The sequence below is a fragment of the Apostichopus japonicus genome, chromosome 9, assembly GCF_037975245.1.
Source record: "Apostichopus japonicus isolate 1M-3 chromosome 9, ASM3797524v1, whole genome shotgun sequence".
In the NCBI taxonomy this organism is placed as follows: Eukaryota; Metazoa; Echinodermata; class Holothuroidea; order Aspidochirotida; family Stichopodidae; genus Apostichopus; species Apostichopus japonicus.
In genome coordinates, this window is record NC_092569.1 from 17,934,962 (window position 1) to 18,057,417 (window position 122,456).

Below are 122,456 nucleotides of genomic sequence, written 5' to 3' on the forward strand. Positions count from 1 at the left end.
CCTGGTTACAAAAAACTAGACAAAGGTATTAAGAGCAAAACTATCAGATTTTTGTAAGAGACTAATTAAGAGCTCCATGAACCCCCTTTTCTCCTTACCTAGGTTACAACGCTATGGATGATATCAACGGTGCTGAATTCTCTACACGAGATGAGGACAACGACGACTATACTAGTTTAGACCTAACCGAATATTTTACTAGCGGATGGTGGCACGATGATTATTATAACTATGATTCTTCTTCTTATTACTATTATTATGCTGATTATGATTGTGACCTCAATGCACCGTACACTGGATCTTATACCATCTATTGGGATCAGTTCCCTGGCGGAAAAAAAAACATAAGGTCAACAGAAATGAAAATACGACCTCGAATCTGATGAAATGTCGAAGAAACCAAGCAAACAAAGTGCACAAAATACACCGTGAATGTTTTTTCGTCCGAATACCGTTACCACTTATACTGTGAATAACTAATTCAAAATTGATTCCCTAATAGAAATGATTTAGTAAATAAAGTCCATCCTACTATATGGATTCGTAATCTTCAAATATTCCATACGTTCGCTGGCCAGATTAATCCAGATAACAATAAACTACCTGGACAAAAAAGAAGAGTTGGCGATGTTATGTAATTACAGACACGCTTGAAGACTGATAGAACCAGAATGGAATTTTCGAAATACTCTGACTATATTGTAGATTTCAGATAAATCAGTATTCTCACTGGAAAAAGAAAATGCATTGTAAACACTTGTGAACCACTGTGGATAACGATTTCAAAACGCTGAAATATTTTGGATAGAGACTTGACAAAACTGAATAATCAAAACTTTGACATAATATGAAATATATGTTAAAATAAATATGCATGAACAAATAAGAAATAAAGTATGCTGCATTGTTGTCTTTTTACTATTAAAACGTCCACATATTGTTTCTATGTCAAATGACTAGCACAAACGATATTTTATTGACTCATACAAATGTGCTATACGTTTACCTAACAAATCATTACCAACTAAAAGTTTATTACTTTCATGAGGTTTGTGCCTGTATGAATTGGCTGATAAATGCATCCATGTGTTTTACAGAGCCTCTAGCATTGAAAAGAAAAGACCAAAAACATTATTATTATTTTCCCGACGATTTTATTACTTAGTAAAATGTCATTGGCGTGAGAAAACTTTTTTCGGGAGATATGTATTGAAGTATACTGTACAAACAAATTTAATACTGGTCTTATAAAGTAGTCAGTAGATTTCCGACTGGGATTTTAGTCGGTTAAACACTTAAATTCCCATACTCACAATCAAGTTTTCAAATTCTTTGAAAACGTTCAATACAATTGCTTTATCGCCGCTCGAAAGAATATATGTCTATCAAATGTACAAAAGTTTGATAATTAAACATGCCTCATGGGAAACCGCTGAGTTTCTGAGATAAAAATCTCGGAAACTATGAAATAGTTGTGGCTTGAGGAAAGCGTCGCCATTTCGAGATACAATAGTCGAAGTTTCCAAAATAATGTCGATAGTTGGAGAATAAAGACAACTTACAATTTTGGATACATTACCGTAATCAAAACTTTCAGATAAAATGGAGACTACAACCATGGATAACTTATCTTTCCCTCGAGAACATCAGGAAGATTTTATCTTGAACTCATGCATCAATGAAAGAAGCTTCATCGTTGACCTTGAAAAGACGGACAGGAAAGTCAAACAGAGATATCAATATACATTTGATGCAGGATTCTAATTGAGAACGTTGTCTTTAACATACGACCTGTGTTAACGACCTGTTTACGACCTGCAGTGTAAGCCGAGTTTCCGAATGTGGACAATAAATTTCATTCAATTCAATTCAATTCAATTATACACATTGCGAGCACTTTAAATCACAATTTACATTCTTTGTGTAACACTTTATTCGTTTTTTGGCGGACAAAAATATTGAAAATAATAATTTTACATACCTAACAAGGACCTACATAGGTTCGACTACCGACGTGTGACAACTGACTGGAATATATCTATAAGTGTAAGAATTCTCTAAAATGAAGAATGTTGTGTTCATTTATTGACCAGGGTTAAATGTATTCTTTCAATATATTCTAAGTAACAGATTTGTTGGAATTTCATGCCAGCAGTCGGCACTGGGATAATTCCGCGACCGTGTCCTTTTTTTTTCGTATTTAGCTAGTTCCGAAAAATGAGAATTACAATTTTCGGTTTTTATCTATTTATTTTTCTAAGACACCTTCATAATAACCAGGTCCTTTCCTCGGTACAATTTCTTTCTTCTTCACATCATACATGAGATGTATCATGTCTTACCTTTGCTTAATGCGCTGATAGTTGAAAACCTTTGTAAGTCAATTAAATCTTGCTGCTAACGTAGTAGCTGCAAACAACGAGATCGGATACAATATTCATAAAAAAACGTCTTCTATTAAAGCAGCTCTTTGCGTCCTTTTCCTTAATTTTCCTCGTTGACCCCACGATGCCATAACCACTAGCATAACCAGCTTATCTATTAAAATCTAACTTCACTATGGTGGAATAAAAGTCGAACATTTTTACAACATTTGGAGTTTATTTTTCTCGAAGTCAATTTTCCGTTATGCATATTTAAATTATATGAACGTCATTGAATAATGAGGTAATTCATTTTGACTTTGCTGGCGTCGTAAGCAACCCAGTACACCAATATGTTCTAAAACACCATGCTGTATTGTTTATATTCTGTATTGCTGTGATTACGACGCAGCCTTGTCGGATTGCTGTGAATGAATCTATTTTAAGCAACGGCTTATAAACAAACACATTAGCTATTCGTTGATTGGTGGAATTCAAACTAGTGGATTTGGAGAAATGTATGCGATTAATTTTAAATGAGTAATTTGTCGGGGAAAATATTTGGCTAAAATCTTAGTTTGCTGTATTTTGATGAATACATAATACATATATAACCAATACGATGGACTTGTCAAAAGTGTGGGAAAACGGCGACAAAACGCAAAAAGCTGCTTTAATATATATAAAACTTTTCTACGAGCTGATATGAACATGAAATGTATGTGATGATCATTGGGTTATTATTCGTGCACACAGCTCGATATATACTGCTGTATTGGAAATTTGTTACATCAAGGAGTGGAACTCTCTGGTTTCATCTAGTCCCATGGCAATGTGTACATTGTGTATCAAAGAGCCACCAGTCGCCTCGGTGCTTAACGGCGCAATTTATAGGTTTCATCCGTCAGTATATCTTATATGGGTACCGAAAGATTTACCTCTGCTCTTATAGGGACAATTACCTGGAAATGAGTGTAACGGAAACACTAAGAGGTAAGAGGACTTGAGAAGTTTTTACAGGATATAACAAACTGCTGCTCGACATGGAAAATATATGTACAATGTCTTCACGGTTCTTGGAGCACTAATTTATAGATTTTTAACGATATTTGCTGGAATAGATTTAAACTGAATTTATATGTTACGGTTTAATGAGGTCCTTGATTTCACATTTTACGTAAACTGCGATTATTCGACAAGCAGGAACGTACACAAAATTTATCGAAAGTGCTAGACCATGTACCCCATGTTTTATTCAAAAAATGTATATGTATCATTAATTAAAATTGTATTGTTATGAATATACAGATGTACGTACTCATTGTTTACAGACACAATTTAATATTTCCCTTTTCTTTTTTCTTTAATTTCTTTTTGTTTTTAATTTTGCTGAATAATCTGGAAATGCCAAAAGTGACTATGAGAGACAACCAAAATCAATACGGCAATCGTGAAGACTGTTTCACTTCACAGAATTTAATAACGTGGTCATTCAAAACTCCTTTCAAGTTCAAGAAATTGCGCCCTGTTACTTTTGCTATAGGTCCACTTATTAGTTTCCGATCCTGACTGAAAGCCAATTGCGTTCTTATAAGTCTTTCTAACTCTTCTAATCATTCCAGTTAAATGAGATTAACACTTCACGTTATGTGTTTTTTGCCTCAACTTTTACCCAGGCGAATTACACGCTCTTCAGTGAAAGATAATTTAAACGTCCAGGTAGACCAAGCGCAATTTCCTCTTACTCAATGCAGCATGGAGTCTTTATACCTCTAATGTACAATGGGTGATATGGTTCATTGAATCCGTGTAAATTATTACACTATCAAGTATCTCTAGTCAGATAAAAGCATTAATAACGGATGAGTGAAGCACATAACCAACGAAGATATCTTAATAGCAGCAATGTTGGCTTCTCACAAGTGAAATTAATATCTCTTCGGAAAGACTCGAAAAGCCAGATTTATCGTTTACTATGAAACATGAAACAAATAAATGTATAATTCGACGGCAGACGTGGCTATTTTCGCACGTACCATACCTACCTGGAATTGCCCAAATTATACATATTCGTTATACCCTGCTCCCCAGAATATACAAATTCGTGAGATCCTGCTCCATTTTCTTTCAAACCCGCGCACAACTTTATTTCCAAATGTTCCAGAACATGAACAGAAGACGGTTACATTATCTTTATTTGGTGGCCTTGTGCATAAATAATGCTTGCAGCCGTTTCAATAACGGCAAAAATTCGCATTATGCATGTCATGTACGGTACTCTGTATACATCTGTCATTTGAAATCACATATATAAATAATAGGTCGGCTAAGTCGTCACTGATGGATTAGTGAACATTTCTCTCGTTGAAGGTGTTAAAAATTACATGGATAATGCAGCTGGTCTTAACTATAGTCGAGTCATCTCGACAATGTGTTTGTTCCTGTTCCTTGCTAAAGGAAGGAATAACCTTCTGCATCTCTCAGATCAGAAAGCGTTACATATGCTTCTCTATCTGTAATAACTCCCTGATTCCAAAAACACGTTATAAGAGTCCATTGTAAAAGCTTGATGCTTTGGTTATGGGTTTCAACGGACATTCAGCTTTACCAAATATATTATTATAGTTCCGTCCATCTTCCCGAGAGGTGATGTCGAAAACTATACCAGGTGCCATGCATATAGCAGTAATGTCTGTGTTAATGTGTACCAAAAGTGAACTAACAGCAAACAGAAATGATCTCATGGATTCACATTGAATGTACTTCTCAACTGTGAACATTTAACCTGAACAAATAAAAAAATTAAATAAGAGGTCCTCACTGATGATTATATGGTATTATAGAGCAAAATAGAAAAGAACAAAAGACAGTGCACCTTGGTCATGAGGATGTTTATCTATCCTTTATTTTTTGTTAATATTGAAGTGAGCCTCAATTTAAGTAACTCTGTTATTTATGTGATCATGGACAAACAACTACATCAGCAACATACCAGCAAATTAAATTTAAAAACTTAAACTAATCAACGATGACTTCGGAAATTACTGAAGCAAATGTGCAAGGTTAATATTGAGTGTTAAAGGTTTTCCTATAACTCAACTGATCTCCTGAAGAAAAAGAAAATTAAATATTTATTTAGTTGAAGCGTGCAGCTGCCACGTTCCCCTCATTATCTAGGCATTCAGCCAACTGACATTGCCTTGTACCAAATTCAATGAGTCTGATGTACGGATGCCTTTAAACATCCCTCAATTTAAGTAACGCACAAAATGTACAGTTGGCTTAAAGCCAAACAATTTTTGCATATAATCTTTATATATCATTTGCCACGTCAGCACAATCACTGTCCTCCGGTCGTTGATGTTGAAACTATTAAAATCCATTTTTGTCAGTTGTAACGTGTGTTTCAAACCGAGCCGTCATTCCTGACTTTTCTTTGAACCAGTAAAGATGGACAATCGTTTGGCTGTTCGAGGGGTATTCGTGTTTTTCTTTGTGACGAGAAGCGTTTTCGCGTCGTTGGTGAGTCAAATATTTGATTTTTCAATTTCTTTATTTTATAATATCAAACTTTTCTTTACAATATTTCATTTTTATCCAATACTGGGAGCTTACCTATTCACATTAATTACAAACAGTTTGATATCCGAGAATTAGCAATAATTGTGTCAGGTATGAATGAAATAAGAACTGCGTGAAAAAGAAAAGTAACATATTTTGTTTGATTAAAAATGTCAAAGCATACAAATTTCTAATAATTTTTAACAAGCTTTGTTCCAACTCATTGTCAACAATTCCTTAATTCTCGATTAGGATTTGTATCTGTTTCCAACGAGTATTACACTGCAATCTAAACTTAACAGGACCAGTATCATTCAAATTACAAATCGTCCTTGGCTGCTTAGATACTTTTCAATTAGGTAAATTTGAAGCTAATGTCCGCTCTGAGTAATGATTGAACGCTTGATCTTAATTATACTTATGTCTTTAGATCATTATATTATCGCTCAACTATATATATCATGTTTGGTTTTTAATCCCCATGTTGCTAATTTCGTTTCGTTACCATATTAGTATTCGTCTTATATCGTATTGAATTATTGTCGTGTGGTAAAATATAACGTTCTCCCGTTACGCCGAGATATTTATAAATTCACTAGACATTCGTTGTAACAATACAAAGACAGAAGAGTCTAATATGCATTTAAAAAACAAAAATTCGTAGCCAACCAAAAATGAGAAACTAGGTTCCGATTGCCTCTGTGTGTAGCAGGTCACGACGTGCTCAATACTTCATGTGATTGCAATATTTTCCTAATTCCAATGGTTTCGACTAAAAATTGTACACTCTTGTTCTAAATGATTACGAATCATTCGTGAGAACTTAGAAAAAGTGTTGCTTTTATAAATAATATGTAAGGTTACGATTTGTATACTTCTATTTCGTTAAACACTATGTTTAGAAAAAAAGTACGATAAACCATTGTAAATTCTGTGACCAAATACTCATGCCAGATCTGTTTTTTTAATAATATATTCTGTGTGCTAACATCATGTTGGAAATTTTTAAAATGGTTGTTCCAATTGACCAAAACTTATAATTTCATCAGTTGTTATATATGAGCATAGATTAAAGATTCCGCGCGTTAGTTCCTTTACCGTTCACTTGTTTGTTAAGAGTCATGCCCTGTACCCCATTTTTTTCTGAATTTCTACATTCATGAATTAGTGTTTGTTTTTAAACAGGATAACAACCAAGAGAGTTCACCTTCAACTGTAGATGCCTTTCAGAGTAAGATAATAGACTATCAGTTTGTAAACTTTTGACTAACTGACTCCTTCTTGAGACAAACAACCACACCGGTTCAGTTCAACTGAGATTAATCTCCGTTTAATGAAATATACTTGACATGCATGTCATTCATCATTATACATTTTCTAATCCAATTACAAACTACTTATAATAAGCATAAAGGCACGCTAATTGACTCCACAGGAAGTGGCGTACTGTAGATAATCTTCAGATTTATTGACTGCATATAATTAATTCTTCCTATTCAACGTGTAAAACTATAATTTACAGAAAACACTTGACAGAAACTTAGCCAGCCATTTCAAAACGATATAATTGTTTGCTTTCACTTACATTGGTAATCGTTTTATTCCCAATAATTGTTTTACAATTTAATGTAATACCTTGCGTTGTTACTCCTCATATAACTTGGGATAAAGGCAATGCTCAAATTAATATAAATTACCGTTCAGTTTTAAATTTTTATCCTGGTTCAATATTAACTTGTTGCTTTACATGAACCAGGTCATCCTTACTTCTTTTATCAACGTTCTGAATATCCGAAGGACTGTCGAGATGTTCAACGCCAATGTTCTACATCAAGTTCCAGTGGAGTATACCTCATCAAACCAGATGGTTATGAAGAACCATTTGAGGTATTCTGTAACCATGACGTCGGAACAGGAGGATGGACGGTATGTTTCCCGCAGAAAGTTTACATTGGATCACATTGATGTGTTCTTGATTCACTTCAACATGATCGTGTAAAAGAAAGAAAGAAAAATGTGTCTCAGTGCATTTTGCCATGTATTGTAATATAATATGAAAGTCACAATATTTATACAATTAAACGAAACAAAATTGTGGCTAATGGGAGTAAAGGTTCTGCTAAATTGTACAACAGTACTACCTTCTTTTACAAAATAATTGATATTTTTGTTTATTTATTTTCTTCAAGGTTATTCAACGACGCACCGACGGTTCCGTAAATTTCAATAGAAATTGGTTAGAGTATAAAGAAGGCTTTGGATTTTTTGCAACTGATTTTTGGATCGGAAATAAAAAGCTATCATACTTGACAAATCAAGCAATCTACGAACTTCGTATGGATATGACCTTGTCCAATGGATCGTCCCTTCACTCATCATACAAAGGTTTTCGTATTGCTGATGAATGGAGTCGGTATAACATTGTGAATTTGATCGCACTTGACAGCAACGTAGGTAAGTTTGATACACCAGAGAAAATTAAACACATAGCAAATACTCCATCGTATAAATTTTCTTTCGTCGCCAATATATCAAAACATCAATAAATACCATTGTATGTTTGTATGTATGCATGTATATATATATATATATATATATATATATATATATATATATATAAATATAGTAATTCCAAACTTCATAACGTTTAAATACCGTTAAATACGTTTTAAATACCATTGTATGTATGTATGTATATATATATATATATATATATATATATATATATATATATATATATATGTATATATATATATATATATATATATAAATATATTAATTCCAAAATTCATAACGTTTTCGATGTGACTATGTCTTATTGATATCAGCAAAAACACAACTTCGTTAAATTTCAAAATGTGAGTAAAATCCTTTATATTATGCCACTTGAAGTAAAAATGGTCAAACCTTGAAATTATTTATTGTTGCTTAATATATTCTCAGTTGAAAATTGACTGGGAATCACTTAACCAATTGAATTACAAGTTCATGCTCCCTACTTCTTCTTTGTCTTCCGTGTTTAGACTCACTAATCTCTGCCTGTCCATCCAACAAGATCTTTGGTATATGTAACTGTCAGGGAACATGTAACTATCCTAATAGAACATCTGGATGTGACAATGACTGCTTGGGTAGTGAGGGCTGCATCTGTCCTGCTGGTTTCTTAATGCAAGAGAGTGACTGTATTCCTGCAGAGGAATGTGGATGCTTTGTTACAGAAGCCAATTTGGTCATTCCAGTAAGATATTGTTTTTCAAACACATCAATAGAAACGTTTGTTTAATTTCCATTTTCTTTTGCATAACGAGATTTATAACAGTTTGGTTAATATCGTACTTTTAATATACGTATTTGAATGGGGGAAGCGTCTGTTAGCGATACTTGCACACTACAATGATAAGTTACCATGTTAGTAATTATTTCTGATTTTTCGCCAAAATTTAAAGTTTCATATTGCATCGTAATTACTGTACATTAGAAGATGATAATTTAACAACTATCATCATGCTTGTCATTGCCCTTCTAGAATGGAGAAACCTTTGTCAGCGATGATTGCACTCAAAAGTGTTCCTGTAGCAATAACCGACTTACCTGTGAAGTTGACTATAGCTGTAGTACCAATGCTGTGTGTGATGTCAAGAATGGAGTACGACAGTGTTATTGTAATGAGGGATATGAAGGTGACGGTGAAACTTGCGAAGTTTTATATACAGACTGCAAGGATGTTCATGACGCTGGGCATACAGAAGATGGCGTTTATACCATTCTACCAACTGGATGGCCAGATTCACCATTTAGTGTCTACTGTAAAATGAATCATGGTGGAGGATGGACAGTAAGTTATTAGAGCATCAATACATTGTGAAAACATATTACTGGCGACTATTCCAAACATAAGTAATACGGCCCTTTCCTTTCTAACATGTTATATATCATCGTCTCGATCCTTCCTATGCCTCAGTTTGTCTCCTTATACCATTTTCTCCCATTCAGGTTTTTCAACGCCGCAGTGGCGGCAGTACCAGTTTCTCTCAAAACTGGGATGCGTACAAAGAAGGATTTGGGGACCTGAACGATGATTTCTGGCTTGGGAATGAGAAACTTTATTATCTTACACACCAAGCAGGTTACACGCTGCGCTTCGATGTTGTTACTTCGGGTGGAGATCAGAAATATGCTTCATACACCGAGTTTCAGATTGAGTCTGAAGGTAATAAATACAGACTGAATAAACTAGGCAACCATACTGGAACAACAGGTTAGTCACCCCTTTCAATAATATCATATACAATCTTTTCTGCTTTTCTTAATATTATTTTTAGGACTTATTTCAAGCTAAACATTTCCTGATCAATATTTCTGGGAACCTGCAACTTTAAAATTTTACTTTGAACTGTTACATACTGCTTTCAAATACGTACATTCCATACATTTAACTTAATCGATGGATGGATCGATCGATCGAATGTCACTTATAACTTAACAATAAAAGTGACATTCGATCGATCCATCGATCCATCGATTAAGTTTCATGAATGAAATGTACGTATATGAAAGCAGTATGTAAAATTCCATGTTAGCGAACAATGTACTTTAACGTTGCTTCACAAAATAAGCTTTAACAAGCCAGTGCCGATTATATATAGGTCCTTGAGTGATAAAACTGTCAAAATGTCCGTTTATCATACGTTTCTACATGACATTGTTTGCTGTGCACATAAATGAGAGAAGAATATATCCTTTTACAGAACATGAAATTGAGATCAGGAAATCAAAGTCTAGTAACGAAACTTAAAGAAACGGAAACGGAAAAGAGACTTGCTAAAATGCAAAACAACGAAGAAAATTAAAGAGAAATTCATGTAAATATCAAAAAGCTATCAAAGATAGAAAAAAAAAACAACCGACAAGAGGAGGGATTAACGTATTCAACTATGAATTCTTGGCCACATATGCTATACTGTTTCCGCATTCCGTTGACTCTAATTATAGCTTATTGGTACTTTGAATCAAACACAAATCCAAACTTGTTTTTCAAATAATTTATCAATTGAATGAATACATTATGATTGAATTACAGAATCCCCCTGTTTGTCTCTATTTTTTTTTGTCGCATTATATGCAAATTGATAAGATCACTTATGACAAGTATTAAGATGAATCGTTTTAACATAAATAATTTTAAAAACCATATTGTTTTATATTCTTCATTAAAACCCGATAATTGTATTTTATAAGATAGAACTAGCATAACTAAAATCACCTTCTCTCCTTATTCTTATGCTTGATAAACAATGGTAATGTTACTCTCTACTAAAACTTATGACAAGTATTAAGATATATTCACATATAACACTGGATGTCACAAGGGTAGCATTGAATTTTCACAAGGTTAAGATTTTTTGAGCTCATGACTGTGGTTTAAATCTTACTTAAGGGAGGAAACGAGATATGGTTATAATTACCTTTTAGATAGCTGACCAATAAATTTGTAAATGTTATGTTTGTCTATACAGATACAATCGTACCAATGAACACTGATTAACAATATTTAATGACGAACTTTTTTTCTCAACGAACTTTTTTTCTCATTTACATTGCATATTAATAAATTTCAGTAACATTATGCATGCACTTTCTTTATTAACTGGCCCTTGCCTCTTTTGTATTGTAATTTTTGTCTTTGTGCTAGTATTGCAATTCAGAAATTAAACTAGATCTTTAAAACTATTGTAATTTGCGTTGTTCATTCTATTACAGGTACACGTATCGGTAACAATAGAGGCAAAGCTTTCAGCACGCATGGCCGAGACAATGATGAGTGTGACAATTTTAACTGCGCGGAAGGACACCGAGGCGGGTGGTGGCACTCAGATCATTGGTGTGGTAGTTACTGTTGTAGTAATAATTTTTGTGAGCATTTTCCTTACAGAGGAAGCTGTAACACCGTTTGCACCAGCGACAACCTCAATGGAGATTACAACGGCGACCGTGGAGAAAACATCTTCTCTGACCATAATGCTTACTGCAACCTTAGGTTCACGGAGATGAAAATTCGGCCGTCCTCTTGAGCAAAATAATTTCAATAACGTTGATGTAACCTGTTTAGATTCATATTTAACGTTTCAACCAACGATTTAACCTTTCAGCTATTAGAAAACATCAATTTGTCGCTAATTGAAGCAACTGTGTACTTTCTGTTTGGATATATTTTCGATGTTTTTATATTGTATAATATATAATAACAATGACATTCGTAAACATGACCTATCAAGTTTCATTTCAATTCTTCGTTTCAAGAAGGCATGAACGGGATCCTTTTCTTACTAATGCTTTCTATATGGGATACACAAAGCACCGCAGTATCAAAGTTGAAACGCCAACCATTAAAACGTTGTATTGTTGCAAAAATGTAGGAGGCGCCAATTCATTAATTTTTACTTTCTTAGGGAAAGTTTCGTGTCGTTCATAAATTAGTATAATGCCACTATTTGTTTCTATCACACAATGGGTTACAGCCTATACTACCTTAGAAAACTGTTAAAAAAGGAAATTATTGTGATTTGTGCTTTGCATGTTTCTTATGTGATGGATTTTATTTTAACTACGCACGTTTTCACTACTAAAAAGAAAATAGCAAGAAGTGTAACGTTTGTGCTTTACTTAGAACTATAGACAATAGAAATTCTGCAATAATGTACGGGAAAAGATGAAATTACTAAAATCATTATATTCCTTCATTTCTTTATGTTGCTATTTAGATCTTAAGTTTCATAAAATATGAATTATATTTTCTTTGAAGTTTCAAGAACAATCACATATTCAATACCCATAACTTATCGTTTGCTTCAAAACCGTTGGCGGATTATTCCATCATGTAAGAAGGATGATTAATTAAGTAATACATTAAGTGAATAGGGTTACATTTTGTTAGTTATAGTGTTGTATCATTAATCATAAATTTAAGAATGTGATGATATGAAAGGATGTAAAACCAATATGATCGTTGTTCATTTTTCTTTCTTGGTTATCGTATTTGACTTCATCGTCCTTAAGAAACAACTTCTAAAGACTTGCATTTGTTTGTACTGCCATATTGAACAGTTCCCGTGCACTGAAATATGATGTTGCGAAAGGTACTTGTGTATTATATATTTCATGTTACTTCATATTCTCCAAATTGTACACATTGTTATTAATCACACAACACAAATACTATGTTCTAAATTATGCTGCGGTTGGTAGTTGGTTTTGCACTCTACGGTTAAAATTATTGCCAGATGCCTGTCTCTTTGTAGAATAACGATACCAATGTTGAGGCAGTAGGTAAGTAGTTGCTCATACATTTTCAAACAGGTTGGTTACGTTTATATGAATTTCACATGATGGCAGTTTCATATGATCGCAGATTAATTGCTACTTCATTCCCCCTAAAAATGAAGCCTGAATATGAACAAAGGTCTGTGAAAGCGATGAAATTTGCGACGATCTGATGACGTTTGCCGTCAACCTGACAGCAGCATATCGCCTGTAGCTCGGTAGAGATGGTATTACCTTTACCCCGAGGAAAATTATTTGGTATGATCTTTCGGAGCCTTGTTCCGAGAAGCTCCACGCAAATAAATGATTAAAACGTTTTGTTGATTTTAAGACGCTTTAATCTCTCACTGAAACAATTACAATTTCAATTAAACACTGTAAAATTACTTCAAGACACTGATTGGAACACTGAATTTGGTATAAATTATATGGCCATCATGTGCTGATTGTGAGCACTGGATTCTTTTTCCAGAACTAAGTTACCTCTATAAAAACTGCTCAGTAGTTACACAGCTTGGATCACATGTGATGGGGCATCCGAACCATGGTTAGTCCAATATTAACTTCGGAACAGCATTAATATTCATCAACATCTATCACTGAATGTACCAATCACGATTAAGAAAGAACACAAACGTGGTCTTAAGTTTTGGTTATATTTTTCCTTGCTGCAAATACGGGCTCCTAAACTAGACGTCTTAATATGGATCAAACAATTTCTTATGTATTTCTTTATTCGGGAACCGTGGGAATTAAAGAGGGAACTTGAAGGTCGAAAGTGGAAAGGGTGAAAGAAATTGCAGGAGCTTGATAGTAACTTAAACGAGCTATAAATTCAGCAATGTTATGCTGAACGAAAGGAGAAGAAGATAAGCGAAAGTTAACCGAAAATGATTTGAACAATCAAAATCTGTAAACATGGGCCACTTTGTATAAGTATGTTAACATACAATTTTCTAAATATCTAAATGGTATATCATCAGGCCATATGTGCCTCGTTGTGGTTTATGCTATTCTCTATCAATAACCAGTATCTTATTTCATTTGAGATATATTTGGGATATATTTGAGATTAATGTTCCTTCACGCACAATCCAGATATAATAGACTTCTCTTCTAGGAAGTTGTTAATGACAGTTGTGTCTATTGTATACACCACCGATGACGACGGGGAATCTTCCCTACAACTTCATCTTATAAAGTGACACATGAGCAGTCAAGAACACTTTAAGGAAAGAGAGACCATATATAACTAATATTTTATCGAGAAACCGTGCAATATAGATTATCTGTCAAATGTGTGAGTGCGACTTGTTATTATCAAACAAGATTTTTCTGTAAACATATAGCTTAAAGACAAATTTCAGTAAAGAGTGAATTAATACGGTTTTGTTGACATAACCAATATATCACACAGTGCTTTGACCAACCGACAGGTAAGCTTGACTGACCATTATAGTAGAGTCAAAGCACTATAACATATGCAGTCCGTTTATATATTTTCGGTATTTTAGAAGAAGAAACTCTTCGCCAGAGCAACTTCTAATCAATTGCTAAATGCAGTGAGTATTATGATATTCTATACAAATATTGCTTGTATTAGACACAGCGTGTCGATTAATTAAGCGGAAAATGAGATTTTAAGAAATGTTGCTGTACCAGCGACTAATTGGCACTTAGCTTTGACAAAAATGGTGTTCTTTATTATAATACCTGTGAAAATAATAAATCAAGTCAATAAAATCAATACAACTTTTACTCTGGTGAACTCTGTTCTGACAAAATAAAAACGTCATAATGACACGATTTTTCCATTGCTCTTTTTACTATTATTTCTGATCTCTCTGCACGTTGGCTCTGTGTGCATCATGTATACTTTACTGTTACTAACAATTTCATTTAATGATTAAGAAGTAAAGTGAAACAAATTGAGTCATGCAAAATGAGCAAACAAAATATGAAGTAAAACAGAGATCATAGTAACATTTAACAACAATTTGTTGCAGCTTTTCAGTTGTAAATTCATTTAAGGGATTTGCAAAAGAGGTATGATTTGCACTAAATTAATACATGTGGCATTAACGAAGTATTTAATCGAAATTCAATACACGTTCTGTAGCAAAACTGAACTTGGAACTATGATGTCATACATGCAAACAAAACATGAATTAAATTCACATTTTGAAGAGAAAAAACATACTTGTTAGTAGGATTGCATATGTGACGTCACACTTGTTTGCATTATGTTTTTACTTAAAGCTAAGGTGCTCAAATGGCGAAATCGGCAAATAGATGGAATTAAAATTTTACCTGAACTATTAATTCCAGAACATTCTTCAATATATAGTTCAGGTGGCTGGACATTGCCAGTTAATCGGCCATGTTTCCAATTGATTTATTCGATACGGTGTTTTTGTGTTTTCCTCATTGCTTACGAACCTGTGAGTTTAAATGTTTATTCTAAGATTTCGGGAAGATTTCCGTTAATCTGTATTTATTATTTTTGGGGGTCTAATCCTACGAAACGTTTTCGTTAAAAAGATAAATACAAATAAGCTGCCTATGAAATACAATAACAGATCTCATGATAAAGAGTAAAAATTATGTTATATGTTCATACATGTGAATGTAAAATAAGCACTACGTTTATTCACCTTTATTAACTATTATTAAATAAGCTGACTTTAATATGTAAATTTATGGACATCAATTTAATAGTATTTTAAAAGAATTTAGGAATCATCACACAATTATATATTACAAATTATTGAGTAATACAAACAAAATATATTAACAACGGAGGTCATAATGCCTCGCATTTATTTATGTAATAGATATGCGCATACGTGCTAATAATGCTAACATTAATATACGTTTGAAGCAGTTAGTCAATCGAAAGTTTGCAAAAAGAATTGTCTGAAAAAACAAGCTCAGTTAAAAGGATACAATTCGTTCCTTAACAACTCTTTAGAACTTCAGATTTAGTGAGTCCATTAAGAAAGTGAAAAAGCAAAAGAGATGTGTACTTGCAATCGATATATTTCTTTCTTTTTCACTCAAAATCCATTCAATGTGCTTCACGGTAAAGAGGATCGCGTCATTGCAGCGCCTGACATCGGTGAATCAATAACTTAAGTTGATGGTTTGTACAGTCAAGACCAACAAGGGCGATAAATAGACTTTATACTAGAACATATGTGCTAGACTATTTAACACATATTCTTTATTTGCAAAACCAATTTCGTAAAATAAAGCTAGTTTATAAATACACCATGATTGTGATGCTATTGGTGATATATACAGTACCACTGACCAAGGTAAGGGCTTCGCTTGTTAATTAACTTAATCCAATTTTCAAATTAACAGTTTTGTGAGATTACATCGATTGTAAATGTATTGCTCTGCCTTATATGTTTATTCAAAGATGTTTCTTATGTGTGAGCCTTAATGTGTGTCATCACGCGCAATGCAACAAAATATTTCTGTGATAAACTAATCAAATATCGAAATATCCAATGACTAGGTATGTTTTTTTCCTCATTTCTTAGATATTAATATTAAGATGCTAGCTTACTTTAGGTACGATGTTTTGCTTTGTGGAATCGATTTTTTTCTTTCATTACATCAACCAGCCTATGGACATGTCTTACGAGGGACCTTTCAATGCACCAATACACCTACATTCTACACTACGGTCCTGTCTGGTAAGTTCCTCAGGATTAAATAATTCGTCATGATACTACCACCGAAGTCCAACCAGTTAGACAATGATTAAATGTAAAACTTATTTATTTTATGGTAACTAACTTTTCGTTAAAGTGGTATTGTGTGAACGAGGAAACATCAAAAGACCGGTATTGTAACTGGCCACGTTTGTCGCCCCAACATCCTCATTTTTGAAGATGACATTAAGATACTTACTTAATATACTTGTTGGGGGAATAATTACTTGTTTTATTTTTCTTTCAATATATCAATCAGCATATGAATCTGGATTACGAGGAACATTTCAATGCACCAACACACCTAACTTATACACTACGGCCTTATCTGGTAAGTTCATTGAGTTAAATGATTTATCATTGTAATACAACCGCAGTCTTAGACGTTTGTCCATGACTTCAGCTTAAAAATATTTCTTGTATAGTAACGTAACTTTCGTTAACAGGTTTTTTTTTTTTCTATGAAGGAGGAAACATCACCTCAAACAATACCGATCAGTGTATCTACATTGGTAGTTCTTTGAAATGTTAGTTATATTTGTATCTAATGGATTAACTACAGGATGTTATTGTGATGTAATTAGGGGATAAATACGAGGGGAAATAAATGACCCTCACAAATGTTAGAAAACGGCATTTTTTCGCTAATTTTTGCTGATCTGTTTTTAATTCTCCTTATGCCTCCCTTGATCTTTTTCCTGAATAACGTAATAGTCACCTCTTGTAAAACAGCATTTTCTTCCGACGAACATTAAGAGTGAAATAATACGAATGAAGCAGTGTCGTTTGGTCTTAAATTTTTGTAATGCAATCAATTTAAACACTTTAAAATGGAGGGAAATGCATATTAAATAAGAACAGATGAACAAATTTTTAAAGATAACATTTTAAAACGTTTTTTTGACCTTCCAGGTCAAATTGGGCAATAAACAGTGTGTGGAAAGTCCGTAAACGCTTGTTAGGATAGCAACGTTGCCTGTTGCTAACATTCTTTTGAGAACTCGTCTATCCCTGGTCGGTTAGAACCGTTTAAATAAACGTTTACTGGGCCTGAGAATGTGCAGTTTTTAAAGAGGTTTCGAGCCCCATTGCTCGACAGGTTGGTACTTGTATTAACCGCAGTGTTAGTGCTAGTCTGAAAGATCGCTAGGCCTAGTCCCTGGTCAGTCATGTCGTTAGTAGTATTAGAAGTGCTAGCGTTATTGTTAGGCTTAGCGACAAGGTTTCTTCTGTCAGTGTCAACATCAGACGCTTTACGCTTCGGTGCTTTGTTTAAGCACCTCGACAAGGTTGCTGACATTGACCTTTTTGTGCTGTTGAGGAGTCTGTGCAGTAAGAGCTGATACTTGCTTCGCAGCGGTGGCCACTCAAAGTTGATATGGTTCTTGAATCAAACCCGCTGTTGCTTAGCTCAGTTATCACTGTAGCACGTATGCAGTGATTGGTGTACAGTTTGCTTAGGTTGGCTGCTTTTGAAATTTCTTTCATCATGTTCCCAAGCGTATTTTTTCCTACTGGAACATTATTGTACCAAAACTTTTGTTCTTTGCCTTTTGTAAAGACGAATTTGGTCGCTGAAACAAGTGCTCACACTTAGGATTGAGCTTGCTTAAATAAAGCTTCAAAATTTTTACTGGACAATTATCATTCCCTGTTGCATACATTCTCTTCTCTGTTTCGTTGTCCTTCCTTAAGTCCCCAGGGTGGTTTTTTGTGGCTTCATTAAAAGCTAGGGTACAAAATTCCCGGCCCCGTCATCTTTGCAAAACTTGAATGAGTCTTTCTTCAACAGTCGTAGACCTTCTCTACCTCTTCTGCAAAAGTAATACTCTAGGTAAAACCACGTCAATCTTAGGAGACCTTGTGGTGTTTCCACGTCCAAAGCAGTTATCATTTTCTTCAGATCAGCCGCTGCTATCGAAGATTTATGTTGGCTTCTGTCAAGTCCCACCTTCTTCATTTGTTTAAGGACCCCTCTGAAGACATTGTTAGCACCTTGAAACTCTCTGTCACTTATGACATTGATCTGACGACAGAATGGCTCCCCTGTAAGGTGGCGATGAATCGCCGCTCTTAGTCCTACAAATGATTGCTTAGCGTACATTTTACCATCCTTGTTTCTAACCTCTGCATAAAATACTCTGAGGAGGCAGTTTAGCTCTTCATGCAGAAGTACCTCAAAGTTGCTGTCCTTTCCCTTTGCCGTGCACCATTCTGAAAAACAAAGAGAATACCATGTAAACTCAGTTGAACAGTTTTGCATTCATAACCAGTCTCGAATAACCAGTCTCGAATCGTGTTCGAGACTGGTCCCTTTTCAACTTCGAATTTAGTTTTATCCACTAATTCATGTCATTAAAATGCATGTAAATGTACTTGCTTGAGTAGGCTAAAGATATTGACAAAGACAAACAAATTATACTGACCTTTGAAAAGTTTTACTCCCCACGTAGTGTTGTAAAGGGTTGCCTTCTCATTCTTCCCTTCAGCAATTTTATCAATTTCTTGACTGCTCAATTCCTTGAACCTGTTTGAAGGACTAGGAGTAGGACTATCTTCATCTAGTGACTCTAGCTCAAAATTAAGCTCAAAATTAATCCCTAAGTCATTCATTTTACTCGAAGTATTTAGCTCGATGATTTAAGAAGTACGTACAGTGTGTATTGAGACTCGTTGTGTGTGAAAACATATACAGTACTAGGCCTACTGCTGTTACTAATTGCAAGTAGGCTATATATACTGTACAGTATTCTTTTGCAATTTGGAACATTTCTTTGCCCATAAACATATTTGCATATACTCATGGCAAAGTTACATCATGTCTTCATTTCTTTTAATTATGACTTCATGATTGCCCTGGCAACAAACCAGTGTTTGTCTAACTTTTCGATCCTGAAGCAATTCTCCTCACTATACACTCGACCAGTCTCGAATCGCATTCAAGACTGGTCCAGTATACAGAGAGTTGCTTTAGGCATTTATGAATACTAAATAATAATACTACTTACTTGTATTGGTAGCGCACGAGAAACAACTAATTGAGCTGCAAAGCACTACTCTATCATGAGGTTTGGTGTTATAATACTAAATCATTAGTTGACTACTTAATACATAATAAATAAATAAGCAGAAATGAATCCACACGATGACTGTTTTCAATATTTTGCGAGTGTCAAGGCTACCATACAGACTGTAAGGATGTTTACGACGCTGGTCATACACAAGATGGCATTTACACCATCCTACCATCTGGATGGCCGGGTTCACCATTTACTGTTTACTGTCAAATGGATAATGGCGGAGGATGGACGGTAAGTCAGTTTGTAATACCTTGTGAGAGGACTAGCGATCCAGAGGAAATTTCAACTATTCGTCATGTAGCACTCTTGTTTAAAAGTTTTTTTTTTTTGCTTCGGTTAGGCTAAAAATGACATGTACGGCTTCAACTGTTTACATAATTTGTATTGATGTTTCTAAAGTTCAATATGAAACGCAGCACTTTTTATGGCCTCAAATAACTTGACGATGTATTTCATATACGTTTGAAACTTTCCATACAGTTGCATATAAACACAAATAAGTCCATTGGCAAAACTAACAGAGGAGTTGCCCCCCACCCCCCCCCCCCCTCACTCTACAAACGTTGATGGAAGTTATCAACAATGAGGGGACCAAAAAAGGTAGCACCACGTTTTGAGTATTCTTAATTGAAACTTTGGAGCGCTTTCATATAACTAAAAGCTGGAAATTGGTCATTGAATCCATAGATACAAAGAAAACTGATGTTATGGACGATTAATTATAGTCATAGATTAGTATTTTCCAAATTAATAAGAGAAAATTGTGTTTTATTTTTTAAATGTTTCCAAGAATAACAGACTCGATATACAGAGAGGGACATCGTTGATAATCGGACGCTATCCATCCATATACTCCTGTTAACATAATAATTTATCTTTATCGCAGTCTTCCATCAATCCAATGTATTTTAAGGATACTTTTGATTATCTTTTTCATCTAGGTACTTAAACTTTGACAGTGTACCGTTAGTTTTAACCAAACTTGAATGCTTACAAAACCATGTTGGGATGATTTTGGCTTGGGAATTAAAACTGCATAATCTAAAAACTATCCTAATTTTATTTTCTCCTATCCAGGTTTTTCAACGTCACAGTGGCATTACCAGTTTTTATCAAAACTGGGATGCGTACAAAAAAGGATTTAGTGATCTGAACGATGATTTTTGGCTTGGAAATGAAAAACTCTATTATCTTACAAACCAAACAGGTTACACGTTGCGCTTTGATGTTATCACGTCAGGTGGAGATCAGAAATATGCTTCATATACCGAGTTTCAGATTGAGTCTGAGAGTAATAAATACAGACTGAATAAACTAGGCACCCATGGTGGAACAACAGGTTTTTATATGTTTTAATTTAAAGTTCCAATTTTCTGTTAATTCGCTTACTTATAGTTCTAGGAAAAAAAAGCCTAATTACATTATATTTACTTCTCGGAACCTTCTATCCGACTGTTCTCTGCGTTAAGAAGACGTACGAGGGGAAGAAGTAAATACTAGAAAATTGAGAAAACCCCAGGCTTGCAATGGTATTGTCCATGGCCTTGCGTCCCGTATCAGTGCCAGACATAGTTGAAAATACGTTTATGCATGCCACTAGTCAGATCGGTGTGTGATACTATGAGATGACATATTTTCAAAATTAATATGCTTGATTAATTATATGACCTGTCACTTACTATTCACTTGACAGTTTTGTTCACCTTACAATTAAGATATTGTGCTCCGGAAAGCGGTTTTATTTTATAGCACATTACAATAAAGGTGCGATGCCTTTTATTAAGTGTTCATGTGCTTTTTTCTTAAAGGTTGGCGTATATATAACAACTTGGGCAAAGCTTTCAGCACATATGATCGAGACAACGACGACTGTGATGCTTTTAACTGCGCGAACCGTCACAGAAGTGGTTGGTGGCACTCGGATCATTGGTGCGCAACTTGTGATAATAATAATGGTTATTGTGACCAATTTCATGTCAGCGGAAGCTGTCACTCCGTTTGTACCAGTGACAATCTTAATGGAGACTACTACGGTGTCGGTGGAGAAAATGTATTTTCCAACCACAATGCTTACTGTAGCTTAAATTTCACTGAGATGAAAATTCGGCCATCCTAGTGAACATAATGAATTTCATGTTTAGCTTGTTTTACAATCTAATTTACTGCTTGAACCAACTACCAAAAGGAAAATGTTATCATTAACTGAATCTGCTATATGTGTTGATTTACTTCTTGTTGTTCTGCTGTCAAAAGCCACAGCAGTACAAACAAATGTTCAGAAAAAAAAAACGCTTAAAATATATTGGATTGTTTTATGTGCGTGTATTAACCTAGCGTCTGAACGACAACATTTTAGCTCGAGATGGAATCATATGTATTGGTATATATATATATATGCAATGTAGTTTGGTATGAATTGCTGGGAATTAAATATTGAATTAAAATTGTTGCTGCCATTGTTTTATAAAACATATTTCCCGTTGTTTCATATAACAATAATTATCATTAATGACTTATTAAAATAATGTGACATTCACGCTGACTTCGAACATGCGAGCTATGAACCGTTTACTATTGCCAACAAATATTTCTTCCTGCACATTAAATTAATGTTTTGTGTTTTAAATGGGTAAGTTTGAAGCTGTTTGTTGTCCGTGCATACTTTTTTCTTCTGTTCTTGATGAAGTGTTGGTTGATTACTTGTAATACATTACGTTTGCACACATATTACGGAATCTTGCATTTAACAGTAGATTATGATACGACAATACTGCGACCAGTACAAGGTGATATACAGCTATAAACAGTATGTTTAAATCCTTACTTTTATTACATTAGCACATCTAGTGAACTATTGATATTGATACTTTAGGATTTGAATTGCTTGAGTTATTTCTTACAGCAAAATAAATGTAATTGTAAATTTTTTATTAATTTACTAGTTTAGTTGCTTGAATACTTTTATTGAGGTCTTTTTATTGCTGAAAAACTTGGGTATATACTTTCGAAAAAGTTTACATTAAGGTTAGGTTTTTTTTTAAATTAATATTACTATTTATCAACGAGAAAACATATTATCAATTTCATTATTATGTGACAAACCGAAACGTTTTCGGTGGCTAAGAATGTAATTGAGGAGTAATGAGCTGGATAATCTGATGCCTTCTCTGCCCTATTTTATGTAACGAAAAGACTCGCTGATATTTCTATTGATTCACACATCAGTCTTGCATATCAGCATCCTTTTAAGCTCCTTTCATTGTACTAATCGATCAAGTTGACTGTATTTTACATGTAAATCACGATAAAAACAGCATAATGTATAGAGTTTCGACATGTTTTATCATATTGCAGGTATTTTTCAACAGTTGGAGGACCAACTATATTGTAGCTGTTCTTATAGTTACAGTATCCCTCTAAACGAATGCCTTATGCGATGATCAAACACATTTCGCTGAGACGTCATCACTAGTTGCATTAATGAGGTTTAAGCTAGATATGTTAAATATTATGCAATGATCACATCATGTGAAATATATATGGAAAAGAGTTGTTTGAAATCAAATGATTGAAACGGGATAATTTCTACTGGTTATTTGGATTGAAAATGTTTAAAGTTATAGCCGATATGATTTCCCTCTATTTCCCTCTGTTGTTCTCCTTTGTTCTTTTTTGTTTGCTTGTACTTGCATTTTGGTGAAACAAAACGTCCTAGAAAATATTAAGTGAACACATAACTACACCAATGAAACTTATTATCGTGAGATTAAAACGTTATGTGAATTTGTGCAGATATTAAGTTTTCTTTCTAGGAACACCACGACAATAGATGTCCATTGTCACTTACAGATGCAGTTCAAAGTACGCCATTATTTTCCATTAAGTCTGCATTTTCATGTCTGTCGTTTTGTAGCTACATGCGTATCAAAATTTAAATATCTAGTTTACGCAGTCCATTTTGTTATGGATGATAGTTTGTTACAGAATATTCCAATGAGAGAATTTGAGACTATAGATGCTAACAAAAACAGTTTTATTTTAATTTCAAATTTTAAATTTTGAAATCATTGCTTTGGTTACAAGTGACTTGTTTTTTATGGATCTTCTATACAAGTGTTTTGAAAGGCTTTGCTTTCCGTGTAAACATTGCTGTTAATTTAATTTGTTTCTAATGTGATGTGATCACAGTGTATGTTTAACTGTTAGCCAGAGTTGAGAATTTCATTAAATTGCAAATATTACAATTTGTATATTTTCATCTGACAATATACACATAATTCAACGTTTATTTATTTTACATATTAATGTATTCCAAGTATTACCATTAAATATAGTCCGAATATTAACACAATTCCCTCGTAGTTCTATCACTCTTCAGTTTCTGTAAATACAAACATGTCAATGTCTTGTTTCTTTACTGACAGTTTATTGTTATCTGCATTAATCTGGCCAGCGTGGTTCACAAAAGTCATGCATGGAACGTATGCAATATTTGAGGATTGCGAATCTCTACATTAGGATAGACTTTAAGTACTTAATTATTTGCATTAGGGAATCACTGTTGAATGAGTTATTCACAGCAAAAGTGAGGACATTTTTTGAAAGAAAGCTTGCCACGGTGTATTTTGTAGGTCTTGTGCATTAAACTTTCATACTTTAATGTATAAAATAGGGTTAAAATGGTTCTGATATGTTCAAGTGAAAGATTTCTAATAAATTCCTGCGACAGGTGACAATACCGTTTTATAACATCTAAGTCATCTCAGGGATATAGCTCTTTTCCTAACTTATTGGACAGTTTTCATAGAAATACTAGCACCCAAAGTACGCTATTATTAAGATTATGATAGTCCATGCATTACGCAAAGATATTCATCTTGTAAGTATTCAAGGGTACTATCCATCAGTATATACGTCGTGAGTTGTAGCCTTAGTAATGTAAATGTAAGGTAACTTTTTTGTCATCCAAGGAGCTTTGGTCTTTTATTGTATTGCTTCCTTAAATTCTCGAAATGAAGTTACGTCTTTAATCATGTAGCTGCAAGGCACACCATTCGATTTTCCGTAGATATAGGCGTAGTTTTCATTGACTTGCGGGCGAATAATTTTACCGACACTTCTCATTGCCCTAAACTGGTGTCATAGAACAGCCATGTTCGCAAATTCCAAGTAACATCTATATTTCAAGTAAACTGTGTGTCTTTATGCTAATGAAAACGTTTAGGGCATATATTTAATTTCTTGTGGTGACAAGTGTTATGTTGAAAATTAGAGTAAGTAATAGCATTTCTGAATATCAAACTACATACTATAGGAAATGATTTGTAAAGTCCGATACATTGTAGAGCGTCTAGTAGCATAGTGACAAAATAAAACAAGTACTCATATTTCCACATGTGCAAGACAATGCTTTTGGACACTGCAGCACAAATGAATCAAACAGTCTCAGATTATTGCTGGGTATTCTGTAACTTGTTTACAAACATTTAATGTAACGCCTACGGGCTAGTGTTCAAGAAGGTTATATTCTGTACTGTAAACTATGGTTTAGTGTTATTTCATGCTGAGAGACAAATCTCCTGGAACGAAATTATATATTCATCTTCTTCTGTGAGATTTCAACTGCAAATCATACACATGATTAAAATAGTGAAAAGAATTAAACGAAAGTAGATAATAAATTTAGTTACAGTACCCATCCCAAAATGTGGTAGTATGACCACGAAGGTGTCATCCCTCATATGGCCATGGGCGTCAATCCTGGGGGCCGGGGGGACACGCCCCCACATTTCGATGGGTGGAGGACACACTACTAAATGTCCCCTACACATTTGGAAAAAGAGGTGGCACTTCATAGCTAGAGCCAAAGCCTGTACATATTTGTTGTTTAGTTGTAGATGGTGTTTCAAAGACGGTGCCCGGTTCCCTAATATTGGGGAAATGAAATAGGGAGCATATTCCGTGGCAGCGCATCCCATGTTACCTTGTTGTTGAGTGATACCGAAGTTAACTCCACAGTGAGAACACTGGGTACACGGTGGTTACATAGTACGCTCCGTCCAGAATTCACCCATTACCAGATGCAGATCCACAACCGTAGTAACTTGCGTGAGGACTCCAACGAACAACAACTGATTTATTTTGATGCCTTCATCACTTTAGCCACCACTCACATGGGACCCCACAGTTCGATCGGTGGAGGACTAACTATCAAATGTCTCCCACACATTTGGAAAAAGATAAAGTTTGACAATACATGCGCATGTGTGAGGTCCTGAAAATAAAATTAAAGTGGTTTGTCTTGTCATCCTAGTTTTAAATTTCATAGAAATATATTCTTGTAGACCTAGCAAAACATTTAAACTGACACAGTCCCATTGGAAGTGTGTCAAGGGTGGCATTACAAGGCATTGATGGTTTAACATGCTGAGGTATGACGACTTTTGGCCAAATTTGCGCTAAGCTCACTAAACGAACTCGGATCTGGACTGTGCTTAATTAGTAATAATGGCGTATGAGAAAGTGCACCATTTTGTGGTATGACTTCCAGGACGGCAAGTCGAGAAACTCACATGCAGTTGCGGCGGATAGCTTCCTTCGTCTATTTGTCCGGGGACATTTTGGGACATCGTTCCTATAGGCCTATATCTGAGGCCCTTGGACCATTCCTTGACCGACTTGGTACAATATAATGTGCCCTTTTCGAAGTAAATTTATTCACAGGTTGTTAGTTGTCATGGGTTCAAACAAATGAGGGGTATTCTATCCTGAAACATAGGACAAAATGGGGCTGCGATCTGGCAGGTATTGAAATCTTAAATTTTCTTGGTACGCTGCGCGCCAACCGATGGTGGCGCTCGCTTAGATAGTACTTCGGCCGGAATACTCGAATCGATTACGTCCCCCCCCCCTTCACGTTTGCATATGGCACATCGTCGTATATCCACCATATATAAGATACAAGAGCCATCACACAATATTGAACCTTTGAGGTTCATTGAACACCCCTTTGACGTTAGTTACTACGATGTTAGTCCAATAGTCTAATTTCCTACAAGTTACAATTATTGGAGGGTGAGTTGTGGAACGATTTTAGCCGTTTTGGCGTGTGTATTATAGCCAAAAGATTCATGTTTTAATATGCCATTTGTCATTTGACCTTGACATTGTTTTCCTATGGCTTTTTGTGGTTAATCACAAGGTTTCAGCAGCTCACGTACATGCAAACACCTAACAAAGCCATCAGGTGAAATTTTCATTACATTTTATCACAAATTGTAATTTGACGTTATGCCCACCAAAATTTGAAGTCCGTCTGGCTTACAGTTTAAAAGAGTTAACAATAAGCTTTTTGGACCAAAGTTGGCCAAGTGTGACTGTTGATCCCATCGACAACGTGATCTTTGTAGTTTAAATTATATTTGACTTTAACGGTCTGGTATCTTATATGTGCAAAACGGTTTTTCATCACGTTTTTATGATATATGTAAAGTACCCCACCCACAAACACTTATGCACAGCTGTCAAAAGCAATCCTGCTTACCAAGGTAGAACTTGAAATAGTCAGGAACATAGTGGCAACATACAACAATCTCAAGTGACAACATTAATGTGACTTATCAGTTTCGGTCTGCATTTTATTCAGAACACCGTTACAGAGGGACGTGTCTTAATTTGTCATCTTAACAAAGTGACTGAAAGAAACAGAACTCACAAAAAACGTTGTTGTAACTATATGTAATGGTGATTGAACTTCTAATACCTTGATATGAATCAATTGAATTACATTAGGTGTTAGACATGTGGCAATATATATATATATATATATATATATAAGTCTGTAAATCCTTGTAAATGTTGTCATGTACATTTCCATAGATAAGGTAAAGTAATTTGGCATGGCTTTAACTCAAACACGTCAGTTATCCGGGCTTTTTCTTTTCTTGGTCCTTCACTCTTTTATTGTCCGGTGACAGTTAACCTCACTATCAAATGTATTCAGATATTTTGTTGTTATCTCAGTCCATGTTGTCTTTTAGGAAAAATTGTCCTGCATAGAAATTTCGAGTGCTCACAATAAGGGAGACGTTTTCAGATTTTGGTAACACTTTGTTGTTAAATTATCTTTCACAGTAAAAATGTAGACACAATATTCACTTTGCTGATAACTTTATTTCTGAATCACGTCATCAGGATCGAGGTCGTATCTTCATTTCCGTGGACTGTATGTTGGTATAACCGCCAGGGAATCTATACCAATAAATGGTATAAGATCCAGTGTATGGTCTATTGAGGTCACAATAAGAAGAACAATAATAATAACTGTACCACCATGCGGATTTATAATTAGCGGCATTATTAGAAGAACAATCATCGTTGTCACGGTCACGTGTAAAGAATGCTTCTCCATTGTGATAACTATGACCAAGTGCGTTGTAGCCTAGATAAGCAAACAGAAAGAAAAGGGTCAATGAAAGCATTGTCGCAGATTGTATGTATGAAAACTGCAACAAATATAACTCAATGTTAATATATGACACGGAGACTGAATGGTTACGTCATAGAGTAACTAAATGCATCATACAATCGAGTGTGTTTTATTTAAATATTAAGACACCCTTTTACAAACAATGGGCAAGTCGTTCACAGGAAATTAAAATTATTTAGAAGAGCATTTATTTCTAGTCGTATTCATATGTAAAGATAGGCATCAGTTTGTGGGAGTTCAACATGGACCTCATTTACATATTAAAAGAGGGTACACACAGTGAAAGGTTCTTCAAAGTCCTTGTCACCTCATATATTTTACATGTTATAATATTTTTAAAAGAAGTAGTTACAATGTTTTGGATTTTCGTAAATCGGAACTCATTCTTTTAACATGATTTGACTTGATTCAAATCGAAAGACCTCATTTTAATATCAACCAATTGTTTAATAACCGTTTATATAACTGTGATTCGATGCCTACAATTTTGAACTTCAGACTTTGACTGGAGTACTTATGTATCTATTTAAGGATTCCAAATATTAGCACAATGATTAAAGCTCCACTTGCGGAAAAATAACCGTTTTATATCTTACGAGGGAGACTTGTACGTAATATTTGGGCATTATAAATCTCTCCATTTTTCTTTGTTTTAGATTTGTCATAAAAATTGGAAAGGTATACTTGAAATAATAATGTTCAGTTACTTCGATATTCTCCCAACTATAACAGAAAAAACAGTGTCCCATTATTGTTTCATTATTGGTTGCAACCAGTAATCGATTTAAAATTATCGCTACATTATTCTAAAAATAAACGTTCTGAAATGAACGACATATGAGTGTAGACATTTATATATTTCATGTTATAGCATGTGATAATTGTTCAATACAATTGTTCATTCTCGAAGTAATAGACTGACTTTGGTACGAATTACTGTGACGATCGATCTTGTATAGCGTGGAACCTTATTGCGAACCATTCGCAGCCATACATTATCTCGTAACAGTGAATTAATGTAACTGTTTTCAACGGGTGCGAACTTAAAAGTTTCTGTTTTTCTTTCTTCGGTTTTTTCTTTACTCTGCCTACTGCTATATCTTGGTATATTTCCAAAGACCAGTTAAACACAGCTATAGACCATAATCTATGACTCTAACATTTACACATTATCTATGTGATCTGCATGAGATGGGATATTTGGTTATAGTTGGGTTTCCTTTCTATGTCGAGGCAAACGAATTGAAGAAAGTTTTCCAGATCATAGAATATGGCTACGTCTTGTGTAGTTTCAGTATTTTCAAGATGTAATTGAACCCGAAAATGAGCACATGATTTTAATATATCTGGACTATCAGTTCTTGATAGTCATGATAAGTCTATTATACAATCTAAGTATTTGTAATCTCTAATATAGCACGTTGAAAAATTAGAATTGCTCTGAATAGTTGCCAAGTGCATCCGTTATGATGATCATATGCACATCAGATTGTAGAATGTACTTGGAGAAAGAAGATAAAATGGAACTCACCTGCTGTACTTGAAGAGTCATAACCACTGATACTTAGTCTGAAATTAGTATCCACATTGCCCACGCTGAAGGAGCTATACTTAGCAAAGTGATATTGGCCAGATTTTGAAACGAAATCAATCCTTAGCTCATATTGACCTTGGCTCGTCAATGCTGCAAGTTTATCGTTGCCAAGCCAGAAATTGCCGTCGGCAGTTCCAAAACCCTCTCTGTATTCATTCCAATCTCTGTGAAAACTCAAACCACTGTCAACACGTCGCTGGAAAACCTGTAATTATAGTAACACAAACAAAAAGGTAGACGCAACTATATATAAACTAATTTTATTACATTTTAAGATGGTTGCAATTATCCCAGTTGAGATACCCTCAAAAGTCCATTCAGTTTACATGATTGTGTTGTGTTGTGTATAACCCATGGATCTGAAAGGAGTATCATCATGCATAATACTTCTACTTTAAAAAAAAAAGCAGACCAACGTTCGCAAGCCAAAATAAATACACTTAAGACAGATGTTCTCTAGACATACTGGTGTCCATAAACCAAATTAGTATGCAAACAGTTTTAAATTATCCTATTTGTTAAGTTGGCTTTAATCGTTACAAATTAATGATAACATAATAATAGTAATAAATATTTAAGAAATAATAATAGTAACAATTGTGTTTTCATCAGTGACAAAAGAGAAAGAATACAACTTCCTTTCCTTTGTTATCTTTAAAAATGACAATAACAGATACATACCAACCAACCACCTCCATCTGAGACGTCACACATTACTTGAAATGGGTTGCCTGTCCACCCTGCTGGTTGTATAAGTCGAATGCTGTTGGAGTCCTCTGTACTAAATGCTTGACAGTCTGATGCAGTACTAGCCCGATCACATTGGACCCCGTCTCCAGTGTATCCTACGTTACAGTTACACTGTGATAAGCCTTGTCGTTCCTCACAGTTACCATTGGGACTGCATCGGTATGTGTCATCACAGCCCAACAGACCGCTGTTGCAGGAACACCGTTTGGTACAAGAAGGGTTCACATATACTTCACCTTCCTAACGAGATAAAACGGTACGCCTTGTCAAGTAGATGCAAAATAATAATATCCTTCAATGGGAATACTCAATGTTCCAAGTCGAGGTATAACGAGCAGTGCAATAGGTGACATTCCTTCATAAAATTAGAGCAGCTGCAGGGTAAAGATTTAACGTTTTTAAAATGTATCATTTCAAGCACCATAATAACTGTTTTGTTCCGGCTTTTCTTCTCATTGTAAATTAGTTTGATACGTAAACATTTAGGAATGGTATCTTACCGCTAGGACTACTCCTTGACCGTTCTCTGCTTCCTCTATGAAACAACTACAATTCTCTCTAGGTACACAGTCTTCCCCGTCCATCAAGAACCCATCGGGACAAACGCAAGTGGGTGTGCTAGAGCATGATTCGGTACATGTAGGATCGGCACATGAACCTTCACATTTACACCTGTTGAGAACCTTGTTGGTGGGACACCACTCGATGCATGGGTCTGGAATAGGAATAACGATTAAGTTACGACATCAAAAAGGAAAGCTTGATGGAAAGTGTACGATGATCTATTATCTCAATAACACATCATGTTCATAAATTATCATTTGATATTGTATAAAAATGCGAAACATGCTTCACAGCTAAAACGACATATCTAAATAAACCAATGAAATAAATAGCAAACCGCTCTCTGCCCTTACTAGATGAACAAAATACATCGATTTATGAAGAAACTAAGTCTGAGCTAAGTGCTTGATAGCAGTGGCCAACAACGTGATCATGAAAGTAAATTTGCATGCTGCAAAATGAATATTAAATATTACTACGAGCTCATTCATCTAAAGGTACCTTGGTTAATGGCATGGATGTAAGGTTGGTTCAGGTGGGAAGTATATCGTTAGTAAGCGAAACATTCCCGCTCTGTATCACACCGCAGGTCAAACATATTAATATCATCGAATTATTGAAACATGTGCGAACAGCAAAAATCGCAATATTTTAATTTCACTGTTTAACGGTTAGCAAACATATTAAATGTCACTTCGGGCGAGAAACGTGTCCAGTTAAGAAGTGTATCAGTTTAATAACCCACCTGTTGTTCCGGTATACTCTCCGGTGCTAACCAGTTTGTAATGACTGAAGCTGTCACTGATGCGGAAAGTTTCATACGTCACGAAGAATGAGCAACCGGATTCTGTAGTTATATCCATGCGGAGCTGATATTTCCTCTGATTGGTGATGTAGGATATCTTCTCATTGCCGAGCCAAAATTCATGAGAAAGGAAACCAAAACCGTTTTCATATTCGTCCCACGTACGGTTGAAGTTGATTGAATTATCCTCTCGTCTCTGTATGACCTGTTGAAATAATTTGAGACATAAAAATATCAAACTGATTGAATTGCAAGAGAGTTAGTTATTAACTGTAAGACTAGTGTGAAACAAAAGAAAGGCAAAACTATACTGAAACATGGAACAAACAACCTGCAGGAAGAGAAGAATGAGATAATATAAACAAATTAAAATCACTTAAAAACCACACCAAATGTATATTGATGCGAATACTATATAAATATTACCAATATATGAGTTGTGTCATCTTCGGCAATTTAGTATTCTTATTGAAGTCATGAATATGTGGAAAGTATTAAAACGTATTGGAAAACCATGTAGGAATATAAGTATGGTGCAGACTGCTTTTGCGAAAGAGCATGACAGATGATTCGTCCAACCTCTTTTTGTAAGACATAAATATGGTGTAAAGCTTGCCGAGCCCAATGTAACATCAAACTTATATTATTACATCATAATGATATGAAAAGTTCTGTAGTATGAGAAATGTATTATTTCAACAAGAATAATTTCAATTGTGGTGACAAATCTTGCAATGTAAATACAATATTCACAGTATAAAATACAACACCTACCGTCCATCCACCATCACCTAGACTGTTGTTACAAGATACTTCAAAAGGTTCAGGATAGTCGTCTGGTTTGATGACGTAAACACCATCGTTTCTAGACGATGGACATTGGCTAAGCACTTCATGGCAGTCTCGTGGATATTCAGCACGTTGGTAGAGGAAAAACGATGACGCTAAAAGGAAAAGGTAACACAACATAAGCATAACTTACATCAAGCTAAGAGGTTTCATAACTCCGGAGACACTTGTTTGACAACAGAGATCATATAGCATACCTTTATTGTTTACTTTGTCAATGTTCACAACCACTTGCGTCATTTCCTGATCACGTTATAAAAGTTTTGGCATGGGCAATTACGAAGATGTGATTTTAAAATCTAGTTACTATTACTTACTAGTCTATACTATTTCAAACATTTTCCATTTTTTTTGTAAATGAAGTCACTCGTTTTATCTTATATTCCTGAAAAATTTGGTAAGTTAAGCATTTGAATAATACATAGCAAATTAAAAACCTCATTTTAAAGGCGATCAATAGTTTTTTTGAGCGAATTTCGTATCCTATACATCATAATTTTCATAAACAAAAAAGTACTAAAGTAAACAAACTTTCTTTAAAAAAAAAATAAAAGTCTTTGAAGTTACAAAGTTCTTATTATACTCACAAATGTTATGTTAACAACATATGATATCTTTGAAGATACTTCCCAAACGATTTTTATATCGTATACGTTCATAATTGTTTGGCTATTCTCCAAATTTTATGATATAGTTGTATCTTAAAGACAGACAATATTACTTTCACTCGTCTTTGGAAATTAGCTTGTGGTTGGGGCAATGGGGAAGGAGAATGGAGAGGGGAGAGGATATACGGGTAAGAAAATGCTACAACGTTGTTAACGTTTTGAAGTTTTTAATATGATAGAAATTAACATGATAGAAATGCTACAATGTTGATATAACGTTGCTACAACGTTGTTAACGTTATGAAGTTTTTAATATGATAGAAGTTAACATGAGACATTCTTTATAAATTAACATTCTTTGAAATTAAAGTCTTTGAAGTTACATAGTGCTTATTATACTCACAATAGTTATGTTAACAACATATGATATATTTGACGATACTTCCCAATTTGTATATTATATACGTTCATAATTGTTTGGAAATTCTCCAAATGTTATGATATAGTTGTATCTTAAAGAAAAACAATATTATTTTCACTCGTCTTTGGTGGTTAGCTTGTGGTTGGGGTAAAGGGGAAGGAGAGGGGAGAAGGGAGAAGGAAGAGCAGAAAAGGGTAAGAAAATGCTACAACGTTGTTCACGTTTTGAAGTTTTTAATATGATAGAAACACTTACTTAGCGTTTGGTCTCCGTAGCCACTAATGCTCCTTTGACGTTCCGGCTAAAATAAGGTCAAAAATATTTATTAACAATGATCGTCCAATAAGGACAGGGTACAATTATATAGTAAAATATGTCAACGTTACATTTTTCTTATTTTCCATCGTCCTATGTTTAGGTTAGTCTAACTTTTTATTTTATTTTCTCATCTATAAATTGCAACATTTCACATAGCTGTTTGTTATTTTAGTACAAGTTAGAGGAGAGTTATTGACGCAGTCATGTATCTGTATTAGTAGATAGCCGCCGTTTATTGAATACAAAAAGAAAAACAATATAGATACGACAAAGTTTGGTTGAGTTGTAGAGGAGTATGACAATAAGTATGATAAGCAGTTTTAATTTTTACGTGAATTCAGGTGAATATTGAAGATTAAAAGTAATCCGATAAAGATGTCACCTCTCTCAGTACAAAACACAAACAATGAAAGTTAAGGTTTGAGTTTAGCATTGTCTTGAAAACATATTTTGTTTTGTTTTAATATCCCATATATTCAGAGTGTTTTTATGCCCATCAATTTGTTCTAGACAATGAACATTTACTATATGCCCATTTGGTATCACGTTCTTGATATGACTTTTATAGTTTAAAACATTTTTTTTTTTAAGAAGACCTATTGGTTAATAAAGATTTGGTTCTAATGTATAATAACGTTCGATAGAATTTTGTAGAAAACATAATTATATAAAAGAACCGTTAGAATCTTCATAATAACATATTTTTCTTGTAAATTGTTTAATTTAATTAATTCACATGAAACAAGTTGCTATAAATACTTTGCAAATTTCACATCTGCATTATGTATTCGCAAATTTGGATTAAATTGAAATTGTTCTTTGTACTGGCAATGAAAAAATATATAACCTTTACACACATTAAATGATCGGGATTATTAATAGAGCAAATTCTTTATTGATATCATGCAGCTGTTTGGGATAAATCTGACAAAGATGAAAATTTGTGGCAACAATGAACTGACAACGACATCAGCGATTAAATCAATTGACAATTCTTACAACAGCAACGTTTGGATGAGTAAAGTCAGTATATCTTTTGATTTTCTTTATTGCCATTGTTTACTTACATTAATTTAGTATACAACCTAAATAAATTATACTAGTTCAGTAGTTAATTAAGTCGACATAGTATTTAATGTAACGGAATTAGAACAATTTTCTTTAATCGACTATGCATCTTTAGAGCTTACGAAACATTCTATGAAGAGGTAGATTAAACATGTTTGCCTGCCACCGAATACGCTTTTTGATATTACAAAGAACAAAATGTACACAATACGCTAATCGATTGACGTTTATTGCAGCGGTTTCTTAACCTTTAGTTTTCAACGTTAACTTTTGAGAAGAAACTACCTCTAAGAAAATTCTATCATTATTTCGTAATTTGACTAAGTATTTTGTAGAATTGTTAACTTAAACATTGTCCTTTAATTTTTGAAAAACGTTGTCTGGGCATAGACGACAAATGAAATTGACAGGCATTTATCAATTATCATGTAACTAAAGTAACTGTTCATGACCCTAAGGTTGACTTAATAATGAGATAACAAAATGTATTGTCTTATAACTTAGAGTTGACTTGAAAAAATGACTTGAACACTTATTCTAAGTTCAAAAGCAGGCATCCTGCGTAATGACTTTTTCAATAAAATTGTTCACAGAATAATTAAAAAAAAAATCATTAAATAATTCGATACGTTATCATGATATTTCGACAAGTTTTCTAAGTTCAAGAGTTGGCATCCTGAGTATTGAATTTTTGCAAAAGACTACAACGGTACATTATCATGATTTTCTTATAAAGTAAATCAAGAAGAATTTGGGTGACAGAATATTAAACTGCGTTCCTAGAGACAGAAAGGACTATTGTTTTAGAAAAATTGTGTGTTTTACCAAATAAGTGAAACTCAAAAAAGAAGGCTTTTTCATATCCACTGGGTGTTTGTAAGATAAAGTTAAAGTTTTCAAGAAGGCATATGTTCGTCAAAGCTGAATATTCTCAGATATCTATTCAAAATCGCACCGCCTGAATCTTCGATATCTCCAAATGACGGACAGAAAAAGGACTGTTGCTTTTTTTTTTTTTTTTTTGTCTCGTTAGTAAATGTTAGCAAACCAAATCTGCGTTGTCAAGATTTCTCTTTTGTTGAATATTTTGTAACATTTTCATGATGCGAAATAGCGGAATTTAAATGTATGTACATCAACATATTAAAACAACGTGTCAGTAGTAGAGTCAAATTTTGTTTCCTATAATTAGCAGGTGTCTACGAAAAAGTCTAGACTTTACAAAGTAAAGTCAGTTTATGGGTCGGATCGGGATTTTCAAGATTAAAGAAATTTATTGATTAAAGCACTTAATCATATCTAATCTAAGTGTAAAAATTACAACGTAAGCATTTGGTAAGATAAAATGTTTGTTGTGTAAAAAATGTCGTTGAATAGTATTTATTAATTAACTCTCCCATTGCCATCAATATAGACATTTAAACAAAAGAAAGGATAAATAACAATCTTAGGCTATATGAATACAACATTTTTATTTTATGTGGATAAGGGAAATTTAGTTATTAAATGATGTATAGATCAACCTTAGATTTCAACTGAAGTAGCCGTAAAGTAGAAAGTCTCGGTTTAGCCGTGTAAATGTTAATTAATCAGTAAATAAGTAGGAAAAAAAGGTGGTTAGATTATCGGTTGGAGGATTACAGACATACTTTAGTAAGACAAGTAGACAGTGGTCATTGCTTTAACGTTCTAAACCTCTCAATTCATTTTGCTGTGGTAGATTAGCCTATATAAAAGAAAGGATTTTCTATTTATGGTATTGATAGGTATATTATTTTAATATTGAATTTTTCTTTCTATTTCCTCCGTGTCTGTCAAAATATAACGTTTCTATAACAACGCCACAAAAAAGCGCAATAATTCAAGTATATTAAGTATAAATCGCGGCTAACTAAGATACTCCGCATTTTTTTGTTTTCAACGACAATGTATTTTACTGTTCACAGTGTGTCTATATTTCGCAGACTAAATTTATATGAATTAATGATATGTACTTCAATTGAAAGAATCCGTCTGATGGTTTCTTGAACAGAGTCATTATTATAGAAATTAAGGGAATAATGTAAAATATACCCGTTTGGTAAATGTGTTCTATGTCTACTGCTTGATTAACTAATAGAAAACTCAAAACGCGAAACGATAAATTTACAACCAGTACGTGTGCCTTTATCGAATTCGACTTTTTTATTACTGCAAGTTAGCATTTTTGAAGTAATATTTTTAACTCTTAGATAGATCAACTGAAAGTAAATCGCTAACAGAGAGTGTAACAAGGTTTAACATTGCAGATCGAAAACAATCAATTGAGTACTGCTTAAACATCGAAACGGTAACTTTACAGATGTTAAACTGAAATATAAAATAAAAGGAAAAAACTTACCTCTCCTTGAGAAGACACGCTGCTGGAAATGAAAATGATGAGAAACAGAGAGGTTAAACCCCCACGATGTCTTTTAAACAAGGACAACATGATAACAAGTTACCTCTTGCTATTTAAAGTTGGAATGAATATCGAATCCATACTACAACAATTTAGCTAGATACGAAATTATCCGGAATTGTACAGTGTTGCTAGGGAACCATTCTCATACTCATTCGTCTAGACATATTATTATGATATTAGTATTCCTGTCAGGGGCAGTCGGTGTAGCTCACGTGGTTTATGTTCAGATTCCATGGCACCTTTACAGTACGGTACAAGTTAATGCCTTAAAAGGTATTGAAATGATGCAAGACCATACGTCATATTTTATTTTATTTCTTGGCATCGTTAAACTACACAAATAAAGCAATTATAACAACCTGGCATGACAATTTTGTAATCTAATTAACGGTGCATTAACTAATATTTATTATATTATAGGCGAAGAACTGATGACCTAAAATGCAATAGGACGTCTGTGGGATTTGAGGTCTGAAAGTGAGGGACAAACCTGCGGGAGGGGTCTAAGGGGAGGCGGTGAATTTGATAAATCACAAATATGTTATATGTTACATCCCATTACTAGTTGTGTATTTGAAAACGCAATCATGCTATCTGCATAAATGTGTTGCCAGATTCATTTAGCAATATAAAAAGTAACAATTGGTCAATGTTACCTGTGGAGTTGACTAATCAACAAGTGACCAAGACTAAGTGAGAGAGATGTATGAGTCATTGATAGCAGCAGTTCTGGAGGAAGGCTCACTTGTGTGGAATGATGCATATAACCATATGCCACAGTGACCAGGGGGGTAAGAAGCTTCCAAAAAGTGGGGGCACAACATCAGAGGGGCAATTTCTCATTCCACAACCACTACTCGTCATGCTATAATCCGATGCACACCTGCCATATCACTTACATATATATGATGTGTTAGTATGCTATCAATACTATTATGGTGCACGTGAGTAATTCAAATAAAATATCAAAATTAACAAAGGCTCGAGATATCCAAAGACAGTTCTTCATTAAAGGGGACATTTGAAATGCCAGTAGGGCACATTTGCTATTTTGGGAAAACGTGCCCCCCCCCCACCCCGACTCCTACCCCTGTCACAGTCACATTGGTAGTAGTAGTAGTATACTAGTACCAGTGCGTTTCGGATCGAAATAATAATCGTCACAATGGATCCATATTTCTTATAGCCTGTGTAGTGACATGTAAAGCAGTATAAACGTATCGTAGACTTGTCAGTGTTGCTGTGGTATACCGATCGAATCCGATAAAAACAAAACACAAGGTATGGGGAAATGTTGGGAAGGGGGTGGGGCAATTTCCCCCTTGCCCCCTGTTATCCCGCCACTGCAGTATGATGAGGTAATAAACTAGCGAAATGAAATTAACTTTTTTTTTCTTGAATTCAGTAGATCTCTTTCGTTGATTCGACATCCATACTTGTTTATTATTGTAAATGTATCATATTTCAACTAAAAAAAATCATTTTAGTGATCCTAATTCCCCCATCGAAAACTACATATTTTCTACCATTTTAAACAGGCACACTTGTTATTATGCATTCTTGTTTATGCTACGGTAATTATTTGTAGTTGCCAATACTATAAAACTTATTAAAGCCTTAATTTTTGCAATGCATGGCTTTTTCACTGTGGGTTTCCTGTTTTTTTGTCTTTTTTGATGTGTCTTATTGCCAACTCGGTCACGCCGCTAAGAAGTGTCTGAGGGAAATTCAATAGTTTTCTTTAAGTGTTATGTGTTACACGCACAGGATAAATAGTATTTCCTCGTTCCTAAAAAAAACCCAGGTAAGTGTTTTTTTTTTATAAGGTGCCAGGTAAAGAAAAAATATCGACAGATAAATATATATATAAATATATATATATATATATATATATATATATATATATATATATATATATATATATATATATATATATATATATATATATATATATCAAGATAAAGAATCAGGAGTGCAAGGAGAGTGTTCTATGCTATAATAGCAGAGCCTAAATATATAAGTATATGCCTTGGTAAGTACAGCTATAACTCGGAGTTTCACGCCCTTAGGGTGGCGATCATCAGACAACTGAACAAAATACTCGCTGCGCGGGTATATTCTATGGGAAACACGAACCCTATTTCTTACGTGCACGGTTCATTGGTTTGAGCCTATTGTATATATATATATATATATATATATATATATATATATATATATATATATATATATATATATATATATATATATATATATATATATATATATATATATATATATATATATATATATATATATGTTGATACTAGTTGAGACTAGTGGAACACTAGTAGTTGTAACTCGGAGTTTCACGCGTTATAGCGATCGTCAGTCAACTGCAATGGACATAGAGCACTCTGCGCCAAGATAGACGCCAACCAACTATATATATATATATATATATATATATATATATATATATATATATATATATATATATATGTATATATTTATTTATTTATATATATTTATATTGATATGTATATATTATAAAGAAGATCAAGGATACTCCAACAAAATTGAATTACAGAAAACAGGAGAAATAATATATCACTCACAATTAATAAATTAGGAGTATTGGGTAAGAAAATAAATTGGAATTTCGGATGGATGGATGGATGGATGGATGGATGGATGGATGGATGGATGGATGGATGGATGGATGGATGGATGGATGGATGGATGGATGGATGGATGGATGGATGGATGGATGGATGGATGGATGGATGGATGGATGGATGGATGGATGGATGGATGGATGGATGGATGGATGGATGGATGGATGGATGGATGGATGGATGGATGGATGGATGGATGGATGGATGGATGGATGGATGGATGGATGGATGGATGGATGGATGGATGGATGGATGGATGGATGGATGGATGGATGGATGGATGGATGGATGGATGGATGGATGGATGGATGGATGGATGGATGGATGGATGGATGGATGGATGGATGGATGGATGGATGGATGGATGGACGGATAGTTAAACCTTATCCTTCGTATGCATTATTTAACAATGAACTAGTGAATTACATTGATTTCAATTAACTGCAAGTGTCACGGTTGTTGCATGAGCTAACTCTCTCAGAACATTAACCTTCCTTAATGCTTTTCGATTAGACAATCAAACAAATTTCGACACTTTTGTGCCAAGTACATCAAACCCATCCCCCCCCCCCCCCCTCCCCCCCATCGATAAGTCTTAACTTGAAATGTGAAAATATGTACTTCCACATAGAGAAAACAATGTTCTGAACATTCACGAACTTAGAATCACTTATATACACAATACAACTTCAGCATATATGTATATTTCAAGTTTATGCCCTCATCGTTCCTAAAGTTTAAGTACAGCCTGTCCGGATGGGTTCTGTTTGCATAAAGCAAAAACATAAAGGAAAAGTGTTTTTTGACGTCAAAACAGTTCAAAAGAGTCAAAGTTATGTGTGAAATGATTATCAGAGAATATACGGAAACTTGTTAGTCATTTAGCCTACATGTCATTATGTCCATACGAGAAGACTGCTGTGCACTGCAGTAGGCTACTGATTTAAGTAATTCACCCTCTGTGTTTAAATTGAAAGTAAAATAAGAACATTTGAATATTTTGCAATGTTTCATAAAGGCTTCGGTAGATTTTTAAACTATATTGCGGAGTGCACTGAGCTACCATTTGTATTGCATAAACCGATGTGTTTACATATACTTTATTCATACAGCTGTTAAACTATACATAGCCTATACAACGATGGGGAAGAACTTGTGTTTCTTCTTCTCTGTGATTGTCTGGATGATGCTGACAAGTGGTTTATTATCTGTGGTTTCGGGCACGGTAGGTAGTTTGTTGTTTAATACAGGTAATACATTCATAATGTATAAAATGGGGCAAACAAACCCAACCATGATCTTTGGCTCATATGAGAGAGATCTTTCTGAAGAGAAACTTGCCCAAACAGTTCTTTGTGTGTGTGTGTGTGTACGTTTGATATATATATATACTGATTTAATAGTCGTGTCAGGCTTCATGTCGATTTGTAAATCTGTGATGTCATAGTTCCACTGGGATCTGAAACCTTTCACTTTAATATTTGTTTAAAATAATTTTAAAGCAAAATATTGCTAATAGTGTTGATACTAAAACAAATGCAATTATTAGGTCGTGTTAAATATTCATAAGGTGCCAGGTAAAGAAAAAATATCGACAGATAAATATATATATAAATATATATATATATATATATATATATATATATATATATATATATATATATATATATATATATATATATATATATATATATATATATATATATATATATATATATCAAGATAAAGAATCAGGACTGCAAGGAGAGTGTTCTATGCTATAATAGCAGAGCCTAAATATATAAGTATATGCCTTGGTAAGTACAGCTATAACTCGGAGTTTCACGCCCTTAGGGTGGCGATCATCAGACAACTGAACAAAATACTCGCTGCGCGGGTATATTCTATGGGGAACACGAACCCTATTTCTTACGTGCACGGTTCATTGGTTTGAGCCTATTGTATATATATATATATATATATATATATATATATATATATATATATATATATATATATATATATATATATATATATATATATATATATATATATATATATATATATATATATATATATATATATATGTTGATACTAGTTGAGACTAGTGGAACACTAGTAGTTGTAACTCGGAGTTTCACGCGTTATAGCGATCGTCAGTCAACTGCAATGGACATAGAGCACTCTGCGCCAAGATAGACGCCAACCAACTATATATATATATATATATATATATATATATATATATATATATATATATATATATATATATATATATATATATATATATATATATATATATATATATATATATGTATATATTTATTTATTTATATATATTTATATTGATATGTATATATTATAAAGAAGATCAAGGATACTCCAACAAAATTGAATTACAGAAAACAGGAGAAATAATATATCACTCACAATTAATAAATTAGGAGTATTGGGTAAGAAAATAAATTGGAATTTCGGATGGATGGATGGATGGATGGATGGATGGATGGATGGATGGATGGATGGATGGATGGATGGATGGATGGATGGATGGATGGATGGATGGATGGATGGATGGATGGATGGATGGATGGATGGATGGATGGATGGATGGATGGATGGATGGATGGATGGATGGATGGATGGATGGATGGATGGATGGATGGATGGATGGATGGATGGATGGATGGATGGATGGATGGATGGATGGATGGATGGATGGATGGATGGATGGATGGATGGATGGATGGATGGATGGATGGATGGATGGATGGATGGATGGATGGATGGATGGATGGATGGATGGATGGATGGATGGACGGATAGTTAAACCTTATCCTTCGTATGCATTATTTAACAATGAACTAGTGAATTACATTGATTTCAATTAACTGCAAGTGTCACGGTTGTTGCATGAGCTAACTCTCTCAGAACATTAACCTTCCTTAATGCTTTTCGATTAGACAATCAAACAAATTTCGACACTTTTGTGCCAAGTACATCAAACCCATCCCCCCCCCCCCTCCCCCCCATCGATAAGTCTTAACTTGAAATGTGAAAATATGTACTTCCACATAGAGAAAACAATGTTCTGAACATTCACGAACTTAGAATCACTTATATACACAATACAACTTCAGCATATATGTATATTTCAAGTTTATGCCCTCATCGTTCCTAAAGTTTAAGTACAGCCTGTCCGGATGGGTTCTGTTTGCATAAAGCAAAAACATAAAGGAAAAGTGTTTTTTGACGTCAAAACAGTTCAAAAGAGTCAAAGTTATGTGTGAAATGATTATCAGAGAATATACGGAAACTTGTTAGTCATTTAGCCTACATGTCATTATGTCCATACGAGAAGACTGCTGTGCACTGCAGTAGGCTACTGATTTAAGTAATTCACCCTCTGTGTTTAAATTGAAAGTAAAATAAGAACATTTGAATATTTTGCAATGTTTCATAAAGGCTTCGGTAGATTTTTAAACTATATTGCGGAGTGCACTGAGCTACCATTTGTATTGCATAAACCGATGTGTTTACATATACTTTATTCATACAGCTGTTAAACTATACATAGCCTATACAACGATGGGGAAGAACTTGTGTTTCTTCTTCTCTGTGATTGTCTGGATGATGCTGACAAGTGGTTTATTATCTGTGGTTTCGGGCACGGTAGGTAGTTTGTTGTTTAATACAGGTAATACATTCATAATGTATAAAATGGGGCAAACAAACCCAACCATGATCTTTGGCTCATATGAGAGAGATCTTTCTGAAGAGAAACTTGCCCAAACAGTTCTTTGTGTGTGTGTGTGTGTACGTTTGATATATATATATATACTGATTTAATAGTCGTGTCAGGCTTCATGTCGATTTGTAAATCTGTGATGTCATAGTTCCACTGGGATCTGAAACCTTTCACTTTAATATTTGTTTAAAATAATTTTAAAGCAAAATATTGCTAATAGTGTTGATACTAAAACAAATGCAATTATTAGGTCGTGTTAAATATTCAATTTCTGTAGAACTATCATTTGCAAAACCCATCTCCATTACTGAAGATAAAAGTTGTAATAAATAAATAAAAAATAATAAAAATAAAGCTCGGAGTTCAAGTGGATCGATGGTGCCACATTTAGACAAGGTCAAGTGTTCCGCCTTGTTTGTAAAGTAACATTTACATGTTGCCAAAAATAGAATAAGTTTTTTCTTAGTTGATTCGGGAAGTTGTTCATGACAGTAGTATCTATCACTTATACCCCAACAACAATGCTACGATTTGTGTCGGCGTAATATTCCATTTTAATTTTTACTTTTCCAATCCAAACAAATCAAATTTGGGACGTCTTCACATTCGTGAAAAAAACTAACTTCAAATAAACCCCATTATCTTCCAATGTTTGTTTGTTGTAAAGTTAGATTATATATATTACCTTTAATTTAGTACCCCGAGAAATGAGACCACGTGAAATATTAGGTATATGACATCAGTGTGTTTGTTTCTCAATACTTCAATTTACAGTCATTATGTAATGATAGCTCGTTAATGATCTAAACAACGAATGTGATATAATCGGAATATTTGCTATCATGTAAATAGACATTTAAATCAAGGCCTATAGCGTTCATCTACGTACATACAAATTGTCTATTATCTATCTAATTGTCTATTATCTATCTTATATATATATATATATATATATATATATATATATATATATATATATATATATATATATATATATATATATATATATATATATATATATATATATATATATATATATATATATATTAATTATATTGGACATTGATATATCACATTAACTACGGAGTTAAATATTTCTCTGCTTAATGTTATAGTGATGTTATTATGCTTCGTCGTTTTCTAGAAGCGAGTCCGTATACTTGGTGCTCTTATTGCTATCATAATTGTCTGTACTGGAGCTAGTACTTAAAGATGTGTACCTGTACTTATATTCGCGGACTGATATTCTATGAGAGTTACACAAAGCCTACAACTACGCATTCACACCAGTAGAATCACTGGCTTAGTGGTACGTGACACGAAGATCCGGGGTTCGATTCCTACCTGGTGGTATGACCAAGTGGTATGACAGATCTAGAATGGACAAAACAAAATTGAAAAGATCAACACATCAGAAAATTCCACTAAATTACGGTTTGTCACCATTCAATGGGAGTCGAGTGTACATAAAAGTACAACATTAAATGCTAACACCACACTCTCTGAGATTAGTGTAGCCTACTCGTACTCATTCTCACAACTATAGAGAAGCAATTATACTCGTAATAGTGGTTATATAATGTTTTACTCTAAGTGCAATTCTAGTTACCAGATGTAGAAGTTCAGCAGACGCATAGACGCTAAAGAAAGCGAACTAAAATATAAATCTGGACACATTGTATAGACGAGTGATATACTTTATGGGGCCAGCGTTACTGTTACACAACAATGTATTGCGTCCGTTCTGCATGTTATGAGCTATTATAATTGGAACACAGGTCACAAAACAGAAACCCAAAGATAAATACAGTTTATGTTGTTTTCACTTTCGTATATGTGCTATATTGATAGGAATACATATCTATGTTTTCATAGTTGATGAAATTTAATATGCCTATTTTTTTACCAAAACATTGCTACGGCTACATTAGTGAAGCATTGCCTTAAACTCTCATTCAGGCAAATATGATGTAGGCCTAGGCCTATCTTCAACTGCCCCATGTCATAACTGGCAAATTTAAGTAGCATAGGCCTATGCCTAACGTTAGGCCTACACATCCCCCCCCCCCCCCGAGTGCAGCGTAGTACAGGTCCTGGTCTCCATGATTATTTTTACTTTCGCTGACTGAGTTGTACTAGGCCCATAATATATAACCAACGGTTTTCAGACGACATGTTAGATCCCAACGTCTAATCTTAGTCGTTAATTTTGGTGCAGGCTTTTCGGCTATCTCCTGTAGTAGTCAGGTTAAGGTTAGGTCTAGCCTACCATAACAACATACGGTAACAGAGGTTGCATTGTACATAACATTGGGATTTGCGGCCCAGTCTAACGCTCGCTATTATTTAAGTATTGCCATATTTACATCATATTAATTACAACACGATTTAAGGTTGTCATTTTGTTACTTGGAATAAACATCAGTACTATAAACGTATCTATCACCTCTTCACCCCCTTTTTGTGGAGAATTTTTAAGGATATTTATATATATATATATATATATATATATATATATATATATATATATATATATATATATATACGTATCTATCACATTGGAAGTAGAACAGCCAATGTTTGGTTTTTGCAGAGCTTTCGAGCAAAAATGCTCTTCTTCAGTGCAAAATCACCTAAAATGAAGAGCTGTACATATCAGTTCCACAAACATTTATAATCCGTTCTACTTCTTTGTTCCCTAATCCGCTTTCCGTATAGTCCATCAGTGCCACTCGTATTTATCTAACGTCACACTATGTTTGTGTTACATATGTGTACTTTCATTACAAAGCCAAGACTTGCTTTATCCATACAAACACACACACACACACAAATAAATATATATATATATATATATATATATATATATATATATATATATATATATATATATATATATATATATATATATATATATATATATATATATATATATATGGGCTAATCAATTAAATACATTAAATTAAATTGACCTTACATGGGCATAGCCTCGGAAGGCGTAACACTTTGTTAGCCCAATATTACCCAAATCTTAAATATTTGAGCGTAAAGGAGAGTGTTTAATAATACCGCATCTAACCCATGGGTGAGGGGACGGGCATCATTATAAGGATAGGGGAAACCCCAGCCCCAACCCCCTTTGTACCAATACAGATCCCGTGTAGTGATAGAAATCGAATCTTTCTCATGTGTTTACAGGTTATCATGGACTGCCGTTGCAAAGGAACAAATTGTTCAGTACACGTGACCAGGACAACGACGGCTGGAATGATTACAACTGTGCTGAGCGTCATATGGGTGGATGGTGGTATAGCAATTTGCATACCTTTCGTGTCAACAGCACATGCCAAAACGCGTGGACACATTGTGATTATTTTGCTACTGGCGATGGCTGTGCTATTTGTTCTGTGACTCAACTGAATGGAGTCTACGATAGTCGGGCTCGTGGAACGAACATCCACTGGACCAACCTTGATGGAGACGAGAACGACTGTGGGATTAAATATACAGAAATGAAAATAAGGCCAGTGGGTTAGTAAAAGAGGGAATCAGTATATGGCTGTGATGGAGACAGGGAGGATACAGTATAGCGGATTTACAACCAACCAACCCCCCCCCCCTTTCTCTTATTTACTGAGGAAACTCGTATCTTCCTACAGTGTTATAACATATAAGGACAACGAAAACGGGAGCAAACGTTGTATCATCTTAACACTGGGAGCATTTTTTATTTTCAAGACTCGGGTTCAGATGTTCAAAGTAGGTAACGTGGATATTAAGCCATGTGATAGTGCAAAAATCTAGGGGTTCATCTTGACAGCAACATATCAATGGACATTCATATTGGAAAAGTTTGCTCTAGGGCGTACCATGGACTCTATAATTTTCGTCAGATCAGAAAATTCCTGGATAAGGAATGTACTAAAACTCTTATTAATGCTTTGTAATTAGTCATATTGACTACTGTAATGCACTCATGATTGGTTTACCTGATTATAAGCTTCGAAGACTTCAAATGGTACTTAATGGAACCGCTCGGTTGTTTTACGTTCTTCCTAAATGTTGTCACATTACTTTTACTTTAGTCTCTTCATTGGTTACATGTTCAGCAGCGGATTGAATTTAAATTAATCTTGCAAGTATTTACATGTTTGAAAGGTCTTGCACCTAAGTATTTATGTGATATGATCGCGGTGAAGTCTAGTTCTTACTCTTTGCGCTCACATTCTCAAATCACCCTGCATGTTCCTCGTATCAATCATAATACGTTAGGCAATATGGCCAGTGTATAAATTTAAGAAATTTGAAGTGGTTGTCCCCAGGACAACCAGCTCACCAATTTTTGGTTGTCCTGCTGAAATTTTGGTCGTCCTGTAAAGCTATAGTAATTTATCTTCAGAAAAAAAACTTGTTTGGGACTCCGAAGAAAACCATGAATGTTGAGCGATTTCATGGATTCTAGATCAATTTCTGTGTATATTTTCTAATAATGCTGAATGTAGCAAAGATTGTGAACATTAGTTAGGTACATGTTGTTTTGCTGTAGGGCGTAACGATACAATAACCACGTGGTAAGCTGTAGGTGCGTCATAGTACTGGTCTAGTGTTTCAGTTTCAGTAATGTTATTAGCGAAAAAAAGTTTGCGTCCCAGGGACGCAAGCCCTCGAAAAAGTTTGCGTCCTGTAAAAGAAAGCTTGCGTCCCGATCGAGCACCAATTACGTTTATTGTATGACCTACTGTACTAATACTAGTGTAGTATCACTGCCTATACTTTGTGAATTATACACAATATTATAGGGCAGATGGTTCAGTGTCTTAGCTTCGGTGTTTGACAGGGGCGGCCCGGCCGACTCCTTCCGCCCACCCTGCCGTTTAAAAAAAAATACCCCCAGCCCCCTCCTTCATCCGCCCTTGTACTTCCTACTCGCCAACTCTGTAGTAGCTCAATGCTTTGACCTTGCAGCGCTTCCAACAGCCAAACTCTTCAAAATCGCTGTACCTACAGTGTGCATATCTCTCGCTAAATTCCACACTGTACTACTGCATTTACATAGGCCTGTTCGAACTTCATTTTCAACTACAGTTGCGCAAATCTTTAAAATCTGATCCAACATTTATCCTGGGTTCTTTGCAAACAATCATCTGTGTGAAAATTACAGTAGGCCTATGTGAATAGATTTTTACGCAATGTCGATAAAAACATCAAACTTCAATGTTCTAAAATACAGAAGTAAGTTTACACACGAATGTTGCTCCAAAATAAACTTTACTGAAGCACGTGGTCAATTGAGCCGCGAAAAAGTTTGCAACAGAAACTACTGTGGTGTAAATGCACATTTCACACTAGCAACTCTTATTGCAGAGAAAAGACATTCTGTGAGATAAAATATCCTTTCCGGATCAGATATGTAAGCTTCCCACAAAAGTCATAACATTTTCTGATCAAAACAATGATTAAAATATTAGTGATAGTCTCAGAAACAATTCAAGTGCATCTTCGTACCAGCAGTGATTGTTGTCAAAATGTACGTTACAAATATGAGACAAGGCCTAACGTTATGATATTTGAGTGCACATATATTATAGCCTTTACTACAAACTTTGTTATCTCTACACAAGGGAAAGTTAACGTTGCAAGTAATTGTTGTTAAACAACTTACTTCTTGTTCATTGAGCACTGAAAATGCAAGAATGTTTGCAAACAATCGGTAGGGACTATTAGCCAATCAATCACGGGAATCTTTGTAAAGCGTCATTGTCTATTTTTAGCATGAAAATATCTGTAATGAAGTTTTGGTAACCCTGTACCTTGCAGTTGATTGCTATGATATATTTATTTTCAAACAAATTTAATGATCTGTAGGAGTAGGAGAACATTTGGTTCTTGTCAGAAGAAGTTGTGGTTTTTTGAAAAGAAATAATGAAAGATGTTCGTTCAAAAATGTGTTTTGTTATGTTTTCCGTTGACCTTGTTGTGAGTGTGTACTTGGTGTTCGTTTCTCAACAACAAAAAAAAAAAATGGTGGATGGGCGGGGTCTTTGTCCGTGGGGGTAAACCTGAACTCTGATTGGCCTTTGTTGACAAACGGACGGAACAGAAAATACCATAAATGATAAAGCTTGGTTTGAGTGGTCCATGTCAATGTGAGGGCTTGGCCTTCCTACGTATATTATTTATTAAATGAAGGCGGAGTTTGGAATGAGTTTCTTCCTATTTGAAATGTCATTTTAAGTTTTTGGTTTCACGCTTGTTTCCGTGTCTTTTTCCGTTTGTTTCACGGAACATTAACCAGCCTTTTTGAAAGTTTTTGGTTGTCCGCCGGGCAACCAGTACTTCACGATTTGACAAGTTTTGGTTGTCCGGCAGGTAATTTGGTCGTCTCGGACGACCGGACGACCGCTAAATTTACACACTGATGGCTATTGCCTGCAAAGGACCTCGGTTGTGGAGTTCACTTCCGGTAGAATTGATGTGTATTGTCTCCTTGACCCCGGATGCTTTCAAGATATAGCTAAAAACGTATATGTTTAAAGCTTGCTTATTTGATTGACCTGACTGGTTGGCTTTTTCACTTTTGAATGTTTTGTACAAAATTAGCGCTATATAAATGCATATATTATTATTATATATATTTATATATATATATATATATATTAATATAAATATATATATATATATATATATATACATATATATATATAAATATAAATAAATATATATAATAATAATATATGCATTATATATATATATATATTATTATATTATATATTATATATATAGATATATATTTATATACGTACGGTATATTATAAAGAAGATCCAAGTAAACTCAAAAAAAATGTATGACAGAAACCAGAGAAATAATATATGAGTCATAATTGATAAATTAGGATGATTGCTTTAGAAAATAAATTGGAGTTTCGGATGGATGGATGGATAGTTCGACCACTAAGCCACATTGATTCTACTGATGTAAATGTGCATTACACACTTCTATAATTGACAATTATAACTTATTACGTACTGTATATAGTGCAACTCGGGTGCTTTTTATCTGACAATGTACACAGAATTACAACAATTTGAGGGTAGCCAAGTCGTGCCTCGACATACCAGAAAGTTCCATTTCTATTTATACGCATTCAACAAGTGACAACCATATCCATTGTATGCATTATATAACCATGAACTAGTGAATTACATAGATTTCAATTAACTGAAAAGTGTCACTGTTGTTGTATGAGCTAAATCTCTCCGAACATTAACCTTCCTTAATGCTTTTCGATGAGACAATCAAACAAATGTCGACACTATTATGCCAAATACATCAAACCCATCAACCCTCATCACCTTGAAATGTGAAATATGTACTTTTCCATACAGAAAACAATATTCTGATATTCACCAACTTAGAAACACAATACAACTTCAGCATATATGTATAAATCAAGTTTATGCCCTCAGCCTAAAGTTTAAGTACAGCCTGTCCGTATGAGTTATGTTTGCATAAAGCAAAGAGATAAAGGAAAAGTGTTTTTCAACGTCAAAACGTTGCGAAAGAGTCAAAGTTATGTGTGAAAATGATAATCATAGAATATAAGGAAACTTGTTGGTCATTTAACCTGCATGTCATTGGGTCCGTATGAAAAGACTGATATACACTGCAGTAGGCTACTGATTTAATGAATTCACCATCATTGTGTTTAAATTGAAAGTAAAATAAGAACATTTGAATAGTTTGCAATGCTTCATAAAGTCTTCGGTAGATTTTGAACTATATTACGGAGTGCACTGAGCTACAATTTTGTAGTGCTTAAATCGATAAATAATAACCCGTAGCGTTTGTATCATGAAACGACTAAAGAGTTTACATCATGAAACGATCAATACTATTTAGAATTGTAAACGGTGTCATGGCGGTATTTATTGAGCTTGCTAGAAGTCATGCATTGCAAATTAATTAACTTCTGTCAGGCGAACCCATCTGCATGATTGCCTAGCATCTAACACATTTAACTGCAGTCATAATTCTGAGTCTGAGTCTGAGTCTAAGTCTGAGTAACAGTACTTTCATAACGTATTTTTTTGTGGAGTTTCTAAAATTGGACAACCAAAAACTCCTAACGCCTGCCCACCCCACCTAATAAGTACCATGCTAGATCATGCTACAGTGTGATTGTGGGTTGCGTGGGTTATTGAAACTAATTCATTAAACACGCATGAAGAAACAGGTATTTGCTTTAAGTTTCCAATTTCACGAAAGAAAGTAAATAAGAGGCCAACAAAAGCTTCTAGCGACATCACCTTCCTAGATTTCACTTTACAATCTGACAAAATCGAATACGATGATTTTTTTATATTGCATCATTCATTGCTAGTAAGATACTACCGTATTTAGTTACTGTTCATTGCAGTATACTGCCTAATATTTGCATGTTCATATTCGCCGAGGCATCTTATGAAATAAGTATTGTTTTTTCCATTATGCTATACTCTTCTAATTCTAGAAAATTCAGAATTAGCAAGATTGCAAGATTAGACAAGCCTTTTTTAATAAAGAAGATTATCAAATATTTTGGTGCTGATGATCTCTATTTAACTCAAGTTGAGACTACTTTTTTTCATCAGCACTAGGTACGCATATATAATAGAGATTTATGTTCTTTAATCATATTTTATTAGGTGACGATAAACTGAGCTGGCATAAAACATGTCTTTCAGTACATATGATCGAGATAACGACAACTCGACCGACTTGAATTGTGCAGAGAGACACAAAGGCGCCTGGTGGTTTGGAGAACTCAACGATGGCGTGGCATCTGGTTGTGTTACAGAACATGGGTATTGCGAGAGGTTTCCCAATGGTGATGGCTGTGCTGAGTGTGGGAATGTTCATTTGAACGCCGATTTCGATGGGTCAACACGCGGAACCAACATATTTTGGGATTCTATTACAGGCGCTGATAACGACTGTGGTTTTCATTACACGGAAATGAAACTACGGCCAAAAATTTAGGGACCAAAAACGACGACAGTTTTTTCTTCCAATGCGTTCGTAAACGCGATCCGTATGAAGTCAATATTGAACTGCTAGTTGTTAGCATATGTAATATGAAAAAACTCGACGCATTTTTTTAGAATAGAAGTAAGTTTTCTAGGTGTAGCAGAAACAACTCTTACCTTGATTCCTTTTTTTTTTAAGACGCGCTACGTGAAGGACCTCTTCCATTTTAGTAGTCTAATGTAGTACATTATTATGGAAATGAACGAATTTTACAAGGATTTAACATTTGCTTTTTAATGTTTGAAACATCAATGTAAAACGTGAAATATATATATATATATATATATATATATATATATATATATATATATATATATATATATATATAGATCGATAGATACGTGTGAGTATGCATGTATATATATATATATATATATATATATATATATATATATATATATATATAGATCGATAGATACGTGTGAGTATGTATGTATATATATATATATATATATATATATATATATATATATATATATAAATATATATATATATATATATATATATATATATATATATATATATATATATATATATATATAAGGCAAGAGAAGGAGAGAGGGAGAGAGGTGGGTGGAAAGATATATGAAGACAGACAGAGACTAGAGGTTTCAATTGAACATTTAAACAGCTAATTGCTATTCTTAATTATTATTTTTTTATACTGCTGACATAAGTTCCTTCCCTGTCGAGCTGCTAGCGTCAACGCTGAATTATAAAATATATAATATAATTCTAATTCTTCAAATCATTCCAGTGAAATAAAACAAACACTTCACCTCATGTGTTTTGTTTCATAACTTTCAAAGGTAAAGGCAAAGGCAAATTACACACTCGTCAGTGAATGATAAATTAAACGTTCAGGTAGACCAAGAGCATTTCCTCTTACTCAGTGCAGTATGGAGTCTATATACCATTGATGTAAAATGGGTGATATTGTTCATTGAAGCCGTTTAAATTAATACACTAATCATGTATCTCTAGTCAACTAAAAGCATCAGTGTCAGAATGATTGGTGCACATCACCAACGTAGATATCTTAATAGCTGCAATTAATGTTGGCTTCCCACAAGTCAAATTAATATCTCTTTGGAAACACTCGAAAAGCCAGATTGATCGTTTACTATAACATGAGACAAATACATGTATAATTCGACGGCAGACGTGGCGTTTTTCGCACGTATCATGCCAATCCCCGGAATTGCCCAGGTAATACCTATTCGTTATTCCCTCCTCCCAAGAATATACCAATTCGTGATATCCTGCTCCATATTCTTTCAAACCCGCGCACACCTTTATTTTCAAACCTTCCAGAACATGAACAGAAGACGGTTAAATTATATTTATTAGGTGGCGCTGTGCATAAACAATGCTTGCAGCTGTTTCAATGACGGCAAATATTCGCATTATTCATGCCATGTACGGTACTCTGTATACATCTGTCATTTGAAATCACATATATAAATAATAGGTCGGCTAAGTCGACACTGATGGTTTAGTGAACATTTCTCTCGTTGAAGGTATTAAAAGCTACATGGATCATTCATATATATATATAGTTGAGTCACTTCGACAATGTGTTTCTTACTGTTCTTTGCTAAAGAAAGATATATCCTGCTGCATCCCTCAGATCAGGAAGCGTTACAGATGCTTCTATATGTGTAATAGCCTCCTGCTCCCAAACACGTTCTTGTAGTTCTTTGTAATAGTTTTATGTTTCGGTTATGAGTTTCATCGGACATTCCTCTTTACCAAATATATTATTGTAGTCCAGTCCATCTTCCCGACAGGTGATGTCGAAATATTCCAGGTGCCATGCATATAGCATTAATGTCTGTGTTAAGCTTTGACTATGATGATATATAGAAATATACAAATAAAATAGAGCTTCTCCGTTACCTCAAAGACAACGGAACATGCACCCAATCTGTTACTAAGCTTACCAAAAGACATAGCTCTATTCTGTCATCCCTGTATGTTGTGCTATCTGTCTGTATTATGTATTTTAGTCCCTTGTAGTCTCTGTTACTTTGTCATTCAGCCACTGAAAAAGATCCTGCTAGGATCGAAACGTCAGGCCTTCTTAATTTAACACATTCTCTTACATAAACTATTTAGTGGATACTCATGAGTTTGCTAACAGTTTTTGTTTTATGATGATCCCTGTATGTAGTGAAAGTGGCTTATCGGTATCAAGAGGTGTCAAGAGGTCTTCTGTTGAGCATGGGATTGATTCTTGAGAAGCATCTTATATTGTGAAGACTATGCTTATACGATATCGGCACTCGCCCTTTACGACGCAAAAAACACCGCAACAACATTATTCATGTAAGAACATTTTCACATTGAATCTTTCGTGAGCTTCGAAATCAATTGCTCATTACTAAACAGATTATAATGGTAGTGGATAATTGGTAAATACAACTGCAGTGATTATAATAATGAACTTTTACCTTTGTCTGAATGATGTGTAAAATATTACAATTAGACCCTTACACATGTAACAATTTAAATATTGTTAAGTATATAACATGTTGAATATAGGTTGTAATCAATCTATAAACCATGATAACCTTACGCTTTACTGTAAAACTCACTTACATATGAACTTCATAAAGAATAAAAACAAAAACAAAAATTTGTGGTTGTAAGGTTGTATGTTTCGTTAATATCAACAACTTGTTGCATCTATGTAATAATGTGTTGTCATCTTGTTTGTTTATACAATTTTACCTGTAAATTCGGAATGATATATATTCCATATATATATAAACAGCAATACTATGAACCAGGAAGGTGGTGAAAGCTCCATTGTTGAACAAACGCACACTTTACCGCAATGTACGGCAGTGTTAACAAATATAACTGATACTAAAACTCGGCCCTTAAATGCTTCGGTTATGTCACTTGGTTATTTCTGAGGTGAGTCGATAAACAATCAAAGAACCATTTTTTCAAAGGAATCATTCTCGTCTGAGGAGCGATAGGATAAACATTTCTCTCTCTCTCTATCTCTCTAAATATTATCCACAATTTGTTTCAAGATGACACGCAATTGTTTGATCTGGATTGTGATCTGCTTCGTAGCAACGATTTCATCTTCTCACGGGGAAATGGTGAGTATACTTAATTAATTTAATTTAACAAATTATTTTTTACTTTGCTGTTTTAAATTTCTCTTGGCGATTTTAATATACCATGTCACCTTTCTTCTTCGTCACCTTCGATCGTTTTACAACTTAAGCTTTTAAATTTTGCATTGCCTTTATATTTTTGTTGTATCTACTCTAACCCAGCCATGTAATATTAACACACAATTAGATACCTGTAATATATATCTGATTTATCAAGACTTCAAATGTGTATATCTTAGACACCAAAAGAGTTTTTCAAAAACATTCAACAGATTTTGAGTGATATATCGCACACAACAAATGTACTGAATATGAGGCTAATTGGCTAGGTACTTTAACGGATTGTACAAAATGATACATTTGAAGCAATAGACAAGCACGTTAAAGCCGTAGTAAGTCTTCCATTATAACAGTTGCCTCTCTCGACGTTCGTGTTGGTACTAATATGTATCATGGCTGTATTACCTTTTTGGCACAAAATAGACATCGTCATGATTGCATGATTATTATGTGCCAACAAAGATTGCTTAGATTTGATTGCCAACATGCAACCTTTTAAACATTTATATATCAAGGCTAGAAATATAAATATATCTTTGTAATTCATTTCCTTGAAGGGTCCAGAAATGACTGTAATTAAAAGATACTTTTGGTATAGTTTGACAACTTTACTTTTTAATAATATCTGATAATGTTAAACGTCATTCTTTTAATAAAACTAATTTGTGTTCAGAATAAGAAACAAAGTTAATACAAATTAGGAAAAATCAAGTATGAATCAAACTTACAAAAAAAAACTTAGAAAATTAATACTTCTTGTTAAAACACAAATTGACGCTTTTCAAATAATGATATTGAATTTTAATAAAAACTAAACGCTTACATATATAAGTTGCAGGTTAATGATAAAATCGTTCCCGCTTTTAACAAAAAAATATCTCATAGAGAATATTTCTAAACTAGCTCCCCTGATACAAGTGTTTTTAGAATTTCTTTCAGTCTACTGCTTAAATCCGTTTGTGAAGTATTTAGCTTTGAAGATGCTTCTTTTTAATTTTTAAAAGAGCAAGAGGTATTTATATAGAGCAAGAGGTGTTTATATGCTTCCACCCGAACCTCGTATATTTCATTATAATTTTAACTAAAGAACTCTTACATGCATAAAGCAAATACAATTTCGAGGCAATGAAACCCCTCAAATACATGCATTAGATTTAATCCGTACAGCAATATAGCTGGAAGACGATTTTGGAATGACGGTGTTGTGAAATAGGAAAAGAACACCGTCTAGACGTTATGTCTGTTACATTTGGTCATCAAATTGAATGCATATCTAATCTCATTTCACATCGTATGATTTGTTTATTTAATTTTCGAAAATAACTTTGTAAAAGTAAACAATTTTAATGTATAAACATTTGGACATATGTTTGATTCTTACATTCTGTAAGTTAGATACAGAGGAAAGTATCAACCACCTTCATAAAGTTAATGTTACTAGCCTAGGACTATACTGAATGTGAATCCCATGATTTGTTTTCAACTTACTACAATAACTCTCACGTCATTGTGAAGTATTGCGTTCAATGCGTAGCTAAGTGGTAACTACTTGAAATCATTACAAGGAAACGCCCGTTTCTGAAAAACGCGTGAAAACGCGTAATTAAAAATCATAACGTTCTACTCTCAACAAAAAAGGCGATTCTTAAGTAAACCATATACTTATTAAAATTAGTTCCAACCTCTTGAAGTCTTAAGTTTTTGTTTTGTTTATGTAACTCACCGTTTATTTGTACACATCATTAGGTACTCATGTACCATATTCGGAAGTAAATTATTGGAATTATTTTTTTGCTTCATTTGATACATTTATAATATTCCTTAAAAAAAGTTCCTTTCAGTAGTGCAATTTTGAAAGAAATGATCTATCCATTGATCTTCTGTGTTACGAAAAAAGCTATTTCATTTTTTACGGTTCCTTATACGTCATTTATTCAACGTTGCAATTTATTGAGTTAAACGTTCTTCATTAAATCCATGGTACACTTGAACAAAAGTAGACTGTCAGACTCCATTTATTGCGATGCCAAGGAAATATAAATGCAGATTACAATTTTCCACACAATGTCTGAAAGGTAATGCTGTTATCATCTAAAGATTTTAAGTAACAGGAATAAGTTCATTACTTCTTCGTGGCTGTCGTAGTTACTGCATCAGTTGGCTACAATGGCCAAACAAATGTTTGTGTGCTTTTTTTACTAATGTAAATGTAATTTGTTGCTTTCATCAAAAAACGGCAGTGAAGCATATTCTATTCTTATAAAAACTTGAAACTATCTTTTGTGATTTTTTGCCTTCAGGAGATTGTTGATGTGACCAGTGAGCATCTTCCTCTTAACCGAAACAGAAGAAGCACAAATCATGGTAATGATAGGCAGTTTTGATTCTGTCTGCTTAATTCATTAGTTAAGGTTCAGTTTCATTGATAACATTTCTGCTGTTAAAAAAATACCTATCAGTCGCGTTACAGTTAAAATAATGGGAACACAACTCGATACTCCTTTGTAAAAGGTACTCTCAGTCTTTGAAGAAGAACAAATATATTATAGTAATTGTTTTGCCACTTGTTCTTACTTGTTACATATTTCACATAGTTTCATCTGTCTTCATCCTTTTACCCATTTTTTACCCTTGGAATAATCTTCTATTCGGCTATTGTTTTACAACTTTTATATCTAAAAAGCATCCATTTAGTTTTTAATGATGACTGAATGTTTCTAAACAACTCGTTCTTTGTTTTCTTGATGAGTTTATGTCATTTAACAAACCCCTTTTATTTTCTTGATGATTATATGTCCTTAAACATACACTTTCATGTTTTGTCTTGTTATATGCTCCAATATTCAATCATTTAAAGTATCTCATATTCTTCTAATTGGAGGGATGAAATAATAATTACCCATTATCAGACAACAATATCTTCATCAATAATTTTAGAGCTATTGAAATGTTGATGTCTCGTATAGTAGTAGTTTCTTAATATTTTTAAAAACGGTCATTCATGAACCTGTTATATTTTCCTGAGTCTACAAGAATGTTTTGTATCACCTATAGATATTTCCTATTTTTACTACCAATCCGGCGAGTATCCCAGAGATTGTCAAGAAGTATTTGACCAATGTGAAGGAGACTCCCTTGATTCCGGTGTATATTTGATCCAACCAGTTGGCGCGAAAGAACCGTTCGAAGTACTTTGTAACAATTCCATTGATGAAGGAAGATGGACGGTAAGTGTTCTTGCTGCCAAAGGTGTACACAGTGGAACCAGTTTGCGTTCTTTGTTCAAAAAGGAAAAGTTGTGACGTAATGTATCGTCAAGCGAACAATTCACTTGGTTGATGGCCAATTTATGTAATGGTATATGTGATAAATACACGGAAGCCATTGCTGTATTTAAATTGGTTTCTGTTTTGCATTGTACAAGGTAAAATTTATTTCGGTTAATAATAATAAAGGTAAAATATATTTTGTAAACTACAAGTTCATGTCGTTAAGACTAAGTGGTCGCATAAGTAGAATGGACAACAAGAAAGAATTGATAGGTAAACTTCTTGTATTTGATGATTTTCAAGTTCTATATGCGTTAGTAGTTGGAAGTATTTTTGTTCTAGAGTTATTCATTTTCTGAAACAAAATTTAAGAAGGGTGGAATTATTTAAATATTAGATGTACAAAGTGTTCGTTTGATTCAAATGTGAGGTAAGAAAATTACATAAAAATTGAAGTCGTTCGGTGTTTACATTTATTACATACCAAATTTATTGCATAGTTAGCACATGTTTGTGAGTTTATTGTAAAGAATAAACACGAAAATGCAATCATAATTATTTGAACCAGTACCACCAATTGAGATGAAGGCAGTCCTTACAAGAGGCCCTAGCACGATATCGCCAAATCGAATGAATAGATCGGCGTGTTACCTGTGCAAATTGTCTACCATTTGTATTCAACACAGGTGTTACAACGTCGGATGGACGGATCGATCGATTTCTATCGCTACTGGGATGAGTACAAAAATGGTTTTGGGTTTCTCAATACTGAATTTTGGCTCGGCAACGACAAGATTGCCCTTTTGACTAATCAGAAAAACTACGAGCTTAGAATTGACATTACTGATCGGCATGGCTCGTCATACTTTGCGAAGTATAATCTCTTCCGGATTAGTGATGAACAGAGTAAATATAGACTAGTAAACATCGATGGATATGATTCTACCAGTTCAGTTGGTATGTAATTGTTTATACCATGAAACGTTATGGTAATATTAAAGTTGAAATATGAATGATAAAATATTCATTTAATGTTCTGAGCAGCTTTCTGCGAATTTCACTCATGATCGAAACAAAATGCAGACTTCGATTTACCTGTTGAATTTAAGAAATACAACATATTGCAATAAATTTCGTCCATCATGTTTGTTACTTTCACTTAATCAGTGCCCCTGGAAGTTCTTAATTTGATCAAAAATAAGAAACAAAAAATCGCGAAATTATGAATTACACATCACGAAAGATTAATTTGATATGCCCTACCTGAAGAAATCACTAGAGTACTTTAATTTGTAATCATCTGGAGCACGCCCTAATAATTATTGTTCATTAAGGTTATTCCAAAGTTTGCAAGAAGGTACAGACTGTAAGTATGGAAGCAAGTCATATAACCACAATATATGCTTCTAGTTCGTGTTGTGAGTTGACGTCCTAACATTGGTTGCAACAGTTACGATTGTCATATAAAGCCACCTAGTTCCAGATAACTTCCTAAACTTTATTATTCAACAACACTGCACTCATGTAGGACCGCCTTATCATTGCACACCCTACACTCGTCACTATAAGTCTCGTGACAGAGATACTTTGAACACATAACTTTCCAAACCAGCTAAGGGTATTCAGTTCGTATTCCAATTGGGAGATATAACAGCGTTGATATTTCTTCAAACATGTGACTGTAGCCTCCAGCAAGTCAAAATGTAAAGTCACTGTGTCATGGTTCATGTTTTAATAAGTACCTCAACCGTCTTTACTGGAATTGCAAATCCTCTAATATATTGAAGCTATAATGACCTGGTGTTTTGTGTATCAACGATACTTTTTAAATGTATCTTGCAAATATGGACAGAAAAGAAACGGTTTATTGAAACAAACATTGATAATGATAGCCTCCTGACAATATGATTAAACCCGACGTGAAATCTCACAAATAGAGCATGGTTTTCATCAGATGTTTGTGAGAGTCGTTTAGCGTCGAAATCTGTCAAAATAAGATAATGGTTAAATTAAATTTAGCAGTATAACCAGTTACACGTCATTGAAATAAGGACTATAAGTTCTAATATCGCTTTCAGTAATTCTATCTAATGCATCAGTTAACTTTTGTGAATTGATGTTGAATTACTTATATATTAAGGTAATTCAAAATTACCAACTATAATGTATCATCTTCCGCAGAGTATCTCGCACAAATTTAAGTAAATATCAATACTTATACGTCTTAAATTAAACTATACTAATTACATTGATCTCCCATTCTATTATATCTCATTTGAACAGGAATTGATCGTATGTCATGGCATAAAAATAAGTTATTCAGTACGAGGGATCAAGATAACGACGGTTGGAGTGACTACCACTGTGCAGAGAAGCACGTGGGCGCCTGGTGGTTTGGGCATTATTACTATCAACCTAGCAGTACTACATGTGCTAATGATTATTATTGCGAGTTTTTTCCAGTCGGTGGAGGTGGATGTGTCCAGTGTGGGCCTTTCCATTCTAACGGCGACTATGACGGCTCCACACGTGGAACCAACATGTTTTGGGATGACCTTCGTGATGGAAGAAACAACGATTGTGGACTGATGTATACTGATCTGAAAATAAGACCGACTTCCTAAGGCTAACAATATGTGAAATTGACGTAACCAGTCGGTTAGAAGAGATGTTTGTACATGGCTAGTGCCAGGAAAAGAAATATTATCCGATCATATCATGAGTTTATAAAAAAAATGACAAACCGCTGAGTAATTTAATCTGTTTATATTTTTCTGTTTGTTTTCCTTTGTCTTTGTTCAGATTTCTTCAATTTGTGAAACACTTTGAATATTTGTGGACAAAAAACCCAAACTTGCTCCTGCGATAATTCATAATTACTTTGTAACTTGGTTGTATCGAAATATGAATGATGTCTCAAATTAGGCACATGTACGGTCTCAAACACATCGCTTCTGTTTAAGATCTTACGAACATCACCATTTGTTAGATCAGTATAATATAAGCCGAATAGAAATATTAATGTGTACCAAAAGTGAACTAGAAGCAAACAGAAATGATCTCATGGATTCACATTGAAGAGGGTTTTTCTTTTCATTTCTTTAATGTTGACTACTTGGATAGGCTACCACGGATTGGGTACGGTAGCAATTTTAGGTAAAAGGGGTTATTAAACCTGTCCAACATAACTGGGTATCACTCTTTAAATATTGTAACAACACTGTTTTTACAGTGGAAAATTGAATTCATTTGTTGCTTTTTGTATGTGTGAAATCATAGCATAATTTGAAGTGGTGCATATGCATGATCCCAAGTGATTTACGCTTCTTAAAATTAAGCTGCTTCTAAGATGTCAATCTGAGTTTAAACCATATATAAATATGAATGTGGTATCAGTTGTTCAGTACGCCATCAAAATTGAACGAAACGGTATTGCAATTGTGAAATCATATTTTAGTCAATCGAAAATGTTCGTTTCTACACCATCCTGAGCTTCTAGAAAATAACAGAAAATAACATTAAGGGTAATCCCGAAAACAACATGGGGACATAAGAATTAGAGAGGGATAAATGAATTTCTTTTCATAACAAACTGACGACTCATTAGATACTACGGTTGATGCAAATCTTCAAATCATTTTTTTGTGGTTATAGTTCTAACCAGCGAATTTAAGTTCATACTGCCGATAGTGACGATCCAAATAGTATAAAGTTATAGTAATGCGCTTAAATTGTCTTCTGTTTTCCCCGTTTGATATTACTTCCAGCCACACTCGGTTGGATCATTAAATATATAATCACCTATCTCCAGACATGGACTGTGCTAATTGTCGATCATGCAGTACGTTCCATTTCAGTTTTGATGCACTTGTAAAAAAACGATAACAATGCATTTTGTTTTACTTCCCAAGATAAATCTGACCATTCTCAGTATCAACTTGGCTTCTAACGTGAAACCTAACGTGTATCCTTGTATAGTATGGGGATACGCAATGAAGTTAATTTATTATACGTAGTTAACTGAAACTGAAGTTTCCTGCTATACGTATTGCGTTCCGCTCGATTATCTGCTGTATGAGGGAGTTAACTCATTCAGTCACTTTTTATGTAGAAGGGAAAGATTTTGTATGTGGTTTACCATTCGACCGCTACTCCGGGACTGAAGGAAGAGCAATAGGTTATACTACCCAGATAAGACATGAATAATACTTCTTTATGATAGCGTAATATGTTACAGCAGGAAATATAGAGACCTGCACAAGTTTCCTCCTTTTTTGTCTTTTTTTGGTTTTGTTACAAAACTATTGCCACGGTCGTCTACAGCCAGGAAAGGAGATCGCGAAAGAGGAATGTAGCAAGATATAACATAAAACAGCACAGACACTGTGATCCGCATTCAGTATATCCATGCTCCTACATATTAATTGTTATGATGCACACATGTAACTGCTAGAAGATTAACCGATTAATTTACTTTTATGATAAACTAATTTACATATTAATATATTGGAAGGTTCACAATCAATTTCAACGCAAGACTTAGTTGCTCCTTTACAGCCCACCTCTCCACTCCTCATCTTTGTTTTGTTTTTCTTTAGCATGGATTACTACAGCTGACATTCGTTGCATACATCACGTTAAATATAATACTCAAAATTACAGTAGAAATGCGATGGCAATATGTCCTCTCTAATTTATGTCGTTGTGATAATCCCATAGTAATAAAAAAAAAAAATTTTCAATACGAGGTTGGAAGTACTAGCATCAGTAGCTCACTGACCTACACGTAATGTAACTCTGAACGAAATCAAATACTGACAGTACATCACCATACATTAAAACAATTTCAAAGTTATTTCATGATATCAACAATTAATATTGATGGACTGAAGGCTTAACAACTGAATGAATTTATAATTCTAAATCGTAAAATACAATAAAAAATTGCAAAATGCAATGCTCGCCTGACAGAAGTACCTTTCCTTATTAAGACACCTCCAACGCTGCAATGAAATGAATCATTATTGATAACCCCAGTCAAATTTAATGAATACATTTGTCACTTCAAGTGAATGTATAAGCTGGTGATTCAAAACTACGTATTCTTACCGAGGTAATGCAGAAAATTGATTATCATGGGAAAGGAGAAGTCAAGGAATATCAAAGTAATCCTAGTGGTAGCTGTATTTATAAACTCATCTTTGCCTCCCAAGACTAAATATTAGTAAACTGACCGCAGGGTTGAAGTTCACAGCTTAATTTCTTTCCCGCGATGTACTTGGTGATCATAAAAGGAACTTATGTAATTGTCAACACAATCTGAACATGTCCAGATTCTTCTTGTCATTCTCTGACCGTATACAGTGAAATATAATCAATCAAAAACCTTGTTAAGCGTTTGTATTTCTATGTTCTGACATTAAAATTAGTATTGGTATCTACTTCGTGTTGTTTCTATTTTTGAAAACCTTGAAACCAACCAGTCATATGATGAAATATATATCATATTTCGGTAATGTAAATGGCTTTTGCAAACAACAGCAAACGGTGTAGTAAAATTGTACGGTTCAGTAAAACATTTTGCTTCTGTACGGCGTTTTACGAATTTACTTCTCAACTGTGAACATTTAACCTGAACAAATAAAAAAATTAAATAAGAGGTCCTCACTGATGATTATATGGTATTATAGAGCAAAAAAAAGAGAAAAGAATACAAGACAGTGCACCTTGGTCATGAGGATGTTTATCTATCCTTTATTTTTTTGTTAATATTGAAGTGAGCGTTACTCTGTTATTTATGTGATCATGGACAAACAACTACATCAGCAACATACCAGCAAATTAAATGCAATGAATATATAACTGATCAACGATGACTTCGGAAATTCCTGAAGCAAATGTGCAAGGTTAATATTGAGTGTTAAAGGTTTTCCTATAACTCAACTGATCTCCTGAAGAAAAAGAAAATTAAATATTTATTTAGTTGAAGCGTGCAGCTGCCACGTTCCCCTCATTATCTAGGCATTCAGCCAACTGACATTGCCTTGTACCAAATTCAATGAGTCTGATGTACGAATGCCTTTAAATATCCCTCAATTTAAGTAACGCACAAAATGTACAGTTGGCTTAAAGCCAAACAATTTTTGCATAAAATCTTTATATATCATTTGCCACGTCAGCACAATCGCTGTTCTCAGGTCATTGATGTTGAAACTATTAAAATCCATTTTTGTCAGTTGTAACGTGTGTTTCAAACCGACCCGTCATTCCTGACTTTTCTTTGAACCAGTAAAGATGGACAATCGTTTGGCTGTTCGAGGGGTATTCGTGTTTTTCTTTGTAACGAGAAGCGTTTTCGCGTCGTTGGTGAGTCAAATATTTGATTTTTCAATTTCTTTATTTTATAATATCAAACTTGTTTTACAATATTTCATTTATATCCAATACTGGGAGCTTACTTTTTCACATTAAGTACAAACAGTTTGATATCCGAGAATTAGCAATAATCGTGTCAGGTATGAATGAAATAAGAACTGCGTGAAAAAGAAAAGTCCCATATTTTGTTTGATTAAAAATGTCAAGGCATACAAATTTCTAATATTTTTAACAAGCTTTGTTCCAACACATTGTCAACAATTCCTTAATTCTCGATTTGGATTTTTATCTGTTTCCAACGAGTATTACACTGCAATCTAAACTTAACAGGACCAGTATCATTCAAATTACAAATCGTCCTTGGCTGCTTAGATACTTTTCAATTAGGTAAATTTGAAGCTAATGTCCGCTCTGAGTAATGATTGAACGCTTGATCTTAATTATACCTATGTCTTTAGATCATTATATTATCGCTCAACTATATATATATCATGTTTGGTTCTTAATCCCCATGTTTCTGAATTCGTTTCGTTTCCATATTAGTATTCGCCTTATATCGTATTGAATTATTGTCGTGTGGTAAAATATAACGTTCTCCCGTTACGCCGAGATATTTATAAATTCATCAGACATTCGTTGTAACAATGCAAAGACAGAAGAGTCTAATATGCATTTAAAAAGCAAAAATAAATGTAATTTCATATTTCAGAATAAAACCCTAAGCTAACAATTATTTCATTTCATAAGATTCATGAAATAAAAGTTAAACACGACTTTGTGCCTTCAATATAAATTGATTGTACTTGACATAATTTGAAGTTTCCTATTCTAAACGACACAAATTTAAAGTTTTATGTGAAGTTTATAGGTGAAATATTTTGTTACTCTGTTAATTTCGTATAAAATAGTGTAACACCGATTCAATCTTATTATGAAAAACATGATCAGTCAGGACTGAATCTTGTTGAATTAATTCTTCTTCTTTCTTCTGTCCTTTTTTTCAGTTGTTTAAACCATTTAAAACTTTCCCGACAATTATTTTGTCGTTCGTTGACAAAGTTAAAGCAGTTACAATAGATTTGATTTAGGATATGCCATTCCCATTTATGTTGCAGTTGCTGTTATTTTTGCGAAACAGGTGAACAAAACTCACAAGACGTTAACAATTGAAAGATTTAGTTCTAGTAATTCTTTCAATTACAAATTAGTGAATTATATTAATATGAATTTAGCCTTCGCCAATAGCCAATTCGTAGCCAACCAAAAATGAGAAACTAGGTTCCGATTGCCTCTGTGTGTAGCAGGTCACGACGTGCTCAATACTTCATGTGATTGCAATATTTTCCTAATTCCAATGGTATCGACTAAAAATTGTACACTCTTGTTCTAAATGATTACGAATCATTCGTGAGAACTTAGAAAAGGTGTTGCTTTTTTAAATAATATGTAAGGTTACGATTTGTATACTTCTATTTCGTTAAACACTATGTTTAGAAAACAAGTACGATAAACCATTGTAAATTCTGTGACCAAATACTCATGCCAGATCTGTTTTTTTAATAATATATTCTGTGTGCTAACATCATGTTGTAAAATTTTTAAATGGTTGTTCCAATTGACAAAAACTTATGATTTCATCAGTTGTTATATATGAGCATATATTAAAGATTCCGCGCGTTAGTTCCTTTACCGTTCACTTGTTTGTTAGGAGTCATGCCTTGTACCCCATTTTTTCTGAATTTCTACATTCATGAATTAGTGTTTGTTTTTAAACAGGATAACAACCAAGAGAGTTCACCTTCAACTGTAGATGCCTTTCAAAGTAAGATAATAGACTATCAGTTTGTAAACTTTTGACTAACCTGACTCCTTCTTGAGACAAACAACCACACCGGTTAAGTTCAACTGAGATTAATTTCCGTTTAATGAAATATACATTACATGCCTGCCATTCATCCTTATACATTTTCTAATCCAATTACAAACTACTTATAATAAGCATAAAGGCACGCTAATTGACTCCACAGGAAGTGGCGTACTGTAGATAATCTTCAGATTTATTGACTGCATATAATTAAATTCTTCCTATCCAACGTGTAAAACTATAATTTACAGAAAACACTTGACAGAAACTTAGCCAGCCATTTCAAAACGATATACTTGTTTGCTTTCACTTACATTGGTAATCGTTTTATTCCCAATAATTGTTTTACAATTTAATGTAATACCTTGCGTTGTTACTCCTCATATAACTTGGGATAAAGGCAATGCTCAAATTAATATAAATTACCGTTCAGTTTTAAATTTTCATCCTGGTTCAATATTAACTTGTTGCTTTACATGAACCAGGTCATCCTTACGTCTTTTATCAACGTTCTGAATATCCGAAGGACTGTCGAGATGTTCAACGCCAATGTTCTACATCAAGTTCCAGTGGAGTATACCTCATCAAACCAGATGGTTATGAAGAACCATTTGAGGTATTCTGTAACCATGACGTCGGAACAGGAGGATGGACGGTATGTTTCCCGCAGAAAGTTTACATTGGATCACGTTGATGTGTTCTTGATTCACTTCAACATGATCGTGTAAAAGAAAGAAAAAAATGTGTCTCAGTGCATTTTGCCATATATTGTATTATAATATGAAAGTCACAATATTTGTACAATTAAACGAAACAAAATTGTGGCTAATGGGAGTAAAGGTTCTGCTAAATTGCACAACAGTACTACCTTCTTTTACAATATAATTGATATTTTTGTTTATTTATTTTCTTCAAGGTTATTCAACGACGCACCGACGGTTCCGTAAATTTCAATAGAAATTGGTCAGAGTATAAAGAAGGCTTTGGATTTTTTGCAACTGAGTTTTGGATCGGAAATAAAAAGCTATCATACTTGCCAAATCAAGCAATCTACGAACTTCGTATGGATATGACCTTGTCCAATGGATCGTCCCTTCACTCATCATACAAAGGTTTTCGTATTGCTGATGAATGGAGTCGGTATAACATTGTGAATATGATCGCACTTGACAGCAACGTAGGTAAGTTTGATACACCAGAGAAAATTAAACACATAGCCCATCGTATAAATTTTCTTTCTAAGTTCGTCGCCATTATATCAAAACATCAATAAATACCATTGTATGTATGTATGTATGTATGTATGTATGTATGCGTGTATGTATGTATGTATGTATGTATGTATGTATGTATGTATGTATGTATGTATGTATGTATGTATGTATGTATGTATGTATGTATGTATGTATGTATATATATATACATATATATATATATATATAGATATATATATATATATACATATATATATATATATATATATATATATATATATATATATATATATATATATATATATATATATATATATATATATATATATAGTAATTCCAAAATTCATAACGTTTTCGATGTGACTATGACTTATTGATATCAGCAAAAACACAACTTCGTTAAAATTTAAAATGCGAGTAAAATCCTTTATATTATGCCACTTGAAGTAAAAAAATGGCCAAACCTTGAAATTATTTATTGTTGCTTAATATATTCTCAGTTGAAAGTTGACTGGGAATCACTTAACCAATTGAATTACAAGTTCATGCTCCCTACTTCTTCTTTGTCTTCCGTGTTTAGACTCATTAATCTCTGCCTGTCCATCCAACAAGATCTTTGGTATATGTAACTGTCAGGGAACATGTAACTATCCTAGTAGAACATCTGGATGTGACAATGACTGCCTGGGTAGTGAGGGCTGCATCTGTCCTGCTGGTTTCTTAATGCTAGAGAGTGACTGTATTCCTGCAAAGGAATGTGGATGCTTTGTTACAGAAGCCAATTTGGTCATTCCAGTAAGATATTGTTTTTCAAACATTATCAATAGAAACGTTTGTTTAATTTCCATTTTCTTTTGCATAACGAGATTTATAACAGTTTGGTTAATATCGTACTTTTAATATACGTATTTGAATGGGGGAAGCGTCTGTTAGCGATACTTGCACACTACAATGATAAGTTACCATGTTAGTAATTATTTCTGATTTTTCGCCAAAATTTAAAGTTTCATATTGCATCGTAATTACTGTACATTAGAAGATGATAATTTAACAACTATCATCATGCTTGTCATTGCCCTTCTAGAATGGAGAAACTTTTGTCAGCGATGATTGCACTCAAAAGTGTTCCTGTAGCAATAACCGACTTACCTGTGAAGTTGACTATAGCTGTAGTACCAATGCTGTGTGTGATGTCAAGAATGAAGTACGACAGTGTTATTGTAATGAGGGATATGAAGGTGACGGTGAAACTTGCGAAGTTGTATATACAGACTGCAAGGATGTTCATGACGCTGGGCATACAGAAGATGGCGTTTATACCATTCTACCAACTGGATGGCCAGATTCACCATTTAGTGTCTACTGTAAAATGAATCATGGTGGAGGATGGACAGTAAGTTATTAGAGCATCAATACATTGTGAAAACATATTACTGGCGACTATTCCAAACATAAGTAATAGGGCCCTTTCCTTTCTAAGATGTTATATATCATCGTCTCGATCCTTCCGATGCCTCAGTTTGTCTCCTTATACCATTTTCTCCCATTCAGGTTTTTCAACGTCGTAGTGGCGGCAATACCAGTTTCTATCAAAACTGGGATGCGTACAAAGAAGGATTTGGGGACCTGAACGATGATTTCTGGCTTGGGAATGAGAAACTTTATTATCTTACACACCAAGCAGGTTACACGCTGCGCTTCGATGTTGCTACTTCGGGTGGAGATCAGAAATATGCTTCATACACCGAGTTTCAGATTGAGTCTGAAGGTAATAAATACAGACTGAATAAACTAGGCAACCATACTGGAACAACAGGTTAGTCACCCCTTTCAATAATATCATATACAATCTTTTCTGCTTTTCTTAATATTATTTTTAGGACTTATTTCAAGCTAACAATTTCCTGATCAATATTTCTGGGAACCTGCAACTTTAACATTTTACTTTGAACTGTTACATACTGCTTTCAAATACGTACATTCCATACATTTAACTTAATCGATGGATCGATGGATCGATCGAATGTCACTTATACTTAACAATAAAAGTGACATTCGATCGATCCATCGATCCATCGATTAAGTTACATGAATGAAATGTACGTATATGAAAGCAGTATGTCAAACTTCATGTTAGCGAACAATGTACTTTAACGTTGCTTCACAAAATAAGCTTTAACAAGCCAGTGCCGATTATATATAGGTCCTTGAGTGATAAAACTGTCAAAATGTCCGTTTATCATACGTTTCTACATGACATTGTTTGCTGTGCACATAAATGAGAGAAGAATATATCCTTTTACAGAACATGAAATTGAGATCAGGAAATCAAAGTCTAGTAACGAAACTTAAAGAAACGGAAACGGAAAAGAGACTAGCTAAAATGCAAAACAACGAAGAAAATTAAAAGAGAAATTCATGTAAATATAAAAAAGGTACCAAAGATCGAAAAAAAAAACAACTGACAAGAGGAAGGATTAACGTATTCAACTATGAATTCTTGGCCACATATGCTATACTGTTTCCACATTCCATTGACTCTAATTATAGCTTATTGGTACTTTGAATCAAACACAAGTCCAAACTTGTTTTTCAAATAATTTATTAATTGAATGAATACATTATGATTGTATTACAGAATCCCCCTGTTTGTCTCTATTTGTTTTTGTCGCATTATATGCAAATTGATAAGATCACTTATGACAAGTATTAAGATGAATCGTTTTAACATAAATAACTTTAAGACCATATTGTTTTATATTCTTCATTAAAACCCGATAGTTGTATTTTATAAGATAGAACTTGCATAACTAAAATCACCTTCTCTCCTTATTCTTATGCTTGATAAACAATGGTAATGTTACTCTCTACTAAAACTTATGACACGTATTAAGATATATACACATATAACACTGGATGTCACAAGGGTAGCATTGAATTTTCACAAGGTCACGATTTTTTGAGCTCATGACTGTGGATTAAATCTTACTTAAGGGAGGAAACGAGATATGGTTATAATTACCTTTTAGATAGCTGACCAATAAATTTATAAATGTTATGTTTGTCTATACAGATACAATCGTATCAATGAACACTGATTAACAATATTTAATGACGGACTTTTGTTTTTCTCATTTACATTGTATATTAATAAATTTCAGTAACATTATGCATGCACTTTCTTTATAAACTGGCGCTTGCCTCTTTTGTATTGTAATTTTTGTCTTTGTGCTAGCATTGCAATTCAAAACTTAGACAAGATCTTTCAAAACTATTGTAATTTACGTTGTTCATTCTATTACAGGTACACGTATCGGTAACAATAGAGGCAAAGCTTTCAGCACGCATGACCGAGACAATGATGAGTGTGACGATTTTAACTGCGCGGAAGGACACCGAGGCGGGTGGTGGCACTCAGATCATTGGTGTAGTTATTGTTATAGTAATAATTATTGTGATCAGTTTCCTTACAGTGGAAGCTGTTACACCGTTTGCACCAGCGACAACCTTAATGGAGATTACAACGGCGGCCGTGGAGAAAACATCTTCTCTGACCATAATGCTTACTGCAACCTTAGGTTCACGGAGATGAAAATTCGGCCTTCCTCTTGAGCAAAATAATTTCAATATCGTCGATGTAACCTGTTTAGACTCATATTTAACCTTTCAGCTATTAGAAAACATCAATTCGTTGCTAATGGAAGCAACTAGGTTCTTTCTTTTTGGATATATATTTGGATATATATATATATATATATATATATATATATATATATATATATATATATATAAACCTATCAAGTTTCATTTCAATTTTCCTTTTTTTTTAAGAAAGCATGAATGGGATCCTTTTCTTACTAATACTCTCTACTTGGGAAAAAACAGAGCACCTCAGTATCAAACTTGAAACGACAACCATTAAAACGTTGTATTGTTGCAAAAATGTAGGAGGCGACAATTCATTAATTTTTACTTTCTTAGGGAAAGTTTCATGTCGTTGATAAAATTAGTATAATGCCACTATTTGTTTCTATCACACAATGAGTTACAGCCTATACTACCTTATACTACCTTATACTACGGGAAAAGGTGAAATTACTATAATCATTATATATCCTCATGTCTTTATGTTGCTGTTAAGAGTTTCACTAAATATGAATTATATTTTCTTTGAAGTTTCAAGAGCAATCACATCATCGATACCCAGAACTTATCCTTTGCTTCCAAACCGTTGGCAGATTATTCCATCATGTTATAATGGTGATTAAGTTTTAATTTAATTTAATACATTAAGGGAATAGGGTTACATTCCGTAAGTTATAGTGTTGTATCATTAATCACGAAATTAAGAATGCGATGAAATGAAAGGATGTAAAACAATATGATCGTTGTTCATTTGTCTTTCTTGGTTCGTCCTTCAGAAACCTTTCCTAAAAGACTTGCAATTGTTTGTACTGTCATGCTAAACCGTTCCCGCGCACTGAACTATGTGATGTGGCGAAAAAAAACTTGTGTTTCATATACTACATGTTATTTCATATTCTCCAAATTGTACACATCATATACCACACAACATAATAATATGTTCTAAATTATGCCAAATTTTTGCCAAATGCCTGTCTCTTTGTAGAAAAATGATACAAATATTGAGGCAGAAGGTAAGTAGTTGCTCATACATTTGCAAAGCAGGTTGGTAACGTTTATATGAATTTCACAGCTGACTGTGACATTCGACGTTCACTGAGCCTGTTTGTTATCTACAATACTTATAACTTATAAGTACTGTATTACTATATTACTACTTATAAGTTAATGTGCGCAGACTAATTGTTACTTTATTCCCCCCAAGAAATCAGTATATCGCCTGTAGCTCGGTAGAGATGGTACTACCTTTACCCCGAGGGAAATTGCTTGGTGAGATATTTCGGAAGCCTAGCTCCGACAAGCTCCACGCAAATAAATTATCCAAACGTTCTGTTGATTTCAAGACGCTCTAATCTCTCCCATCACACAATTGATATTTCAACTAAACACTGTAAACTTAATTCAAGACACTGATTGGAGTACTGAATTTGCTATAAATTATATGGTCATGTGCTGATTGTGAGCACTGGATGATTCCTTTTCCAGAGCAAATTTGCCTCTATAAAAACTGCTCAGTAGTTGCAAAGCTTGCGTCACACGTGATGGGGCATCTGGTTAGGCCAATATTACATACTTTGGAACAACATTAATATTCATCAAAATCTATCACCGAATGAACCAATCACGACTAAAAAAAAGCAACAACACATGGTCCTAAGTTTTGGTTATGTTTTTTCTTGTCTGATAATACGGGTTCATAAACTAGACGTCGGAAAATGGACCGAACAATTTCTTATGTATTTCTTAATTCGGGAACAATGGGAATAAACGAGGGAAACTTGAAGGTCAAAAGTGCAAAGAGTGAAAGCAATTGCAGGAGCTTGATAGGAACTTAAAGGAGCTATAATATCACTTTATGGCAATAGGAAGAATGTTATGCTGGACAAAAATAGAAGAATTTAACCAAAAGTTAACTGAAAATGATTTGAACAATCAAAATCTATAAATATGGGCCACTTTGTATGAGTATGTTAACATACAATTTTCTAATATCTAAATAGTATATCATCAAGCCATATGTGCTTCGTTGGGTTTTATGCTATTCTCTATAAATTACCAGTATCCTATTTCATTTGAGAGATATCCCGTATTTATTTATTTTTTTTTTATATTCACGCACAAGGCAGATATAATAGACTTCTCTTATGGAAAGTTGTTTATGACAGATATGTCTAAAGTATACACCACCGATGACGACAAGGAGTCTTCCCTACAACTTCTTATAACATCTTATACAGTGATATATGAGTAGTCAAAAACACTTTTAAGGAAAGAGAGACCATATCTGCATACTATTTTATCGAGCAACCGTGCAATATAGATTATCTGTCAAGTGTGTGAGTGCGAATTGTTCTTATCAAAAATGATTATTCTGTAAACATATAGCTTAAAGACAAATTTCAATAAAGAGTGAATTAATACGGTTTTGTTGACAAAACAAATATAGCACACAGTGCTTTGACCAACCGACAGGTAAGCTTGACTGACCATTAAAGCAGAGTCAAAGTACTATAACATATGCAGTCCGTTTATATATTTTCTGTATTTTAGAAGAAGAAAATCTTCGCCAGAGCAACTTCTAATCAATTGCTTAATGCAATGAGTATTATGATGTTCTATACAAATATTGCTTGTATTGAACACAGCGTGTCGATTAATTGAGCGGAAAAAGAGATTTTAAGAAATATTGCTCTACCAGCGACTAATTGGTACTTAGCTTTTACAAAAATAGTGTTCTTTATTATACTATCTGTGAAAATAATAAATCAAGTCAATAAAATCAATACCACTTTTACTCTGGTGAACACTGTTCTGACAAAATAAAAACTTCATAATGACACGATTTTTCCCATTGTTCTTTTTACTATTATTTCTGATCTCTTTGCATATTGGCTTTGCGTGCATTATGTATACTTTACTGTTACTAACAATTTCATTTAATGATTAATAAGTAAAGCGAAAAAAATTGAGGCATGAAAAATGATCAAACAAAATATGAAGTAAAACAGAGATCATAGTAACATTTAACAATAATTTGTTGCAGCTTTTCAGTGGTAAATTCATTTAAGGGATTTGCAAAAGAGGTATGATTTGCACTAAATTAATATATGTTGTATTCAAGAAGTATTCATTTGAAATTCAATACACGTTCTGTAGCAAAACTTAACTTGGAACTATGATGTCATACATGCAAACAAAACATAAACTAAATTCACATTTGAAGAGAAACAAAACATATCTTGTTAGTAGGATTGCATATGTGACGTCACACTTGTTTGCATCAAGTTTTTACTTAAAACTAAAGTGCTCAAATGACGAAATCTGCAAACAGATGGAATACAAATTTTACCTGAACTATTAATTCCAGAATGTCACTGTTCCCCTGACCAATAAGGGAATAGTGCTAACTTTGTTAAATAAGGCGAGGATAACAGCTAGGTACTTGACTCCATAAAGAACTCGGACATGTGGGTGTATAGAACAGAAAAATATATCGATACAATTACCGACTGAAACTCCCCTTCAACTTAATCACACCCTTCACATCAATCACAACCTTCACCTAGATCACAAAAGGGAATGATTGAATTATAACATAGGAAAGTCTAGAAATTAAGAAACTTGATCTCTTTTCACGTCTTCTGATACTTAAAGTTCAAATGAGTATTCAATCCAAAAGTTCGGTGAGCTTCAGGTCGCTGTCACTGTTTCACCAACTAGTCTTTTGGGCCACGCCCTTTTTAGGCCAGCGCCCCTTGTCTCTCTTTCTCCGCTGATGATGGTCGAGAACTGCAGGGTACAAAACACGTTAACTAGTATTTTGTCTATACATGCTCTGGAATTACCCCGAGGGAATTTGTAATACGAACCCTACCCACAGTGAATCTTCCTGCAGATGTAAATTTCCCTTTAGGATATTGAAAACACATAACACATACTAACATAAATAGTAACATAAACCCACCACCAAGTCCTAAATAATCATAAGGCTCCCAATTCTATAATGCCCCACTAACTGCTCCAATACAACACTTACTATATACATACTATCCCTACCCCTAGGGCAGCTTCACATGACCAGGATTATTCTAGAACATAATCTCTGTATCTGAAATATCATGCCATACCCCAAGACACAATTCTCCTCTCTAAAGTGATCCCTGATTGCATTATCTTGTAACACATATTACTAAGTATTAATGACATATCCCCAAGGCTAGAGCCAAAGTTACCTAGGTCGGAATACGACCCCCTACAACAACAGTGACACTTTCTGTTTCTTCAATAAACAAAATGTCACTGTTCACCTGTCCCCACATGTTTTTAACAAAGAAAAATGATGTGACTTACTTCCCTGGGCTTTGACTTGCTCCCGCTCTCCAGGTACAGACTGGCGCCACGAAACATCCACACAGAACCGGTTACTGGTCAAATTAACTCAGGTGGTGTCAATAAATAATATATGGTTTTTTGCGTATAATATGTTGGCCTCGCAGGCTAAGCTTCAAGCACCTCAAGAAGCCTGAATACAACTTAGTGCCCTCACAGGGTCTTACCACAACAGCAAAAATAACCAACCTACCACGCCCACAGAGGACACAGCCAGTCTTGTACAACTGTACCTTTCAAACCCTGGGAGTCAAATGAGGAATATTCTCCAGCTCTGAAATGTATGCATACCATGTACTGCCCAAACATTACATAACCGAAGACAAGACACAAACAAGACAAATATGCAGGACACAAAGGGATAAAGCTCATACCTTCAAGTCATGCTCAATCTAGGTTTTGCCATTCAGAGTCACTCAAGTGATACATAAGGAAATACAATAGTGACTAGTATCTGCTGTGACACAGAACATTCTTCAATATATCGTATAAGTGGTTGGACATCCTCAGTTAATCGGCCATGTGTCCAATTGGTTTATTCGATACAGAGTTTTTGCGTTTCCCTCATTGCTTACGAACCTGTGAGTTTAAATGTTTATTCTAAGAGCTATTTTTTGGGGTCTAATCCTACGAAAAGTTTTCGTTATAAAGATAAATACAAATAAGCTGTCTATGAAATACAATAACATATCTACATATCTCATGTAAAGCAGATAAAATTGTCTTATAGTTTCATACACGTGAATGTAAAATAAGCACTACGTATATTCACCTTTATTAAATAAGCTGACTTTAATATGTAAATTTATGGACATCAATTTAATAGTATTTTAAAAGAATTTAGGAATCATCACACAATTATATATTACAAATTATTGAGTAATACAAACAAAATATATTAACAACGGAGGTCATAATGCCTCGCATTAATACTTGTAATAGATATGCGCATACGTTTTAATAATCCTAACATTAATATACGGTTGGAGCAGTTAGTCAATCCAAAGTTTGCAAAAGAATTGTCTGAAAGAAAAAAGCTTATATAAACGATACAATTCGTTTCTTAAGAACTCTTTAGAACTTCAGATTTACACTCCATTAATCTAAAGTGAGTCCATTAAGAAAGTGAATAAGCAAAAGAGATGTGTACTTGCAATCGATTTATTTTTTTATCATGTTCACTCAAAATCCATTCAATGTGCTTCACGGTAAAGAGGATCGCGTCATTGTAGCGCCTGACATCGGTGAATCAATACCTCAAGTCGATAGTTTCTACAGTGGAGACCAACAAGGGTGATAAAAAGACTGTATTCTAGAACATATGTGCTAGACTTTTTAACACATAATCTTAATTTGCAAAACCAATTTCGTAAAAGAAAGCTAGTTTATAAATCTACCATGATTGTGATGCTATTGGTGATATATACAGTACCACTGACCAATGGTAAGGGCTTCGCTTGTTAATTAACTTAATTTAATTTTCAAATTAACAGTATTGTGAGATTACATCGATGGTAAATATATTGCTCTGCCTTTAATGTTATTCAAAGATGTTTCTTATGTTTGAGCCTTAATGTGTGTCATTACAAATGTAACAAAATATTTCTGTGATAAACTAAACAAATATCGAAATATTCAATGGCCGGAATTCTAACTGACTAGGTATGTTCTTTTTCCTCATTTCTTAGATATTAATATTAAGATGCTAACTTACTGTAGGTAAGATGTTTTGCTCTGTGGAATCGTTTTTTTTTCTTTCATTACATCAACCAGCCTATGGACATGGCTTACGAGGGACCTTTCAATGCAAAAACACACCTACATTCTACACTACGGTCCTGTCTGGTAAGTTCCTCATGATTAAATAATTTGTCATGATACTACCACCGAAGTCTAACCGGTTAGACAATGATTAAATGTAAAACTTATTTATTTTATGGTAACTAACTTTTCGTTGAAGTGGTATTGTGTGAACGAGGAAACATCAAAAGACCGGTATTGTAACTGGCCACGTTTGTCGCCCCAACATCCTCATTTTTGAAGATGACATTAAGATGCTAACTTACTTAATATACTTTTTGGGGGAATAATTACTTGTTTTATTTTTCTTTCAATATATCAACCATCATATGAATCTGGATTACGAGGAACATTTCAATGCACCAACACACCTAACTTATACACTACGGCCCTATCTGGTAAGTTCATTGAGTTAAATGATTTATCATAGTAATACAACCGCAGTCTTACACGTTTGTCCATGACTTCAGCTTAAAAATATTTCTTGTATAGTAACGTAACTTTCGTTAACAGGTTTTTTTTCTTCTGTGAACGAGGAAACATCACCTCAAACAATACCGATCAATGTATCTACATAGGTAGTTCTTTGAAATGTTAGTTATATTTGATTGTGATGGATTAACAACAGGATGTGATTGTGATGTAATACTGAATAATACTACTCACTTGTATTGGTAGCGCACGAGAAACAACTAATTGAGCTGCAAAGCACTACGCTATCATAAGGTTTGGTGTTATAATGCTAAATCATTAGTTGACTGCTTAATACATAATAAATAAAATAAGCAGAATCCACACGATGACTGTTTTCAATATTTTGCGTGTGTCAAGGTTACCATACATACTGTACGGATGTTTACGACGCTGGTCATACACAAGATGGCATTTACACCATTCTAACATCTGGATGGCGGGGTTCACTATTTACTCTTTACTGTAAAATGGATAATGATGGAGGATGGACAGTAAGTCAGTTTGTAATTCCTTGTGAGAGGACTAACGATCCAGAGGAAATTCAAGTATTCGTCATGTAGCACTCTTGTTTAAAAGTTTTTTGTTTTTTTTTGCTTCGGTTAGGCTAAAAATGACATGTACGGCTTCAACTGTTTGCATAATTTGTATTGACGTTCCAAAAGTTCAATAGGAAACGCACCACTTTTTATGGAATCAAATAACTTGACGATGTATTCCATATACGTTTGAAACTTTCCATAACAGTTTCATATAAACACAAAAAAGTTCATCGGCAAAAATAACAGAGGGGTTGTCCCCCCCCCCCTACAAACGACGAAGAAAGTTATCAACAGTGAGGGGGATTGAAACTTTGGAGCGCTTTCATGTACCTAAAAGCTGGAAATTGGTCGTTAAACCCGTAGATACAAAAGAAAACTGATGTTATTGACGATTAATTAAAGTCATAGATTAGTATTTTCCAAATTAATAAGAGAAGATTGTGTTATATTTTTTAAATGTTTCCAAGAATAACAGACTCGGTATATAAAGAGGGACAACGTTGATAATCGGAAGCAATCCATCGATATACTCCTGTTAACGTTATTAATTTATCCTTATCGCAGTCTTCCATCAATCCAACGTATTTTAAGGATACTTTTGATGATTTTTCATCTAGGTTTTTCAACTTTGACATTGTATCTTAAGTTTCAACCAAACTTGGATGCGTACAAAGCCATGTTGGGGTAACTTGAGCGATGATTTTGGCTTGGGAATAAAAAAATGCATAATCTAAAAACTATCCTAATTTTATTTTCTCCTATCCATGTTTTTCAACGTCACAGTGGCACAACCAGTTTTTATCAAAACTGGGATGCGTACAAAAAAAGGATTTGGTGATCTGAACGATCATTTTTGGCTTGGAAATGAGAAACTCTATTATCTTACAAACCAAACAGGTTACACGTTGCGCTTCGATGTTATCACGTCAGGTGGAGATCAGAAATATGCTTCATATACCGAGTTTCAGATTGAGTCTGAGAGTAATAAATACAGACTGAAAAAACTAGGCAGACATGGTGGAACAACCGGTTTGTATACGTTTTAATTTGAAGTTCCAATTTTCTTTTAATTCGTTTACTTATAGTTTTAGGGGAAAACTCCTAATTACATTATATTTACTTCTCGGAACCTTCTATCCGAATGTTCTCTGCGTTAAGAAGACATACGAGGGGAAGAAGTAAATACTAGAACATTGAGAAAACCCCAGACTTGCAATGGTATCGTCCATGGCTTGTGCCCCGTCTCAGTTCCAGACATAGTTCAAAATACGTTTATGCATGCCACTAGTCAGATCGGTGGGTGATACTATGAGATGACATATTTTCAAAATTAATATGCTTGATTAATTATATGAACTGTCACTTACTATTCACTTGACAGTTTTGTTTACCTTACAATTCAGATATTGTGCTCCGGAAAGCGGCTTTATTTTATAGCACATTACAATAAAGGTGCGATGCTTTTTATTAAGTGTTCATGTATTTTTTTCTTAAATGTTGGCGTATATATAACAACTTGGGCAAAACTTTCAGCACCTATGACCGAGACAACGACGACTGTGATGCTTTTAACTGCGCGAACCGTCACAGAAGTGGTTGGTGGCACTCGGATATTTGGTGCGCAACTTGTGATAATAATAATGCTTATTGTGACCAATTTCAAATCAGCGGAAGCTGTCACTCCGTTTGTAACAGTGACAACCTTAATGGAGACTACAACGGTGTCGGTGGAGAAAATGTATTTTCCAACCACAATGCTTACTGTAGCTTATATTTCACTGAGATGAAAATTCGGCCATCCTTGTAAACATAATGTATTTCATGTTTAGTTTGCTTTGCAATCTAATTTACTGCTTTAATCAAACTACCAAAAGAAAAATGTTGTAGTTATATGTGTTGTTGTGCTTCTTGTTGTTCTGCTTCCGAAAGCCACAACAGTAAAATAACACCAGAAGAACAAAAAGCGCAACAATATGTTTGAATGTTTAATGTGCGTGTATTAAAACAGCGTACGAACGACAGAATGTAAGCTCGAAGTGAAATCATATGTATTTATATATATATATATATATGCAATGTACCTTGGTATGAATTGCTGGGAATTAAATATTGAATTGAAACCGTTGCTGCCAATGTTTCATCATACATATATCCCGTTGTTGTTTTTAACGATATTTATCATTCATGACTTATTCAAATACTGTGACATTCACGCTAACTTCGAACATGCGAGATATGAACCGTTTAGTATCGCAAAAAAAGATTTCTTCCTGCACGTTAAATTGAAGTTTTATGTCTTATTTGGGTAAATTTTAGGCTGTTTGGTCTCAGTACATACTTTTTTCTTCTGTTCTTGATGAAGTTTTGGTAGACTACTTTTAATACATTACGGTTTCACACATATTACGGAATATTACATTTAACGGTAGATTATGATAAGACAATACTGCGACCAGTACAAGGTGATATGCAGTTATAAACAGTTTGTTAAAATCCTTACTTTTATAACATTATCAAATCTAGTGAACTGTTGATATTGATACTCAAATATTTGAACTGCTTGCGTTATTTCTTACACCAAAATAAATGTAATTATGATTTTTTTTTAATTTACTAGATTAGTTGCTTGAATACTTTTATTGAGGTATTTTATTGCTGAAAAAAAATGGGTATATACTTTCGAAAAAGTTTAGGTTGTTTTTTTTTTTAGAATTTTTTTTCGGTGGCTAAGAATGTAATTGAGGAGTAATGAGCTGGATAATCTGATGCCTTCTTTGCCCTACTTTAAGTAACGAAAAGACTCGCTGATATTTCTATTGATTCACACATCAGTCTCGCACATCAGCATCCTTTTAAGCTCCGTTCATTGTACTAATCGATCAAATTGGTTGTATGTTTACATGCAAATCACGATAACAACAGCATCATGTATAGAGTTTCGACATGTTTTATCATATCGCAGGTATTTTTTCAACAGTTGGAGGACCAACTATATTGTAGCTGTTCTTATAGTCACAGTATCCCTCTAAACGACTGCCTTATGCGATGAGCAAACAAATTTCGTTGAAGCGTCATCACTAGTTGCATTAATGAGGTTAAAGCTAGATATGTTAAATATTATGCGATGATCACATCATGTGCAATATATATTGAAAAGAGTTGTAAATGTTTAAAGTTATAGCCGATATGATTTCCCTTTTTTCCCTCTGTTTTTTTCCTTTGGTCTATTTTGTTTGCCTGTATTTGCATTTTGCTGAAACAAAACGTCCTAGAAAATATTAAGTGAACACATAACTATACCAACGAAACTTATTATCGTGAGAATAAAACGTTATGTGAATTTGTGCAGATATTGCGTTTCTTTCTAGAAACACCACGACAAGAGATGTCCATCGTCACTTACAGATGCAGTTCAAGTAGGCCATTATTTTCAATGAAGTCTGCCATTTCATGTCTGTCATATTGTAGCTACCTGTGTATCAACATTTAAATATCTATTTTACGCAGTCCATTTTGTTATGGATGAAAGTTTGTTACAGAATATTCCAATGGTAGAGAATTTGAGACTATAGATGCTAACAAAAACAGTTCTATTTTGATTTCAAATTTAAAATTTAGAATGCATTGCTTTGGTTACAAGTGACTTGTTTTTTACGGATCTTCTATACAAGTGTTTTAAAAGGCGTTGCTTTTTATTTTAGACATTGCTGTTAATTGGATTTGTTTCTAATGTGATGTGATCACAGTGTATGCTTAACTGGTAGCCAGAGTTGAGAATTTCAGTAAATTGCAAATATTCCACTTTGTATATTTTCATCTGACAATATAGACAGAATTCAACGTTAATTTATTGTTTATATATAAAAAGTATTCCAAGTATTACATTACAATATAGTCCGTGTATTAACACAATTCCCTCGTAGTTCTATCACTCTTCAGTTTCTGTAAATACAAAAACCTATCCTTGTTTCTTGTTGTTATCTGGATTAATCTGGCCAGTGTGGTTCCTCAAAGTCATGCATCAAACGTATGTAATATTTGAGGATTGTGAATCCTTACATTAGGGTAGACTTTTAGTACTTAATTATTTGCATAAGGGAATCACTGTTGAATGAGTTATTCACAGCATAAGTGAGGACGTTTTCAGGGATATAGCTCTTTTCCTTACTAAATGGAAATTTTTTATAGAAGAACTAGAACCCGATGATGAGAGTTTGTCCATTCATTACGCAAATATATTCATCTAGTAAGCAATCACTTTTACTATCCACCAACATTAGCGTCGTGAGTTGTAGCCTTGGTAATGTAATGTAAATGTAAGGTAATTTCTTTTCATCCAAGGAACATTGATCTTTTATTGTATTGCTTCTTTGAACGCTCGAAATGAAGTTACGTCTGTAAACATGTAGCTACAAGGCACGCCATTCGTTTTTCCGTAGATATATAGGCGTACGTTTCATTGACCTATAGGCGAATTATTTAACCGACACTACTCATTGCCCTAAACTGGTGTCATAGAACAGCCATTTTCGCAAATTCCAAGTTACATCTATATTTCAAATAAACTGTGTGTCGTTATGCTAATGAAGACGTTTAAGACATATATTTAATTTCTTGTGGTGACAAGTGTTATGTTGAAAATTAGAGTAAGTAATAACATTTCTGAATATCAAAATGCATGCTACAGGAAATTATTTGTAAAGTCCGATACATTGTAGAGAGTCTAGTAGCATCGTAACATAATAGAACAATTACTCATATTTCCACATGTGCAAGACACATGATTGAAATAGAGTAAAGAATTTAAAAAAAAGTAGATAATAAATTTAGTTACAGAAACCATCCAAAAATTTGGTAGTATGACCTCATATGGCCATGGGCGTCTATAAAGGGGGGGGACCGGGCACATGCCCCCCACAGTTCGATCGATGGAGGACACACTATCAAATGTCCCCCACACATTTGGTAAAAGATAAAATTTGAAAATACACGCGCATGTGTGGGGTCCTGGAAATATAATTAAAGTGGTTTGTCTTGCCATCCTAGTTTCAAATTTCATAGAAATGTGTTCTCGTAGACCAAGCAAAACATTTAAACTGACACAGTCCCTTAGGAAGTGTGTCACGGGTGGCAATACAAAGCATTGTGGTTTAGCATGCTGATGTATGACGACTATTGGCCAAATTTGCGCTAAGCTCACTATACGAACTCTGATCTGGACTGTGCCTTATTAGTTAGTTATATAAATTAATAATAATGGCGTATGAGAAAGTGCACCGTTTTGTAGTATGACTTTCAGGACGGCAAGTCGAGAAACTCACATGCAGTCGCGGTGGATAGCTTCCTTCTTCTATATGTCCGGGACCTTTTGGGACATCGTTCCTATACGCTTATATGAGACCCTGGGGTCATTTCCTTGACCGACTTGGTGCAATATAATGTTCCCTTTTCGAAGTAAATTTATTCACAGATAGTTAGTTGTCATTGGCTTGAACAATTGAGGGGTATTCTGTTCTGAAACATAGGGAAAATGGGGCTGCGATCTCGTAGGTATTGGTATCTGAAATTTTCTTGGGACGCTGCGCGCCAACCGATGGTGGCGCTTCGCTTAGATAGTACTTACGGCCGGACTACTTCAATCAATTACGCCCCTCCCACGTTTCAAATCAGATTGACGCCCCGCATATGGCACATCGTCGTATACCCACCATATAAGAGATACATGAGCCATTACACAATATTGAACCTTTGAGGTTCATTGAACACTTCTCTAACGTTAGTTACTACGATGTTAGTCCAATAGTCTAATATCCTACAAGTTACAAATATTGAAGGGGTGAGTTGTGGAATGATTTTAGCCGTTTTGTCGTGTGTATTATAGCCAAAAGATTCATGTTTTAATATGCCATTTGTCATTTGACCTCGACAATGTGTTCCTATGTGTTCCTTTATGTGGTTAATCACAATGTTTCAGCAGCTCACGTACATGTAGCAAAGCCATCGGGTAAAGTATTCATTGCATTTTATCACAATTTGTAATTTGATGTTATTCCCATCAAAATTTGAAGTCCGTCTGGCTTACAGTTTAAAAGAGTTAAAAATAAGGTTTTTGGACAAAATGTGGCCAAGTGTGACCGCTGATCCAATCGACAACGTGATCTTTATAGTTTAAATTATATTTGACTTTGGCAGTCTAGTATCTTATATGGGCAAAATGGTTTTTCATCACGAATTAATGTTATGTAAGGTACCCCACATACAAACACTAATGCACAGCTCTCAAAAGCAATCCTGCCTACCAAGGTAGAACTTGTAATAGTTAGGAACATAGTGGTAACTTACACGATCTCAAGTGAAAACATAAATATGACTTATCAGTTTCGGTCTGCATTTTATTCGGAACACCGTTACAGAGGGACGTGTCTTAATTTATCATCTTTACAAAGTGACTAAAAGAAACAGAATTCACAAAAAGCGTTGTTGTAACTATATGTAATGGTGATTGAACTTCTCATACGTTGATATGAATCAGTTGAATTACATTAGATGTTAGACATGTGGCATATACTCCGAATTATCAAAAGGAAAAAGAAGAGACTAATGCAACGTTTTTACATCCTTGTAAATGTCGTCATGTACATTTCCATAGATAAGGTAGAGTGATTTGACATGGCTTTAACTCAATCACGTCCGTTATCCAGGCTTTTTTCTTTTCATGGTCCTTCACTCTTTCATTGTTCTGTTACAGTTAACCTCACTGTCAGATGTATTCAGATAGTTTGTTGTTATCTCATTCCATGTTGTCTTTTAAGAAAAAATGTCATGCATAGAAATTTCGAGTGCTCACAATAAGGGAGACGTTTTCAGATTTTGGTAACACTTTTTTGTTAAATTATCTTTCACAGTAAAAATGTAGACACAATATTCACTTTGCTGATAACTTTATTTCTGAATCACGTCATCAGGATCGAGGTCGTATCTTCATTTCCGTCGACTGTATGTTGTTATTCCCTCCAGGGAAATAATACCAATAAATGGTATAAGATCCAGTGTATGGTCTATTGAGGTCACAATAAGAAGAACAATAATAATAACTGTACCACCATGCGGATTTATAATTAGCGGCATTATTAGAAGAACAATCATCGTTGTCACGGTCACGTGTAAAGAATGCTTCTCCATTGTGATAACTATGACCAAGTGTGTTGTAGCCTAGATAAGCAAACAGAAAGAAAAGGGTCAATGAAAGCATTGTCGCAGATTGTATGTATGAAAACTGCAACAAATATAACTCAATGTTAATATATGACACGGAGACTGAATGGTTACGTCATAGAGTAACTAAATGCATCATACAATCGAGTGTGTTTTATTTAAATATTAAGACACCCTTTTACAAACAATGGGCAAGTCGTTCACAGGAAATTAAAATTATTTAGAAGAGCATTTATTTCTAGTCGTATTCATATGTAAAGATAGGCATCAGTTTGTGGGAGTTCAACATGGACCTCATTTACATATTAAAAGAGGGTACACACAGTGAAAGGTTCTTCAAAGTCCTTGTCACCTCATATATTTTACATGTTATAATATTTTTAAAAGAAGTAGTTACAATGTTTTGGATTTTCGTAAATCGGAACTCATTCTTTTAACATGATTTGACTTGATTCAAATCAAAAGACCTCATTTTAATATCAACCAATTGTTTAATAACCGTTTATATAACTGTGATTCGATGCCTACAATTTTGAACTTCAGACTTTGACTGGAGTACTTATGTATCTATTTAAGGATTCCAAATATTAGCACAATGATTAAAGCTCCACTTGCGGAAAAATAACCGTTTTATATCTTACGAGGGAGACTTGTACGTAATATTTGGGCATTATAAATCTCTCCATTTTTCTTTGTTTTAGATTTGTCATAAAAATTGGAAAGGTATACTTGAAATAATAATGTTCAGTTACTTCGATATTCTCCCAACTATAACAGAAAAAACAGTGTCCCATTATTGTTTCATTATTGGTTGCAACCAGTAATCGATTTAAAATTATCGCTACATTATTCTAAAAATAAACGTTCTGAAATGAACGACATATGAGTGTAGACATTTATATATTTCATGTTATAGTATGTGATAGATTGTTCAATACAATTGTTCATTCTCGAAGTAATAGACTGACTTTGGTACGAATTACTGTGACGATCGATCATGCATAGCGTGGAACCTTATTTCGAACCATTCGCAGCCATACATTATCTCGTAACAGTGAATTAGGTTTGAAATCAAATAAGTATATCGTCTTTCGACATGTAACTGTTTTCAACGGGTGCGAACTTAAAAGTTTCTGTTTTTCTTTCTTCGGTTTTTTCTTTACTCTGCCTACTGCTTTATCTTGGTATATTTCCAAAGACCATTTAAACACAGCTAAAGACCATAATCTATGACTCTAACATTTACACATTATCTATGTGATCTGCATGAGATGGGATATTTGGTTATAGTTGGGTTTCCTTTCTATGTCGAGGCAAACGAATTGAAGAAAGTTTTCCAGATCATAGAATATGGCTACGTCTTATGTGTAGTTTCAGTATTTTCAAGATGTAATTGAACCCGAAAATGAGCACATGATTTTAATATATCTGGACTATCAGTTCTTGATAGTCATGATAAGTCTATTATACAATCTAAGTATTTGTAATCTCTAATATAGCACGTTGAAAAATTAGAATTGCTCTGAATAGTTGCCAAGTGCATCCGTTATGATGATCATATGCACATCAGATTGTAGAATGTACTTGGAGAAAGAAGATAAAATGGAACTCACCTGCTGTACTTGAAGAGTCATAACCACTGATACTTAGTCTGAAATTAGTATCCACATTGCCCATGCTGAAGGAGCTATACTTAGCAAAGTGATATTGGCCAGATTTTGAAACGAAATCAATCCTTAGCTCATATTGACCTTGGCTCGTCAATGCTGCAAGTTTATCGTTGCCAAGCCAGAAATTGCCGTCGGCAGTTCCAAAACCCTCTCTGTATTCATTCCAATCTCTGTGAAAACTCAAACTACTGTCAACACGTCGCTGGAAAACCTGTAATTATAGTAACACAAACAAAAAGGTAGACGCAACTATATATAAACTAATTTTATTACATTTTAAGATGGTTGCAATTATCCCAGTTGAGATACCCTCAAAAGTCCATTCAGTTTACATGATTGTGTTGTGTTGTGTATAACCCATGGATCTGAAAGGAGTATCATCATGCATAATACTTCTACTTTAAAAAAAAAAGCAGACCAACGTTCGCAAGCCAAAATAAATACACTTAAGACAGATGTTCTCTAGACATACTGGTGTCCATAAACCAAATTAGTATGCAAACAGTTTTAAATTATCCTATTTGTTAAGTTGGCTTTAATCGTTACAAATTAATGATAACATAATATTAGTAATAAATATTTAAGAAATAATAACAGTAACAATTGTGTTTTCATCAGTGACAAAAGAGAAAGAATACAACTTCCTTTCCTTTGTTATCTTTAAAAATGACAATAACAGATACATACCAACCAACCACCTCCATCTGAGACGTCACACATTACTTGAAATGGGTTGCCTGTCCACCCTGCTGGTTGTATAAGTCGAATGCCGTTGGAGTCCTCTGTACTATATGCTTGACAGTCTGATGCAGTAGCCCGATCACATTGGACCCCGTCTCCAGTGTACCCTACGTTACAGTAACACTGTGATAAGCCTTGTCGTTCCTCACAGTTACCATTGGGACTGCACCGGTATGTGTCATCACAGCTCAACAGACCGCTGTTGCAGGAACATCGTTTGGTACAAGAAGGGTTCACATATACTTCACCTTCCTAACGAGATAAAACGGTACGCCTTGTCAAGTAGATGCAAAATAATAATATCCTTCAATGGGAATACTCAATGTTCCAAGTCGAGGTATAACGAGCAGTGCAATAGGTGACATTCCTTCATAAAATTAGAGCAGCTGCAGGGTAAAGATTTAACGTTTTTTAAAATGAATCATTTCAAGCACCATAATAACTGTTTTGTTCCGGCTTTTCTTCTCATTGTAAATTAGTTTGATACGTAAACATTTAGGAATGGTATCTTACCGCTAGGACTACTCCTTGACCGTTCTCTGCTTCCTCTATGAAACAACTACAATTCTCTCTAGGTACACAGTCTTCCCCGTCCATCAAGAACCCATCGGGACAAACGCAAGTGGGTGTGCTAGAGCATGATTCGGTACATGTAGGATCGGCACATGAACCTTCACATTTACACCTGTTGAGAACCTTGTTGGTGGGACACCACTCGATGCATGGGTCTGGAATAGGAATAACGATTAAGTTACGACATCAAAAAGGAAAGCTTGATGGAAAGTGTACGATGATCTATTATCTCAATAACACATCATGTTCATAAATTATCATTTGATATTGTATAAAAATGCGAAACATGCTTCACAGCTAAAACGACATATCTAAATAAACCAATGAAATAAATAGCAAACCGCTCTCTGCCCTTACTAGATGAACAAAATACATCGATTTATGAAGAAACTAAGTCTGAGCTAAGTGCTTGATAGCAGTGGCCAACAACGTGCTCATGAAAGTAAAGTTACATGCTGCAAAATGAATATTAAATATTACTACGAGCTCATTCATCTAAAGGTACCTTGGTTAATGGCATGGATGTAAGGTTGGTTCAGGTGGGAAGTATATCGTTAGTAATCGAAACATTCCCGCTCTGTATCACACCGCAGGTCAAACATATTAATATCATCGAATTATTGAAACATGTGTGAACGGCAAAAATCGCAATATTTTAATTTCACTGTTTAACGGTTAGCAAACATATTAAATGTCACTTCGGGCGAGTAACGTGTCCAGATAAGAAGTTCACAGTTTAATAACCCACCTATTGTTCCGGTATACTCTCCGGTGCTAACCAGTTTGTAATGACTGAAGCTGTCACTGATGCGGGAAGTTTCATACGTCACGAAGAATGAACAACCGGATTCTGTAGTTATATCCATGCGTAGCTGATATTTCCTCTGATTGGTGATGTAGGATATCTTCTCATTGCCGAGCCAAAATTCACGAGCAAGGAAACCAAAACCGTTTTCATATTCGTCCCACGTACGGTTGAAGTTGATTGAATTATCCTCTCGTCTCTGTATGACCTGTTGAAATAATTTGAGACATAAAAATATCAAACTGATTGAATTGCAAGACCGTTAGTTATTAACTGTAAGACTAGTGTGAAACAATAGAAAGGCAAAATTATACTGAAACATGGAACAAACAACCTGCAGGAAGAGAAGAATGAGATACTATAAACAAATTAAAATCACTTACAAACCACACCAAATGCATATTGATGCGAATACTATATAAATATTACCAATATATGAGTTGTGTCATCTTCGCCAATTTAGTATTCTTATTGAAGTCAGGAATATGTGGAAAGTATTAAAACGTATTGGAAAACCATGTAGGAATATAAGTATGGTGCTTTTGACTGCTTTTGCGAAAGAGCATGACAGATGATTCGACCAACCTCTTTTTGTAAGACATAAATATGGTGTAAAGCTTGCCGAGCCCAATGTAACATCAAACTTATATTATTACATCATAATTATATGAAAAGTTCTGTAGTATGAGAAATGTATTATTTCAACAAGAATAATTTCAATTGTGGTGACAAATCTTGCAATGTAAATACAATATTCACAGTATAAAATACAACACCTACCGTCCATCCACCATCACCTAGACTGTTGTTACAAGATACTTCAAAAGGTTCAGGATAGCCGTCTGGTTTGATGACGTAAACACCATCGTTTCTAGACGATGGACATTGGCTAAGCACTTCATGGCAGTCTCGTGGATATTCAGCACGTTGGTAGAGGAAAAACGATGACGCTAAAAGGAAAAGGTAACACAACATAAGCATAACTTACATCAAGCTAAGAGGTTTCATAACTCCGGAGACACTTGTTTGACAACAGAGATCATATAGCCTACCTTTATTGTTTACTTTGTCAATGTTCACAACCACTTGCGTCATTTCCTGATCACGATATAAAAGTTTTGGCATGGGCAATTACGAAGATGTGATTTTAAAATCTAGTTACTATTACTTACTGGTCTATACTATTTCAAACATTTTCCATTTTTTTTTGTAAATGAAGTCACTCGTTTTATCTTATATCCCTGAAAAATTTGGTAAGTTAAGCATTTGAATATTACATAGCAAATTAAAAACCTCATTTTAAAGGCGATCAATAGTTTTTTTGAGCGAATTTCGTATCGTATACATCATAATTTTCATAAACAAAAAAGTACTAAAGTAAACAAACTTTCTTTAAAAAAAAAATAAAAGTCTTTGAAGTTACAAAGTTCTTATTATACTCACAAATGTTATGTTAACAACATATGATATCTTTGAAGATACTTCCCAAACGATTTTTATATCGTATACGTTCATAATTGTTTGGCTATTCTCCAAATTTTATGATATAGTTGTATCTTAAAGACAGACAATATTACTTTCACTCGTCTTTGGAAATTAGCTTGTGGTTGGGGCAATGGGGAAGGAGAATGGAGAGGGGAGAGGATATACGGGTAAGAAAATGCTACAACGTTGTTAACGTTTTGAAGTTTTTAATATGATAGAAATTAACATGATAGAAATGCTACAATGTTGCTATAACGTTGCTACAACGTTGTTAACGTTATGAAGTTTTTAATATGATAGAAGTTAACATGAAACATTCTTTAGAATTAACATTCTTTAGAAATTAACATTCTTTGAAATTAAAAGTCTTTGAAGTTACATAGTGCTTATTATACTCACAATAGTTATGTTAACAACATATGATATCTTTGACGATACTTCCCAAACGATTTGTATATCATATACGTTCATAATTGTTTGGAAATTCTCAAAATGTTATGATATAGTTGTATCTTAAAGAAAAACAATATTATTTTCACTCGTCTTTGGAGATTAGCTTGTGGTTGGGATAAAGGGGAGGGAGAGGGGAGGAGGGAGAAGGGAGAGCAGATAAGGGTAAGAAAATGCTACAACGTTGTTAGAGTTTTGAAGTTTTCAATATGATAGAAACACTTACTTAACGTTTGGTCTCCGAGGTCACCAATACTCCTTTTACGTTCCGGCTAAAATAAGGTCAAAAATATGTATTAACAATGATCGTCCAATAAGTACAGTGTGCAATTATATAGTAAAATATGTCAACGTTATATTTTTCTTATTTTCCATTGTCTTATGTTTAGGTTAGTCCAACTTTTTATTTTATTTTCTCATGTATCAATTGCAACATTTCCCATAGCTGCTTGTTATTTTAGGACAAGTTAGAGTAGAGTTATTGACGCAGTCATGTATCTGTATTAGTACATAGCTGTCGTTTATTGAAGACAAAAAGAAAAACAATATAGATACGACAAAGTTTGGTTGAGTTGTAGAGGAGTATGACAATAAGTATGATACACAGTTTTAATTTTTACGTGAATTCAGTTGAATATTGAAGATTAAAAGTTATCCGATAAATATGGCATTTCTCTCAGTACAAAACACAAACGATGAAAGTTAAGGTTTGAGTTTAGCATTGTCTTGAAAACATATTTTGTTTTGTTTTAATATCCCATATATTCAGAGTGTTTTTATGCCCATCAATTTGTTCTAGACAATGAACATTTACTATATGCCCAGTAGGTTATCACGTTCTTGATATGACTTTTATAGTTTAAAACAGTTTTTTTAAGGAGACCTATTGGTTAATAAAGATTTGGTTCTAATGTATAATAATGTAATAACATAATTATATAAAAGAACCGTTAGAATCTTCATAATAACATATTTTTCTTGTAAATTGTTTAATTTAATTAATTCACATGAAACAAGTTGATATAAATACTTTGCAAATTTCACATCTGCATTATGTATTCGCGAATTTGGATTTAATTGAAATTGTTCTTTGTACTGGCAATGAAAAAATATATAACCTTTACACACATTAAATGATCGGGATTATTAATAGAGCAAATTCTTTTTTGATATCATGCGGCTGTTTGGGATAAATCTGACAAAGATGAAAATTTGTGGCAACAATGAACTAACAACGACATCAGCGATTAAATCAATTGCCAATTCTTACAACAGCAACGTTTGGATGAGTAAAGTTAGTATATCTTTTGATTTTCTTTATTGCCATTGTCCATTTACATTAATTTAGTATACAACCTAAATATATTATACTAGTTAAGTAGTTAATTAAGTCGACAGCGTATTTAATGTAACGGAATTAGAACAACTTTCTTTAATCGACTATGCATCTTTAGAGCTTACGAAACATTCTATGAAAAGGTAGATTAAACATGTTTGACAGCCACCGAGAACGCTTTTTGATATTACAAAGAACAAAATGTACACAATACGCTAATCGATTGACGTTTATTGCAGCGGTTTGTTAACCTTTAGTTTTTCATCGTTAACTTTAGAGAAGAAACTACCTCTAAGAAAATGCTATCACTTTTTCGTAATTTGACTAAGTATTTTGTAGGATTGTTAGCTTAAGCATTGTCCTTTAAATTTTGAAAAACGTTGTCTGGGCATAGACGACAACAGGCAGTTATCAATTATCATGTAACTAAAGTTCATGACATTAAGGTTGACTTAATAATGAGATAAAAAAAAAATTGTCTTATAACTAAGAGTTGACTTGAAAAAATGACTTGAACACTTATTCTAAGTTCAAAAGCAGGCATCCTGTGTAATGACTTTTTCAATAAAATTGTTCACAGAATAATTAAAAAAAAAATCATTAACTACTTCGATACGTTATCATGATATTTCGACAAGTTTTCTAAGTTCAAGAGTTGGCATCCTGAGCAATGACTTTTTGCAAAAGACTACAACGGTACATTATTTTGATTTTCCAATAAAGTAAATCAAGAAGAATTTGGGTGACAGAATATTCAACTGCGTTCCCAAAGACAGAAAGAACTATTGTTTTAGAAAGATTGTGTGTTTTACCAAATAAGTGAAACTCAAAGAAAATGACTTTTTCATATCCACTGGGTGTTTGTAAGATAAAGTTAAAGTTTTCAAGAAGGCATATGTTCGTCAAAGCTGAATATTCTCAGATATCTATTCAAAATCGCACCGCCCGAATCTTCGATATCTCCAAATGACGGACAGAAAAAGTACTGTTGCTTTTTTTTTTTTTAAACTCGTTAGTAAATGTTAGTAAACCAAATCTGCGTTGTCAAGATTTCTCTTTTGTTGAATATTTTGTAACATTTTCATGATGCGAAATAGCGCAATTTAAATATATGTACATCAACATATTAAAACAACGTGTCAGAAGTAGAGTCAAATGTTGTTTCCTATAATTAGCAGGTGTCTACGAAAATGTCTAGACTTTTCAAAGTAAATTCAGTTTATGGGTCGGATCGGGATTTTCAAGATTAAAGAAATTTATTGATTAAAGCACTTAATCATAGCTAATATAAGTGTAAAAATTACAACGTAAGCATTTGGTAAGATGAAATGTTAGTTGTGTAAAAAATTTCGTTAAATAGTATTTATTCAGTAACTCTCCCATTGCCATCAAATATAGACATTTAAACAAAAGAAAGGAAAAATAAAAATCTTAGGCTATATGAATATAACATTTTTAGTTTATGTGGATAAGGGAAATTTAGTTATTAAATGATATATAGATCATCCTTAGATTTCAACTGTAGTAGCCGTAAAGTAGAAAGTCTCGGTTTAGCCGTGTAAATGTTAATTAATCAGTAAAGAAGTAGAAAAAAGGTTAGGGGTATTAACGGGTTAGATTATCGGTTGGAGCATTACAGACATACTTTAGTAAGACAAGTAGACAATATAGGTCATTGCTTTAACGTTCTAAACCTCTTCAATTCATTTTGCTGTGGTGGATTAGCCTATATAAAAGCAACGATTTTCTATTTATGGTATTTATAGGTATATTATTTTAATATTGAATTTTTCTTTCTATTTCCTCCGTGTCTGTCAAAATATAACGTTTCTATAACAACGCCACAAAAAAGCGCAATAATTCAAGTATATTAAGTACAAATCGCGGCTAACTAAGATACTCCGCTTTTTTTCCTTTTTAACGACAATGTATTTTACTGTTCACAGTTTATCTATATTACGCAGATTAAATTTATATGAATTGATGATATGTACTTCAATGGAAAGAATCCGTATGATGGTTTCTTGATCAGAGTCATTTTTATAGAAATTAAGTGAATAATGTAAAATATACCCGTTTTGTGAATGTGTTCTATACTACTGTTTAATTAAGTAATAGAAAATTAAAAACGCGAAACCATAAATTAACAACCAGTAGTTGTGACTAAATCGTATTCGACTTCATTATTACTGTTAGTTAGCATTTTTGAAGTAATATTGTTATCTGGTAAGATAGATCAAGGGAAAGTAAATTACCAAAGGAGAGTGTAACAAGGTTTAACATTGAAGATCGAAAATAATCAATTGAGTTCGCTTAAACATCGAAATGGTAACTTTACAGATGTTACACCTGAAATATAAAAGTAAAAGAAAAACTTACCCCTTCTTGAGAAGACACGCTGCTGGAAATAAAAATGATGAGTAACAGAGAGGTTAAACCTCCACGATGTTTTCTAAACAAGTACAACATTGTACAAAGTTACCTGTTGCAGTATAAAGTTGGAATGAATTTCGAATCCATACTGCAACAATTAAGCTAGATACGAAATTATCCGGAATTGTACAGTGTTGCTAGGGAACCATTTTCATACTCCTTCGTCTAGACATATTATTATTATATTAGTATTCCTGTCAAGGGCAGTCGGTGTGGCTCACGTGGTTTATGTTCAGATTTCATGGCACCATTACAGTACGGTACAAGTTAGTACCTTAAAAGGTATTGAAATGGTGCAAGACCATACGTCATATTTAAATTTCATTTCTTGGCATCGTTAAGCTAAACAATATGACATATAATGACAAATAAATAAGTAAGATAGTATCGCAGAGTTGTCAGTATTGCTGTGGTATACACAACCATATTCCCAATCGAATTGGTTTTAACAAAGCCAACAATACTTCTAGGAGGAGTGGGAGCAAGTGCCCCCTCCCCTTACTCCTTGTAATCCCGCCATTACAGTGGGACGAGTAAACTAGCCACAGGAACAAATGTCAGAGTTGAATTCATTAGATATCTTTTCTTAACTCGAAATCCATATTTGAGTATGATATATGTGATGTATTTAAACTTAAATCAATAGCTAGACTCTCGGTAATAATTCCCCCATCGAACATTTCTTAACTTGATATTTCCCTTCTACTTGAAAAAGGCACACATTGTATGATACGTTGTTGCCATTGTATTTGTTGTCTTTCAGAAGAAGGACCTTAGTTATTTGTAGTTACCAGTACTATCAAAATAACCTCATTTATTAACACACTAAATCGTTCACTGAACGTTTCTACACTGACTGTTCATTTCTTTATATATACGTATTTTACTTGTTTCATTTGCCAACTCTATAAGAATATTTTGTTGTGAAACATTTCGGGCTTGGAAATTCATTTGTTTCCTACTGTCCTAATAGGAAATGAGTGTTACACGCACAGCATAAAATCGCCTTTTCCTTGTTGTTGTGATTTCCCAGGTACGTGTTTATAAGGTGCCTAGAGGAATAAGGACCTAACAGATAAACCTTGTGCATAACAGAAACAACATAGGAAGCAAAAAAAAAAGAAGATCTATAGCTACGATGAATCTCTATAATGCATCTCAGTCTGTTTTGATAAAAAATGTCTTAAATTTTAATAAAAAAATCTTCCTATCAACATGTCACGTTGATAAACTTATTCCGCAAAAGTCACATTGTATCTTACTTAAGGTAACACGTATATAAAGGGTAGCTTTCTTGCATCCATGTTGTTGAACTGAATGTTCATACTGCTTGTTGATAAAATCCATTCAATAATTTTTTTTTTCCTTATCAGAAAAAAAAAATCCATAAATAATAACCTGTATCGTTTGTATCATGAAACGATTAATGAGTTTACATCATATAACGATCAATACTATTAGAACTGTAAACGGTGCCATGGCGGTATTTATTGAGCATGCTAGAAGTCATGCATTGCAAATTATTTAACTTCTGTCAGGCGAAACAATCTACATGATTACCTAGCATCTAACACATTTAACTGCAATCATAATTCTATCTGAGTAACAGTACTATCAAGACGTATTTTTTTTTGTGGAGTTTGAAAAATTGGACAACCACAAACTCCTAACGCCTGCCCACCTCATCAAACAAGTACCATGCTAGATCATGCTACAGTGTGATTGTGGATTGCGTGGGTTATTGGACCTAATTCATTAAACACGCATGAAGAAACAGATAGTTGCTTTAAGTTTCCAATTTCACGAAAGAAAGTAAACAAGAGGCTAACAAAAGCTTCTATCGACATCACCTTTCTAGATTTCACTTTACAATCTGACAAAATCGAATGCGATGATTTTTTTATATTGCATCATTCATTGCTAGTAAGATACTACCGTATTCATTTACGGTTCATTGCGGTATACTGCGTTATATTTGCATGTTCACATTCGCCGAGGCATCTTATGAAATAAGTATTGGTTTATCCCTTTTACTATACTCTTCTAATTCTAGAAAATTCAGAAAAAATAAGAACATAGGAAGCATTAAGAAGGAAAAGAGAACATAAATATTAATATTGCTTATAATCAATGAGTACTTGTATCTACATATTTATTACAATATATTAAATTCATAATATTTTGTTTATTCTTGAATGAAACTTGTGGTGCGTGTTCACGCACTTTGGTGATTTTTTGTTTACTTCCTTGCGTGATGCTTAATTGCACTTTTCGTTAAGCGTGAAATCAAGGCAGTCATTAAACTGAACCTATTTCCAGCAAATATTGTGGAAAATTCAGAAATTCGTGTTCCAAGGACCGTAAGGACACTGTACATATATTGTCCATGTCTAGCTGCAGTTGGTATACCCTGCCGCAAACGAGACACTTCTCAAGTCCTTTATTATTGTCCATTCCCGTTACCACCGTTTCGAGGTAATTTTCACTATAACAGCAGGTGTGAATCTTTCTGTACCCATAACATAGATACTGACGGACGTTACCTAAACTGCGCCGTTAAGCACCAAAGCGGCTGGTGGTTTTTTATGAAAACTGTAACAAATTGCTATGGGACTAGGTGTTACCATTTCCGGTATAGTAATTAAACCCGTGTCGACTACTTTTATATAATATCAGCCCACCAGTTAATTAATAATAATAATAATAATAATAATAATGATAATAACTTATATTTATATAGCGCTTAATAAGCACTTTACAAAGTAGGAAAGAGACACAGGAAACAAAGAAAATAAGTAAACTTGGAATCAAACAGAAATGTTTTAATTTGTCTCTTGAAAATAGAAAGCCACGAACGTGAAATGGGAGTTCGTTCCAAACAGGAGGCACAGCGTCAGAAAAGGCACGGCCGCCACAACGAGTGCGGGTACGTGGACCAGAAGTTTATAGCAAATGCGCATGATTGGAAGATCAAAGCGTAACTGTAGTTGACCGACGCAGATGAGTAAGAAGGTCAGTGGTTTATTGAGGGGCAAGTCCGATGATCGCTTTGTAGGTGAGAAGTAGGATCTCACACTGGATGGGCAGAAAGACGGGAAGCCAATGAAAAAAACGGAGTGCAGGAGTGAAGATCAAACTTTTCAGTGAGTGAGACTAGCCGCGCAGCAGCGTTCTGAATTATCTGTAGGGGAGCTATATGAGAAACTGGCAAATTATGCATACAAACTGTTGTAGTAATCCAGTTTGGAAGAAACAAAAGCGTGAACCAGTCGTTTAGTTGAACCTTGATCTAGATACCTTCAGAATTTACCATTGTTGTAAATACCATACGCAGCTGAACGACAAGAGTTTCGAATATGGGTGACATCACAATAATGTCGGGGGAAAATTTGCGGTTTTGTTAATAGATATAAACACAGTGTTGATAAACTTATAGCTTTATTACTTATTATCAACAGTTTTGCTTTTTTATACATCAAGAAACATTGAAAAGGAATTGTATATCGAACTATTTGCCCCCACTCCACCCTCAATATCAATTCCTTTCGACATGGGGATTGTGTTCATCAGTGCCTGTGACAGTTATGAAGCTATAAAGCAGCAAGTACCTAGTTCAACCACACAACGTAACTATATCATTAGGGATAGAATCTGCAATTATATCATCGCGTTTTATTTGACTACCACGCATCACAGACCTTTACAGGGAAAAAAAACCTGTTCCCCAGTTCAGCAATATAAACATTAGACATATCAACTTCACCAACTCCCATCGCACCAGTGCAAATGTTTCTTAATGACTTTTTGAATTACACTAACAACAGGGAAACATTCTCTCGTAGCTGTCTGTTGGCGAGGAGGTGGAGGAGGGATGGTGTTAGGGTTTGATTTTTTTTTGTCAGAGGCTTAGATCAGCGTTGTTCTACTTCTGGCAGTAGATCTTGTTTGCCAGGAAAGATAATGGGTAAAGTCTAGTAACATTTCATTTCCTCGTTCATAGCAAATGACAACACGCCAAGCAGAGTAACTAAAAACAACGGGAAGCAAACGAAAGTGTAGGTTGTGCAGATATGATATATAAAAGGCCTCTCTTTCCCTCTCTATGCTTGCACGGAAGATGACGTATAAGGAAATAAAGTTCTCATTCGACTACTCAAAATGTATATTAGATGCCAACCTTACGCATTTACGAGTAGAACGTCTGTGACAAATCTGTACGCGGTACACTGAGTCATTTGTATTGTGCGTCTAAGAAGTTTGAGTCTAGCATTAAGTATGATGGTAGTGCCGGCGTGGAATTCTGCATTCCTCTTCGTATTGGTATATCCCTCCTTCATGATATTTGTATTGTCAGCAACAAGAGGCCAAACGGTAAGTATTAATTCTTTTTGAAACATCTTTTTAATATCGTTATGTTCTTTCCACTACAAGTAATGAGCTAGGTTCCTGTACTTTCTTAAAGTGGTACCTATGGCTGTATAATCACCCCAGAAACAAAGAAATTATATTCGTTGTCTTTCCCGTCAAGTTTGCTGTTGTTAAAGGAATTGAATAAAAGGGTTGTTTGGTTGCTATTAAAAACTTGTAAATCAGCTTTTCGCATTAACATTAATTTTAAATTTAACTGCTATCGAATATAGGAACACCATGAATACAACCTGTTAAAGTATTCCGTTATGTTTATTTCTGATAGGTGAATCAATTAAAAGACGAGAGAGCAAACAGTTACAGGAGTAGAAGAAGCACGGAAAGTAAGTAGATACGTGTGTGTAAATGAATGTAATTAAATGTACCATACTATGTAACAAAGAGTAAAAACAGAACGGTATCATTGAGTAATGTAAAATCCCGGATCCGCCCAAGTTGGATTTTGCTTTGTTGTGTATGCTGTCAGTGTTATACGTGTTATTACTTAGGGCCTACGTTCTATGTGTCATAAATGCTATATTTTTATTTGTTGTACATAACCCACTAATTTTCTCATAGATGGTTTTTCAGAGGTCTACTACCGTCAACCTACTTTTCCGAAAGATTGTCATGAAATATTTCATGACACGTGTGATTGGGAAAATGTGACGTCGGGAGTGTATCTGATCCAGCCAACTGATTCTTTGGAACCCTTTCAGGTTTACTGTAACAATTCAATTGACGGTGGTGGTTGGACAGTGAGTATGACCCTTCTTGTCCGTCTTCGATTCAGGAGAGTAGTTCTACATATCACACGATCAAGGGTATTTTGGCTTAATTAAATCTCGATGGAGAATTGCCTTCAAATCATGCTTACCCTTCAAATGCATCATTTTTACAACATGAAAACGTCAAATATTCTTTCGAATCTGGTACGAAACGATCGATTTAGTCAATTATAATACAACGACTCTAGATGACAAAATATTTTGTCGGAAATGTTTTTCAAAAGAAGAAATGTGAAGATATATCGAAAGAGAATTGAAGCTAATGAAGTTGCTCACGTATGAGCTTAATAAAAAAACAGGAGGAAGAATGTTCCACTTCGTCAACCCTACACTACCGCCTCTACACCCTCCCCCCCCCCCTCCCCTACATTCACCAACATATTGGAAACAGAACGTCTCTTCTTTTTCTAAATAACATTGAACAGACCGAACGAACTTCGATACCTACAACGTCCATCTTGAAATTAGTGTTTCACAAAATTGCTTCGAATAATTGCTTATCTAGAAATTTATTCTCATGTATCTTATTCTGTACGGTGACACTTTTCGGCATATGCCGATTAAATTATTCCAAGATATATATTTCCCTTATTAGCTTTTTTTTAATATCAGCGTAATGGCATGGATACTGTTAATATCATAATGAAGTAGAAAACAATGGATTGAAATTACTTTTTTATTAGATTTCATACTTCTATACATGTTTTTTCTTTAATTACTTTATTCAGGTATTTCAAAGACGAATTGATGGCTCGATCGACTTCTACCGAAACTGGAACGATTATACCCAAGGTTTTGGTTTCCTTCATAGAGAATTTTGGCTCGGAAATGAGAAATTATCTTTCTTAACAAATCAAAACGATTATAGTCTACGAGTCGATGTAACTGACATACACGGAAACTCTTACTTCGCAAAGTACGAACTTTTTCGCATCAGCGATGAAAATGGCAAATACAGATTGGTTAATATTGATGATTACGATTCTAGCAGTACAACAGGTAACCATCATCACGGATTAAGCTTTGTAAGCATTTCGAATGAAATGTGCACCTCTGTTTTGAACACATAGGCACGTAAGCGCAGGAAACAATGAATTTTCGACCAATTTGCGAGTTTGGAGGACTGGTAGTTGCAGTTCCTGCTGAATCTCGGTAGCGGAATTTTAAGGTTCTGCTGTCGAAATTATACTAGCGTTGATCTTTGCTATTATTCGTAACATATGCGTTGGATATTGATTATTCATAACCATGTTATCAACAACAAGAAAAAAATCTATAAACTAAAGATTTTTTTTTATTCATCAATACTTTATTTTATCGTGCATATTGTACACTAGTTGAAATGAGTAACTAAACATGAAATGAAATGTAAAATATTTCGCATAACAAGATAAGAATGTAATGGAAATGTAAATGAAAGATTGCAAGATTAGAGAAGCCTTTTTTAATAAAGAAGATAATCAAATATGTTGGTGCTGGTGATCTCTATTTAACTCAAACTTAGACTACTTTTTTTCATCAGCACTAGGTACGCATATATTATAGAGATTTATGTTCTTTAATCATATTTTATTAGGTGACGATAAACTGAGCTGGCATAAAAACATGTCTTTCAGTACATATGATCGAGATAACGACAACTGGACCGACTTGAATTGTGCAGAGAGACAAAAAGGCGTCTGGTGGTTTGGAGAACTCAACGATGACGTGGCATCTGGTTGGGTTACAGAACATGGTTATTGCGAGAGGTTTCACAATGGTAATGGCTGTGATGAGTGTGGGAATATTCATTTGTTCGCCGATTTCGATGGGTCAACACGAGGAACCAATTTATTTGGGGATTCTATTACAGGCGATTATAACGACTGTGGTTTACATTACACGGAAATGAAACTACGACCACAAATTTAGGAACCAAAAACGACGACAGTTCTGTCCAATGCATTCGTAAACGCGTTCGGTATGAAGTTATTATTGAACTGCTAGTAATTAGCAAACATAATATGAATTAAACTCGATGCATTCTTTAAAATAGATGTAAGTTTTCTAGTTGTAGCAGACACAACTCTTATCTTGATTCCTTTTATACAAAACGCGCTACGTGAAGGACTTATTCCATTTAGTAGTCTAATGTAGTACAATATTATGGAAATTAACGAATTTTACGAGGATTTAACATCTGCTTTTTAATGTTTGAAACGTAAAAGTAAAACGTGAAATATATATAAAGATAGATAGATACGAGTGTGTATGCATGTGCATATATATATATATATATATATATATATATATATATATATATATATATATAAATATATATATATATATATATATATATATATATATATACATATATATAGCAAGAGAGGGAGAGAGGTGGGTGGAGAGATATGTGAAGGCAGAGAGAGACAAGAGGTTCCATTGAACATTTAAACTGCTAATTGCTGTTCTTAATTGTTTTGTTTTATACTGCGGACATAAGTTCCTTCCCTGTTGAGCTGCATAGCCTCAATGCTGAATTATATACGGCTGCACTCTATGAAATTCCTCTTCCTTCCATTTTAGTGTTAACTTGAAATAACATCGTTCACCAAACAAACCAAGGAAGCAAGTTTCGAACCTGACTGAATATCAATTGCTTCCTTATTTTTCTTTCTAATTCTTCAAATCATTCCAGTGAAATAAGACAAACACTTCTCTTTTGTCCTAACTTTTACTAAGGCAAGTTACACGCTCGTCAGTGAAAAATAAGTTAAACCTTCAGGTAGACCAAGAGCATTTCCTTTTACTCAGTGCAGTATGGAGTCTAGATACCCCTGATGGAAAATTGGTGATATGGTTCATTGAAACCGTGTAAATTAATACACTAATCATGTATTTCTAATCAAATAAAAGCATCAATATCAAGAATGATTGGTGCACATCACCAACGTAGATATCTTAATAGCTGCAATGTTGGCTTCCCACAAGTCAAATTGATATCTCTTTGGAAAGACTCGAAAAGCCAGATTGATCGTTTACTATAACACGAGACAAATACATGTATAATTCGACGGTAGACGTGGCGTTTTTCGCACGTACCATACCAATCCCTGGAATGCCCAGAATATACCTATTCGTAATACCTTGCTTTCCAGAATATATCAATTCGTGATATCCTGCTCCATTTTCTTTCAAACCCGTGCACAACTTTATTTTCAAACCTTCCAGAACATGAACAGAAGACGGTTAAATGATCTTTATTTGGTGGCGCTGTGCATAAATACTGCTTGCAGCCGTTTCAACGACGGCAAAAATTCGCATTATGCATGACATGTACGGTACTATGTATACATCTGTCATTTGAAATCACATATATAAATAATAGGTCGGCTAAGTCGTCACTGAAGGTTTAGTGAACATTTCTCTCGTTGAAGGTATTAAAAGTTACATGGATCATACATTTTTTTTTCAACTATAGTTGAGTCACCTCGACAATGTGTTTCTTACTGTTCTTTGCTAAATAAAGATATATCCTGCTGCATCCCTCAGATCAGGAAGCGTTACAGATGCTTCTATAACTGTAATAGCTCCCTGCTCCCAAACACGTTCTTGTAGTTCTTTGTAACAGTTCGATGTTTCGGTTATGAGTTTCAACGGACATTCCGCTTTACCAAATATATTATTGTAGTCCAGTCCATCTTCCCGACCGGTGATGTCGAAAGTTTCCAGGTGCCATGCATACAGCAGTAATGTCTGTGTTGAGCTTTTGATATGAAAATATAAAAAAAAAATGTATAAATAAACTAGAACTTCCCTGTTACCTCAAAGACAACGGAAATTTCACCCAATCTGTTACTCGGTTTACCAAAAGACATAGCACATATTACTTCAGAAATGGCTCCCTTCTGTCATCGCTGTATGCTGTGCTATCTGTCTGCATTATGTGCTCGTCTTTTAGTACCTTGTAGTTTATGTTACTTTGTCATTCAGTCCCTGAAGAAGATTCTGTTAGGATCGAAACGTCAGTACACTAACACATTGTCTTACACAGGCTATTTAGTGGATACTCATGAGTTTGCTAACAGTTTTTGTTTATTCTGATCCCTGTATGTTGTGAGAATGGCTTATCGGTATGAGGTAAGTGTCAAGAGGTCGTCTGTTGAGCATGGGATTGAATCTTGAGAAGCATCTGACATAGTGAAGACTATGCTTATACGATATCGGCACTCGGCCGTTACGACGCAGGACACACCGCAACAACATTATTCATATAAGAACATTTTCACATTGAATCTTTCGTGAGCTTCGAAATCAATTGCACATTACTTGACATATTATAATGGTAGTGGATTATTGGTAAACACAACTGCAATGATTATAATAATGAACTTTTACCTTTGCCTGAATGATATGTAAAATATTACAATTAGACCCTTACACATGTAACAATTTATATATTGTTAAGTATATAACATGTTCAATATAGGTTTTAATCAATAAATAAACCATGATTACCTTACGCTTTACTGTAACACTCATTTACATATAAACTTCATCAAGAATAAAAACAAAATCCTGTACTTGTAGGGCTATATTCCATGTTAATCTCAACAACTTGTCGCATCTCTGAAATAATGTTTTGTCACCTTGTTTTTTTTTTTACAACTGCACCTGTAAATTCGGAATGATCGTACTTATTCCGTATATATATACAGCAATACTTTGAACCAGGAAGGTGTTGATAGCTCCATTGTTGAACAAACGCACACTAAACCGGAATGTACGGCAGTGTTAACAAATATAACTGATACTAAAACTCGGCCCTTAAATGCTTCGGTTATGTCACTTGGTTATTTCTGAGGTGAGTCGATAAACAATCAAAGAACCATTTTTCAAAGGAATCATTCTCGTCTGAGGAGCGATAGGATAAACATTTCTCTCTCTCTCTCTCTCTCTCTAAATATTATCCACAATTTGCTTCAAGATGACACTCAATTGTTTGATCTGGATTTTGATCTGCTTCGTAGCAACGATTTCATCTTCATTCGGGGAAATGGTGAGTAAACTTAATGAATTTAATTTAACAAATTATTTTTTTACTTTGCTGTTTTAAATTTCTCTTGGCGATTTTAATATACCATGTCACCTTTCTTCTCCGTCAGCTTCGATCGTTTTACAACTTAAGCTTTTAAATTTTGCATTGCCTTTATATTTGTTGTATCTACTCTAACCTAGCCATGTAATATTAACACACAATTAGATACCTGTACTATATATCTGATTTATCAACACTTCAAATGTGTACATCTTAGAAACCAAAAGAGTTTTTCAAAAACATTCAACAGATTTTGAGTGATATATCGCACACAACAAATGTACTGAATATGGGGCTAATTGGCTAGGTTCTTTAACGGCTTGTACAAATAATACATTTGAAGCAGTAGACAGGCACGTTAAAGCCTTAGTAAGTCTTCCATTATAACAGTTGGTACTAATATGTATCAAGGCTCTGTTAACTTTAGGCCACAAAATATACATCGCCAATGATTGCATGATTAGTATGTGCCAACAAAGATTGCTTAGATTTTATTGCCAACATGCAACCTTTTTAAACATTTATATATCAAGGCTAGAAATATGGATATATCTTTGTAATTCATTACCTTGAAGGGTCCTTGAAACAAAAATGACTGTAATTAAAAGATACTTTTGGTATAGTTTGAAAACTTAACATTTCAATAATATCTGATAATGTTAAACGTCATTATTGTAATAAAACTAATTTGTGTTCAGAATAAGAAACAAAGTTAATACAAAGTAGGAAAAATCAAGTATGGATCAAACTTACCAAAAAAAAACTTAGAAATTTAATACTTCTTGTTAAAACACAGATTGACGCTTTGCAAATAATGATATTGAATTTAAAAAAAAAAAAAAAACTAAACGCTTACATATATAAGTTGCAGGTTAATGATAAAATCGTTCCCGCATTGTAACAAGAAAAGTTCACATAGAGAATATCTCTAAACTAGCTCCCCTGATACAAGTGTTATTAGACTTTCTTTCAGTCTACTTCACATAAAATCCGTTTGTGAAGTATTTAGCTATGAAGATGCTTCTTTTTAATTTTTAAAAGAGCAAGAGGTATTTATATAGAGCAAGATGTGTTTATATGCTTCCATCCGACCCTCGTATATTTAATTATAATGTTAACTAAAGAACTCTTACATGCATAAAACAAATACAATTTCGAGGCAATGAAACCCCTCAAATACACACATTAGATTTAATCCGTACAGCAATATAGCTGGAAGACGATTTTGGAATGACGGTGTTGTGACATTGGAAAAAAGCACCGTCTAGACGTTATGTCTGTTACATCTGGTCATCAAATTTAATGCATATCTAATCTCATTTCACATTGTATGATTTGTTTTTTTAATTTTCGAAAATAACTTTGTAAAAGTAAACAATTTTAATGTATAAACATCTGGACATATGTTTGATTCTTACATTATGTTAGTTAGATACAAAGGATATCAACTACCTTCCTCAAGTAAATGTAACTAGCCTAGGACTATACTGAATGTAAATCGCATGATTTGTTTTCAACTAACTACAATAACTCTCACGTCATTGTGAAGTATTGCGTTCAATGCGTAACTACTTGAAATTTCACTACTTGAAATCATTACAAGAAAAACGCCCGGCTTTGCGTAAAAACGCGTAATTAATAATCACGTTCTAATATCAAGAAAATATGCGATTCGTAAGTCACCCATATACCTATTAAAATTAGTTCCAACCTCTTTGAGTCTTTTTATGTAACTCACTGTTTATTTATACACATCATCAGGTACTCATGTACCATATTCGGAAGTAAACTGCCTGGAATATTTGTTTGCTACATTTGCTACATTTCTACTATTCCTTAAAAACAATTTCCTTCAAGTTGTGTAATTTTTAAAGAAATGATCTCCGCATTGATCTTCTATGTTGCGCAAGAATCCATTTTACTTCTTGGCTGTCGTAGTTACCGTCATCATTTGGTTACAAATTCCAAACAAATGTTTGCGTGCTTTTCATTATGTGCTAGTTACTAATCACTGATAATTACTAAGGTAAATGTAATTTGTTACTTTCACCAAAATACGGCAGTGAAGCATTTTCTATTCTTAAATAAAATTGAACTCTCTTTCGTGACTTTTTGCCTAAATCTTCAGGAGATTGTTGAAGCGATCAGTGAGCAACTTCCTCTTAACAGAAACAGAAGAAGCACAGATAATGGTAATGATAGGCAGTTTTGAGTTTGTCTGATTTTAATGCATTTTTTAACATTCAGTTTCATTGATAACATTTATGCTGTTAAAAAAAATACCCATCCATACGTAACAGTTATAATAATGGAAACACAACTCGATAATCATTTGTAAAAGCTACTCTCAGTCTCTGAATATGAAAAACATATTTTAGTAATTGTTTTGTTACTTGTTTTTATTTTGCATATTTCAAAAAATGTTCGTGTGGTTTATCGGACCCACTGTGTACCCTTGCAATATTCTTCTATTCGGCTGTTGTTTTACAACTTGTTTATCTATAAAGTATCCATTTAGTTGTTAATGATTACTGTATGTTACTTAACACACCCTTTCTTGTTTACTCGATGAGTGTACAGTATGTGATTTAATATACCCCCTTTTATTTTCTAGATGTCAATATATCAATAAACATACACTTTCATGTTTTCTCTTGTTATATGCTCCACTATTCAATCATTTAAAAATATCTCACATTCTTCTAATGGGAGGGATGAAATAATAATTACCCATTATCAGACAACAATATCTTCATCAATAATTTTAGAGCTATTGAAAGTTGATGTCTCGTATAGCAGTAGTTTCTTAATATTTTTAAAAACGGTCATTCATGAACCTGCTATATCTTCCTGAGTCTAAAAGAATGTTTTGTATCATCTATAGAAATGTCCTATTTTTACTACCAATCCGGCAAGTATCCCAGAGATTGTCAAGAAGTATTTGACCAATGTGAAGGAGACTCCCTTGATTCCGGTGTATATTTGATCCAACCAGTTGGCGCGAAAGAACCATTCGAAGTGCTTTGTAACAATTCCATTGATGAAGGAAGATGGACGGTAATTTTTGTCTCTTTATTTGATTGATACATTAATAGTTGAAGGTTTTTCATATGTTTTATTTTAAAACAACCTCCCATGAAAATTAAATATATACGTTTTCCCTTCGTGCAACATCTTCACATTCAGCATCTTATTGTTTAGCTGCCACAGGTGTACACAGTGGACCCATTTTCGTTCTTTGTTCAAAAGGAAATGTTGTCACGTAATGTATCGTCTGGCGAACAATTCACTTGGTTGATGGCCAATTTATGTTAATGGTTTATAAGATAAATACACGTAAGCCATTGCTATATTTAAATTGGTTTCAGTTTTGTATATTACAAGGTAACCTTTATTTCGGTTAATAATAATAATAAAGGTATTTTTTTGTGTTAAATACAAGTTCATGTCGTTTATGAGCTTGTTAAGATTAAGTGGTCGCATAAGTAGAAACTAGACAGAATTTATAGGTAAAACCTTTTTATTTGCTGATTTTCAAGTCCTATATGCGTTAGTAGTTTGAAGAATATTTGTTCTTAGAATTATTCATTTTCTGAAACAAAATTTAAGAAGGGTGGAATTGTTTTAACATAAGATGTATAAAGTGTTCGTCTCATTCCAATTTACGGTAAGAAAAATACATAAAAATTGACGTCGTACGGTGTTTACATTTATTTCATACCAAAGTTATTGCAAAGTTAGCACATGTTTGTTAGTTTGCATTATAGCCTTACACGAAAATGCAATCACAATAAATTAAACCAGTATCACCAGTTAAAATGAAGGCAGTCCTTACAAGAGGCCCTAACACGATATCGCCAAATTAAATGATCAGTTCGGCGTGTTACCTGTGCAAATTGTCTACAATTTCTATTCAACACAGGTGTTACAACGTCGTATGGACGGATCGATCGATTTCTATCGTTACTGGGATGAGTACAAAAATGGTTTCGGGTTTCTCAATACTGAATTTTGGCTCGGCAACGACAAGATTGCTCTTTTGACTAATCAGAAAGACTACGAGCTTAGAATTGACATTACCGATAGGCATGGCTCGTCATACTTTGCGAAGTATAATCTCTTCCGGATCAGTGATGAACAGAGTAAATATAGACTAGTAAACATCGATGGATATGATTCTACCAGCTCAGTTGGTATGTAAATGTTTATACCATGAAACTTTATGGTAATATTAAAGTTAAAATATGAATGATAAAATATATACTTAATGTTCTGAGCAACTTTCTGCAACTTTTGAGTCATTCACTCATGATAAAAGCATAATTCAGAATTTTTTTTATTCTTGTTGAATATAAGACGTACGACAAAGTGCAATGATATCCTCCATAATGTATGTTACCTTCACATAATCAGTGCCACTAGAAGTTCTTAAATTTATCAATTATAAACAAATTTCTCGAAATTATGAACTACACACATTACAAGGGCATATTTTAATTTGCCCTACCTGAAGATGTAACTAGATTACTTTAATTGGTAATAATATGGTGCACTCCTTTTCTTTGATTGGGTCTGTAGGAATGTAGATTTCCCCCACGTAAAAATTGTTGCGTTATATTAATTATGACTTCCGTGTAGGTGAAGTAGATTTAGCATGTTACCCCGGGTGATAAACAATACTTTACAAGATGAATTCAACTCTTGGTCTGACATGTAATTATTATTATTTATTAAGGTTATTCCAAAGTTTGCAAAAAGGTACAGACTGAAAGCATGCAAGCAAGTCATATAACCATAATATATGCTTCTAGTTCGTGTTGTGAGTTGACGTCCTAACATTGGTTATTTGGGGCATTCAACAGTTACGATTGTCAAATAAAGCCACCTATAGTTCCAAATGGTTTCCTAAACTCCACTATTCAACAACACTGCACTCATGTAGGACCGTCAATTACCATTGCCTACCCTACACCTGTCACCATTAGTCTCGTGGCAGAGATACTTGTGATAGATAACTTTCCCAACCAGCTAAGATTATTCAGTTCGTATTCTAATTGGGATGTATAACAGCGTAAATAGTTCTTCAATTACGTGACTGAAGCCTCCAGCAAGTCAAAATGTAAAATCACCGTGTCATGATTCATGTTTTAATAAGTTACTCTATCGTCTTTACTGGAAATGCAAATCATCTAATATATTGAAGCTAGAATGACCTGGTGTTTGTTTATCAAAGTGTTTTCTTTTTTACATGTACCTTGCAAATATGGACAGAAAAGAAACGGGGTATTAAATCACACATTGATAATGATAGCCTCCTGACAATATAATTAAACCCTACCTGAAATCTTACAAATAGAGCATGATTTTCATGAGATTTTTGTGGGAGTCGTTTATCGTTGAAATCTGCAAAAATAAGATAATGGTAAAATTAATTTACCAATATAACCAGTTACATATCATTGAAATAAGGACTATAAGTCAAAATATCGCTTTCAGTGATTCCTTCTAATGCATTAGTTCACTTTTGTGAACTTAAGTTGAATTATTTATATATTAAGGTAATACAACTTACCAACTATAATGTATCAGCTTCCGCAGAGTATCATGCACATATTGCAGTCAGTATTAATACTCATACGTCTTAAATTAAACTATATTAATTACATTGATCTCCCTTTCTTTTTTATCTCATTTGAACAGGAATTGATCGTATGTCATGGCATAAAAATAAGTTATTCAGTACGAGGGATCAAGATAACGACGGTTGGAGTGACTATCACTGTGCAGAGAAGCACGTGGGTGCCTGGTGGTTTGGGCATAATTACTATCATCCTAGCAGTACTACATGTGCTAATGATTATTATTGCGAGTTTTTTCCAGTCGGTGGGGGTGGATGTGCCCTGTGTGGGAAATTTCATCCTAACAGCGACTATGACGGCTCTACACGTGGATCCAACATGTTTTGGGATGACCTTCGTGATGGAAGAAACAACGATTGTGGACTGATTTATACCGATCTGAAAATAAGACCGACTTCCTAAGGCTAACAATATGTGAAATTGACGTAACGAGTCGGTTAGACGAGATGTTTGTACATGGCTAATGGCAGGAAATTTTTTTTATCTGACCATATCATGAGTTTAAAAACTTGACAAAACACTGAGTACTTTGATCTATTCAGATTTTTCTGTTTGTTTTCCTTTGTCTTCGTTCAAATATTTTCAAGTTGTGAAATCCTTTGAATATTTGTGGACAAAAACAACCCAAACTTGCTCCTGCGAAAATTAGGCACATGTACGGTTTCAAACACATCGCTTCTGTTGAAAGTCTTTTGAACATCACCATTTTTTAGATCAGTATAATATAAGTCAAATAAGAAATCTAATGAAGCTTTCTGTTTTATTGCAAAAGACTAAGTTTATTTAGAGTTCTGTTAAAATTCAGACGTGCATCTTACCAGAAATGTTAATGTGTACCAAAAGTGAACTAGAAGCAAACAGAAATGATCTCATGGATTCACATTGAAGAAGGTTTTTCTTTTCATTTCTTTAATGTTTACTATATTAAGATAGGCAACCCCGGAATGAGTATGGTTACAATGTTTAGTAAAGTGGTTATAAAACCTTTCCAACACAACTTGGTATCACTCTTTATATATTGTAACAACACTATTTTCACAGTGGAAAATTGAATTGATTTGTTGCTTTTTGTGTGTGTGAAATCATAGCATTTTTGAAGTGCATGCATGATCCCAAGTGATTTACACATCTTAAAATTAAGCTGCTTCTTAGATATTCATTTTAGTTCAAACTCATATATAAATATGGATGTGGAGTAAGTTGTTCAGTACGTTGTTAAATAAAAGAAACGGTATGTAATTGTGAAATCATATTATATTCGACCGAAATGTTTCATTTCCCCACCAATAGAAAATAAAATAAAATAAAATTAAGGGTAATTCTGGAAACAGAATAGGGACATGAGAATTGGAGAGGAAAAAATGAATTTCTTTTCATAACAAACTGAAGACTACTACGGTTGATGCAAATCTACAAATCATTTGTTTTTGCTATAGTTCTAACCAGCGAATTTAAGTTCATACTGCCAATAGTGACGATCCAGATAATATGAAATTATATTTGTGCGCTTACATTGTCTTCTTTTTTTCCCGATTTATATTACTTCCAGCCACACTCGGTCGGATCGTTAAATATATAGACACCTATCTCCAGACATGGAGCGTACTCATTGTCGATCATGCAGTATGTTTCATTTTAGTTTCGATGTACTTGTAGGAATACGATAACAATGCATTTGTTTTACTTCCCAAGATAAATCTGACCATTCTCAGTGTCAACTTGGCTTCTAACGTGAAACCTAGCGTGTATACCTGTATAGTAAACGGATACGCAATGAAGTTAAGGTATGATACGTAGTCAACTGAAACTGCTATTTTTATTGCGTTTCGCTCGATTATCTGCTGTATGAGGGAGTTAACTCATTCAGTCACTTTTATGTAAAGGTGAAATATTTTTATGTGGTTTACCACTCGACCGCTACTCCGGGACTGAAGGAAGAGCAATACATTATACTACCCAGTATGACATGAAGAATACTTCTATTTGATCGCGTAATATTTTACAGCAGGAAATATAGGACCTGCTCACAAGTTTCCTATTTTTTCTTCTTTTTGTTGCAAAACTATTGCCACGGGCGTCTACAGCCAGGAAAAGAGATCGCAAAAGAGGAATGTGGCAAAAAAAAACCCCCATAAAACAGCACAGACACTGTGATCCTCATTCAGTATATCCATGCTCGTACATATTAATTGTTATGATGCACAAATGTAACTGCTAGAAGATTAACCGATTAATTTACTGCCATGATAAACTAGTTTACATATTAATATATTGCAAGGTTCACCATAAATCTCAACGCAAGACTTAGTTGCTCCTTTACAGCCCATTCTCTCCATTCCTCACTTTTGTTTTTGTTTTTCTTTAGCATGGATTACTACAGCTGACATTCGTTGCATACATCACGTTAAATATAATACTCAAAATTACAGTAGAAATGCGATGGCAAAATGTCCTCTCTAATTTATGTCGTTGTGATAATCCCATAGTATATAACAATTTTTATTTTTAATACGAGGTTGGAAGTTCTAGCATCAGTAGCTCACTGACCAACACATAATGTAAATCTGAACGAAATCCAATAACAATATTCATCAAAATCTATGACTGAATGAACCAATCACGATTAAGAAAGAAAACAACACGTGGTCCTAATTTTTAGTTATGTTTTTCCTTGTCTGATAATACGGGCTCCTAAACTAGTGGTCTCATAAAGGACCGAACAATTTCTTATGTATTGGGAATTAACGAGGGGAACTTGAAGGTTAAAAGTGAAATGGATGAAAGTCTAAGATGCAAAGGGTGAAAGAAATTGCAGGAGCTTGATATAGGAACTTAAAGGAGCTATAATATCACTTTATGACAATAAGAAGCAATTTTATGCTGAATAAAAATAGAAGAAATTAACCGAAAGTTAACTGAAAATAATATGAACAATCAAATCTATAAACATGGGCCACTTTTTGTTAGTATGTTAACATACATTTTTAAGTATCTCAATAGTATATCATGCCATATGTACTTTGTTGTGTTTTATAGTTTTCTCTATCAATTACCAGTATCTTTTTTCATTTGAGAGATATCCCAGATTTAAATGTTCCTTCACGAACAAGGCAAATACAAAATACTTCTCTTCTAGGAAGTTGTTTATGACAGCTGTGTCTATTGTATACACCACCGATGACGACAGGGAGTCTTCCCTACAACTTCTTATAACATCTTATAAAGTGATATATGAGTAGTCAAGAACACTTTAAATGAAAGAGCGACCATATATAACTAATATGTTATCGAGAAACCGTGCAATATAGATTATCTGTCAAATGTGTGAGTGCGACCGACTTGTTATTATCAAAAAAGATTATTCTGTAAACACATAGCTTAAAGAGAAATTTCAATAAAGAGTGATTTAATGCGGTTTTGTCGAAATATAGCACACAGTGCTTTGACCAACCGACAGATAAGCTTGACTGACCATTATAGCAGAGTCAAAGTACTATAACATATGCAGTCCGTTTAAATATTTCTGTATTTTAGAAGAAGAAATTCTTCCCCTGAGCAACTTCTAATCAATTGCTAAATGCAGTGAGTATTATGATGTTCAATGGTTGCTTGTATTCGACACAGCGTGTCGATTAATTGAGCGGAAAATGAGTTTTTAAGAAATGTTGCTGTATCAGCGACTAATTGGTACTTAGCTTTTACAAAAATGGTGTTATTTGATACGATACCTGTGAAAGTAATAAATCCACTCAATAAAATCAATACCACTTTTACTCTGGTGAGCTCTGTTTCAACAAAATAAAAACGTCATAATGACACGATTTTTCCCATTGTTCTTTTTACTATTATTTCTGATCTCTTTGTATGTTGGCTTTGGGTGCATTATGTATACTTTACTGTTACTAAAAATTTCATTTAATGATTAATAAGTAAAGCGAGACAAATTGAGTCATGCAAAATGAGCAAACAAAATATGAAGTAAAGCAGAGATCTTAGTAACATTTAACAACAATTTGTTACAGCTTTTCAGTTGTAAATTCATTTAAGGGATTTGCAAAAGAGATATAATTTGCACTAAATTAATACATGTGGCATTAACGAAGTATTCATTCTAAATTCAATACACGTTCTGTAGCAAAACTGAACTTGGAACTATGATGTCATTCATGCAAACAAAACATGAATTAAATTCACATTTTGAAGAGAAAAAAAAACATATCTTGTTAGTAGGATTGCATATGTGACGTCACACTTGTTTGCATTATGTTTTTACTTAAAGCTAAGGTGCTCAAATGGCGAAATCGGCAAATAGATGGAAATAAAACTTTACCTGAACTATTAATTCCAGAACATTCTTCAATATATAGTTCAGGTGGCTGGACATTGCCAGTTAATCGGCCATGTTTCCAATTGATTTATTCGATACAGTGTATTTGTGTTTTCCTCATTGCTTACGAACCTGTGAGTTTAAATGTTTATTCTAAGATTTCGGGAAGATTTCCGTTAATCTTCATTTATTATTTTTGGGGGTCTAATCCTAGGAAACGTTTTCGTTAAAAAGATAAATACAAATAAGCTGCCTATGAAAAACAATAACAGATCTCATGTTAAAGAGTAAAAATTGTCTTATATGTTCATACATGTGAATGTAAAATAAGCACTACGTTTATTCACCTTTATTAAATACGCGGACTTTAATATGTAAATTTATGGACATCAATTTAATAGTATTTTAAAAGAATTTAGGAATCATCACACAATTATATATTACAAATTATTGAGTAATACAAACAAAATATATTAACAACGGAGGTCATAATGCCTCGCTTTTATATATGTAATAGATATGCGCATACGTTCTAATAATGCTAACATTAATATACGGTTGGAGCAGTTAGTCAATCTAAACTTTCCAAAAAAAAACTCTTTAGAACTTCAGATTTACACTACATTAATCTAAAGTGAGTCCATTAAGAAAGTGAAAAAGCAAAAGAGATGTGTACATGCAATCGATATATTTCTTCTTCTTTTTTCACTCAAAATCCGTTCAGTGTGCTTAACGGTAAAGAGGATCGCGTCATTGAAGCGCCTGACTACGGTAAATCAATACCGTAAGTTGATGGTTTGTACAGTCAAGACCAACAAGGGCGATAAATAGACTGTATACTAGAACATATGTGCTACACTATTTAACACATAGTCTTAATTTGCAAAACCAATTTCGTAAAAGAAAGCTAGTTTATAAATCCACCATGAATGTGATGCTATTGGTGATATATATAGTACCACTGACCAAAGGTAAGGGCTTCGCTTGTTAATTAACTTGATTTAATTTTCAAATTAACAGTATTGTGAGATTACATCGATGCTTTATATATTAATCTGCCTTTCATGTGAAATCAAAAATGATTCTCATGTTTGAACTTTAATGTGTGTCATTAATAGCAAATGCATAAAAAAATATTTCTGTGATAAACTGATCAAATATCGAAATATCCAATGACCGGAATTCTAACTGACCAGGTATGTTCTTTTTCTTAATATTTTAGATGTCAATATTAAGATAATAACTTACTTTAGGAAAGATTTTTTGCTTTGTGGAATTGATTTTTTTCTTTCATTACATCAACCAGCCTATGGACATGGCTTACGAGGGACATTTGAATGCACCAACACACCTACATTCTACACTACGGTCCTGTCTGGTAAGTTCCTCAGGTTTAAATAAGTTGTCATGCTAACACCGCAGTCTTACCGGTTAGTCCATGATTTCATGTTAAACCTATTTATTTTATGGTAAATAACTTTCGTCAACGTGGTCTCGTGCATCTGCATCCAATGACCGGTATTGTAACTGATCACGTGTGTCGCTCCCACCCCCTCATTTTTGAAGCTAACATTAATATGCTAACTTACTTAATAAACTAATAACTGCTTGTTTTATTTTTCCTTTAATATATCAACCAGCATATGAATCTGGATTACGGGGGACATTTCAATGCACCAACACACATAAATACACTACCGCCCTATCTGGTAAGTTCATTGAGTTACATGATTTATCATAATAATACAACCGCAGTCTTACACGTTTGTCCATGACTTCAGTGTTTTTCTGTGAACGAGGAAACATCACCTTAGATAATACCGATCAATGTATATACATACTTAGGTAGTTCTCTGAAATGTTAGTTAAATTTGTATCTAATGGATTAACTACAGGATGTGATTGTGATGTAATACTTAATAATACTACTCACTTGTATTGGTAGCGCACGAGAAACAACTAGTTAAACTGCAAAGCACTGCGCTATCATGAGGTTCGGTGTTATAATGCTAAATCATTTGTTGACTACTTAAAACATAATAAATAAAATAAGCAGAAATGACTCCACACGATGACTGTTTTCAATATTTTGCGTGTGTCAAGGTTACCATACAGACTGTAAGGATGTTTACGACGCTGGTCATACACAAGATGGCATTTACACCATTCTACCATCTGGATGGCCGGGTTCACCATTTACTGTTTACTGTCAAATGGATAATGGCGGAGGATGGACGGTAAGTCAGTTTGTAATACCTTGTGAGAGGACTAGCGATCCAGAGGAAATTTCAACTATTCGTCATGTAGCACTCTTGTTTAAAAGTTTTTGTTTCTTTGCTTCGGTTAGACTAAAAATGGCATGCACGGCTTCAAATGTTTGCATAATTTGTATTCGATGTTTCTAAATTTCAAATAGGAATCGCTGCCTTTTTTATGGTCTCTAATAACTTCTTGACAATGTTTTCCAAATACGTTTGAAAAATCCCATCACGGCTGCATATAAAAAAAATAATGTTATCGGAGACAATGACAGGGGGCTGTTGCCCATTTTTCTGCAAACGACGAAGAAATATATTTACAGTGATTTAACAAAATAAGGTAAAACCATGTTTTGCGTATTCTTAATTGAAACTTTGGAACGCTTCCCTATATCTAAAACCCTGGAAATTGTTCATTAAACCCGCAGATACAAAAGAAAGCTGATGTTATTTACGATTAATTATAGTCATAGATAAGTGTTCTCCAAATTAATAAGAGAAAATTGTCTTATATTTTTAAAACTGTATTCCGAATAACAGACTCGTTATATAGAAAGGGACAACGTTGATAATCGGAAGCTATCCATCCATATACTCCTGTTAATATTAATAATTTATCTTTATCGCAGTCTTCCATCAGTCCAATGAATTTTAAGGATACTTTTGATTATTTTTCATTTAGGTTTTTCAACTTTGACATTGTACCGAAAGTTTCAACCAAACTTGGATGCGTACAAAGCCATGTTGGGGTAACTTGAGCGATGATTTTGGCTTGGGAATAAAAAAACTGCATCATCTAAAAACTATCCTAATTTTATTTTCTCCTATCCAGGTTTTTCAACGTCACAGTGGCATTACCAGTTTTTATCAAAACTGGGATGCGTACAAAAAAGGATTTGGTGATCTGAACGATGATTTTTGGCTTGGAAATGAGAAACTCTATTATCTTACAAACCAAACAGGTTACACGTTGCGCTTCGATGTTATCACGTCAGGTGGAGATCAGGAATATGCCTCATATACCGAGTTTCAGATTGAGTCTGAGAGTAATAAATACAGACTGAATAAACTAGGCAGCCATGGTGGAACAACAGGTTTGTATACGTTTTAATTTGAAGTTCCAATTTTCTTTTAATTCGTTAACTTAATTACAATAAAGGTGCAAAAAAGGCTTAATTACATTATATTTACTTCTCGGAACCTTCTATCCGAACGTTCACTGCGTTAAGAAGACGACCAGTGGAAGAAGTAAATACTAGAACATTGAGAAAACCCCAGACTTGCAATGGTATCGTCCATGGCTTAGTGTCCCGTCTCAGTTCCAAACATAGTGGAAAATACGTTTATGCATCCCACTAGTCAGATCGGTGGGTGATACTATGAGATGACATATTTTCAAAATTAATATGCTTGATTAATTATAATAAACTGAATATGAACTGTCATTTAGTATTCACTTGACAGTTTTGTTTACCTTACAATTCAGATATTGTGCTCCGGGAAGCGGCTTTATTTTATAGCACATTACAATAAATGCCTTTTATTAAGTGTTCATGTGTTTTTTTTCTTAAAGGTTGGCGTATATATAACAACTGGGGCAAAGCTTTCAGCACCTATGATCGAGACAACGACGACTGTGATGCTTTTAACTGCGCGAACCGTCACAGAAGTGGTTGGTGGCACTCGGGTCATTGGTGCGCAACTTGTGATAATAATAATGGTTATTGTGACCAATTTCATGTCAGCGGAAGCTGTCACTCCGTTTGTACCAGTGACAACCTTAATGGAGACTACAACGGTGTCGGTGGAGAAAATGTATTTTCCAACCACAATGCTTACTGTAGCTTAAATTTCACTGAGATGAAAATTCGGCCATCCTAGTGAACGTAATGAATTTCATGTTTAGCTTGTTTTACAATCTAATTCACTGCTTTAATCAAACTACCAAAAGAAAATTGTTGTCATTAACTGAAGCTGCAATATGTGTTGTTGTTGTTGTTCTTGTTGTTCTGCTTTCGAAAGCCACAGCAGTAAAATAGAAAGAAATCAGAAAGAACAAAAAGCGAAAAAAATATGTTGGAATGTTTTATGTGCGTGTATTGACACACCGTCTGAACGACAACATTTTAGCTCGAGATGGAATCATATGTACTTAAATATATATATGCAATGTAGCATGGTATGAATTGCTGGGATTAAATATCGAATTTAAATTGTTGCTGCCATTGTTTTATAATACATATTTCCTGTTTTTTATATAACGATATTTATCATTAATGACTTATTAAAATAATGTGACATTCACGCTGACTTCGAACATGCGAGATATAAACCGTTTAGTATCGCAAAACAAAACAAAAATCCTGTATATTAAAAAACTGTTTTGTGTCTTATATGGGTAAGTTTGAAGCTGTTTGTTCTCAGTATACACCTATTTCTTCTGTTCTTTATGAAGTTTTGGTAGATCACTTTTAATACATTACGTTTTCACACTTTTTACGGAATCTTGCATTTAACGGTAGATTATGATACGACAATACTGCTACCAGTACAAGGTGATATATAGCTATAAACAGTATGATAAAATTCTTACTTTTTATAAAATTATCACATCTAGCGAACTATTGATATTGATACTTTAGGATTTGAACTGCTTGAGTTATTACTTACACCAAAATAAATGTAATTATTATTGTTTTTTTTTAATTTACTAGTTTAGTTGCTTGAATACTTTTATTGGGGTATTTTATTGCTGAAAAACTTGGCTGTATACTTTCGAAAAAGTTTACAACAAGGTTAGGTTTTTTAATTAATATTACTATTTATCAACGAGAAAACATTATCAATTTCATTATTATGTGACAAAACGAAACTTTTCCGGTGGCTAAGAATGTTAATGAGGAGTAATGAGCTGGATAATCTGATGCCTTCTCTGCCCTTACTTTAAGTAACGAAAAGACTCGCTGATATTTCTATTGATTCTCACATCAGTCTTGCATATCAGCATCCTCTTAAGCTCCTTTCATTGTACTAATCGATCAAGTTGACTGTATTTTACATGTAAATCACGATAAAAACAGCATA

General features: G+C 34.0%; 10 protein-coding genes across 12 annotated transcripts in view; 7 read left to right on the plus strand and 3 right to left on the minus strand.

Annotated features, from left to right (window-relative positions):
• Positions 1 to 449, plus strand: part of LOC139973922 (angiopoietin-1-like) — a 5,160-nt gene extending 4,711 nt beyond the window's left edge. Inside the window, exon 7 of the mRNA XM_071980812.1 lies at positions 103 to 449. Coding sequence (XP_071836913.1) covers positions 103 to 383 — 281 coding nt within the window. The 3' untranslated portion in view covers positions 384 to 449. The remainder of the gene's footprint in view (positions 1 to 102) is intronic.
• Positions 450 to 5,720: 5,271 nt separating this feature from the next.
• LOC139974214 (uncharacterized) lies at positions 5,721 to 12,851 on the plus strand. Its single transcript, XM_071981211.1, has 8 exons — positions 5,721 to 5,885; positions 7,110 to 7,155; positions 7,681 to 7,850; positions 8,114 to 8,378; positions 8,948 to 9,162; positions 9,451 to 9,759; positions 9,918 to 10,182; positions 11,685 to 12,851. Exons 1-8 carry the CDS (start codon positions 5,814 to 5,816, stop codon positions 11,993 to 11,995), a joined length of 1,653 nt encoding a protein of 550 aa, XP_071837312.1. The 5' UTR covers positions 5,721 to 5,813; the 3' UTR covers positions 11,996 to 12,851.
• A 3,512-nt stretch (positions 12,852 to 16,363) lies between these two features.
• LOC139974240 (angiopoietin-related protein 7-like) lies at positions 16,364 to 24,531 on the plus strand. 2 transcript variants are annotated; one of them, XM_071981251.1, is made up of 6 exons: positions 16,364 to 16,561; positions 16,877 to 16,948; positions 17,226 to 17,297; positions 20,144 to 20,277; positions 21,124 to 21,385; positions 21,855 to 24,531. In XM_071981251.1, exons 1-5 carry the CDS (start codon positions 16,517 to 16,519, stop codon positions 21,197 to 21,199), a joined length of 399 nt encoding a protein of 132 aa, XP_071837352.1. In that variant the 5' UTR covers positions 16,364 to 16,516; the 3' UTR covers positions 21,200 to 21,385; positions 21,855 to 24,531. The 2 variants fall into 2 exon arrangements, with proteins under 2 accessions (XP_071837352.1, XP_071837351.1); XM_071981250.1 differs by lacking the exons at positions 16,364 to 16,561; positions 16,877 to 16,948; positions 17,226 to 17,297 and having other exon boundaries at positions 20,112 to 20,277.
• LOC139974238 (uncharacterized) lies at positions 17,578 to 20,052 on the minus strand. Its single transcript, XM_071981248.1, has 2 exons — positions 19,393 to 20,052; positions 17,578 to 19,180 (listed from the first exon to the last, which is right to left on the minus strand). The coding sequence occupies exons 1-2, from the start codon at positions 19,577 to 19,579 to the stop codon at positions 18,696 to 18,698; spliced, it is 672 nt and encodes a 223-aa protein (XP_071837349.1). The 5' UTR covers positions 19,580 to 20,052; the 3' UTR covers positions 17,578 to 18,695.
• Positions 24,532 to 27,860: 3,329 nt separating the features above from the next.
• On the minus strand, positions 27,861 to 38,034 carry LOC139974217 (uncharacterized). Its single transcript, XM_071981215.1, has 8 exons — positions 37,892 to 38,034; positions 34,381 to 34,426; positions 33,022 to 33,191; positions 32,188 to 32,452; positions 31,379 to 31,593; positions 30,810 to 31,118; positions 30,066 to 30,333; positions 27,861 to 28,486 (listed from the first exon to the last, which is right to left on the minus strand). The coding sequence occupies exons 1-8, from the start codon at positions 37,979 to 37,981 to the stop codon at positions 28,236 to 28,238; spliced, it is 1,614 nt and encodes a 537-aa protein (XP_071837316.1). The 5' UTR covers positions 37,982 to 38,034; the 3' UTR covers positions 27,861 to 28,235.
• A 1,209-nt stretch (positions 38,035 to 39,243) lies between these two features.
• On the plus strand, positions 39,244 to 114,037 carry LOC139974234 (fibrinogen-like protein A). 2 transcript variants are annotated; one of them, XM_071981240.1, is made up of 6 exons: positions 56,382 to 56,402; positions 106,999 to 107,109; positions 109,277 to 109,340; positions 110,033 to 110,205; positions 111,071 to 111,341; positions 112,849 to 114,037. In XM_071981240.1, the coding sequence occupies exons 2-6, from the start codon at positions 107,038 to 107,040 to the stop codon at positions 113,187 to 113,189; spliced, it is 921 nt and encodes a 306-aa protein (XP_071837341.1). In that variant the 5' UTR covers positions 56,382 to 56,402; positions 106,999 to 107,037; the 3' UTR covers positions 113,190 to 114,037. The 2 variants fall into 2 exon arrangements, with proteins under 2 accessions (XP_071837342.1, XP_071837341.1); XM_071981241.1 differs by lacking the exons at positions 56,382 to 56,402; positions 106,999 to 107,109 and adding an exon at positions 39,244 to 39,247 and having other exon boundaries at positions 109,276 to 109,340.
• LOC139974235 (fibrinogen-like protein A) lies at positions 56,364 to 63,300 on the plus strand. The gene is made up of 5 exons (XM_071981242.1): positions 56,364 to 56,521; positions 58,900 to 58,963; positions 59,654 to 59,826; positions 60,555 to 60,825; positions 62,152 to 63,300. The coding sequence occupies exons 1-5, from the start codon at positions 56,450 to 56,452 to the stop codon at positions 62,490 to 62,492; spliced, it is 921 nt and encodes a 306-aa protein (XP_071837343.1). The 5' UTR covers positions 56,364 to 56,449; the 3' UTR covers positions 62,493 to 63,300.
• Positions 66,070 to 73,106, plus strand: LOC139974216 (uncharacterized). Its single transcript, XM_071981214.1, has 8 exons — positions 66,070 to 66,234; positions 68,020 to 68,065; positions 68,593 to 68,762; positions 69,024 to 69,288; positions 69,902 to 70,116; positions 70,406 to 70,714; positions 70,873 to 71,137; positions 72,626 to 73,106. The coding sequence occupies exons 1-8, from the start codon at positions 66,163 to 66,165 to the stop codon at positions 72,931 to 72,933; spliced, it is 1,650 nt and encodes a 549-aa protein (XP_071837315.1). The 5' UTR covers positions 66,070 to 66,162; the 3' UTR covers positions 72,934 to 73,106.
• On the minus strand, positions 86,716 to 96,946 carry LOC139974220 (uncharacterized). The gene is made up of 8 exons (XM_071981224.1): positions 96,823 to 96,946; positions 93,334 to 93,379; positions 91,953 to 92,122; positions 91,116 to 91,380; positions 90,308 to 90,522; positions 89,741 to 90,046; positions 88,997 to 89,264; positions 86,716 to 87,380 (listed from the first exon to the last, which is right to left on the minus strand). Exons 1-8 carry the CDS (start codon positions 96,910 to 96,912, stop codon positions 87,130 to 87,132), a joined length of 1,611 nt encoding a protein of 536 aa, XP_071837325.1. The 5' UTR covers positions 96,913 to 96,946; the 3' UTR covers positions 86,716 to 87,129.
• On the plus strand, positions 100,936 to 104,310 carry LOC139973958 (fibrinogen-like protein A). Its single transcript, XM_071980849.1, has 5 exons — positions 100,936 to 101,247; positions 101,570 to 101,627; positions 101,863 to 102,041; positions 102,800 to 103,070; positions 103,648 to 104,310. The coding sequence occupies exons 1-5, from the start codon at positions 101,152 to 101,154 to the stop codon at positions 103,980 to 103,982; spliced, it is 939 nt and encodes a 312-aa protein (XP_071836950.1). The 5' UTR covers positions 100,936 to 101,151; the 3' UTR covers positions 103,983 to 104,310.
• Positions 114,038 to 122,456: the final 8,419 nt, after the last annotated feature.

What these genes read in the sequence shown, in the direction of transcription:
- LOC139974234 (XM_071981240.1), top strand. Translation starts at nt 107,038, where the DNA reads ATGACACTCAATTGTTTGATCTGGATTTTGATCTGCTTCGTAGCAACG. An exon ending in CATCTTCATTCGGGGAAATG is followed by an intron (nt 107,110 to 109,276) that starts GTGAGTAAACTT and finishes CTAAATCTTCAG; the next exon opens with GAGATTGTTGAAGCGATCAG. An exon ending in CAGAAGAAGCACAGATAATG is followed by an intron (nt 109,341 to 110,032) that starts GTAATGATAGGC and finishes TATCATCTATAG; the next exon opens with AAATGTCCTATTTTTACTAC.
- LOC139974217 (XM_071981215.1), bottom strand. Translation starts at nt 37,981, where the DNA reads ATGTTGTCCTTGTTTAAAAGACATCGTGGGGGTTTAACCTCTCTGTTT. An exon ending in GCGTGTCTTCTCAAGGAGAG is followed by an intron (nt 34,427 to 37,891) that starts GTAAGTTTTTTC and finishes ACCTTATTTTAG; the next exon opens with CCGGAACGTCAAAGGAGCAT. An exon ending in TAGGTGATGGTGGATGGACG is followed by an intron (nt 32,453 to 33,021) that starts GTAGGTGTTGTA and finishes TTATTTCAACAG; the next exon opens with GTCATACAGAGACGAGAGGA.
- LOC139974235 (XM_071981242.1), top strand. Translation starts at nt 56,450, where the DNA reads ATGACACGCAATTGTTTGATCTGGATTGTGATCTGCTTCGTAGCAACG. An exon ending in CAGAAGAAGCACAAATCATG is followed by an intron (nt 58,964 to 59,653) that starts GTAATGATAGGC and finishes TATCACCTATAG; the next exon opens with ATATTTCCTATTTTTACTAC. An exon ending in TTGATGAAGGAAGATGGACG is followed by an intron (nt 59,827 to 60,554) that starts GTAAGTGTTCTT and finishes TATTCAACACAG; the next exon opens with GTGTTACAACGTCGGATGGA.
- LOC139974216 (XM_071981214.1), top strand. Translation starts at nt 66,163, where the DNA reads ATGGACAATCGTTTGGCTGTTCGAGGGGTATTCGTGTTTTTCTTTGTA. An exon ending in AACTGTAGATGCCTTTCAAA is followed by an intron (nt 68,066 to 68,592) that starts GTAAGATAATAG and finishes TACATGAACCAG; the next exon opens with GTCATCCTTACGTCTTTTAT. An exon ending in CGCACTTGACAGCAACGTAG is followed by an intron (nt 69,289 to 69,901) that starts GTAAGTTTGATA and finishes TTCCGTGTTTAG; the next exon opens with ACTCATTAATCTCTGCCTGT.
- LOC139974238 (XM_071981248.1), bottom strand. Translation starts at nt 19,579, where the DNA reads ATGAATGACTTAGGGATTAATTTTGAGCTTAATTTTGAGCTAGAGTCA. An exon ending in GGGAGTAAAACTTTTCAAAG is followed by an intron (nt 19,181 to 19,392) that starts GTCAGTATAATT and finishes TTTGTTTTTCAG; the next exon opens with AATGGTGCACGGCAAAGGGA.
- LOC139974220 (XM_071981224.1), bottom strand. Translation starts at nt 96,912, where the DNA reads ATGTTGTACTTGTTTAGAAAACATCGTGGAGGTTTAACCTCTCTGTTA. An exon ending in TAGGTGATGGTGGATGGACG is followed by an intron (nt 91,381 to 91,952) that starts GTAGGTGTTGTA and finishes TTATTTCAACAG; the next exon opens with GTCATACAGAGACGAGAGGA. An exon ending in CAGATGGAGGTGGTTGGTTG is followed by an intron (nt 89,265 to 89,740) that starts GTATGTATCTGT and finishes CTATAATTACAG; the next exon opens with GTTTTCCAGCGACGTGTTGA.
- LOC139974240 (XM_071981250.1), top strand. Translation starts at nt 20,254, where the DNA reads ATGGATAATGGCGGAGGATGGACG. An exon ending in ATAATGGCGGAGGATGGACG is followed by an intron (nt 20,278 to 21,123) that starts GTAAGTCAGTTT and finishes TCTCCTATCCAG; the next exon opens with GTTTTTCAACGTCACAGTGG. An exon ending in CACCCATGGTGGAACAACAG is followed by an intron (nt 21,386 to 21,854) that starts GTTTTTATATGT and finishes TTTTTCTTAAAG; the next exon opens with GTTGGCGTATATATAACAAC.
- LOC139973958 (XM_071980849.1), top strand. Translation starts at nt 101,152, where the DNA reads ATGATGGTAGTGCCGGCGTGGAATTCTGCATTCCTCTTCGTATTGGTA. An exon ending in TTGACGGTGGTGGTTGGACA is followed by an intron (nt 102,042 to 102,799) that starts GTGAGTATGACC and finishes TACTTTATTCAG; the next exon opens with GTATTTCAAAGACGAATTGA. An exon ending in CGATTCTAGCAGTACAACAG is followed by an intron (nt 103,071 to 103,647) that starts GTAACCATCATC and finishes ATATTTTATTAG; the next exon opens with GTGACGATAAACTGAGCTGG.
- LOC139974214 (XM_071981211.1), top strand. Translation starts at nt 5,814, where the DNA reads ATGGACAATCGTTTGGCTGTTCGAGGGGTATTCGTGTTTTTCTTTGTG. An exon ending in TCGGAACAGGAGGATGGACG is followed by an intron (nt 7,851 to 8,113) that starts GTATGTTTCCCG and finishes ATTTTCTTCAAG; the next exon opens with GTTATTCAACGACGCACCGA. An exon ending in ATCATGGTGGAGGATGGACA is followed by an intron (nt 9,760 to 9,917) that starts GTAAGTTATTAG and finishes TCTCCCATTCAG; the next exon opens with GTTTTTCAACGCCGCAGTGG.